At 48.2% G+C, this 144,179-nt stretch overlaps 1 long non-coding RNA gene across 1 annotated transcript; it reads left to right on the top strand.

Annotated features, from left to right (window-relative positions):
- Positions 1 to 29,788: 29,788 nt before the first annotated feature.
- Positions 29,789 to 118,655, top strand: LOC119975264. The gene is made up of 4 exons (XR_005462700.1): positions 29,789 to 29,977; positions 101,920 to 102,026; positions 104,968 to 105,037; positions 117,763 to 118,655. It is a non-coding gene; the product is annotated as an uncharacterized LOC119975264 (long non-coding RNA).
- The last annotated feature ends 25,524 nt before the right edge of the window (positions 118,656 to 144,179 follow it).

Below are 144,179 nucleotides of genomic sequence, written 5' to 3'. Positions count from 1 at the left end.
CACGCAGTTCAGGTAATAATCCAGAGATTATTATCTTTGAGGTACTGGCCAGAATTCTCCATTCTCCCGCCAGAGATGAATCGCAACTGATTTGTGCTCGCACTGGGAGCGGAAATCCAGGAGCGAATCATAATCCCTTGCCATGAAAATGGCGAGGATTACGAGAGATTCATGCAAATACAGCTATCAGGGCCGCCATTTTGAGCAGGCGGCCCAATAACGAGGTCCAGCGGCTGGGGCCTCTGCCTCCCACAATGCAATTCTGTCCCCCTCCCCCCGACAATACCAGGGTGATCCAACCCCTTCCACGAACCCCAACAGAGACCCCCATGAAAGAGAACCCCATCAGAGACAGCTAATTACAGAGGCCCCACCAGAGACTCCCCCATATGAGACCCCTGCCTTGAACTAGAGAGCAGTTCAGACAGAGGCAGTGAAAAAAAATCACTGCTTTAAAACTCACCTGTGTAATACACCTGCTGGCTCAGGTGGCTGTAAAGTATTCCTGTAAAGATGTACGTTCAAAGATTTCATTAGGATGTTTAGTAATAAGGGCCGGGATTCTCCCCTACCCGGGCGGGGGGGGGGGGGGGGGGGGGGTGGGGGTCCCGGCGCAGCGGAGTGGCGCCAACCACTCCGGCGTTGGGCCATCCCCAAAGGTGCGGAATTCTCCGCGTCTTTGGGGGCTAGGCCCGCGCCGGAGTGGTTGGCGCCACGCTGACTGGCGCCAAAACAAGCGGCAACGGCCTTTGATGCCCGCCAGCCGCCGTCGGGGCAGGCCGAAAGGCCTTCGCCGGTTCGCGCATGCGCCGGTGCGTCAACTGCCGCTGACGTCACCACCGGCGCATGCGCGGTAGGGGGTTCTCTTCGGCCTCCGCCATGGTGGAGGCCGTGGCGGCAGCGGACGAAAAAGAGTGCCCCCACGGCACTGGTCCGCCTGCCGATCGGTGGGCCCCGATCGCGGGCCAGGCCACCGTGGGGGCACCCCCCCGGGGTCCGATCGCCCCGCGCCCCCCCCCAGGACCCCGGGGCCCACTCGCGCCACCAATCCCGCCGCCACCAGAGGTGATTGAAACCACGTCGGTGGGACTTCGGCCCATCGCAGGCCGGAGAATCGCCACAGGGGGCTCGCCGATCGGTGCGGAGGGCACGTCGATCGGCGCGGTGCGATTCCCGCCCGAGAATTCCAGCCACAGCAGGGGCGGGATTTTCGCCGGTCCCGGCCGATTCTCCGACCCTCTGGGGGGTCGGAGAATTTCGCCCAAGGATTGTACAGCAACCTCATGGCTGTAGGTAGCTCCCAAAGATGTCTCTGTCCAGGAACCTCTCTCACCATGGCGTGATTGCACGCCAAGTTCCGATTGGTCATCCAGACCATGTGACCCTTACTCTGCTGTGTTGCCCTTAAAGGGACAATCACAACATCCCTCATCCTTTAAGACCTTCACACAATTTTCAATAACTAATTTGCTCAGTCCTAAACACTAACTAGACATTATGTACATGAGTTGGACAATTATAAATTGAGTCTTTGAGGGAGTTGTCTGTTCCTTGTAGAACAGTGAAATTCTGTTGACTGAGATGCTTCCACAGGATCAACGTTAACAGGAACTGCAATAATGGGTAACTTCTGGCACAGGTGATTCATTGCTACTTGTTTCCATGGAGGCATCGTGTTGGGCCAGAGGCCGTGTCAGGAGTATTTATCCTCATCGCCACATGCAAAGATGCACTTCCACATATTTCATTAGTGAACACAAAAGATACTTATTACCTTTAATAAAAAATGTACATCAGCCTCATTACTGTATCTAATTCCAAAAATTGTTACTGCCCAGGATCCAGTCTCACCATAGGGTGATTCCACACCCTGAATCCTGATTTGACACCCAGGTAAGGTGAGTCTTACTCTGCTGTGTTACCCTTAAAGGGACAATTACCACAATTACTTTGCATTAGTAGGAAAAGACGGAAAGTTATTGTTAGTGTCTCGGGTATACATATCTCAATCGATGTCATAAAACTACAATCAATAGCACAAAACAACATTTCCTGATCATGATCACATTGCAGTGTGTGGGACCATGCTGTGTACAAATTAGCTGCTATGTATTGATGTAAAGTGCTTTGAAAATGTGCTGCATAAATGCAAATCTTTCTTTTATGTGATAACTGCAAGAAAATAAAAATTATATTTAAATTAATTTCAACTTCCTTGCACGATTTGAACGATTTACACAAATTCCCAATGAGGCTGAGGCGGATTTACAGTTCAGTGGGGCCCTGTGCTCACCTTCATTTCTGGGTCCATGGCCCCACCCTACCCAAACCTCACTTCTCCCCTCCTGCTGCCCGCTCCTCAGAACACACAGGCGGAAGTCATGAAAATACAACTATTGATCATTGCTTCTTCCCTTGTAAAAATATGCCTGTGTTAATTGTTTTGCTGATGTCCAAACTTACCTCGTGGGTGAAGCCGTAATTCTGATCATGGAGTTCCTGCAGCACATGGAATACCTCCCACCAAGGCCATACGCCCCCTCACATACTCTCTCTTGCCCAACCCCTTCAGACTCCCCCCTCCCACCCCCTCACACACTCCCCCTCTCACCTCGCTTGCCTCTGCCAGGGGTCATCCATTCACTCCGCTCCTTTGACACTGGGGTCTTCTGTTGGCTGTACCGCGTCACCTCTGCCCACTGCCTCACCTGAGACCCGCTGCCTCATCCACACAAGGTGCTCACTGTGGCCATCCCTCTCTCGTCTCGGTGCTTTTCCCCCACGGTCCATAATTCCAGATTTGTTTTAAATTCAAACTTCACCATCTACTGTGATGGAATTGATTTGAACCCAGGTCCCCAGAGAATTACCTTGGGTCACTGCATTACTATGCCACTGCCTGGTGAGTATCAACGATGAGTATCAATTTACATTCATTCCATTAATGTAGCAAGATAAAAGACCTTGAGCGGGATTCCCCATTGGCTGACGCCGAAACACGATTGGGTGGAGAATAGGTTCCGTGCTAAAATCGGGGCAGATGTTGATTTGGCGCCAAATCGTTATTCTCCGTCACCTCGACAGCAGTGTCAATGCGTTCTGGAACGCACGTACAGTAAACACCATTCGCATGTCATAAACGGATCCGACCCGGTATTCTCCAGGGTCGCTCCAGGGGGCGAAGTTCCCGACTGCGCGGTTCACTTGTGCTTTTAAAAATCGTGAAACCGGCATTATTCGATGTGAAAAACTGCCTTGTCAACAAGATTCAAACTAGATTTAAGATGAGAAAGAGTTATTTTCTCCGCGCACAGAATTAGGTCTGTGCCCCACCAATGGTCTACTTGACAGTTGGGGAGCTGCTATGATCGATTTGTAAACAAGGAAAAAATGCATTTGGAAGAACGACAGAAACCCTGAAAACTGTTTCCACTAGGGGGCGCCTCAACCCCAGGAAAACAGCTGTCCAAACTTAATAAGGTAACCTTCCAATAGGGCCGACTGTACTCTCCAAACTGGAGTGGTGGAGCAGAGAATTCCATCTTTACAATCGATACTATAATTCTGAAATAACGGGCGCGATCTCACGGCCGTGCCCGACTGGGGATACGACGCAGCCAGTAAATCTCACGAGTTACCCAACATGCCCCATTCCGCGAGACCTAATGGGGGTCACATGAGACGGCGCAGTCTGGATCCTACCCACAACTGCCAGGGTACCCGTGATACTGCTAGTACGCCCTTATGAGGTGGCGTGTGGGGGGGTCCGGATACCAGTGGGGTCTAGAGATTGGGAAGCCATTTTGATATCTTCCTGCGCTAGCGAGCAAAGCTAGTTCGATTCCTGGCTTGGGTCGCTGTCTGTGCGGAGTCTGCACATTCTGTAGTGTTTGTGTGGGTTTCCTCCGAGTGCTCTGGTTTCTAGCGAGCAAAACACATTAGTGCAGGAAATGGAACTAAGTGTGGTCTCAGCAGGGCTGAGGCCCCGAAATGTAGCAGAGTCCCATTTAATAGCGTGGTCACTCTCAGCACTGCCAGGGAAACACTCTGCTAAACACACTCGACACGGGACTCTTTAACTTCCCTTAAATTGCGCCCAACATCTTTGTGAAAACTACAGTTAAATCTGACTGTGCCTGTACAAGTCACAACGCCATAGCTTCATGACGGCACAGAAGTAGACTATTTGGCCCACTAAACCCATGCTGGCTCTCTGTAGAATAATCCGGCCGGTTCTCTTTCCCTATTCTATCCCCCTATCCCTGCACGTTTATTTCCCTCGATAATTGGTTCTGCCATAACCCAGAAGAGTTGTCCATCACACAACTGCTTATTGTTAATTCCTTTGCATTATTCACTGCTTTCTGCTCCCTTGTTACCGGTTCATTCATGATGAGAAATTATTTTGCCACCATACCTTGTTCATCGAGAACAAAGAAAATTACAGCACAGGAACAGGCCCTTCGGCCCTCCCAGCCTGCGTCGATCCAGATCCTTTATCTAAACTTGTCGCCTATTTTCCAAGGATCTACTTCCCTCTGTTCCCCGCCCGTTCATATATCTGTCCAGATGCATCTTAAATGATGCTGCTGTGCCCGCCTCTACCACCTCCACTGGCAAAGCCTTCCAGGCACCCACCACCCTCTGCGTAAAAAACTTTCCACGCACATCTCCCTTAAACTTTCCCCCTCTCACCTTGAAATCGTGACCCCTTGTTATTGACACCCCCACTCTTGGAAAACGCTTGTTGCTATCCACCCTGTCCATGCCTCTCATAATTTTGTAGACCTCAATCAGGTCCCCCCTCAACCTCCGTCTTTCTAACAAAAACAATCCTAATCTACTCAACCTTTCTTCATAGCTAGCACCCTCCATACCATACTGGTGAGCCTCCCTTGCACCCTCTCTAAAGCATCCACATCCTTCTGGTAATGTGGCGATCAGAACTGCACGCAGTATTCCAAATGTGGCCTAACCAAAGTCTTCTACAACTGTAACATGACCTGCCGACTCTTGTACGCAATACCCCATCCGATGAAGGCAAGCATGCTGTATGCCTTCTTGACCACTCTATCGACCTGCTTTGCCACCTTCAGGGTACAATGGACCTGAACTCCCAGATCTCTCTGTACATCAATTTTCCCCAGGACTCTTCCATTGACCATATAGTCTGCTCTTGAGTTAGATCTTCCAAAATGCATCACCTCGCATTTGCCTGGATTGAACTCCATCTGCCATTTCTCTGCCCAACTCTCCAATCTATCTATATTTTGCTGTATTCGCTGACAGTCCATCATTGTTCATCATTTTGAATACTTTAATTAGATTCTACCTTAACTGTCTCTACTTTTGTGATTACTGCCGTATTTTTAAATCTCATTAGAGCCATCTCTCATTCCTGACAACATCCCTATGATGTTCATTTTGTCCTCACCTTCCACCTCGCCAGCCTCTACGTTAACAGATCACCCTCCACCATTCCTGCCACCTCCATCGTGTTAACCTCACCAAGCACATGTTCCCCTCTCCTCTCCTTTGCCTGGACTTTGCAGGCACCCGCACCTTATCTCTTGCACAGCTCCATAAGCCTTTGCCTGCCATTCCCAAAGCAGGTCTGTTATCTTGCATTCCAATGAATTTAGAATATTATTATTAAATGTAGTGGCGTGTTCTGAACAGATCGCACCTTTCAGACCAGTCTGATTCCACCACCTTGTCAACTTGGGAGTTTTGTTTCCTTGCGCTGTTGAAGGAACTAAGGCAGACCTGGGGCAAAATTCTCCGACCCCACGCAAGGTCGGAGAATCGGCCGGCAGCGGCGTTAATCCCGCTCCCGCAGGGTTTTTAAATCTCTGACCGGCCAAAAACCGGCGCTGTGCAAATCGGGGGGGGGGGGTGCGGCATCGGGGGGGGTTGCGGCATCGGGGGGGGTGGGTTGCGGCATCGGGGGGGTGGGTTGCGGCATCGGGGGGGTGGGTTGCGGCATCGGGGGGGTGGGTTGCGGCATCGGGGGGGGTTGCGGCATCGGGGGGGGTTTGCGGCATCAGGGGGGGGGTTGCGGCATCGGGGGGGGTGGGTTGCGGCATCGGGGGGGGTGGGTTGCGGCAATCGGGGGGGTGGGTTGCGGCATCGGGGGGGTGGGTTGCGGCATCGGGGGGGGTTGCGGCATCGGGGGGGGTTGCGGCATCAGGGGGGGGTTGCGGCATCGGGGGGGTGGGGTTGCGGCATCGGGGGGGGGGGGGTGCGGCATCGGGGGGGGTTGCGGCCTGGGGGGGGGTTGCGGCATCGGGGGGGTGGGTTGCGGCAATCGGGGGGGGTGGGTTGCGGCATTGGGGTGGGTTGCGGCAATCGGGGGGGTTGCGGCATCGGGGGGGTGGGTTGCGGCATCGGGGGGGTTGCGGCATCGGGGGGGTTGCGGCATCGGGGGGGGTTGCGGCATCGGGGGGGGTTGCGGCATCGGGGGGGTTTGCGGCATCGGGGGGGGTTTGGGGGCAGCGGCGTGCAGAGAGGGGGGGCGACGGATGCCCGGGGCCAACGCACCGTCGCCCCCCCACTCTGTACGCCGCTGCCCCCTACCCCAACCACCCCCCCTCACCACCCCTACCTCCCTCCAACGCCCCTACTCCCCTCCCCACCACCCATACCCCCTCCCCACCACCCCTACCCCCCTCCAACGCCGCCCCCCCCCCATCTCTCGCAACGCCGCAACCCCCCACCCTCAACGCCGCAACCCCCCCTCATCGCCGGGTCCCCCCGCTCTCAACGCCGGGTCCCCCCCCCTCTCAACGCCGGGTCCCCCCTCTCAACGCCGGGTCCCCCCCCTCTCAACGCCGGGTCCCCCCCCTCAACGCCGGTACCCACACCCCGTCCCCCTCCCTCTGAAGGCCGGTACCCACACACCCACCCCCTCTCTCCTCCTCCCCCCCTTCCTTCCTCCTCCCCCCTTCCTTCCTCCTCCCCCCCTTCCTTCCTCCTCCCCCCCTTCCTTCCTCCTCCCCCCTTCCTTCCTCCTCCCCCCTTCCTTCCTCCCCCCTCCTTCCTCCTCCCCCTTCCTTCCTCCTCCCCCCCTTCCTTGCTCCGTTAGGGGGGGGGTGCGGCGTTCGTGGGGGGGGGGGCGGCATTAGTGGGGGGGGTGCGGCGTTAGTGGGGGGGGTGCGGCGTTAGTGGGGGGGGTGCGGCGTTGGAGTGGGGTAGGGGTGGTGAAGGTGGTAGGGGTGGTGAGGGAAGGGGGTAGGGGTGGTGAGGGGAGGGGGTTGGGGTAGGGGCAGCGGCGTGCAGAGGGGGGGGCGACGGTGCGTTGGCCCCGGGCATCCGTCGCCCCCCTCCTCCAACGCCGCCCCCCCCTCCAACGCCGCCCCCTCTTTCAACTCAACACCGCAACCCCCCCTCAACTCAACGCCGCAAACCCCCCCCTCAACTCAACGCCGCAAACCCCCCCCCTCAACTCAACGCCGCAACCCCCCCCCCCTCAACTCAACGCCGCAAATCCCCCCCCCCCTCTCCTCTCAACTCAACGCCGCAAACCCCCCAACGCCGGGTCTATCTCTCTCCTCCTCCCCCCCCCCCCCCCCAAATGCCGGTCTGTCGCTCTCCTCCTCCTCCCCCCCCCCCCCCAAATGCCGGGTCTGTCTCTCCTCCTCCCCCCCCCCCCCAAAATGCCGGGCTGTCTCTCTCCTCCTCCTCCCCCCCCCCAATGCCGGTCTGTCTCTCTCCTCCTCCTCCCCCCCCCCCCCCCAAACGCCGGGCTGTCTCTCTCCTCCTCCCCCCCCCCCCGCCCCCGCCGGGTCTCACCACTTCCGCAGCTGGTGAAACTGACGCGTATCGCGTCAGTCAGCTGCTGGCCCCTCCGGGAACGGAGAATAGCCGCCTAAAAGAAGGCCCCGACGCCGGAGTCATCTACACCGATTTTTCTCGCCGGAAATCGGCGTTACGACGGTCTGCAGAGAATTTTGCCCCTGAACTCAGACAGTTGTGATTGGAACACGATGAACTGGGTGAGATTTATAGAACTGCCCAGAGTATCCAGAGGTGGCCTATTGTGCTCTACAACTGTGTCATTCCAAGCAGGGTGCAGTCATATTGCTACTGCTGCATTTTTTCAAAGCACCTTTGGTGTCACCAATTACAGTAAATTCCTCACCAGTGAACATGACTATGTCTCCAGTTGATTCAGAAGGTGAAAAATCTTTGTGTTGTACCCTTTGAAATGGGCTGAGACATGTATGTACAATTAAAAATATCGCACAGTAGCAGAAACCTACGCCAGATGCTTTTCAGAACAATGAGTAATCGCTAGAGAACATTTCTGGTTTTGTCACCCACTGCCAGATCTGACTGGACCATGTAAAGAGCTATTGGAAATAAAAGCAAAATACTGCAGAGGCTGGAGATCTGAAATAAAAACAGAGAGTGCTGGAGAAACTTCGTTGACTCTTTTTCCGAACTTGAGTCATGTTGGACTCAACATGTTAACAGTTTCTCTCCCTATGGTGGTGACACAGTGGCCCAGTGGTTATTACTGCTGTCTCACAGCGTCATTGACCCAGGCTCAATTCCAGCCTTGGGTGACTGTGTGAAGTTTGTACGTTCTCTCCGTGTATGTTTGGTTTCCTCTTGGTGTTCCGGTTTCATCCCACAATCCAAAAATGCGCAGGTTAGATCAAAAGACAGGAGCAGAATTAGGCCATTTGGCCCATTAAGTCGGCTCTGCCATTCATGGCTGATATGTTTCTCATTCCCATTCTGCTGCCTTCATCCCATAACCCTGATCACCTTATTAATCAAGAATCAATCTATTTCTGTCTGAAGGACACTCAGTGATTTGACCTCCACAGCCTTCTGCGGCAGAGTTCCACAGATTCACCACCATCTGGCTGAAGGAATTCCTCCTCATCTCTGTTTCAAAGGATCGTTCAAATTCAGACTCCATCAAGTTCAGACCAAGAATCAACCACTCATATGGTAAGTCCTTCATTCTGGGGATAATACTTGTAAACCTCCTCTGGACCTTCTCCAAAGCCAGTACATCCTTCCTTAGATATGGGGCCCCAAACTTTTCATAATCATCCTTATACATCCTCAACAGTACATCCCTGCATCTTGTATTCTAGCCCTCTTGATATGAATGCTAACATTGCATTTGCCTTCCTAACTGCCAACTGAACCTGCATGTTAACCTAAAGAGAATCCTGACCTAGGTTCCCAAGTCCCTTGGTGCTTCAGATTTCCGAACCCTCTTCCCATTTAGAAAATAGTCTATGCCTCTATTCTTCCTACCCAAGTGCATAACCTCACACTTTTCTACACTGTATTCCATCTGCCACTTCTTTTCTCACTCTGCTAGCCCAGCCAAGTCCTTCTGCAGTCTCCCTGCTTTGACCATGCTAAATTGCCCTGTAGTGTCCAAAGATGTGCTTTTTAGGTGGGGTTATTGGGATAGGGCGGGTGGGGAGTGGGCGGGGTAGAATGCTCTTTCGGAAGGTCGTTGCAGACTCCAATGGCCGAATGACCCCCTTCTGCACTGTAGGGATTCTATGGATGCTGTTAGACCAACTGAGTTTTTTTTTCAGCATTTCCTGTTTTTATTAAAGAATATTGGGACCTGCTTATGTCTTCCAAAATGTCTCACTATTTCAGGATCATTTTGGAATACTAAATGTAACCTCTGGATTCTTTTCTCTACCTCAAATGGTCATCTTACATCCCTCTCCCCTATCCCCTCCACCCTCACCTCAAACTAGAAGGGAGAAGCTCACGGACTTCTTTGTCACTAAGACGGAGATCACCCCCCACTTCCCGTTTCTCATCTACAAGCTGGCCCTTGGTGACATCTGAAAACGCAGCCTCAGTTTCCATACATAGGCTGACAACATGCAGCGCTACCTCTCCATCACCACTATTAACACCGCCGCTGTCTCTAAATTATCATATTGCTTGTCCGGCAGCCAGTATTGCATGGGCAGAAATCTCCCCCAGCTAAATATTGGGAAGACCAAATGGTCCCTACCACAAACTCAATGTCCCAGCCACTGACTCCATCCCTCTCCCTTGTAGCTGTTTACGGTTGAAATAGACCGGTGTCATATTTGACCCTGAGATTACCATGTGACCGCATGTCCCACCATTGCTAAGACCTTCGGAATGGTGGCACAGTGGTTAGCACTGATGTCTCACAGTGCTCGCGACCTGGTTCGATTCCGACCTTGGACGACTGTCTGTGTGGAGTTTGCACATTCTTCCCGTCTGCGTGGGTTTCCTTCGGGTGCTCCAGCTTCCTCTCACAGTCCAAAGATGTGCAGGCTAGGTGGATTGGCCATTCTAAATTACCCCTTAGTGTCTAAAAGTTAGGTGGGGTCATGGGGGTAAGGTGGGGGTGCTCTTTCAGAGCGTTGGTGCAGACTTTGTGGGTCAAATGGCCTCCTTTTGCACTGTAGGGATTCTGTGATTCCATTTCTGCCTCCGTAACCTCGTCTGACTCCGACTATGGAGTCCCTGCTCATGCACTCAGATCCTGCACGGACCATCTGGCAGGTGGGTTCGCGGACAACTTCAACCCTTCCCTCCTCTGTTCCGAGGTTCCCACCTGCTTCAAGAAGACCACCATCATACCAGTATCAAAGAAGAACCAGGCAATGTGCCTCAACGACTACCATCCAGTGGCCTTGACAACTATAATTACGAAGTGCTCCGAGAGGTTGGTCATGAGACACATCAACTCTATACTCCCAGAATGCCTTGATTCACTGTGACTCGCATACCGCCACAACCGGTACACAGCAGGCGCCATCTCCCTGGCCCTACCCTCGCCCTGAGAGCATATCGACCACAAGGACTCCTACAAAAGGTTATTATTATTATTATTCATTGGCTACAGCTCCGTCTTCAACACCATAATGCCAGCCAAGCTGATATCAAAGCTCCAATGAGTTCCTGTTTCAGGGATTTTCCCTCCGTACCTGTTATAAAAAAAGAGAAACAGAAGCACTGGCTCTTCACCATCTCAGGAATTCCCCAGGGGTTAGTATACAGCCAATGAAGCAAAGAACAAAGAATAGTACAGCACAGGAACAGGCCCTTCGGCCCTCCAAGCCTGTGCCGACTATGCCCGACTAAACAAAAATCTTCTACACTTCCTGGGTCCGTATCCCTCTATTCCCATCCTATTCATATCAAGATGACCCTTAAATGTCACTATCGTCCCTGCTTCCACCACCTCCTCCGGCAGCGAGTTCCAGGCACCCACTACCCTCTGTGTAAAAAACTTGCCTCGTACATCTCCCCTAAACCTTGTCCCTCGCACCTTAAACCTATGCTCCCCAGTAATTGACCTCTCTACCCTGGGAAAAAGCCTCTGACTATCCACTCTCTCTATACCCCTCATAATTTTGTAGACCTCTATCAGGTCGCCCCTCAACCTCCGTCGCTCCAGTGAGAACAAACCGAGTTTATTCAACGGCTCTTCATAGCTAATGCCCTTCATACCAGGCACCATCCTGGTAAATCTCTTCTGCACCCTCTCTAAAGCCTCCACATCCTTCTGGTAGTGTGGCGACCAGAATTGAACACTATACTCCAAGTGTGGCCTAACTAAAGTTCTATACAGCTGCAACATGACCTGCCAATTGTTATACCCAATGCCCCGGCCAATGAAGGCAAGCATGCCGTATGCCTTCTTGACTGCCTTCTCCACCTGTGTTGCCCGGGGCATTTTTGAACCCCAAACACTTTTGAAAAGGAAGCAATGTTGTATTGTTGGGAATGACAGCAGCCAGTTTGAGCACAGCAAGATCCCACAGATAGCACTGAGGTAACACTCAGAATCTGTATTTGCGATGCTGGTTGAGGGATAAATATTGGCCACAATGGGAATTAAAGCTACTGACTCTCCATCTGCCGACCTCGAGATCACAACTATCCTCCCTGCTTAATTCAGAGACCCCCAACTATCCTCCCTGCTTAATTCAGAGACCCCCAACTATCCTCCCTGCTTAATTCAGAGACCCCCAACTATCCTCCCTGCTTAATTCAGAGACCCCCAACTATCCTCCCTGCTTAATTCAGAGACCCCCAACTATCCTCCCTGCTTAATTCAGAGACCCCCAACTATCCTCCCTGCTTAATTCAGAGACCCCCAACTATCCCCCTGCTTAATTCAGAGACCCCCAACTATCCTCCCTGCTTAATTCAGAGACCCCCAACTATCCCCCTGCTTAATTCAGAGACCCCCAACTATCCTCCCTGCTTAATTCAGTGACCCCCAACTATCCCCCTGCTTAATTCAGAGACCCCCAACTATCCCCCTGCTTAATTCAGAGACCCCAACTATCCTCCCTGCTTAATTCAGAGACCCCAACTATCCTCCCTGCTTAATTCAGAGACCCCCAACTATCCTCCCTGCTTAATTCAGAGACCCCCAACTATCCTCCCTGCTTAATTCAGAGACCCCCAACTATCCTCCCTGCTTAATTCAGAGACCCCCAACTATCCTCCTTGCTTAATTCAGAGACCCCCAACTATCCCCCTGCTTAATTCAGAGACCCCCAACTATCCCCCTGCTTAATTCAGAGACCCCCAACTATCCTCCCTGCTTAATTCAGAGACCCCCAACTATCCCCCTGCTTAATTCAGAGACCCCCAACTATCCCCCTGCTTAATTCAGAGACCCCAACTATCCTCCCTGCTTAATTCAGAGACCCCCAACTATCCTCCCTGCTTAATTCATAGACCCCCAACTATCCTCCCTGCTTAATTCAGAGACCCCCAACTATCCTCCCTGCTTATTTCAGAGACCCCCAACTATCCCCCTGCTTAATTCAGAGACCCCCAACTATCCTCCCTGCTTAATTCAGAGACCCCCAACTATCCCCCTGCTTAATTCAGAGACCCCCAGCTATCCCCCTGCTTAATTCAGAGACCCCCAACTATCCTCTCTGCTTAATTCAGAGACCCCCAACTATCCCCCTGCTTAATTCAGAGACTCCCAACTATCCCCCTGCTTAATTCAGAGACCCCAACTATCCTCCCTGCTTAATTCAGAGACCCCCAACTATCCTCCCTGCTTAATTCAGAGACCCCCAACTATCCTCCCTGCTTAATTCAGAGACCCCCAACTATCCCCCTGCTTAATTCAGAGACCCCCAACTATCCTCCCTGCTTAATTCAGTGACCCCCAACTATCCCCCTGCTTAATTCAGAGACCCCCAACTATCCCCCTGCTTAATTCAGAGACCCCAACTATCCTCCCTGCTTAATTCAGAGACCCCAACTATCCTCCCTGCTTAATTCAGAGACCCCCAACTATCCTCCCTGCTTAATTCAGAGACCCCCAACTATCCTCCCTGCTTAATTCAGAGACCCCCAACTATCCTCCCTGCTTAATTCAGAGACCCCCAACTATCCTCCTTGCTTAATTCAGAGACCCCCAACTATCCCCCTGCTTAATTCAGAGACCCCCAACTATCCCCCTGCTTAATTCAGAGACCCCCAACTATCCTCCCTGCTTAATTCAGAGACCCCCAACTATCCCCCTGCTTAATTCAGAGACCCCCAACTATCCCCCTGCTTAATTCAGAGACCCCAACTATCCTCCCTGCTTAATTCAGAGACCCCCAACTATCCTCCCTGCTTAATTCATAGACCCCCAACTATCCTCCCTGCTTAATTCAGAGACCCCCAACTATCCTCCCTGCTTATTTCAGAGACCCCCAACTATCCCCCTGCTTAATTCAGAGACCCCCAACTATCCTCCCTGCTTAATTCAGAGACCCCCAACTATCCCCCTGCTTAATTCAGAGACCCCCAGCTATCCCCCTGCTTAATTCAGAGACCCCCAACTATCCTCTCTGCTTAATTCAGAGACCCCCAACTATCCCCCTGCTTAATTCAGAGACTCCCAACTATCCCCCTGCTTAATTCAGAGACCCCAACTATCCTCCCTGCTTAATTCAGAGACCCCCAACTATCCTCCCTGCTTAATTCAGAGACCCCCAACTATCCTCCCTGCTTAATTCAGAGACCCCCAGTTATCCTCCCTGCTTAATTCAGAGACCCCCAACTATCCTCCCTGCTTAATTCAGAGACCCCCAACTATCCTCCCTGCTTAATTCAGAGACCCCCAACTATTCTCCCTGCTTAATTCAGAGACCCCCAACTATCCTCCCTGCTTAATTCAGAGACCCCCAACTATCCTCCCTGCTTAATTCAGAGACTCCCAACTATCCTCCCTGCTTAATTCATAGACCCCCAACTATCCTCCCTGCTTAATTCAGAGACCCCCAACTATCCTCCCTGCTTAATTCAGAGACCCCCAACTATCCCCCTGCTTAATTCAAAGACCCCCAACTATCCTCCCTGCTTAATTCAGAGACCCCCAACTATCCCCCTGCTTAATTCAGAGACCCCCAGCTATCCCCCTGCTTAATTCAGAGACCCCCAACTATCCTCCCTGCTTAATTCAGAGACCCCGAACTATCCCCCTGCTTAATTCAGAGACCCCCAACTATCCCCCTGCTTAATTCAGAGACACCAACTATCCTCCCTGCTTAATTCAGAGACCCCCAACTATCCTCCCTGCTTAATTCAGAGACCCCCAACTATCCTCCCTGCTTAATTCAGAGACCCCCAGTTATCCTCCCTGCTTAATTCAGAGACCCCCAACTATCCTCCCTGCTTAATTCAGAGACCCCCAACTATCCTCCCTGCTTAATTCAGAGACCCCCAACTATCCTCCCTGCTTAATTCAGAGACCCCCAACTATCCTCCCTGCTTAATTCAGAGACCCCCAACTATCCCCCTGCTTACTTCAGAGACCCCCAATTATCCTCCCTGCTTAATTCAGAGACCCCCAACTATCTCCCATTCTTAATTCAGAGACCTCCAGTTATCCTCCTTGCCTAATTCAGAGACCCCCAGTTATCCTCCCTGCCTAATTCAGAGACCCCCAATTATCCTCCCTGCTTAATTCAGAGACCCCCAACTATCTCCCATTCTTAATTCAGAGACCCCCAACTATCTCCCATTCTTAATTCAGAGACCCCCAACTATCTCCCATTCTTAATTCAGAGACCCCCAACTATCTCGCATTCTTAATTCAGAGACCCCCAATTATCCTCCCTGCTTAATTCAGAGACCCCCAACTATCTCCCATTCTTAATTCAGAGACCCCCAACTATCTCCCATTCTTAATTCAGAGAACCCCAACTATCTCCCATTCTTAATTCAGAGACCCCAACTATCCCCCATTCTTAATTCAGAGACCCCCAACTATCTCCCATTCTTAATTCAGAGACCTCCAACTATCTCCCATTCTTAATTCAGAGACCCCCAATTATCCTCCTTGCCTAATTCAGAGACCCCAACTATCCCCCATTCTTAATTCAGAGACCCCCAACTATCTCCCATTCTTAATTCAGAGACCCCCAACTATCTCCCATTCTTAATTCAGAGACCCCCAACTATCCTCCTGCTTAATTCAGAGACCCCCCAGCTATCCTCTTACTTGATTTAGAGACCCCCAACAACCCCCCCCCCAAATCCAGGGACCCCCAACTATCACTACATTTAACTCAGAGACCCCCAGCTATCCCCCTACTTAATCCAGAGATCCCCAACTATCACCCCACTTAGTTCAGAGACACGCAACTACCCCCTTGCTTAGTTCAGAGACCTCCAGCTATCCATCTTTAATTAAGAGACCACCAGCGATTCTCCCGCCTAATCTGGAGACTCCAGGGGCGCGATTCTCCGCTCCCACACGGCATCGGGAAGGCCGTCGTGAACTCGGCCGAGTTTCATGACTGTGTCGGAGGCCGCTCCTCACACCCTATTCACCCCCCCCAGGGGGCTAGAAGCGGCGTTGTGAGAAACGCGGCCGGCGGGCCTTGACGCTTGCGTCAAAGCGGCGCGCCGAGAATGACGCAACGGCGGCACCTAAGTGACGTCACCCGCGCATGCGCAGGTTGGCCGGCTCCAACCCGTGCATGCGCGATTGCCGTCTTCCCCTCCGCTGTCCCACAAGACGTGATCTTGCAGGGCGGCGGAGGGGAAAGAGTGCGTCTCTTGGAGACGCCGGCCCGACCGATCACGGGCCAGTCCCCTCCCGAGCACGGCCGTGGTGCTCAATCCCCTCTACGCCCCCCACAGGCCCCAAACTTACCTTTCGTGCTATGTTCACGCCGGCAGCGACCAGGTGTGGTTGCTGCCGGCGTGAATAAGTCGGGAACGTCAGGCCGCTCAGCCCATCCGGGCCGGAGAATCGCCGGTCGTTGTGAAAAAGGGCGAGCGGCGATTCCGTGACATGCCATTTTGGGGGGGGTGGGAGAATCGCGGGGGGTGCTAGGGCGGCGTGTCGTGATTCGCCCGGCCCTCCCGCGATTCTCCCACCCGGCGTGGGGAGCGGAGAATCGCGCCCCAGATATCCTCTCTCAGTCTAATTCAGAGACCCCTAACTATCGTCCCGGCTTAATTCAGAGACTCCCAGCTATTCGCCTGCCCAACTCTGAGACCCCAGCTATTCCCCTGCCTAATCCAGAGCAGAGCCCCTGTTATAACCTGCCTGCTTACCATAGACTAATGACAATCCCACAATCCTATGGGAGTATGAGCTTCCCCAATGAAGGGGGCGGACAAACCATTAGCAGACTCCCTGCATAAATAGAGCTGGCCAGTTTGGAACCAGGGAGAGAGAGGAGTGGGCAGCAAGGGAAGTTGCTGCTGCTGCGGCTGCTGCTGTTGTATAAATATGTTATTGTAAATAAATGCTATTTCTTTGTATCCTGAAAACTTGTGCTGGATTCTTCGTGGCCCTCACAAAACTGGCGACGAGGGTTAAAGTGAAAAACTGTCTACACTGCTGAAGTCACCACCCTGGATTTTTGTTGGATACAGGTTGGAAGTTGTTTTCTATTACACCATGCCTCTGTATGGACATTTGGATGTTGTTGATGCTGCGCTGGAAAGGTGGAACCAGTACACACAAGGGATGCGTTACTATTTCCGGGCAAACAACATCACCGAAAATGAGCGCCAGGTAGTCATATTGCCGACCGCCTGCGGCCCGCATACGTTTGGGGTGATTAGGAGCCTTACGTACCCAGCTGCGCCGGACACCAAAACGTTTGATGAACTTGTGAACTTAGTGGGGCAACATTTTAACCCAACCCCATCCACGATAGTCCAACGTTACCGGTTTAATACCGCTGAGGGGACCCCAGGAGAATCCCTTGCCGACTTTCTATCCAGGCTACGCAGGATTGCGGAGTACTGTGACTATGGTGAGACCTTGTCAGAAATGTTACGCGACCGTTTGGTTTGCAGTATTAACAATGCGGCCACTCAGAGAAAGTTGTTAGCCGAGCCAACATTGACTTTTCAACAGGCCATTCAAATAGTATTGTCCCGAGAGAGCGCAGAACGAGGTGTGCAGGAGCTATAGGGAATGGAGGTGCATGCCTTGGGGCGCAACCCCTTCCGTCCGAAAGCATCCACCCGCACCCCTGCGGTACCTTGGGCGAGGCGACGTCCGGATCGACGCCAGTGGCCGTCAGACATTCCTCCCCGAAGGGGGCCTTCTCCAGAACCAATGGATGAGGAGCCATGTCCATGTCAGACTTGTAGGCGCCGATCCTGTCGTCTGGGGGCGCCAGAGGCGCCGTCGTTCCGACCGAAACTGGGGCCAGCCCAGGGACCGTACCTTTCATTTGGATGAACCTGCGGCGACTACTCCCGAGGACGTGGAGACGGAGGATGACTGCCTGCAGCTGCATTGTGTGGCAGCTCCCCGTGTGGCCCCCATTAAAGTGACAGTACGGGTCAATGGTCACCCGTTTGAGATGGAGTTGGACACTGGCGCAGCGGTCTCCGTGATCACCCAGAGGACATTCAACCGCATCAAGCAGGGTATACAGACCCTTACATTAACCGAGACACAGGCCAGGTTGGCCACCTATACGGGGGAACCATTGCAGGAACTATGATGACCCCTGTTGTTTATAGACACCAGGAGGGGTGTTTCCCACTTATCGTGGTGCGTGGCCATGGGCCCAGCCTATTGGGTCGGGACTGGTTGCACCATTTGCGGTTGCAGTGGCAGCACATCCTCCAAACAGTTTCTGGAGGGTTGACTGAGGCGCTAGGACAATACCCAGATGTATTCCAGCCCGGTTTGGGGAAAATAAAAGGGACTGTAGCCCGTATCCAAGTCGAACTAGGAGCACGCTGTGCGATTTCCGGGCGCGCCCGGTGCCTTACGCCTTGCTCGAGTAGGTAGAAGGGGAGCTCACTCGTTTGGAGACTGGGTATCATCAGGCCCGTCCGTTTCGCTGACTGGGCAGCACCAATTGTACCTGTAATGAAGCCAGATGCCACAGTTCGCTTGTGCGGCGACTATAAACTTACAGTGAATACGGCTTCCGATACCGAATTTGACCGATACCCAATGCCTCGCATAGAGGATCTCTGTATAAATATACACGTTTGCCTTTTGGAGTATCCTCTGCCTGCGCTATTTTTCAACACGTTATGGAGGGCATTTTGAGAGGTTTACCGCGTGTTGCTGTTTACTTAGATGACGTTTTGATCACATGGATGTCGGAGCAGGAACATTTGGAGGCTGTCCTTAGTCGCTTTTCGAAGGCTGGAGTCCGTTTACGTGGCACAAAGTGCGTTTTTCAGGCGAAGGAAGTAGTCTACCTGGGTTATCGGGTCGACTGCGAAGGTTTGCACCCCGTCGCAGCGAAGGTGCGAGCGATTCAACAGCCCCCCCCCCCCCCCCCCCCCCCCACGACTGACACTTCGCATCTGTGTTCGTTTCTCGGCCTCGTAAACTATTACGGAAAGTTCCTCCCCAATCTGGCAACTACGCTGGCCCCATTGCACCTTCTGCTGAAGAAGAATCACACCTGGGTTTGGGGTCAGCCGCAAGAAACCACTTTCCGGCCGGTAAAATAACAATTATCGTCGTCTGGGTTACTAACCCACTATGATCCTGGAAAGCCTTTGCTCGTCACATGTGATGTATCCCCGTATGGTATTGGGGCCGTCCTGTCCCACAAGATGGAGAACGGGGCCGAGCGGCTGATAGCTTTCGCCTCCCACACATTGACTGCAGCAGAAAAAAAAGTACGCGCAGATTGAGAAGGAGGGCCTGGCAGTGGTCTTTGCAGTGAAACGTTTCCACCAGTACGTATATGGCCGCCACTTCACTATCGTGACTGATCATAAGCTTCTGCTGGGACTTTTCAGAGAGGATAAGCCAATACCACCCATTGCTTCCGCACAGATCCAGCGCTGGGCTTTGTTGCTCGCTGCATATGAGTATTCTCTGGAACACAAACCAGGAACCCAGATAGGGAATGCCGACGCACTGAGCCGATTGCCTTTATCGACCGGCCCCATGTCGACCTCCACGACCGGTGAGGTGGTTGCAACCCTAGATTTTATGGACACCTTGCCTGTTACGGCATCACAGATCTGTGAGTGGACCCAGACGGAGCCAGTCCTTCAAAGGTTCGGCACATAGTCCTGTATGGTGGGCAGCCTAGACAGCTCCCAGGCGAGTGGCGGGCATTTTGCTCCAAGCTATCCGAATTCAGCGTGGAAGACGGCATCCTTTTGTGGGGGATGTGTGTGATTGTCCCGGAAAAAGGACAGGAGCTGATACTGAGAGGCTTGCACAATGGGCATCCAGGTGTGACCAAAATGAAAATGTTGGCCAGGAGTTATGTCTGGTGGCCAGGCCTCGACACCGACATTGAGAAGGTGGCCCAAAACTGCTCCATTTGCCAGGAGCATCAGATGCTTCCGCCGGCCGCGCCCCTACATCACTGGGAATGGCCAGGGTTGCCTTGGGCGCGCTTGCATGCGGATATCGCTGGCCCTTTTCAAGGATCCATGTTCCTGCTATTAATCGATGCCCAGTCTAAATGGCTAGAGGTGCATAAGGTGGTAAGCACAACGTCCTGTGCAACAATCGAGAAGATGCATTTGTCTTTCAGTACGCATGGCCTCCCCGAGGTGCTGGTCACGGACAATGGCACTCTGTTCACAAGTGAAGAGTTTGCGAGGTTCATGAAGATGAACGGCATACGCCATATCCGCCCTGCCCCTTACCACCCGGCTTCAAATGGGTTGGCGGAGCGCACAGTGCAGACATTCAAACGAGGCCTAAAGAAGCTGTCTTCCGGGTCGATGGACACGAGACTGGCTCGGTTTTTGTTTTCATATAGGACCACCCCCATGCGGCGACTGGGGTAGCTCCCGCAAAACTCCTAATTGGCCGGAGACTTCGCACCCGCCTTAGCATGGTTTTCCCGGACATTGGCGCAAAAGTACGCCTCACACAAGAACGGCAGGGACATGGTTTTTCTCGGCATCGGCCGATTCGGCAGTTTACGCCCGGTGACCCAGTGTTCGTTCGGAATTTTGCAGGTGGTGCCCAGTGGGTCCCCGGCGTAATCTTTCGCCAAACCGGCCCTATCTCTTACCAGGTACAAGCCCAGGGGCGTCTCCAGCGCAAACATGTAGACCATGTTCGGTCCAGAAGACTATCCTGTCCAAGGATTCCCCGCCCCAGGAGCTCATATCTACAGCCACAGAGACCAGACACAATGGAAAGTATTCCTCACAATCTTCCCCTGGTGCCTCACTCAAAGCCTGCGCAGGTCGTGACAGAACCGCGTGGCGATAAAGACGCCGAGATGACGGAGGCAGCAGACTCTGACTCCGAGATGGAGACACAAGATACCTCAGAGGGGGAATCCTCGGGCCGACGGGCCGTGGTTTTACAACCGTTACGCCGTTCATCACGGAAGCGCCAGTCTCCATCTCGTTACCCGCCGCCTGATCCAGCGCCTCGTGCAAATGGTGTCCGGCCTGTGGCAAAACGAGTCCGGCGCCCTCCTTCGCCAGGGTCTTCGGTGGATTCCTTGGACTTTGGCGGGGAGGGATGTTATAACCTGCCTGCTTACCATTGGCTGGGGACTAATGACAATCCCACAATCCTGTGGGAGTATGAGCTTCCCCAATGAGGGGGGCAGACAAATCATTAGCAGACTCCCTGCATAAATAGAGCTGGCCAGCTTGGAACCAGGGAGAGAGAGGAGTGAGCAGCAAGGGAAGTTGCTGCCGCTGTTGTATATATACGTTATTGTAAATAAATGTTATTTCTTTGTATCCTGAAAACTTGTGCTGGATTCTTCGTGGCCCTCACAAATGCCCCCCAGGTATAACTCCTGGCTAATCCAGAGACCCCCACCCCCGCCCCCTGTTGTGTTATGCTGCTTCAGATAACACAGGCTGCTACTTGATGCAGTCTTAACTAAAGGATGCTCCAGAATCTGAAATGAGTTCAACGTGTTTATTGAACTATTAACACAGTTCTTAAATGAGTTCAACTCTGCTAATCTAACTGTAGTAACTCAGACTAACTGTACCAGCTTGCTCGAAGCCACGTGCTGGGGTGTGATGTTGCAGATCAACCCTGTCTAACTCTCTAGATGTCTGCCTGTGGAAAGATGCAGGGTGTGAGTGCCTCATCCCTTTTATCGTGTTTATGTCATGCCCCCTTTTGGTGATGCCACCTCTGAGTGTTTTGACTGCTCATTGGTTGTGTCCTATTCTGAGTGTTCATTGGTTGCATGTTTGCATATCATGATACCCCCCCCCCCCCCCCCCAGCTATAAATCCTGGCTAATCTAAAGGATTACCCACAGTGAACGTTACCTCAAATTCTTTCCACTCTCCCTTATGTCTGCCAACTGCCCCTTTCCACATGGCCTCCTCAGAATCCCGCCCACTTGATGATGCTGGCTTCATTTTCCCCACCCCCGCCTCTGACTGGTCCTCTCGCGCACCTCACAAATAACAAGAAAGGAGGACATAAGAATTGAGAGCAGGATCAGGCCATTCGCCCTCTTGAACCTGCTGCACCATTCAATGAAATCATGGCTGATCTTTGACCTCAACTCTCAGCCTCCTTCCCAAGACCTTGACTTCCTGAGAGTGTAAAAATCCAGGTCAAGTTTGTTACCTCTTTGAATTCATTACATTTTGTCAAAACAGCTGTTAAAAAAGAAGCAAGAGAACAGGCAATAAGGCAAAAAAAAAAGTGTTAAAGCGTCACATTTTCTATTAATTGGTGATTTCCTTGAAGCATGCAAATTAAATGTACATAATTGCTTTTTCATGTCCTGTGGTTAGAAGTGTCAAAGTGGTGCATAACTTCCAAAAAGATGCAGTTTATTTCAATGTACAGGAAACTTTGGTTAAGTGTGGATGTATGAGATATCCTGTTGTCAAAAAGAATTTGGTGCATCTACAGAATACTCTGCCAATAGAGGGCTGGTTTAGCTCAGTTGGCTGATTCTTGATACAGAGCAAGGCCCGCAGTGTCGGTTCAATTCCCATACCGGCTGTGGTTATTCATGAAGGCCCCGCCCTCTCAACCTTACCCCTCGACTGATCCTCAGGTTAAATCACCACCCGCCAGCTCCTCCCCCCTCAAAGGCGAAAGCAGCCGATGGTCAGCCGAAACTATGGCAACTTTACTTCCTCAGCCAATCATACCTCCAAACTGCAACGACCATTCATTTCCAAGGCAACGCAACAGGCTGCCAAAGGAACAGCCTTGTCACTTGAAATTTTCAAGGCTCATCTTTAAATTATGTCCATTTAAATCTATTTTCATTATCAGGACTACCATCTCAGCAGGAAGTGTCTGGTTTAGTTAAAGCTGTTATTACAAATGTTGGTGGAATATGGATATTAGTCGGTGATGCTGACAACTAAAGCAGAAACAGAGGTTGTGACAAATTGCCTTCATATCTAAACTGACATTAATGGTTTGAGCCAGAGTGGTACAGAGACACCCCTGAATCTTAATCTAAATCTCCCAATCGTACCAGACAGAATTTTTTTTAAATGAATAATGAATGAATTGGATTTATGTATTGCCTTTCACAACCTCAAGTTGCTCAAGTTGTTTTGAAATATGGAGCCGAATTTTAACAGCCAGGCAGGGGGCGGGTGGGTCTGATTGTGGGCGGAGGTCGGTGGGGGAGGAAGGTTAAACCATTTAAAAAATGCCGGTGGGTCAGAAACAATGTGATTCCACCCACTTCTGCGTTTTACGAGATTAGATTCGGACAGAGTGGGAAACTTTTGTGATATTAATATTTAGACCATCAATTAATTCTGTTTTTAACCCTGAACTTTGCCTTCAGCAGCCAGGTTCCAAGCTGTGTACAATTCGCCAGTGTCAGTAGAGTGGGGGACTCACTGATCAATAAAACTGTCAGGCTGGGAAGTCTTTAACTAGTGAAACTGCATGGCTGCTGACCAGCCTATGTGAAAGGCTCCTGATCGCAGCACTTGTCCTGAGAGGATACTTACACTGCTTCACAGATGACTTCCATGTTTTCAGAAGCCATTTGGCCGACTTTGGACTCTACTCACCTTGACCTGGACTTCCCTGCTGTCAGCCTTCACAACAACGTTGGAGCAATTTACACAACTGCAGCATGGACCCCTAATGAGGAACAACAGGAGCAGCCGCACCAACTCCAGGAGCCCCAGCAACAGCAGGAGCAGCACCATGGACAAGAGCAACAGTGGAGGGGATGGTCAGAGAGCTCCAGGTGAAAGGAGATGGTACCCCCAGCGCAGGATCTACAAGAAGAAAGGGTCAACTTCCTCAGCATGAGGGAACAATACTCCCCCAGAAGGCTCAGGCTTTCCCAGAAAGTCACAGCAGATCTCTGCAGCCTCCTGGAAGAAGATTACCTTCCATCAGGGCAACATTGTCAATGATCATCAGAGCTCTCATAGAGCCACAGGGTTTACAGCACAGAAAGAGGCCCTTCAGCCCATTGTGTCCATGCCAGCCATCAAGCACTTATCTATACTAATCCCATTTTCCAGCATTTGGTCCATAGTCTTGTATGAAATGGCATTTCAAGTGCTCATCTAAATCCTATTTCAATGATGCGACGGTTCCCGCCTCTACTACCCTTTCAGACAGTGAGTTCCAGATTCCCAACCAACACCCTCTGGGTGAAAATTCTTTTCCTTGAATATCCTCTAAATCTCTTGCCTCTTATCTTAAATCTGAATTTCTTCATCTTCTGTTTTAACGGCAATCTTCAGGCGACGCCTGCAGGATCCTACAATCTGCTGTGCACACGCGAACCTCCAAGGTGGCTGATGCCATGTATGCCATGTATGTCCACTTTTGCCACTGATGAGACCGGTCATTCTCAGAGGGTTGTCAGATTCTCTGCAGTGGCTGGATTCCCACAGTTAATCGGCACAAGTGTGCAGTCAACCGAAGCACCCTCACGTCAACCAGGCGTATTGATCAATTGATGGGGGTGATGCTGGGTGGGTAGGTGGTGGTAGTGGAGAGACGGTGGTATAGTGGTGATGTTACTGAATTAGTAACCCTGAAGCCTGGCTAACGGCCCGGAGTTAACATCCCACCGTGGCAACTTTAATCTGGAATTAAAAAGCTTGTTTTCGGAACCGTGACCAGGAAACCATTGCTGATAGTTGGAAAAGCCATCAGGTTCACTCATGTGAACCTTCCTTTAGGGAAGGAAATCTGCCATCCATATCCGGTCTGGCCTACATATGATTCCATAGGCAGGATTCCCCTGTGCGGGAACCAAGTCCCCACGCCAGTGGGAAAACCGGTGCGAACCACTCCGGCGTCAACAGCCCCTGAAAGTGTGGAATTCTCCGCACTTCCGGGGGCTGGGTGGATGCCAGAGGGGTTGGCGCCGCGCCAGCCGGTGGCGAAGGGTGGGCGTGATCTCAAGCATGCGCAGAACCGCCAGCGTGGTTCTGCGCATGCGCAGACCGGCCTGCGTATTCTGGCACATGCGCAGGGGGTTGTCTTCTCCGCGCCAGCCATGGCGGAGCCCTAAAGGGGCCAGCGCGGAAGGAAGGAGTGCCCCCACGGCACATGCCCGCCCGCAGATCGGTGGGTCCCGATCGTGGGCCAGGCCACCGTGGGACCCCTCCCGGGGTTGGATCCCCCCACGCACCCCCGAGGGCCACAGGAGCCGACTTACCTGCCAGGTCCCGCCGTGTGGGACCATGTCTAATCCACGCCGGCGGGACTGGCCAGAAACGGACAGCCGCTCAGCCCATCGGGGCCCGGAGAATTCCCGGGGGGGGGGGGCGCTGCCAATGGCCCTGACCGGCATGGCGTGATCCCCGCCACCACCCGAAAACCGGCGCCGGAGAATACAGCAGCCGGCAGGAATCACGCCGCCCCCTCCCCCCCCCCCCCCCCCCGGGATTTCCCGACCCGGGGGGGGGTCGGAGAATTCTACCCCTGATCTCCAGTTTCACAGAAATTTGGTTGACTGTCAACTGCCCTCGGAAATGGTCTAGTAGGTGACTTAATTCATGCGCAATTAGGGCAATGATGCCCACATACCACAAAAGAATACATTTATATTCCCGTCTCTCCATTGTCGATGCCCAATGACTGCGCTGCAGGTCTTTGCTTCTGTTACCCTTGGTCAGGATTGATAGAGGCTACTGGAGGTAAGGCTGGTGCTAAACAAGTACCTTTTATTAAACATACACAGGGCAAGGCTGAGCACGAGGTTTCACACAGAATCATTCCTCAGTATACTCTGTTGTCATGCGATCTTACATCACTGATGATGGAGATCATCTTTTCACATATTTAACATTAATCTTTTATACTACATGTTCCCCCAAGTCTCTGACTCCTGTAATCCATTATTTACATTCACCCACAGATGAGTTGGCAGCAGGATCTCCCCATTTCTCTCTCTCATCCCGGATTGGGCGCTCTCCCCTGTAAAGATGGAAAGCAGAGAGTTGGGAACTTGAGAAATGCAGGGTTTGTCGATAAACGAATGACAATTTGACAACCTTTTGCAACACTGGGTCCAAGACCTCGGGATCACACTCTGGCTGCTAACCACCAAAACAAAAAACCTCCGTTAATGCCTGTTTATTCTGTGTGGCTGGCCTCTTCCTGCCATCCACAAGAAACACTATGCCCTATCTGGCCCTCGCTGCCTCGCTGCCTCCAGCATCACCTCACGGGATAAGATGGTGGTCGACGAGGAAACCAGCCTCCCCACCTCTTCCGTCCATTCCTATCCTTCCTCTAGGCTTCAGCAGCAATGTTGGCGGGGGTCATTATGACCATGGTAGGGGGGGGGCCTTTAAACAGAATTCCTTCCTTTGGCAGAGTCTTGGTCAGTCAGTCATAAAGTGGGGAGCACGGTAGCATGGTGGTTAGCATAAATGCTTCACAGCTCCAGGGTCCCAGGTTCGATTCCCGGCTGGGTCACTGTCTGTGTGGAGTCTGCACGTCCTCCCCGTGTGTGCGTGGGTTTCCTCCGGGTGCTCCGGTTTCCTCCCACAGTCCAAAGATGTGCGGGTTAGGTGGATTGGCCATGCTAAATTGCCCGTAGTGTCCTAAAAAGTAAGGTTGGGGGGGGTTGTTGGGTTATGGGTATAGAGTGGATACGTGGGTTTGAGTAGGGTGATCATGGCTCGGCACAACATTGAGGGCCGAAGGGCCTGTACTGTTCTATGTTCTATGTTCTATGTTAAAGTGAGATGTAGGGATGTTCTATAATGATTGCGCAATGTTCAGTATCATAGAATCATAGAATTTACAGTGCAGAACATAGAACATACAGTGCAGAAGGAGGCCATTCAGCCCATCGAGTCTGCACCGACCCACTTAAGCCCTCACTTCCACCCTATCCCCCTAACCCAATAACCCCTCCTAACCTTTTTGGTCACCAAAGGGCAATTTCTCATGGCCAATCCACCTAACCTACAAGTCTTTGGACAGTGGGAGGAAACCGGAGCACCCGGGGAGAACGTGCAAACTCCGCACAGACAGTGACCCAAGCAGGAATCAAACCTGAGACCCTGGCGTGGTGAACCCATAGTGCTAACCACTATGCTACCGTGCTGCCCCAAATACCTTGACTCCTCAAATACTGATGCAATCTGTGTCCAAATGCAGTAAGACCTGGACAATATCCAGGCTTGGGCTGAAAAGTGGCAAGTAACATTTGGGCCACACAAGTGCCAGGCAATAACCATCACCAACAAGAGAGGATCAAACCATCGCCCCTTTACATTCAATGGCATTACCATTGCTGAATCCCCCCACTATCAACATCCTGGGGAGTTATCATTGATGTGAAACTGAACTGGGCTAGTCACATTAACACCGTGGCTACAAGAACAGTTCGGATTCTGGGAATTCTGCAGCGAGTAACGCATCTCCTGACTGCCCAATGCCTGTCCACCATCTGCAAGGCACAAGTCAGGAGTGTGATGGAATACTTTCTAATGGTTAGATGAGTGCAGCGCCAACAACACTCAAGACGTTTGACACCATCCATGACAAATCAGTCCGCTTGATTAGCATCCGATCCACACTTTAAACGTTCACTTCCTCCACCTCCAATGGCTGTGACAGCTGCGCGTACCATCTACAAGATGCACTGAAGCAATTCACCAAGGTTCCTTCGACAACACTTTCCAAACCCGGGGCCCCCATCAGCTAGAAGGACAAGGGCAGAAGAAGATAATAATCTTTATTACAGTCTTTATTATTGTCACAAATAGGCAAACATTAACACTGCAATGAAGTTACTATGAAAATCCCTCGTCGCCACATTCCGGCGCCTCTTCGGGTACACAGAGGGAGAATTCAGAATGTCCAATTCACCTAACAAGTACGCCTTTCCGGACTTGTGGGAGGTAACCGGAGCACCCGGAGGAAACCCATGCAGACATAGAGAGAACGTGCAGACTCCGCAATGAGAATACGATCACCTGCAATGCCCCCTCACTGCCACAGGCCATCCTGACTTGGAATTATATCGGCATTCCTTCGCTGTCACTGGGACAAAATCCTGGAACTCCCTCCCTAACAGCACTGTGGGTGTACCTATACCCCACGGACTGCAGCGGTTCAAGAAGGCAGCTCACCACTGCCTACTCAAGGGAAACTAGGGATGGGCAATAAATGATGGCTTAACCAGCAATGTCCACGTTATGAATGAATAGTTTTTTTTACAATTCACCATGCTCTCTGTCTGTGTTTGGTGCAGTAACCCAGAGGTCAGAAGCTAATGCTGTGGTAAAGTTAAAGAGCCAAGGCAAAGACCCTGGGCGGTGCTCTCCCCTACCCGGCGGGGCGGGAGGTCCTAGCACCGAGGAGTGGCGTGAATCACTCTGCCGTCGGGCTGCCTGGAAGATGCGGAATCCTCTGCACCTTCAGGGGCTGGGCTGGCACCGCGGGGTTGGCACTGCGCCAACCGGCACCGAAGGGCCTCTGCCGGCCGGTGCGAGTTGGCGCATGCGTGGGAGCGCCAGCGTGTGCTGCCGTCATCCCAGCACATGCGCGGGGGGGGGGGGGTTTCTCCGCACCGGCCATGGCGGAAGTCCACAGCAGCCGGTGTGGATGGAAAGAGTGCCCCCACGGCATAGGCCTTCCCGCGGATCGGTGGGCCCCGATTGCGGGTCAGGGAACTGTGGGGACACCCCCCCGGGACCAGATCCCCCCGCGGCCCCCCGAGGACCCTGGAGGCTGCCCGCAGAGCCAGGTCCCGCTGGTAAGTGCCAGGTCTAATTTATGCCGGCGGGACCAGCCTAAAATGGGCGGCCTCTCGGCCCATCGCGGGCCAGAGAAATCGCCGGGGGGGAGGGGGGGGGGGTGGGGGGGGGTGGGGGGGGGGGGTGCCACTAGCAGCGGCCACTGACCAGCGTGGCGCGATCCCCATCCCCGGCAAAACCCCGGCGCCGGAGAATTCGCCAGCTGGTGGGGGCGGGATTCACACCGTCCCCCGGCGATTCTCCGGCCCGGCGGGTTTGGAGAATCCCGCCCTCTTTCTCTGACTGATGGGTTTCCAACCCTCTACCAATTCCCCTTCCTCCATTGTGATTGGTCTCTTACTATAACATTCCACTTAAAGTCACAGTTGTGACACAGTAACCAACAGGCAGATAGTAAGGTCCCACAAACATCAATAATAATAATAATCTTTATTATTGTCACAAGTAGGCTTACATTAACACTGCAATGAAGTTACAGAGGGAGAATTCAGAATGTCCAAATTACCTAACAGCATGTCTTTCGGGACTTGTGGGAGGAAACCGGAGCACCCGGAGGAAACCCATGCAGACACGGTGTGAACGTGCAGACTCTGCAGGGTGACCCAAGCCGGGAATCGAACCTGGCGCTGTGAAGCCACAGTTTTTATAATGTTGGTTGGGGATAAATAGTGTCCAAGACACAAGGGAGAACGTCTCACTCCTCCTTGGAAAAATGAATAGTTCCTATATATACCAAAGTAGCCAAGATCAGGTCCTTGCCTTGCAGAAACTGAGCTACAAACATGAAGCTTATCATTCTTGGGACAAAGTATCAAAGTCCCAGCCCTAATTGCATTGAATGTTAATAAGGCTCCAGACTTTACGATTCATCATTAATTTTATTTAGGTTGGGAAAAAAAATTCTTTGCCATCTGTAGAATTGACAATCAGAGTCAGCACCTATAAGATACATAAATTATATCGACATTATAATGGAAATTACAATCAGAAATGAACAATAGGACTAGCCAAATATCTATTCTGGTTAGAACTAACCCTGTAGTTTCCTTTTCAAATAAAAATATAAGTTGAAATGGCGAATCATTGAGCAGTGCGTGGGTGTATTTCTACCTCAACTCACTACCTTGCACCCCATGGAAATATTTACGTCAAAAGATGGTTTTGACTGTTTACGCTAAATGCTATTATCTAGAACATCTACAAAAACCTCAAATGCTTCGTTATTCAACTGTGCAGCAAGTGACAAACTGAGAGAGGTGAAGGGATAAAAAGCTTTTTAACAGATTGAAGCATGGGATCTATGAAGAAGTGCTACGTGATGGACAGATTCTTGTCACAGCATTGTGGCTGAAAGGTAAGATTTCAGTTTGTGGATGTGAAATTACTTGTGTCAATGTTTGGAGTGCATTACCTCTGATACTGAGCATTTATTCTCTATCACAATGATACTGGAAAAGGAACACCCTGGAACATTTACAGCTGGTTCAGTTGCATGTCAGGATTTAACATCTTGTTTTCGAGGGGCAGGAACTAGACGACAGGTTGATTTTGGGAATAATGTTGGAACATCAACATTGACGTAGAGATGAGGATTTGAAGACCCTGCTTTTATGTGGCACCTTTCACAAACTTCAGCAAATCCGAAAGCCCTTTACCGCCAATGATAAACATCTTGAAGAGTAGTCACTGTTGTAATGTAAGGAATCTACCTCCCCCCCCCTCGTCCCCCCATTATGCTCCCCAAGCCAACTCAACCATTGTATTAGGGGTAATGTTAAGAAACAGGCACCTCCACCCACACAGGGAAGGAAAGGGCTGAGAGAATTGCTCACTGGAGCAGCTGGAAATACTTTAGTGCGTCTGGTTGCGCCTGCGGAGAATAACAGAGCCAACTTTGCCGATGATGACCTTGTATCAGGACAGTTCTGATGACAGGTCACCTGTTAGTTCTGTTTCTCTCTCCACAGAAGCTGCCTGACCTGCTGAGCGTTTCCAACGGTTTCTGTTCTGACTTCAGAGCTGCAGTATTTTGTTTTTGCACTGGAGGGATATCTAGTCCAGGCGAATGACCTGTTTCACCTCGAGCCACACATGTGAAGTCTGAGACTGTGTTGACCACCCACAAAGTCAGGTGGTGGGCACACAATGTGGGAAGGAAGTATAAATAGCATCAGTGATTGTGAATGCTGCGACCTCAAAAGTGCGTGTACATTGCTGCCTATTTTTGTTTTCCAAAAGGTTGGCTACTTTCCAGTAGAATATTTAACACTTTCTGGTCAAAAGTAGCAAAGTTCTCCTCCAGTTGTCAACGGAATTATTTCTTACATAAAGAACTGATTCGGATTCCTGAATGGTGTCAGAATTCACATTCATTTCGGTTGCCGTTTAATTGTTTTAATGTTACGCAATACTTTATTTCCAAGTAATACTGCACTCTACCTCAAATAAAAGAAAAATACTGCAGATGTCGGAAACCTGAAATAAAATCAGAAGACGCTGGATAAACTCAGCAGCATCTGTGGAAAGAGAAACAGAGTTAATGTTTCAAGTGTGTATGATTCTGCATAAGGGGCAGCACGGTAGCACTGTGGATAGCACAATCGCTTCACAGCTCCAGGGTCCCAGGTTCGATTCCGGCTTGGGTCACTGGCTGTGCGGAGTCTGCACATCCTCCCCGTGTGTGCGTGGGTTTCCTCCGGATGCTCCGGTTTCCTCCCACAGTCCAAAGATGTACAGGTTAGGTGGATTGGCCATGATAAATTGCCCTTAGTGTCCAAAATTGCCCTTAGTGTTGGGTGAGGTTACTGGGTTATGGGGATAGGGTGGAGGTGTTAACCTTGGGCAGGGTGCTCTTTCCAGGAGCCGGTGCAGACTCGATGGGCCAAATGGCCTCCTTCTACACTGTAAATTCTATGTAAACCCCATGGAAGGGTCATATGGAACCACAAACGCTGCCTGACCTGCTGAGTTTATCTGTTTTTATTGCACACTACCTCATTGGTCACAAATAGTAAGTCTCAGGAATTGTTTCCTCATCCAGATGCATCTTGTACGGATGAAGGCGTAATGATTGAAGCTTTGAATGTGAGAATTGGCAGACCTTACCTGGATATTAGTAACTGCTGGATAAACCTTACAAATCGATACAGACTGATGGGTCACTCAGTCAGAAACATTAGAGTCCGTACGGTAGTCGTGACCTGCTGAAAGTGAAATTGTTTCAAGGCATAACAAATAGAGTTTGCTTTTCCTTTAAGAGTTGATGCTGAATTATTAGGGCCCTAAAAATAACCATGTGAAATGACACTGAGAGCCCAACTTTATTGACTTTGCAATACATGCTCCGGTGGCCAGTTAATGGTAACAAAATGTCAGGGAAAGGGAACATTTTAGCTGCTTCAGTTTTCATTAAGAATAGGAAAACTGACTCCAATGTTCTTTTGTTAAGATATATTAATTGTCGTTTGATGTTTCTTGGCTTAGAGAGTGTAATGGGGCCTTGCATCTGCTATTCGACTATCCCATCTGTCTTTGCCACTGTGCGTATGTTCTCCAGCACACTCCGTTCATTCTTGACATGAAACCATTCCTGTCCCTCCAATGCAATTCTTGAGTACTCAATATTGGTCACTACAGACATCAGGGGTAGCAACAAAAACCTGCTGAGGCAGCATCTTTAATGTAACAGAATGTCCCATGGTGCTTCACAGGAGTGTTGTCAAACACAAATGTCATGTTGGGTGGTATTAGGCCTAATGACCAAAAGCTTGCTTAAAGAGGTAGGTTGTAAGGAGCATCTTAAAGGGGGAAAGAGAGGCAGAGGTTTCGAAAGAGGATTCCCGAGCCTGGGACCGAGGCAGCTGAAGGCAGGTCTGCCAATAGCGGAGCGATGAAAATCAGGGGTGTGCAAGAGGCCAGAGTGGGCTCTTGCAACTCTACATTCAATGACTTGATAGCAGAGAATACTTTTAACGGAAAGTGTCCAAGCCAGTTCATACCATGATTATCAAATGGAGAATAATGCAGAAACAAACTGTACATACTTGTAGATACTTTAAACAGATAATTCGAGGAACAATGTCAATTGATGCTTTACCTTTAAGAATATTCCTGCTTTCCGAATCCAAACTTAAGGAATGGCATTTTGACCACATTGCTTAAAAGAGGTGACTGGCATTTGAAAATTGCGAAGGATAGCCAAGCTAAGCAGCTTGTACAGTATTGTACCTCTGATCTGTACTGGTTACAGTTGAGCACTGTCTTCTTTCACATAAATCTGTCACATTAATTGGACAAAGTGTTATATTATAAGCTCCAAAATGGCAATTCTTATTATTTCAAGGCTGTGAACCCTCCTGCGGAATGGTCCAACTTGTATTGGCAGTAGAGAGGGCTGGTCTTGCTAAACTGTTGTAGGCTAACCACTCCCCCTGATTTTAATAACAACAACTTATATTTATATAGCCCCTTTAATACAATGAAACATTCCAAAGTGCTTCACAGTAGTGTTGTCAAATAGAATTTGACACCGAGACACGTAAGGTGGTATTGGGCCTAATGACCAAAAGCTTGGTCAAAGAGGTAGGTATTAAGGAGATTCTTAAAGTTGGAAAGATAGGCGGAGAGGCTGAGAGGTGTGATGGGGCAATTCTAGATCTTAGGGTTTTGACAGTTGAAGGCATGGCTACCTAATGGTTGAGCAATTAAAATCCCGTCCAATTATAGAAGTGGATATCGCGATGGTACGGACATGTGTTTGGGGCAGCACGGTAGCATTGTGGATAGCACAATCGCTTCACAGCTCCAGGGTCCCAGGTTCGATTCCGGCTTGGGTCACTGTCTGTGCGGAGTCTGCACATCCTCCCCGTGTGTGCGTGGGTTTCCTCCGGGTGCTCCGGTTTCCTCCCACAGTCCAAAGATGTGCAGGTTAGGTGGATTGGCCATGATAAATTGCCCTTAGTGTCCAAAATTGCCCTTAGTGTTGGGTGGGGTTACTGGGTTATGGGGATAGGGTGGAGGTGTTGACCTTGGGTAGGGTGCTCTTTCCAAGAGCCGGTGCAGACTCAATGGGCCGAATGGCCTCCTTCTGCACTGTAATTTCTATGTAATTCTATGAAAGCATTTTTTGGGATTAAATATGGTACCAAGGTTGCAAACAGGCCGGTTCGAGCTCAGACAGTTGTTAGGGAGCGAGATGGAGTCAGTGGATGGGCAGCAAAAGACTACTTTGGGCTTCCCAATACTTAGTTGAAAGACATTTCTGCTCATCCAAAGCGGCCAGAATTGGAGGAGTCCCAACATCTTGGAGGATCGTAGGGCTGGAGAAGGTTAGATAGGGAGGGACTTGAAGACGAGGATGAGGATGATAAAATTGAGGCGTTGCTCAATTGGAAACCAGTGCAGATCACCGAGTACGGGGACGATAGATGAACATGATTTGACCGGAGGGAGGATATGGGCAGCAGAGTTTTGAATGACCTCGGGTTTAGACAGATCAGAATGCAGACGGCCAGCCAGAGTGCCATGAAACTGCTGTGTCAAGTTAGTAAAACCTTAGATGAGGATTTCAGCAGCAGGTGAGCTCAGGCAGGGAGAGAGTCAGACAATGGGCGAAAATCTCTGGTCGTTGCGATTCACTTTTCCTGCTGGCAGCCCCCCCCCCCCCCCCCCCCCCCCCCCCCCCCCCGGTGCAAATCCCGCCGGCAGCCTCTGAAAACAGCTGGCGCCGGCGGGATTTCATTTTTTTTTTAGTGTCCACAAATCTCCGGCCCGGATGGGTCGAAGTCCCGCCGATGTGGCCACGGGTCACGTCGGCGAAAATCACAGTTGCTTAAAAACGTCGTCAACCATTACATAGAACATAGAACATAGAACAGTACAGCACAGAACAGGCCCTTCGGCCCTCGATGTTGTGCCGAGCAATGATCACCCTACTTAAACCCACGTAACCCGTATACCCGTAACCCAATAATCCCCCCATTAACCTTACACTACGGGCAATTTAGCATGGCCAATCCACCTAACCCGCACATCTTTGGACTGTGGGAGGAAACCGAAGCACCCGGAGGAAACCCACGCACACACAGGGAGGACGTGCAGACTCCACACAGACAGTGACCCAGCCGGGAATCGAACCTGGATGATGGTTGACGCCGTTCAGTGTCGGGGGGTGGGTTGCGGCATCGGGGTGGGGGGGTGGGTTGCGGCATCGGGGGGGGGTGGGTTGCGGCATGGGGGGGGTTGCGGCTTGGGGGGGGTTGCGGCATGGGGGGGGGGGTTGCGGCATGGGGGGGGGGGGGTTGCGGCACCGGGAGGGGGGTTTGCGGCACAGGGGGGGTGGTGGGTTGCGGCATCGGGAGGGGGGGGGGTTTGCGGCATCGGGGGGGTTGCGGCATCGGGGGGGGTGGGTTGCGGCATCGGGGGGGGGGTTTGGGGGCAGCGGCGTGCAGAGAGGGGGGGCGACGGATGCCCGGGGCCAACGCACCGTCGCCCCCCCCCTCTGTACGCCGCTGCCGCCTACCCCAACCACCCCCCCCTCACCACCCCTACCTCCCTCCAACGCCCCTACCCCCCTCCCCACCACCCCTACCCCCCTCCCCACCACCCCTACCCCCCTCCCCACCACCCCTACCCCCCTCCAACGCCGCCCCCCATCCCCCCTCCAACGCCGCCCCCCCCATCTCTCGCAACGCCGCAACCCCCACCCTCAACGCCGCAACCCCCCCTCATCGCCGGGTCCCCCCCCCCTCAACGCCGGTACCCACACACCCCCCCTCTCTCCTCCTCCCCCCCTTCCTTCCTCCTCCCCCCCTTCCTTCCTCCGTTAGTGGGGTGGGGGGTGCGGCGTTGGAGTGGGGTAGGGGTGGTGAAGGGGGTAGGGGTGGTGAGGGGAGGGGGTTGGGGTAGGGGCAGCGGCGTGCAGAGGGTGGGGCGACGGTGCGTTGGCCCCGGGCATCCGTCACCCCCCCTCTCTGCACGCCGCTGCCCCCAACCCCCCCCCCCCCCCCATGCCGGGTCGCTCTTCTCCCCCCCCCCCAATGCCGGGTCGCTCTTCTCCCCCCCCCCCAAATGCCGGGTCGCTCTTCTCCCCCCCCCCCCATGCCGGGTCGCTCTTCTCCCCTCCCCCCCCCCCCATGCCGGGTCGCTCTTCTCCCCCCCACCCCCACCCCCACCCCCACCCACCCCCATGCCAGGTCGCTCTTCTCCCCTCCCCCCCCCCCCCCCCATGCCGGGTCGCTCTTCTCCCCCCCACCCCCACCCCCACCCCCCCCCATGCCAGGTCGCTCTTCTCCCCTCCCCCCCCATGCCGGGTCGCTCTTCTCCCCCCACCCCACTGGGTCTCTCTCTCTCCCCACCACACAAACGCCGGGACTCGCCACTTCCGCAGCTGGAGAAACTGACGCCTATCGCGTCAGCCCGCTGCTGGCCCTTCCGGGAACGGAGATTGCCAGCTTAAAAGAAGGCCCGGACGCCAGAGTCATGCGCACCGCTTTTTCCCGCCGGAAATGGGCGTCACGTCGGTCCGCGGAGATTTTCGCCCGTGGTTGGAAGCTTATTTCGGGATTAAATATGATACCAAGGTTGCAAACAGGTCGGTCCGAGCTCGGGCAGTTGTCAAGGAGCAAGGTGGAGGCAGTGGATGGGCAGCAAAAGCCTACTTTGGTCTTCCCAACATTTTGTTGAAGGGTATTTCTGCTCATCCAGCGCTGAATGTTGGAAAAGCAGTGTGACAGTCTGGAAACGGTGGAGGGGTCAGTATAGTCAGTGATGAGATAGCGCTGGGTGATGTCAACACAAAAGTTAAACTGTGTTTTTGGATGATGTCGCCCAGGTGCAGCACATAGATGAGACATAGGAGGAGGAAAACAAAAAAAATAATAAATATGTCTGCTTCCACTAAATGATAGGGATATCGGAACAGGAGACGGTCATTGAGTCCAAAAAGCCAGTTCATCATTCAGTTACATTGTGGCCCAACTGTACCTTAACATCATCTAGCCCACCTAGGTTCCTTAGTACTCTTGTCTAATAAGAACTTGGCAATCTCAGTCTTAACATTTTGAATTTGTCTAGCCTCAGCAGCCAGTTTGGAGATGGAGTTGCAGCTTTCCTCTACACTTTGTGTGAAGTGCTTCCTTCCATCACCTCTCCATTGTTGACATTGTTCTGATCCCCCACCAGAGGAAATGGGTTCATTCAATTTACTCTATCATACTGTTCGATCATTTTAAACAGCTTCATTGTGCTCTCCAAGTGGAAACATAATTATTGAACTATTTGACGAGGGCGCAAAAGCAAAATACTGCAGATGCTGGAATGTGAAATAAAAACAGAAAATGCTGGAAATACTCAGGGTTTGTGGAGCGAGAAACAGGGTTGACATTTTGAGTCGGTGTGACTTTTGTGATTTACTAACATGTGGTTTTTATTTGGGCTCCATGAGCAATAGAGACTGAGCCCTTTTGAGCAACATGAACGCTGATTTGAAATCTCGGACGCAATTTAACAGAAAAGTTTCTAGGCGCGATCTACCCGAATGGAGACAGAGTCCCGTAGCACGCAAGATTAGCCGCGTATTTCCCTGAGAAACACCTCACTATCTAACGCCCATACAGGTAGATTAGGGGCCTCAGCAGGGAACGCCTCAACAAGGCCGCATCGCCCTGTTCTCTGCTCTGAGGAGCTCCACTCACTCCTCAGTGCAACAAGAGATCAGGACGCCATTTAAAAATGATGTCTCAAGCTCTCAAACTCCCAACGTGGTCCCAGAACCTCCCCCAAGCCCAAACTCACTATAAGGGGTGGCTGCTCCCCCACCCCCCGCCAACATCACAAGGCCTATCGTGGCCCGATCACCGCCGTGCAAAAAATTCCAGCTTGGCACCTTGGCAGTTCCAGTCTGGCACCCTGGCAGTGCCGCTGTTGGCTGGCAGTGCCACCTGGGCACCTTGGTAGGGTCAGGCTAGCATCCAGGTGGCACCATCAGGGTGCTGGGCAGGCAGGTAGGGTCTGAGTACTCAGGTGGCCCCAGCTGTGCAAGGTACCATCCTACCCAGAGGGCATGGACCTGGGGGCCTTCCAATCCCCTGGGAGACTCTCACGAGTGACGTTCTGTCTGGTTCCCATGTGGAGACCAGCACTGAACGGCGCTTGCCCGAGGTCTCCAAGGCGAGGGAGTTGGATCCAATGCCTTGGTTAGATCTCACAAATGCACCAACACACAGTAGCCCTGGCCACAGCAACACTCCCATCCCCGCCAGCCAAGCCCAGTGGTAATAGCCACACTCGGACATGAAACCAGCTACGGCTACACTTCAACCTGCCTGAAATGTCCACCATGGCCCCCATTTGCAACAATCACAGGTTCGCCCTAGCCCCAAAGGACGGCAGCTTAAATGGTGGCGACAGGGTGGGGGGGACACTGACAGTTAGAGACTTCTACACGGTCAAAAACTAGCAACGTTAGAGGAGCTGACAGAGAGGTTGTAACTGCCCAAAGGGAACAAACTACAACATTTACAAATCAAAACTTTTCTCTGGAAAGAGACAACAACATACCCACGGCTGCCGGGACACTCACTGATAGAGGAGCTGTCAGACGCGGGCAAATTGGGGAGAGGGGAACTGTGGGGACCTGTATGGGCAACTGTTAGATGAGACACGTTCTCTGCCGAACAAGACAAGGGAAAAATGGGAGGAAGAGCTAGGGATAGAAATAGGGTGGGGGCTCTGGAGCAAAGCACGGAACAGGGCAAACTCAACATCCACATGCGCACGGCTAAGCCTAATGCATCTGAAAGTGGCGCACAGAGCAGACCTCATCAGAACCCAAATAAGCAGGTTCTTCTCGGAGGTGGAGGACAAATGTGAACGGTGCCAGGGAGGCCCAGCCAACCACACCCACATATTCTGGGCATGCCCCAGACTTGTTGGGTTCTGCAAAACCTTCTTCGAGACAATGTCCAAGGTTGTGGGGATGATGGTGGAGCCCAAGCCCGAAAGTGACGGCCTTCAGCCAGAACCCTTCATGGAGAGGGGGGGCCAACGCCCTTGCCTTTGCCTCACTTATCGCCTGCTGCAAAATCCAGCAAGGTTGGTGATCAGCAACTGATTCCTATGGGATATCCCCTTATCCTTCTGAACTCCAGTGAATCGCTCTCATACGTCAGTCTGGCCATCCCAGGAATCAGCCTGGGAAACCTTCGCTGCACTCCATCTAGAGCAGGGGTGGGCAAACTTTTCCGTGCAAGGGCCACATTCAGAAATTCACAATTCACAAAGGGCCGCATAGTATATTAAGTAAAATAATTACTTCACCCGGTTATGATTCTGGGCGCCTCATATAGAACATAGAACAGTACAGCACAGAACAGGCCCTTCGGCCCTCGACGTTGTGCCGAGCAATGATCACCCTACTCAAGTCAACGTATCCACCCTATACCCGCAACCCAACAGCCCCCCCCACCCCCATTAACCTTAAAAAAAAAATTTTTTTTTTTAAAAAAGGGGGGATCCGACCCCGGGGGGGGGGCCTCCGATGTGGCCTGGCCCGCGATTGGGACCCACCGATCGGCGGGCCGGCCCCTCTGTCTCTCGGCCTCCTTTCTGCCATGCTGGCGCCTGCGCCATGTTGGGATGGGGAAGGTGCGGACAAGGGAGACACCTCGCATGCGCGGAAATCGCGCTGGTGGGACTGGGCATGCGCGGGTTCGCGCCGGACCCACTGCGCATGCTCGCATCCACCGGCGGCCATTCCATGGCCGGATCAGCAGCTGGAGCGGCGTGAACCCCTCCACCGCCCTGCTGGCCCCCGTGGAGGGGTCAGAATTGCTGATCCTGGGGCCGTGTTGACGCCGCCGAGAAACGCGATGGCGTTTCCGACGGTGTCAACACTTAGCCTCAGGATCAGAGAATCCCGCCCATGCTGCCTCAGATAAGGAGACCAAAACTGCACAAAATATTCCAGGTGTGGCCTCACCAAAGCCATGTATCATTGCAGCAAGACATCTCTGCTCCTGCACTCGAATCCTCTCGCTTTGAAGGCCTACAATTGGATGGGTGAAGGGAGGGGGGGGTCCTGAAAAAGTGGGGGGCCTTTCAAAATGGCGCCCCTGTCTCTGATGAGCCGGTCCTGCTGGCGAGTTCAGCTTCCCAGTGCCAGAAAAATTTCCAAGTGTGTCCTCAACAGGCAGAAACTCCCCATGACCCAAAACAATGGTAAGAACAAAGAACAATACAGCACAAGAACAGGCCCTTTGGCCCTCCAAGCCTGTACCGGCCATGATACCAACCTTTGCCAAAACCCTCAGAACTTCCTTGCGCCGAATCTCTCTATACCCATCCTCTCCATGTGTTTGTCGAGATGCCTGTTGAACGCCGTTAATGTATCTGCTTCCATAACCTTCCCTGGCAACGCATTCCAGACACTCACCAACCTCTGCATTATAAAATCTGCCTTGCGCATCACCTCTAAGCCTAGCCCCACGGACTTTAAACCTATGCCCCCTGGTGACTGACCCCTCCACCCTGGGAAAGAGTGCCTGTCTTTACCATGTGCCATCTACTCTATCCATGCCCCTCATAAGTGCCCTTGAATAGCAGTTTCCATCACGGCATTGCAGCCGTCGCAAAAAATCCCGACAAACACGCCCAAAGTCACACTTTGAAACTTTTCCGTTGAATCATGCCCGTAAATTAAAATCCAATATTGATTGGGTTTATGATTCAGGATTTTCCAAAACAAACCAGCCACAAGGCCCAATGGGCTGGATTCTCCGTAACCAGATGCCAAAATCGGGGATCGGCAATCAGGCGGACAATGGATTCTGACGCCGGAATCGGGTCAGCCGCTGATTTGACGCCGGTCCGCATTGCTCCGCCCTTCCAAACCAGCATCATCGAGACGCACACCGTGCGCCGTTGCAACACCGTTGCCTCGTCGTCAGCCAGCATACCTGCCCCGATGGGCCGAGTTCCCAACGGCGCAGGCCACGTGTGGTGCCAGCAGTTTTCCGACGCGACCGGTGCAGGCCGCCAGCCCTGTGCATGCGCAGCCCGGGACCAGGCGATTCTCCGCCTATTTTCCGCGCGATCCGCAGAGTTTCACGCGGCGTTGGTGCTAGCCCCTCACCAATACCGGAATCGGGGAGGGGTTCGTGCTGATTTTCCCGTCGTAAAACCCCCGCAATTCTCCGTTCGAGCCGCCACTTAGCCTCAGGAACGGAGGATCCAGTCCAATGTTTTCTGAGTGTTATACCCGTGGAAAAACTTTAATCGCTAAAATAATGGATTTTTGTGGTCCTAGTCATGGAAAAGTCTGCTAAAATACTACATAGAACACTTCCCTGATGTTGGCACATTGTGGGTAAGATATAAAACACACTCATGAGTGTTAGCCATAGTCAGGGTGCTGTGAATTCTAGCGCCACTCCCGTGACTTAAATAAAAGAAACTTGATTCTTTAATGAGGTGCTAAAGAAGTGCCGCACTGCTGTCTTCCAGATGAGATGTTGAACTGGGGCTCCATCTGTCCTTCAGAAGGGCATAAAAGATACCACAGCACTATTTGGAAGGGGGCAAGTGTAGTACCACTGGTGTTCTGGCAAAATGTATCCCTCAATCAGCATAACCAGGGCCTGATCACTCGATCGTTCTCGCGTTGATATTTGTGGGAGCTTCCATGTATAAATTGGCTGCTGCATTTCCTACGTTGCAACCTTGACCAAATCTCAAAGAATGTCCTTGGCTATAAAGCGCAATGGGACGTCCGGAGTTCGCAAATGCTGCTATTTAAATGTAAGTTCTTTCTTTTCGTTCATTTAAATTTTTTTGTTGTTGCAAGGATGTAGTTGTTTTTTCATAGAATTTACAATGCAGAAGGAGGCCATTTGGCCCATCGAGTCTGCACCGGCTCTTGGAAAGAGCACCCCACTCAAGCCCACACCTCCACCCCATCCCCATAATCCAGCAACCCCACCCAACACGAAGGGTAATTTTGGACACTAAGGGACAATTTAGCATGGTCAATCCACCTAACCTGCACATCTTTAGACTGTGGGAGGAAGCCGGAGCACCCGGAGGAAACCCACGCAGACACGGGGAGAACATGCAGACTCTGCACAGACAGTGAGCCAAGCGGGAATCAAACCTGGGACCCTGGAGCTGTGAAGCAACTGTGCTAACCACTGTGCTACCATGCTGACCAAAGTAACAGTGAATGTTGAGCGAGTTCTGGATCTCAAGTTGTCAGGACTCTAGTGGGAGAGGGAACTGCAAGGAGCAGGTCCTAAAGGAAAAGGAGAAATTCCCAGGAAGACAGTTAAGTTAAGAAAAGAACAGAAATGTGGAAAAAAAGATCTAGTTCAGTGAAACTAAGAGTGAGGAGCAGAGAAAAGCTCCAAATTTGAAGTGAGAAAGCTGCAGGAAGTAGACTTAAAGCAAAATAGGCATGTGAGAAGCCAGAGATCCTAAGGAGGCAGCAGTAAGGTGGAACACCTTACTATAGGCCTGTGAAACAATGGTGAATAGTTGGTATGTATGGTTACATAAGAAAGTGTGTGGAAGGCAACGCTTGAATGCATGTGGCGATCCAGGGGAGAGGAAGATTGGAAGGAGAGATCAAAACCCTGCAGGTGGACCCTTGTGGAAGGCATCCGAGATACAGCATTGTTTGCGAGAATATTCCAAAACTAGCACTTTGATCATTGAGATTGGAAACCAGTGTGTGAAAGACAGAGTTCCATTGAGACTATTTGGTTCACACTGTGACTAGTGTCTGAGTGAGTGGGAGGTGGAGTTGATGAGAGATCAAATGCCTCCCTTTTTAATGCCTCCCTCAGACCATGCGTGGCTGCATTCTGAAAATTCATTGCCGTACCCGGGGCTCGATTTGGATCACCAAAATGTATTTATGTCCCGTAACACAGCTTTGGCAGCTATTTCTGGTGTGTGGCGAACATTTCCTTGTAGCTAGTCACACAGCCACAAAGCAGGTGTTTCTTGTACAAGAATAAAGTGTGTTGATCATCTTGTGGCTGATCGGTGATATGTTTGAAACTATTTGGATCAGTAGGATGCCAATGGTTAGAGCCTCAGAAGACCAAATTAGGTCCTTCCCCAAAAGCAAAACTCCACTAAAATAGAACAGGAACCCACTCACGATAGAATCTGGGTGTTCAATAAATAATCGTGTGACTCGGCCAATGGTGTCTACCTCATACGCTGCAGGGAAGGATGTCCCGAAGCGTGGTACATTGGCGAGACCATGCAGACGCTGCGACAACGAATGAACGGACATCGCGTGACAATCACCAGGCAGCAATGTTCCCTTCCAGTCGGGGAACACTTCAGCAGTCAAGGACATTCACCTCTGATCTCCAGGTAAGCGTTCCCCAAGGCGGCCTTCAGGACACGCGACAACGCAGAATTGCTCAGCTGAAACTTATAGCCAAGTTCCGCACGCATGAGTGCGGCTTCAACCGGGATCTTGGATTCATGTCGCATTACATTCACCCCCCACCATCTGGCCTGGACTTGCAAAATCCTACCAACTGTCCTGGCTTGAGACAATTCACACCTCTTTAACCTGGGATTGCCCTTATCTCTGGATCTGTAAAGATTTGATTACCCGCAAATGCTCGCATTCCAAGCATTGTCTGGCATCTTTGACTTTGTCTACATATATGTTTCTGGAACATATCTCTTCATTCACCTGAGGAAGAAGCAGTGCTCCAAAAGCTCGTGTTTGAAACAAACCTGTTGGACTTTAACCTGGTGTTGTAAGACTTCTTACTGTGCTCACCCCAGTCCAACGCCAGCATCTCCACTTCAGTAAATAAGGCTAAAAAGGTTGAATTACCAAACAGAAAAAGATGGCTCGAAGCCCAAAGTGTTTCTATGACAGTACTGATTGCGGGAGCAAGGTTTGAATAATTTTGTAATTTTCTTGTCAATGAAACAATTGACTTCTTTCCAAAGTGGCTCAACTCCCCCTCCCCGAGGGCAATTAAGGATGGGGAATAAATGCTGGGCCTTGCCAGTGGCATGCATATCCGAAGAATGATTTGTTTAAAATCCCAGTGGACACCGCGTGATGTGCTCGATTATCAGTCAGCAACTGGCAGAGCAGGCTAGAGGGGCTCAATTTCCCACTCCCACTCCGACTTCGCGACTACCAGTGATCACAATGTGAGAAAGCAGTAAGAGAGCTCTCGCCCAGAGCAAGGTCAAGTTGGGAATTTGTCCGTCCAGTCCAGCTTGCTTCCGAAAACTAAATTTGTACCACCGGAGATTGACAGGAAGTATCTAACCAAGAAAATGAACTGGGAGGCTTGTGAATTTGCTTTTTCCTCCTGCTTTCACTCTAATCCGTAACGGGATCTGACCAAGCCTTGTTACAAATTGGAGAACTTACTGAAACCGTGCAATAGATGTATGCATTAAGAGTCTATGGAAAATGTTTTATTCATGACCCCGGACCACAAAGACCACAAGTCACACACCAGCGATGATAAAGTGCTGCTCGGAATTATTTTCATCATATGTACTTACCCTGGGTGCCTGTTCTAGTTAGACCCATGAAAGTTTGAAAAAACACTTGCTCCTCCACCACATTTCGCAATTCTTAGATCTTTTTGTTTTTAAAAATACAAGGGCACATTTGTGCAGAACAGAGTGTAACCAATAGCACGCCAAAACAGGGCAGACAAAAAGCAAGAACCTGCAGGTGCTGCAATTCTTTGTTTCAGACACCTAGTCAGACCTCAACAAAGGTTAAGATACTGAACGAGACACGTAACGTTTTTAAGGTTTAAGACTATTCCAGGAGTGATAATATAAGAAACTGGGCTTTGTTATTTTCATAAACAAACTTTATTGAAACAAAAGAAAGCACCGTTTAACTTTCAGACCTCGCAGTTCTAACACAGGCAGGTTATAGTCAGTTTCACTTTTGACACGTGGATTCCCATTAAACAACACTTGGCGTTAGCATTCAGCTCTCCTTCCACTTACACATTCAGGTAAAGGCAGCACTTTGATCTGGGAAGCAGTCTTCTGTTGTGTTATGTAATTTGGAATAACACAAGCTGCCACTTGATGCAGTTTTGAGTAAAAGATGCTCCAGACTTTGAGGTAAGTTCAATGTGTTTGATTGAACTATTAGCGCAGTTCTCAATTAATTCCACTCTCTGCTAATCTAAATATAGTAACTCAGTCTAACTGAACCAACCTTGCTCTAAGCCACCTGCTGGGGTGTGATACGGAGGATACACCCTGTCTCACTCTGTCGATGTTGGTCTGTGGAAAGTGGCGGGGTGTGAGTGCCTCATCCCATTTATAGTGAGATACCACCCCTGAGTGTCCTGACTGCTCATTGGTCGTGTCCTATTCTATGTGTTCATTAGCTGCATGTTTGTATATCATGACATCTTCCTTCTCTTAGGGACACCTTTTTCAGAATGATGGAACCATCAATTCACTAGACACGTGCTTTAAGATATGAACAGTGGTTTTAATCTACTTACTACAGAGCCAGCCTGTTACCCGTTGAACTCTCGATGAACTGCAGGCTGGCTCTGGACAAGGGTATTTATACAGCAAATCCAGGGGAAGGAGTCGTGGGCGGAGCCAAGGGTGGAGCCCTGTACAAACTCCTGAGCATTCCCAGAGCTACTCCCCCTAGTGGTCGGATAACGCTACTGCGCTTAAAATGGTATTGGTAAATACAGTGTGAATTACTAAGTTACATTCACCACACAGAATCCTTTCTTTAAGCTTGCAGGGGTTGTGACCAGACCCTCTTCATGCTTCTCTGTGTCTGTTTTATGACTGCATGTTCATTACCTCTTTCTGTGGTTCTTTTTCATGACCTCCTCCACTGGCTGCTGGCCTGCCTGCCTATGTTCCCAAAAAGATCTCTCTCTCTCTCTCCAAGTTCCGCCCAGCACTTCACACAAAGCATCTTCCTTGAGGTGGTCATTATTTCGCTGATGGCCCATTTCCATCTACACAAAAGGCCGGAGCCATGCCATTCATATGCAACTAGATTTCCATTACTAGACCATTAGGTCCTCATTAATGTTAATGTGGGCGGCATGGTAGCACAGTGGTTAGCACTGCTGCTTCACAGCTCCAGGGTCCCAGGTTCGATTCCCAGTTTGGGTCACTGTACCTCGGTACAAAGGCAATAAACCAATCCAATCAAATCCAAGTAGGGTGTTTTTTTCCAAGGGCCGGGGCAGATTCGATGGGCCGAATGGTCTTTTCTGCACAGTAAATTCTATGATTATGGGAGAATGTGTCGCCCTACAGGAATGTCCTGAAGAACAATAGGTCTTTGCTGAATCACATTATGCATTCCCTAATGAGGTTAGGTTTGAATGAGAGCCTGTGACTCAGCTGGGTACTGGTGTATTCCTTTGCCTCTGCTGCTCGCAGTTTACCATTCACTGCTCCCAATGTGGTCTACATTGCAGAGGCTACATTGGGACTAGGTGACCGCTTTGCAGAACACCTTCTGTCCGTTCTCAAGCAGGACCCAAGCCTTCCTGTCGTTGCCATTTCAACTCACCGTCCTGCTCTCATGTCCACATGTCCGTCCTCAGCCTGCTGCAATGTGCCAGTGAAGCTCAGCACAAACTGGAGGAACAGCACCTCATCTTCCGACTCGGCACGTTAGTCTTTTGAACATTCAGTTCCTCAACTTCAGACTGTGAACTCTCCTCCACCTTATTTTAATTTTTACCCAATAATTTTTATTTTTCTTACATTGATTCATTTATCCATTCCCCTTTTCAACCCGCTTTCCATCTTGGTTTTCTCTCAGCACCGTCTCCCCTCCCCCCACCCCACTAGGGTCATCTGTTCCCTCTTCCAGGTTGTCCGTTGACACATTGCACATCTTGGTTCTGCTATTAATGCATTCTGACCTCTTAATGGGTCACTATTAGCACACTTCTCAGCCATTATCACCACCATTTACATTCCCTTTTTGCACATGGCATCTTTGTCAATTTCTCCTTAGCCTCCACCTACTGTTGGCCCTCTATCCAGCCCTACTGCTCCAAACCAATCCCCCCCCCCCCCCCCCCCCGCCACTACAGTATAAATCTCATCCTATTCCCAGTTTTCTCTAACTCTGATGACGATGATTCATCCAGACTCGGAACATTCGCTCTGTTTTCTTCACAGATTCTGTCAGACCTGTTGTGATTTTCCAGTGTTTTCTGTTCATGTGCCAGTCAAATGGGTTGCTTTTCCCTAGAAGATGCCGAGCCTCTTGAGTTTTGTTGGAGCTGCACTCGTCCAGGCAAGTAGAGAGCATTGCATCGCACTCCTGACTTGTGCCATGTAGATGGAGAACAGGCTTTAGGGAGTCAGGAGGTGGATTACTCTGCATATATCCAGCCTCTGGTCCGCTTTTGTAGCCACAGTGTTTATATGGCTGGTCCAGTTCAGTTTCTAGTCAGTGGCAATCCCCAGAATTTTGATCGTGTTAATTCAGTGATGGTAATGCCATTAAATATCACGGGGAGATGCCGAATGTTGTGCAATCATCAGCGAACGTCCCCAGTTCTGATTTTATGATGGCGGGAAGGTCACTGATGAAACAGCTGAAGATGGTTGGGTCTAAGACATCACCTTGAGGATCTCCTGCGGCAATGTCCCAGGTCTGAGATGATTAATCTCCAACAATCACATCCAACTTCCAATGTACTAGGTATGATTCAAATAGGTGGAACATTTCCTCCCAATTTCCATTAACTCCAGTTTTGCTCAGGTTCCTTAATGCCACATTCAATCAAATGTTGCCTTGAAGTCAAGGACTCACCACCTCTGGAGTTCAGCTCTTTTGTCCATGTTTGGACCAAGGCAATAAAGAGGTGAGGAGCTGAATGTCCCTGGCAAAACCCAAACCAAGAGTCAGTGAGCAGTTTATTGCTGAGTGCATGCCACTTGATAGCATTGTCTTCAGTACTGTTGCCGGAATCCGGAATATTGTTAGGGTCTATGAACTTTGCAGTGTCCAGTGCCTTCAACCATTTCTTGGTATCACATGGAGTGAATTGATGTGGCTGATAGCTGGCACCTGAGATGCTGGGGACCTCAGGAGGAGACGAGGATGGATCATCCACTCAGCATTTCTGGCTGAAGACTGTTGCAAATGCTTCAGCCTTGTCTTTTGCACTGATGCCTCGGTCTCCTCCATCACTGAGAATGGCGTTGCTTTTGGAGCCTCCTCCACCAGTTGTTGTTTTATTGTCCACCCACCTTTCGCGGTTGAATGTGGCAGGGCTGCAAAGCTTAGATCTGATCGATTTGCTGTGGGATCACTTAGCTCTGACTATCACATGCTGCTTTAGTTGTTTGGCAGGCAAGTAGTGCTATGTTGCAGCTTCACTCCTCAGTTTTAATTATGCCTGCTGCTGATCCTGGAATGCTCTCATGCACTCTTCATTGAACCAGAGTTGATCCTCCAGTTTGGATATAATGGTAGAGCAGGGGATGTGTCGAGCTATGAATTTACAGATTGTGGTTGAATACAATTCTGCTACTACTGATGGCCCACAGCATCTCATGGATGCCCAGTTTTGACTCGTTAAATCTGTGTGAAATCTATTCCATGTAGCACAGTGGAAGTGTCACACAATGCAATGGAGGGCCCAGTGTGAAGACACTTCATCCCCGCAAGGATTTTTTAAAATTTAGAGTATCCAATTATTTTTGTCCAAGTAAAGGACAATTTAGCGTGGTCAATCCATCTAACCTGCACACCTTTGGTTGTGGGGGTGAGACCCACGCAGACACGGGGAGAATGTGCAAACTCCATACGGACAGTGACCCAGGGCCAGGATCGAACCTGGATCCGCAGCAATGTGAGGCAGCGGTGCTAATCACTGCGCCACCGTGCTGTCCGCAGTGGTAACCTCTAGCGGTACGGTCATGGACAGATGCATCTGTGGCAGGTAGATTGGAAAGGGTGGGCTCACGTATGTTTTTCAATCTTCTTGGTTCCCCCATCACCTGCTGCAGACCCAGTTCTTTAGGACGATGCCAGCTTAGTCAGTAGTGGTGGTGCTGCCGAGCCACTCTTGGTGATTGAAGTCCGTCAGTCAGAGTACATTCTGTACCCAGCGGGTAGTTTCCTTTCCCATGTTTGACAAGATGACTTTCTGGGTTCCGAAGTCAATGTTGAGGACCCCAAAGGAAACTTCCTCTAAACCACTAAAATACCACCTCTGGTGGGGCTGTCCTGGTGGTGGGCAGGGATGGTGACAGTGGTGTCTGGAATATTGAAAGATATGGGGCTGGATTCTCCGTTTTTGGGACTATGTCCCCACGGCGTCGTAAAAACTGTGGCCTTTCACGACAGAATAACTGGCGCGTAACGACCACATATTCATAGCCCTGCAGGGGGCTAGCAGGGACCCAGCGTGAAACTAGCAGCTTGTGCTGCAGATACGGGCCCCCGCACTTCCGGGTCGGAGGCCACGCATGCGCATGGCGACGGCCTCCAGCGGCCTCCAGTGGCGGACTCAAACCGCGGAGCTGGACCCTCCAAGTAGTGCCCCCGAACTGCCGCGCGTCCAACCCTGACCGCCCACCCAGAATCAGTTAGATGCCGTATAAGGCCCCGCCTGCCCTCCGATCGGCCCATCCCCGACCATGGTGGCCGCGGACTGAGTCTGCAGCCGCCACACTAGTATCCCGACCAGCAGGACCACATTAGATCCATGCCATTGGGACTTTCTCCAGTAGGGGGTGGAGAATGGCGGGGCGGGCCTCCAGCAATGGCCGCAGGTAAGCGTTACGCGGCGAACTCTCCGAGTACGCCGCTTTTCGGGGCCCGGAGAACCGGCGGCGGTCCCGATTTTGTGCGTCAAAACGGATTCTCCGTCCCGGCGCCGGCCGCGATTTCAGCGTCGGGATGCGGAGAATCCAGCCCATGATTCCATGGCTATCCCTTTGTCAGGTATGACTAGCCTGTGGGACAGCACGCCTACTTTTAGCACAAGTGCCCAAGGAAGATTTTGCAAGGTCGACAGGACTGTGTAGTTTCCGGTGCCTAGGTTGATGCCGGATGATCGAACCAGTTTCATTCCTTTTCTGTAATGGCTCAATGCAACTGAATGGTCATTCCAGAGGACATTTAAGAGTCAACCACATTGCAGTGGAACTGGATCACATGTATGCCTGTCCAGATCAGGTAGGATGGCAGATGTCCTTCCCTAGTGAATCAGATGTATTTCTAGCACAATAGATGTTTGTCGTCATGACTGAGACGAGCTTTTAATTCCAGATTTATTAACAGTATTTAAATTCCACAAGCTGCTGTGGTAGGATTTGAACCCACAACAGCAGAGCATTAGCCTGGGCCTCTGGATTGCTAGTTCAGTGACATTTCCACCACGTCGCCACCTCTTGCAGGTAGTGACTGTAATATGATTAAAGTTGACGTTGATCCAGTATTTGTGATGGTAATAGCGGTGCAACTGTCAGCATTCACTGCCATTGCATCTCAGAAGTTCACAGCAACATCTAGAGTCTCTAACTGGGCAAACACCCAGCAGATGTCATCAGTGATTTTACAGTTTCTCCACATGTCGTGCTGTTGAAGTCCTCCACTGACTCCAAAAATTAGAAATCATTGAATTGACAAAAACATGTCCTTTTACATTTTTGATCCTGCTGTAAAAACCCTTGGAACGGTTGCAATTGTTGCCTGAGGTGTAACTTGGATTTTAACATTGTTCCGTGTTCATAATTATTAGTAAACAACCTCTCTGATCGCGAAAAACTAATTTGTCATTTTTGGAATGTCAAGTATCACCACGGTGATAAAAATGATTGTTAAAATTGAAATTTTTATAAAGAAGCGTTTTAATAATATTTCAGCTCCTAACCTAACCTCATGAGTATGTCACATGTTTGCTCTTTGCAAGATTTAATTACAACCGAAGGACAATTTTGCTTCCTGGTTTACTGTCTGTGAGATTCCCTCTATTTGATTGGCTGGTTTCCCTGACTGTTGTCTGGAGATCCCCTCAAATTGGCGCCATATTCAAACTGATGATATGAAAGGAGAAATCCGCCCCACCGCGATCTACTGCTGATTGCAATTTCTGGGCCAACGGGTTTAAGCAGGGGGAGGGGAGGATTACAAGTATGCAAAACATAAAAAGGGTCAGAAATGAATCACTTACAGCAGACTGATTTGAAATGCTGAGAGATAAACCTGGAGGCAAAGAGCGGGAAGTATTCAGAAAAGTATCTGGCATGATGGAAATACATGCTCCAAAAATGTAAAGAATTTGCTTGTGTACCTTAGCAAGCATCATCAACAAATGAAGACAGATCTATCAAGCTGAAAGAAAAGGTTCACATAAAAGCAAGGAAAAGTGGTCAGCAGAAAGCCTGGGAAAGGTAACAGCAGGATACAAAGAAAGTAATAAGAGGAGCCAAGAGGAATTGAGAAAACAAGTTAAAAGGATATTAAGCGTAATAACAAACGGTTTGGCTAATTTGGCAAGCAATGGAGTAATAGGGGGCCATGCAGGGAGGATATAGGGGAGACTATAATGGATAATAAGGAAATAACAGACTTGTTAATTTGCATTAGTTTTCACAGTGGACAGAAGAGGTGAAAATACCAACAGCGCAGAGAAAGCCCAAAATAAATCAAGGGGAAGGAGGTGGTGGGTTTACCATAATTTTTAAAAGAGTAGCAGGCAAGAAAATGATGGGATTTAAGATAGAAATATATGCAGGACATGACCACCCCAACTTATTCAAATAGGGGGTGGGGAAATTGCAGATGCATTCGTCATCACTTTCCAAATACTTTGTGAATTGAGGCCTTGGATTGAAAAACTGCAAACATCACTCCATTGATAGGAAGAGAGAGTAAGAGAAAGCTGGTTACCTACAGACCTGTCGGTTTCGCATAATTTATGGAGACGTTACTCACATCTACCATCAGATGCAAAGAGATTGGATGGACATTAGCTGAGCAAAAAGACTTCTGAAGGGTTTATCATATTTGACTAATCTGCTCTCATTTTCTTTTGACGTCTACAACATGTCGGGTAAGGGTTTTTCTATGTTGTTTATATGGGCAGCCAGCAGACCATGGGGAAAGGGCAGGAGCATAGTTTAGAGGCCGAGAATCAGCCATGGTCATGTTGAGCGGTGGACAATGCTCAAAGGGCTGAATTACCTTTCCCTGTTCCTGTTTCAACATTTTGATAAACATCCCCGCAAAAGATTTTCAGCTAAATAGAGAGTGCTCAAAACTGGAGGCAACTCTGTGACACCGATCAGTAACTGGTTTGGAGGTAGGAGACAGGGGGTTAATTTTGTCGATGAAGGTGATGGTGAGGTGACATCACTGGGAGGAGCCAAAAGCGAGAGTTCACTCAACTCCAATCGCTGACATTAGGACACTCGGTGCCTTATTGTCCGCTGTGTGAAGCTATCAACAACTTCCAGCGTCACACCGTCAATGCTGACAGATCATGGTATGGTAATAGCCGGGACATTGGTCTTCCTGATGCTGATGGTCAAACCGACCTCCTGACAAAGTGTGAGAGAGTCTGTCCATTTGTTGCTGAAGGTGTTCCTTGGTGCGAAATTCCAGAGCGGCGTCATCAGCGCAGGCGGCTCTCTGACGAGGACCTGGTGTCTCGGTTCTCAGGCGGAGAGGTTTGAAAAGCTTACTGTCGGTTCCGGTGTGTAAGTAGACACCCTCTGCGGAGAGCCTGGAGACATATAACAATAGCAAAGAGAAGAATATGCCGAAGATTGTCAGAACACAGCCCCCAATCTCGAATGGTTCTGATGTTGCTTCGCCATAGCTGACCTTACCCATCATTCATTTTGAGCAGCTTTGGCAGGCAGCCAATTTTCTACTGTCGCTTGTAGACTGCCTCTGCCTCAGACTGCCTCTGCTCACATGGCCGAATACTTGATTGTGATCAATGAAGGCAATATAGAGTGGTCTCCTTTGTTCATGGCATTTCTATTGCATGTGCCTGTCTGAGAAAATCAAGTCGATTGTAAATCTTCCAATTGTGAAACCATGCTAGGATCTGGGATCAATGCGCTCAGCCAAGATCTGCATTCCAACACGGGCAGCATGGGAAACTATATGTCCCATGATGTTGAGCAACGAGATTTCTTGACAGCTGTTGTAATTGCTGCACAGGGTCACAGTCTTTGAATCATGCATATTTTGGGCACTGCCCTCTCCCTCCAGCTGAGACAGAGAGTTTGGGGAAATGCTGCTGGAGTGCCACTTTCTCCTGCTTGCTGAGTTCAGGCAGCAGAGAGCCAGCACTTGAAACTTTGCCCCGAGCAAGTGTGGCAATAGCCTTACTGAGTAACTCCACTGTGGGTTCACTACCCCAGCTTTGTCGAGTCAAACTGGCTTTCTGTGGTATCTGGATCTTCCACAGTGGTCGTGTTTTCCCTGGAGTACAGCCCAAGGTAGTGTTCTGCCCATCTATCCCACTGTTCATTGCACTCGGTGATGCCTCTGTTTTGAATGGAAATGACTTATTTGCTGACGAACCTATTTCTCTTGTGATATTTTCATCTATGCCCCAGACATTCTCTGTGTCATCGGGCAACTCAATATTCTGCCAGGCTGTAGTCATTGATGCCACCTAGCAGTCTGCAGGACTTTACTTTCAGCAGCTCTTAGTGCATTCAGAGTTTTCTCACTCAGATCTCTCTGGTAATTAATGAGAGCAGATCGCTTAGTGTCAATGACAGATCTGTCAGTGTTGTCAGTCACTGAACCACTTGAACCAGTCAGCATTTTTCTGCTCTTATTTCCAACACATTGAGAGTGCATTATTATAGATGGTGTCCTGTTTCATTTCTGTACTCTGTGTGGGAATTGTGGAGAGCAACTGCTCCATCGACTCGAGGAACCGGCATTGTGGCTGACGATGATATGGAGATGGCATTCCTGCTTTGATTGAAAAGCCTTCAAAGGTTGTATCCCAGCCCTGGTGCACACCAGGGAGTGAGCTGTACCGCAGTCAGCGCTGTGGTAGCTGCATGTGTTGAGAATGCTGTTCAGAGAGTTATATCTAGTGAAGATCAGGTTCAGCTGGTGCCAATGCCCTGATCTTGGATGTCTCCAGGACACCTTGTGACATGGTATGTTCTGAAAGAGAGTGTTAGTTATCCAAAGCTCGAAGTAGCGGCAAAACTCAAGTAGTCTGTCCATTCTCATTTATCGTCCCCAGTCCAAGGCAGGAAGGACAAGGCACAGTCCATGCTCATACTTGCATTGAAATCCCTCAGTAGATAAGGATATCCTGACTTAATGATTCTGCTGATAGCAGCATCAAGCTCCTCGTAGAACTGGTCTTTCACATCTGTAGTGGAAAATAGCGTTGAAGTATAGATACGATTCAGTTAACCATTTGTGGCGGATTCTATCATTGAGATCAGTGAGTTCCTCAGAGGGAAGCCTGTGACTTGCTCACACACTTCCCCTGCCAAATGAGCGCGTATTGTTTTTCTTTTGGTGATCGGCTCCCGGCAAGACTCGTCTCTTGTAGAGAAAGCTACATCAATGTAAATGAAAGTGACATATAATATAGACCAGCCATGATCTAAGCGAATGACAGAATAGGCTTGGAGTGGCTGACTGTCTACTCATGTCCTTCGAAGAGGATAGACTCATCAAGTGTAAAGAGTGGGAATGTACTGTACTCACTGTTCAATTGTCAAGCCACAGTACCATCATATTCCAACAGGTTAAATCACCGATTCATTCCACATCCAGTTACTGATTTCAAACGTCAACAAATTTGCGTTAAATTGACAAAATGATGTGTCATGTGAAAGGAAGTTTGTACATTGAAAACCGCTGCCGTCTTTCTTTGAAGGTTGTGTTAACACATTGACGAGCACAGAAAAGCAGTCTTAACAATGTACAGAACAGAGCTTGGACTACATCTCTTTCAAAATGCACCAGTCGTTGTACAACCCTTTTACTGCTAAAGTGGATATGCAACAAAGGCACATCATTCAGTGGAGTTAAGAGTAAAGGAACATAGGAGCAAGAGTAAGCTATTTAACCCCTTGAGCTTGCTCCGCCATTCATTTACATCATGGCTGATCTATGGTCTAACTTCATATTTGTCTCATATGCCTTACTAACCTTGGTTAATAAAATCTGTCAATTTTAGATTTAATATTTGCAATTGAGCCAGCATCGACTGCCATTTGTGAACGAGAGTTCCAAACTTCTACCAACCAATTTGAGAATCGAATTGGGTTATAGTGAGATGCTGAAACGTCCCTTTTCAAAATGAACAATAGGAGGAAGCGAACTAGAAAAAACAAAAAAAAGAATGTTTCCTCCACAGCCCATGCACTGTCAGACCTATCAAAGACTTTTTCTAATCCCTTCTCAATCTTGTGCAATGGTTGATTGAACTTTGTGTACTGCTGTTGACAGCAGCATATTTAGCACAGTGTGGTTTTAAAAGGATATCAATTTCTAGAGTATAGTGACCATTACTGGTCCCACCCACCTCACCCAACATTAAACAGGCTTGTTATTCGCTTCATCTGTTCTACGCCTTTCTGATCTTTATCAATCGTTTTGCTGAAGACATTGGGATATCATGGTTGTGCTGTAATTCACTGATTGGCCACTAGGTGTCCCATTCGTATATAAGTAAATGTGAGAGTCAAGTGACCCCCTCAGGCTGGCTGGAGGAAGCTGGAGAGAGTTGCTTGTGCTTGATCTTACTGTTATTCATCTGTTGTTTTTTATATAGTTTACCCACAGTTCATGTTAATAAATCATTTATTATATTAGCTACATGTGTTCTTGTAACATAAATCAGGCCATCTGACAAGAACATTACAGGGATCATTTGTCTTCTCATCCTCTACTACAGTTAAGCTGCTTTACTGACCATGTATGTCGATGTAGTTTCTCATCCTTATTTTCTTTCAGACATTGTCTGATATTTGAATGATCAAGTGGCTAGTTGCAGGGGGCTGGGGGATACGAGTTCGCACAAAATCTCCGCTTCCCCATGCAGCAGAGAGTTTGCTGCAGAGTAAATTCCATATAGTGTCTCAAGCAAAATCTGAAAGCAAGCATGTAGGTGAAGCAAGAAGTTAGGTATGCAGATGCGGACTTCTACTTTATGGCAGTGTTTCTTTCCTGGGAGGCGCTTTTACTAGCTGTCCAACCTTGAGGATCCATGCCGATCTTTGAGACCCACGTTGGCCGGCCTTTGTGACCCACGCCAGCCGACCTTCGAGACCCATACCAGCCAACATTCGTGACCCATTCTAGCTGAGCTTTGCGACCTACAATTATTGCTTACCTTTAATGCGACAGGTGAGCCTGCTTGGTCATCACTATCTCTCCTGCTTTCTCATTGAATGTTATATTTCTGCTAAGGACTTCAGCTATTTCAATTCTTACTGCATCTTTTGAAAAGAATTAAGAGGTTTGTCCTCGAACCCAACTGTCTTTGAAGTTTTGAGGGTTTTAAACTTTCATTTGCCAGTACTTTCCTGCATATAATACACATAGACTTTGCATCCTGATTTGCATTGGCACAAGTAGCAAAGTCATACCTCAAGAAATCATTTCTATATCGCTTTGTTCCCAATTTCAGTTTTTTCTTAATTGTTTGTTCACCAGAGGTCCTGGAGGTCTGGGTACAGCTCACACCAGCACTTCTTCGTTCTGCTGTGGACTCTCCTGAGAAAGTTCTCTCCAGCAGATTCAATTGCAAGATCCTGGCCTGTTTGTGTCTCTGGCCCTCCCTTTCCTTTATTACAAAATGATCCATATTCAGTTCTTCACACAGTCCTGTTGCTTGCTTGCTGGCAGCTACAAAATGGAAGAAACACTCCTCCCTGATTTTGCGACCAGAGCATGTGACGTCAGTGTACGGCTGCACGTGACCTGCTCTCTATGGCAGCTTCTGGTGGGAAGACTCCTGTGATTTGGAAAAAATCTGGTCCTGGATCAGCGCGCTGACATCAGGAAGAGGTGGTCTGCCCTGCTAGACTCCGGGCCTATGCTCAGCTAGATCCGGCTGAGGGGGCACGCATGCGGGTGATGGCCGGCATTCTTGAAAGCCAATCACAGCCGGCATTTTTAAAAGCCGGTTGTGGCCATTGGGCACTTCTTCCCATATTCGGAATGCCGTGAACGATCGCTCCGCAGCCCTGAGTTTGAAAATGACTGCTTATTGGGACTCGGTGCCCATCTTCATTCTGGGGCCCCCTTTATGATGGCGTGCCCCTCTTGATCCCACCCACCCTCACCCCACAGAATGCAAAGGCAGACGCCACAAAAACACACAAATGGATCACTGCTTTGATGATTTTTTAAAAAATCAATTTGGAGTACCCAATTAATATTTTCAAATTAAGGGGCAATTTAGTGTGGCCACATCTTTTTGGGTTGTGGGGGCGAAACCCATGCAAACACGGGGAGAATGTGACAACTTCATACGGACAGTGACCCAGAGCCGGTATCGAACCTGGGATCTCGGCGCCGCGAGGCAGCAGTGCTAACCACCGGGCCACTGTGCTGCCCTGCTTTAATGATCTTTAACTTGTAAAAAACACACCTGCATGGAAAGTTACTGAATTGAAATCCAAGCTTATCTCTAATGACTGTAAAGGTGGTCAATATTGCGATGCGTGTGTCTTGATGCAAGCAAACATGGAACTTGCTGATGAGAAACGAGATGGAAAAAGAATCAGCCAATGACATCACTGCAGCACAGGCCAGTGCTGGACAGAATGAGCCATTCCAGTACAGGACCGAATACTCCAATCAACAAGATGCACACGCTGCCATTCAGTATATTTCGGAGTCTCATTTGGTTTCGAAAGGCAACTTTCTTACCTTGGCTCACAAAATCAAAGGAGTTATTGTAAGTTCAGGTGAATCCAGTGAATTCAAGTCCAGTATTAGAGGCTCTCTCTGCAGGATTCCGTTTTTCCATTCTTTCCCCAGAAGAGACTTCCTGAAGGCCAGACTTGAGAGCGGTGGTGGTTAGAACTATCAGCATGTGACCAGCTGCAACCATTATATCAGACCAGTAATGGTCCATTTTGAAAAACAGTATATAAACAAGAGAATATGGAAGACAGGAAGATTTTAAAGATTTTCTTCCTTCGTCCCTGGTTGGCATGGCGATTTGGATAGCTTTATTTGCATGCATTTTCTTCACAAAATCATCAATTACATCATCTTAGGTCAAAACTTGTAAAGACGCACTTTTCATCGTCAATATTGCTGAACTTGACAAATGTTCCTGACTCAACGTACTTTGCAAATGATTTTAATTAATTTCAATACAGTAAAAGAACATTCACCAGAAGCATTTGTGACAGGTATTGCTCGCAAAAATTCAGAATGATTTCCAAATTTGAAAAGGTTGCCTGAAAACCATCACATACAAGTCTGTAAAAATAAGCTAGTCTTCTCGAAGCACAGAGCACATCATTAATTAATTAATTAATTGTTTCAAATCATCTTCAAAAAGATTTGTATCTATGTATTCCCAGTAGAATTTACTTAATTGCTGACTGAAACAGATTTTGGCATTCTCATCCAAATTTCTGTTGAAAAGCAGGAAAAATGAATCAACAGTTTTCTTCAGAGACTCATTTCTACTCTGCAATTGCACCATTATTGCCTCACAAATAACATTGACAGTCTCAACAATTATCTTCTTTTCCCCTTATAAAATGATTTCCTTGACTCTCATTTTATCAAAAAATAACTTTCTGTACCTTGTACCCTTCTTATAGTCAGAAAGACCTGTATTTCTGTTAATGTTAGTGCCGCTGCTTCCACTGGGCTATGGTCATTTCAAATTCTTATGACAAAACTTTTAACTGAGGCTAACATTTGCGCACCATTCAATAAATCAGTGTTTTGCTGCAATTTTCTGATGGCATTAATTCTTTGAAGTAAGCATTCCACAAAACATAAAAAATAGCAACATTGAACTTTTCAAACTTTTACTGCTACAGATTTTGTTTCGGCTTTCACACGTGTTTTTTCATAATTAGATGCAGTGTGTCTGAAATAGGTTTCCTTTATACCTGCGAAGTTCATTTTCAAAGCCAAAACAACATCTGCACAAACGGGCTACCTGGTGCGACAAATTCTTTTGACTATCAAATGTTTTCCATTTGCCTGTGCCAAGCACGATTGCAACATATTCCACTGATGTGTAGAAACTGAAAAAAAGGCATACGTATTCTGAACAATGTTTTTTAAAAAGCGCAGCTCCCACACAGGATTCAGCTGCTGCATTATGGATTAAATTCAAGCAGTAACTGGAACATGGAATGAATAATGCACAGGGACCTGTATTGCAGACCTGAATATTTTCCTGCCCTATTTGCGAGATTATCGAAATTCTTCACATGACAATTTTTGACGTCCAAACCTAAATTTACAATGAATTCCTACACAGTTGTCTCCAGACACTCAGATATGTGGGATTGTAGCTGGACAAAACAGAGGGATTGTAGCTGAATCACCCCTGGTCCCCCTCGCTGGTCCCCTCGCTGACCTCGCCTCGCTCCTGGCTCAGGCTGCCTGGCTACAGCAACCCCCCTCAGCCCTGGCCTGGGGGTCGAATCGCCCTGCTGCTCCCCTCAATGACCGGCCCCTCGTACCTCGCTCGACAACCTGGCCTCGCTGCTGGTTCCCTGGCCATGGCCTGCGCTCTCCTCATCCCTGAGTCAAGATCAAGAAACTGCTGGGTTTCTTTTTGCAAAAACACAGGAGGCCTTTGCCTTGACTGCTGCCCCTCTCCCTCCTCGTCACGCCTGTGGGAGCAGTGCTTTCCCCTCTAAGGGAACTCAACCAGAGTCTGATGTCGCTCTGCATTTGCTGCTAGACGTAACAAATACAAATCAGCCTATCAGCAGATGCAGAGCCATTAGGTTCTGATTGGCGGCACACTAGCCAGCACATCAGTCATAGCTCCTCATACGGGTTGGGTCAACTCGGTCTGTATCCAATGGAATTTAGAAGAAGGAGATGGTATCTGATTGAAACGTATGCAATTCTGACAGGGCTCGACAGACTGGATGCAGCTTTGACAAAGGGTCATCTGGACTCGAAACGTTCGCTCTTTTCTCTCCTTACAGATGCTGCCAGACCTGCTGAGATTTTCCAGCATTTTCTCTTTGGTTTCTGGATGCAGGGTTGTTGTTTCCAATGGCTGAGGAGTCGAGAACAAAGGATCACAGTCTCAGGATATGGGGGTGGGCAATTTAGGACTGAGATGAGGAGAACTTCCTTCACCCAGAGGGGTGGTGAACTGTTGAATTCTCTCCTCACAGTGGACTGTGGAGGCCAAGTCACTGAATATATTTATGAAGCAAATTGATAGATTTCTAGACTCTTAGGGTATCAAGGGGTCTGGGGAGAGCCCTGGAGTATGGCGTTGAGTTAGAGGACCGGCAGTGATCATGTTGAATAGTGGAGAGGGTTCGCAGGGCCGAATGGCCTACTCCTGCTCCTATTTTCTGTGTTCTTAGCTTCTGTGAAGCGAATCTCAGTAATAGTGACCACGAGAGAGAAAAAACCTCTGGTTCACGAATGCCCTTTAGTGAAGGAAATCTGCCTTCCTTAAATGGTCTGGCCTACCTGTGACTATAATGTGGTTGCCTCTGAACTATGGCCTAGCCAACCACCCAGTACAGGGGCAATTAGGAGAGGGCAACGAATGTTCAGAGAAATCCCAGGAAACAATAAGTTTATTTTTCCATAAATTGCCAGCTCTGAGTGAAACATAATTACTTCCAGTGCCATCCCTTATCTCTCCCTTCTTAGAAATGCATACTTCAAAATAATTCATTAATAGCCTGGGGTTTGGGGTCACTGGGGAAGGAATGACACTTGCTGTTCATTGCGCTGACAGCAGCCCACAGAGTTCTGATGAGCTTTCGTGGTGATTCTACCAGCGAGGACGGCAACAGTGCGCTTTCTGGAGGAGGTTATCTCGGAAAGCAAACTCTAGATTTTCACATTTAACTGCGCATTGTGGATGTCAACGGTTGCTGTCAGATTCGCTCTGTGGATCAGCTGGCAACTCGTTCGATTCCGGCCTTGGGTGACTGCCTGTGTGGAGTTTGCATTTTCTCCCCCTGTCCGTACGGGTTTCCTCCGGGTGCTCAGGTTTCCTCCTACAGTCCAAAGGTATGCAGGGTTAGGTGGATTGGCCATGAACAATGCGCCGGGGGGGGGGGGGGGTGGTTACGGGGAAAAGGAGGGGTGTGGGCTTGGGCGGAGTGCTCTTTTGGAGGGCCAGTGCAGACTTGATGGGCCGCATGGCCTTCTTCTGCACTGTAGGGATGCTCTGGATTCTCATAGTTATTATTCCCGCAAAATCTGGACCAGTGTCTTCAGTGTAACAATTTAGCAAATTTCATACAAGTTTCTTTATTAGGAACATCGGCCAGCATATAAATGTGGTGCTCAGACTTGTTAAATCTTTTAATTATCAAGTGGGTGTTGCTATATGGAGTTACAGAGCAGTTAGGTGACCAGAACTGCACACAATACTCCAAATGTGGTCTAAACAAGGTCTTGTACAGTTGCAGCATAACCTTATGGCTCTTAAACTCAATCCCCCTGTTAATAAATGCTAACACACTATAGGCTTTCTTCACGGCTCTATCCACCTGGGTGGCAACTTTCAGAGATCTATGGACATGAACTCCGAGATCTCTCTGCCCCTCCACATTCTTCATAACCCTGCCGTTAACCCTGTAATCCGCATTCAAATTTGTCCTACCAAAATGAATCACCTCGCACTTATCCATTTGCCACTTTTCAGCTGCCTGGATTGGAGGGTAAGTCCTATGAGGAAAGGTTGAGGGAGCTAGGGCTTTTCTCATTGGAGTGAAGGAGGTTGAGAGGTGACTTAACTGAGGTGTATAAGATGATGAGAGGGATAGATAGAGTGGACGTTCAGCGACTTTTTCCTCGGGTGGATGTAGCTGTTACAAGGCGGCATAACTATAAGGTTCATGGTGGAAGATATAGGAGGGATTTAAGAGGTAGGTTCTTTACTCGGAAAGTGTTTGGGGTGTGGAACGCACTCCCAGCTATGGTAGTGGAGTCGGACACTTTTGGAACTTTCAAGCGGTTATTGGATAGGCATATGGAGTGCACTAGAATGATTGGGAGTAGGTTGATTTGATCTTAGTTTCAGACTAGTTCGGCACAGCATTGTGGGCCGAAGGGCCTATACTGTGCTGTACAGTTCTATGTTCTATGTTCTTGTAATTCCTGTTTAGATGTGTGTATACTGCCCACTAGTGGGGAAACCAAGTCACAATCACCTGGTACTTATTTGAATTGGTGAACATAGAACAGTACAGCACAGAACAGGCCCTTCAGCCCTCAATGTTGTGCCGAGCATTGTCCGAAACCAAGATCAAGCTATCCCACTCCCTGTCATTCTGGTGTGCTCCATGTGCCTATCCAATAACCACTTGAAAGTTCCTAAAGTGTCCGACTCCACTATCACAGCAGGCAGTCCATTCCACACCCTAACCACTCTCTGAGTAAAGAATCTACCTCGGATATCCCTCCTATATCTCCCACCCTGAATCTTATAGTTATGCCCCCTTGTAACAGCTACATCCACCCGAGGAAATTGTCTCTGAACATCCACTCTAAGTATCCCCCTCATCATCTTATAAATCTCTATTAAGTTGCCTCTCATCCTCCTCTGCTCCAAAGAGAAAAGCCCCAGCTCCCTCAACCTTTCCTCTACCAGGCAGCATCCTGGTAAATCTCCTTTGCACCCTTTCCAATGCTTCCACGTCCTTCCTATAATGAGGTGCACACAACTGCACACAATACTCCAAATGTGGTCTCACCAGGGTCATGTATAGTTGTAACATAACCCTTGGAATACAACAGAGCCTATTGACGGGCTGAGAGATACGATAAAGATCAGAGATGTTTTCATTTTAATAACCTGGGCCACACCAAGTCACAATGCTGAACGTTAAATGGTCGGCTGTGTGGTGCTACAAATCTTCAAACTGGAAATCTGAAATTAGACGCTGGAGAGCAGGACGAGCGGGCGGTATTTGTACATGCAGCAAAGGAACAGCCAATAGGAGGGAACATGTATGCACAACAGCGCGAGAGTGACCAGCAGGTGGCGGATGTATTTCAAGAATCTGTCTGCTGGGTGAAATATTTCTATGTGGACGTACCAGCCTCCCCGGACAGGCGCCTGAATGTGGCGACTAGGGGCTTTTCACAGTAACTTCATTGAAGCCTACTCGTGACAATAAGCTATTTTCATTTTTCATTTCAAAGGGGAAAAGATATTAAAATGTTGCAAGATACAGGGAAACTTGTCAATCCCTAATGTTGTGGGTTAAATACAATTTTTTGAAATTTAGAGTACCCAATTCATTTTTTCCAATTAAGGGGCAATTTAGCGTGGCCAACGCGCCTACCCTGCACATCTTTGGGTTGTGGGGGCAAACGCTACACGGACAGTGACCCAAAGCCGGGATTGAACCTGGGACCTCGGTGCCGTGAGACTGCAGTGCTACCACTGCGCTACCGTGCTGCCCCGGGTTAAAGACATTTGTTGTTCAAAAGGAGGACTAAAAGAAACGATGCTGATCAGCAGCATTCTCAGAGAGAGGAAAGAAACGGGGCTGGATTTGCCACTGGCGGGATTCTCTGTTGTGCCAGCAACGCACCCACTCCCGGGGATTTCCCGACAGCGCCCGGCTTCCCACAATGGGAAACCCCATTGGCCAGTTGGCGGGACGGAGAATCGCGCCCATGATTTCAATAAAAATAAGCTTACAGAGTAGCTTGAAGGCAGGGGAAGTAGTGATAGACATGGTTGAAACGTTGCCCATTGCAGACATTCATGTCATTCTAGGGAATGATATCGCAGGGTCCCAAATGGTAATGATGCCAATGTGGTCAAACAGCCGATAGAGAATCCTACCACAGAGAAATTACAAGCAGACACCCCCGGGAGTATGTCTGGATTATGTGATGATGAAATCCAGAGACTCATAAATCAAGTTAAAACAGAGAGGAGCTCAGGGTGAGGCCTGGGAGATCAGGTTATCTGATACAATTTTTAGTCAGCTGAATGATAAAGAGACAAGTGAAGAAATGAAAATCGCTTATTGTCACGAGTCGGCTTCAATGAAGTTACTGTGAAAAGCCCCTAGTCACCACATTCCGGCGCCTGTCCGGGGAGGCTGGTACGGGAATCGAACCGTGCTGCTGGCCTGCTTGGTCTGCTTTAAAAGCCAGCGATTTAGCCCAGTGAGCTAAACCAGCCCCTATGCCATATGCAAGTGGGTTCTGAGGCAACGGGCCATCAGCAACTCAGCAGGTGTGACCCCCATTGAAGATTAGCACGTCGATAGCACAGCGGTCTGTCTGATTGTTTCCTCATTGCGTTTTTAAAAGTCGGTACGGCTCTCGGCCAACCCATTGGATGCAGGGCGGTATGGGGCCATCCTGGTGTGGCGGATGCCATTCACTCTCACTAAATTCTGGACGTCGCCCTCTGTAAAAGGGGTGCCATTGTCAGATTCTGGCAGTCCATGTTTAGTGAACACACAGCGCAAGCCATCCACTGTAGCCACCATGGTCCCCATCTCCTGCATAGACGTCCACCAAAACTAAAAACATCCTGCCCAAGAAAGAGCTCACTCGTCAAAGTGGTCCATGGGCAACCCAGCCACTCCCTCAGGGCTGGAGGCTGGCCGATGGAGGCAATGATTGTTGGGTCTGACAGGGGAGACATTGCTGTACCATTTCTTCAATGGCTTTATCAATGCCTGGCCACCATATATAATTGCGTGTCAGCATCTTCAACCTTGTTTGCCCTGGGTGGGCACTATGCAGTTCCTGTAAGAGAGGTTCCCTGGCTGGTGCCAGAATGACAATTCGTGAGGCCCACAAGATCACACCAACCTCAGTATCTGGGTGGGTTAAATAAGACCATAAGACATATGAGCAGAATTAGGCCACTTGGCCATCGCGTCCGCTCCGCCATTCAATCATGGCTGATATTGGTCTCGTCTCCATTCTTCTGCCTTCTCCCCATAACCCCTGGTCCCCTCACTAATCAAGAACTTATCTATCTCTGTCTTAAAGACACTCAGTGATTTTGCCTCCACAGCCTTCTGCGGCAAAGAGCTCCACAGATTCACCACCCTCTGGCTGAAGAAATTCCTCCTCATCTCCATTTTAAAATATCGGCCCTTTAGTCTGAGATGGTGTCCTCTGGTTCTTTTCCTACAAGTGGAAACATCCTCTCTATGTCCACTCTATCCAGGCCTCGCAGTATCCTGTAAGTTTCAATAAGATCCCCCCCTCATCCTTCTAAACTCCAATAAGTACAGACCCAGAGTCCTCAACCGTTCCTCAGACGACAAGCTCTTCATTCCAGGGATCATTCTTGTGAACCTCCTCTGGATCCTTTCCAAGGCCAGCACATCCTTCCTTGGATACGGGGTCCAAACCTGCTCACAATACTCCAAATGGGGTCTGACCAGAGCCTTATACAGCCTCAGAAGTACATCCCTACTTTTGTATTGTAGCCCTCTCGACATGAAAGCTAACATTGTATTTGCCTTCCTAATGGCCGACTGAACCTGCGTGTTAACCTGAAGAGAATCTCGAACAAGGACTCCCAAGTCCCTTTGTGCTCTGATTTCCTAAGCATTTCCCCATTTAGAAAATAGTCTATGCCTCCATCCAAAGTGCATAACCTCACACTTTTCCACATTGTATTCTATCTGCCACTTCTTTGCCCACTCTCCTGGCTTGTCCAGATCCTTCTGCAGCTCCTCTGCTTCCTCAATACTACCTGTCCCTCTGCAGACCTCTGTATCATCTGTAAACTTAGCAAAAGTGCCTTCAGTTCCTTCTTCCAGATCATTAAGATATCAATAGGGTTTCAAATGCTCGGATTTCTCATGCTGCCACCCGGTGTGTATCATTTCAACAATATGAATGTAGCCAGCCGACACTGTCAAGGTGTCTAAGAGGTTCAACACCAAGATGATGTCCTGGAGCACTGATGGAGGTGGCACATTTTTCAGCAGGGGAGTCGGCTCAATGGATCTGCATTGGCAAAATGCCAGGCCTGGACTGGAAGGCATAGTTGTTGACCACAAGCAGCAAGCCTAGCGTTGCACCCTTCCCGAGGCTATTGGTGGTATTGATTTGTCCTGTCCCAAGAGGTCAAATAGTGACTTATAGTTGGTGGTTGTAATGAATCGCAGTCTGTACACAGATTGATGGAATTTCTCCACACCATATATGACTGCCAGTCCCTCTTTCAAAGGCAATGGTCAGGAATTTAAAAATCTAATGTCGCAACTATGCTTGTATCCACCAGGTGGAGCTCTCCACCATGGAGAATGAAGGTTTGTTTGCACAATGCGACACTCCAAAATCCGCCTGAACAAGTCCAAAACTAACCGCAAATCCTTCACCGAGAGAATACCAGATCAAATAAAAAGAAAACTAGATGCTCCTCGAAATATATTTTCAACTCAAAATGTAAAACGTAACAGCAAATAATTTAGAACTCTGCAGAGCCAAATGTCATCCTTGGCATTCTATTGGACTTTTCTCTCTGAAGTCAGATGGTTGTGAGATCAAAATTCTTTGTAGAGTTGAGCTAGTATTTAGGCTGATGCTTCCCTGTGGGAGTGCTGCATTGTTGGAAGTGCCAATTTTTGGATATGATATTAAATTGAGGTCTCATCCACCCTCTAATAATAATAATCTTTATTAGTCTCACAAGTAGGCTTACATTGACACTGCAATGCTGTTACTGTGAAAACCCCCAGTCGCCACATTCCGGCGCCTGTACGGGTACACGGGGAGAATTCAGGATGCCCTATTCACCTAGCAGCATGTCTTTCGGGACTTGTGGGAGGAAACCGGAGCACCCGGAGGAAACCCACGCAGACACGGGGGAACGTGCAGACTCCGCACAGACAGTGACCCAAGCCGGGATTCGAACCTGGGACACGAGAACTGTGAACAGTGCTAACTACTGTGCTATCATGCCACACGTTGTCATGTAATTTTCAAAGAACTGGCATGTTCTCCTGGCGTCCTGGCCTTCAGCCAAGGACAATTATTATCTTGTTGCTTTTTTGGGGACCTCGCAGCATGCAACCTGGCTGCTGCCTTTCCAATACTTCCCCAGGGGCCACACCTGAGGCTGTTCCGCATCTCGTACAGATGGAGGCTTAATGAGACAGTGCAGGGAGCAACTGGAGAGAACAAGGAGATTAGTGCACAACATCAGAGAGAGAAGGAAACTTCAGTCATATTATTAGAGCAGCAGGCAAACAGAGACAATTATTGGGTGGGAAGATCGGCAGAAAACGTAGAAGAGGGAAACAATGGAGATAATAATGATCGACGTAATGGGGTGGGTGCAGCTGACTATTGGGAATGTGTAGGGGCAGCTCCAACTAGATGGAAGTGACCCTTAACAGTCTGGGAAGACCATCACATCAACAAACTAACACTTCAGCGCTACTTAATTTTTTGTGGAAGCATCTTAGGGTGTCCTGAGGTAAGGAAAAGCGGCATCACAAATGCATGTTCCTTCTTTCTGAATTGACTGGAATTTACCCGGGATTCCCACTACATCTCCTGTCAATGCAAAAATGCCCCATCTTCCAAAGGCTTCATGATAATACGCTTTGCAGGGCTATGGGAAAAGGGCAGAGGAACTGACTTAGTGGGGGGCATTCTCTCTCCCCCACCCCACCCCCCAACCCCGATACCCAAGGTGCACTCGACAAACCTGCCGCTATTCTCCGGGAATAGCGGGAGAATCCCTAAACAGGGTTCACGCAGAGTGCCAAACAGAGCAAGATGCTCCTAGTCCGTGGCACTGGATGCATTTCCCGGGATTCACCATCCCCCCCAACCGGCGCAGCGTGAGGCTGGCAGGAAGCACTACTGGTCTCCACCAATGAAGACCAGACATGATGACCACCAGGGCGGGGGGAGGGTGTGGTTGAATTGCGAATTGATTCGTCCGAAACCACCCAACAGGAATCGCATTGATGTTCCCGCTGAGGACAACAATTAGAAACGCTTTGGGAGAATTCCGCCCAGTATCTCGGTACAGGGTCAGTGGGCCGAATGGCCTCCAGTGCACTATGATTCTGTGGTTAATTGACTCCAGGCTGATGTTTAGATTAACAAGTATCCAGGTCCGAGACCCTTTCTAATTGAGGCACTCTGAACAGGATAATTAAATATCTCTTTAACAATGTTGTGACAAGTTAGATAACACTCGCTTAATGTTAATTGTATATCAATTGGGTGTTTATTTGTATTCGGGTGATGGGTCTACAGAAAGAGGGAGAGAAGCAGATTTAAAGAGATGTTGTTGGTCAGAGGTTTATAATGGTAACCAGCTTCTCTGTAAGTGGCACTGCTGGGCTGCTGGTGCTCGTTGTGTTCTCTCTTTAATTGGCTCTGTTTATGGCGGTTAATATGGTCGCCTTCCTTAATTCTAATTACGTTTGCTCAAGAGTCGGCAGGTAACTTTCGATACCGCCACAAGGTTCAAAACTGAATACTGATCAAAGACTCAATACACCAGTTAGTAAGTTCGAAATCAATGCTCATTTATTTACACACACAGTTAATTATACTCATGCACAAACTCTACCAACTAAACTATCACTACTACTAAAGCCTATACTTAACTGTGGGCGCCCACTCAGTCAGAGGAACAATGGCCATTGTCCGGTTCTGAGGCTGCTGGGGTCGAGCTGGTACGGAATGGTAGCTCGGAGCGTCTGTCTCGTAGCGTGCGTTGACTTTGGACTTACTTGTTCTGGTGCAGCTGCTAGACAGGCCTCTCGTTGCTGAGAGCCAAGGCCAAGAGAGCGATTCTCTCCTTCTTATACCCAAAGGAGGCTTCGTGCGCTTTTGGGCGGGCCTTGAACTTGGCCCCAATTAATTGGACCGTATCCTGATCATTGGTATCGATTTCCTCCAATAAAGGGGTGGGTGTCCTGATTGCTGGTCGGGTCCTAGGTGGCCGTTGGCCTGCTTTGTTCTAGTCTCCTCTGGCGCCGGGGTGTCTGCTTTAGTATTGTTTACCTAAATGTTACCCTTTTGTGCCCGGAGATGGCTCATTAGTATGGTAATGGCTTTGCAGTATCGGTCTTGTCTGGGAGCTACAGCTCCAATCAACAGACAAACCTTGCACCTGTTTGCTTTCTCAGCATTGTCCATTTTCCCTGCATTCTTTGCAAAGCGTCCATTTTGTAATCGGGACGTGGCCACCCCAGGTGGCTACACTGCCAGGGTGCTAGGCTGGCAGTGCCAGGTTGCCCATACCGGGGTTCAGGCCGGGGTGGGGGGGGGGGTATACCCTGCTGCTATGAGGTGGGGTGAGGCGGGGCTCACGGACCCCCAATTGGTAAGTTGGGCAAGTGGGGGGGGGGGGGGGGGCCTGGAGGCCGCGATGGGAGGTTGAGAGGTTGAGGGAGCGTTTAAAAATGGCGCCCCGGTTTCTTCCTGCACTAATGAAATAGTGCCGTCCAGGAAGTGAGGTAAGTGCGGCGTTGGTGGAGCATTCCCCGTTTGATAACAGGGTCGTTCTTGGCGCTGCAGGCTCCAAGAAACACCTCGCTAGTCACGCCCAAAACGGGACTGTTTTATTTTGTTTTAAGTGCCCATCAGATTCTCAGGGAGCTTGACAGGGTAGATGCTGAGAGGTTGTTGGAGAGTCCAGGACCAGAGGGTATCATCTCAGTGTAAGGGGTCGGCCATTTAAGACAGAGATGAAGAGGAATTTATTTTCTCAGAGGGCAGTGAATCTGTGGAACTCTTCACCACGAGAGCTGTGAGGCTGGATCATTAAGTATGTTAAAGGCGGAGAGGGGGAGATCTTTAATCAGTCAGGGAATCAAGGGTTATGTGGATAAGGAGAGTGCAGTTGAGCATTATCATATCGGATTAGTCATGATCTAATTGAATGGACTACTTGAAGCAGACTCGATGGGCCGAATGGCCTAATTCTGCTCCTACGTCTTGTGTGCCAATGTCCGTCCTGGACAATCAGTTATTTTACATTTCCTGAAACATGCGCAACTTTGTGTTGTCATCAGTGTGACTAATGTTTCCCTTATTTCTGCTTTCAATGGGACCTTTCCCTCCTTTCCCACTTATAATACAGGTTTAAAAACATAACGGTCCAAAATAAAGATCTGGTTCCCGGTGTATTCTCTAACTTTGTGCTCGCTTTGTTCCAGTTTGTGGATTACACATGGCCCGGTGGTTAATTTAGGATCTCCACATTATTGGCTGGTGAATTGTGGGCCACTTAAAGTCAACATAGCTCAGTTCATGGCAATGCGTTTGAAAACTTTGCTCTCCCTGTTATCTAAACCTCCTTTGGCCAACTGAAATCAAGACTCCCTCCAACTCTGATCTCTTGCACAACCCTGATTTCTATCGTTCCTTATCTGCCTGACCACAAACGCTGGACATTACTCTCCTGATCTCTCGCCTCCTTTTAAGGGACTCCTTACACGCTCCCTTTAGTCAAGTTTTTTGTTACTTGTCTAAACATCTCCTTGAGTCTCAGCGTCAGATTTTGCTTGAAAATGTTCCTGTGTATATGCCTTGGGAAGATGAACTATGTCCGTGGTGCTATATAAATATAAGTTGTATTATTGGGGCTTTTACAAAAGATCATTTCCCTGCATTGTTCGAGGCATCACCCTTTGAACGGAATGATAAACTCAGATGTGTATCCTTCCTTGCAGGCTGAAGGTTCTACAGCATTACTTAAAGAAGATCGGGTAATAGGAACAAGAGAAATTCATTAAAATCGTAGGTTATGGCACAGAAAGAGGCCAGACTGAACAATCCAGCCAATCCCACACTGTTACCCTTACCCTGTAACATTATTTATCAACATCAATTTAAGCTCGGCAAAAATTTTAATTTTTAACAATCAAGCTGTGATTCTGGATTTCAAACACTCACCCTACTCCTCTCTTACAAACTCAGACTCTCCCTCCCTGTGGAATCCCCACCTCGTCACAAACTCTCCCTCCCTCCAAAATGCAAGCCGGCCCTCACACACACTCTCGCTCCCTTCAAGTCTGCAACCCTGGTTGACCTCTTCACACACTCTCCTCCTCCCCCGGCACCCTCACACCCTTCCCCCATGCTCCCCACCCCCTCCCCAGTCTACCCCCATCTCTCACACTCTCCCATTCTCACTTATCCCGCCCACCTGGGGTCTCTGGTGCAGCCTCCTTTGCCATCTCCTCATGGCGAAGGCTTGATGCAGGGCATAATGCTGCATTACTGCTGGGCTGCCCTTGGCGGGGGTGGGGGAGAGCGAAATGCTCCCCTCGGCCTGCTCCGCTCAGCAGCCTTACCTCACGCCTCGAGGTGGCTACCGGTACCTCTCTGTTGCTGGCGTGCCCTGGGCCCAGTCCAGCCTCCGCCTCTCTTGGTTTCTTGCGCACACGCCCGCGCATCAAACCAACCATTGGTGCGGTTCGAACCAATGTTTTCCCCTCTTGGCGACTCACCGTCCTTCCACCCCCCCGCCCCTTACTGGTCACTGCCCTGTCCTTAGACATGGTGTGTTTTGTGGTAAATCCACCTCTGATCTCAGCTCTCCCATAATTCTTAACGCCCTTCTCGACAAAAATAACTATTCTGGATAAAAGTCTTCCCTCAACCAAAACCGCCGCAAATCAAATAACTGCTGGTCGCCGCCATACGGTTAATGAGATGTGGATTATTTGTATTGAATGGCTCCATTTCTGAAGCGCCAGTGCCTTACTGAGGGAGCATGCACTGTCAACGGGGCAGACAGTACAGCACAGAACAGGCCCTTCGGCCCTCGATGTTGTGCCGGGCTATCCCACTCTCTATCATTCTGGTGTGCTCCATGTGCCTATCCAATAACTACTTGAAAGTTCCTAAAGTGTCCGACTCCACTATCACAGCAGGCAGTCCATTCCACACCCCAACCACTCTCTGAGTAAAGAACCTACCTCGGATATCCCTCCAATGAGGCCCTATCTGGGGCGAAATTCTCCGACCCCCAGCAGGGTCGGAGAATCGCCTGGGGCCGCCTAAAATCCCGCCCCCGCCGTGGCAGAGATTCTCCGCCACCCGGGAAGTGGCTGCGGCGGAATCTCGCCACTCCGATCGGAGAGGCCCCTGCGGTGATTCTCCGGGCCAGATGGGCCGAAGTCCCGCCGCTGGGAGGCCTCTCCCGCCGCCGAGGTTTAAACCACCTCTGGAACGGCGGGATCAGCGGCGCGAGCGGGCCCTGGGGTACTGGGGGGGGCGGGGGCGATCGAACCCCGAGGGGTGACCCCACAGTGGCCAGGCCCGCGATCGGGGCCCCCCGCTCAGACTCCGGGCCAGTGCCCTGGGTGCACTATTTCTCCTTCCGCGGCCGCCATGGCGGAAGCGGAAGAGAACCCCACATCGCGCAGGCGCCGGCAGCGACGTCAGCGGCCAGCTGCCGCTGACGTCACTGCCGGCGCATGCGCGGACCGGCGAAAGCCTTTCGGCCAGCCCCGCTGCCGGGGGCGCCGGATTTTTGCGCCAGTCTTCTGGTGCCAACCGCTCCGGCGCGGGGCTGGCCCCCAAAGGTGGGGAGAATTCCCCACCTTTGGGGAGGCCCGACCCCTGAGTGGTTGGCGCCACTCCCCTACTCCGGGACCCTCCGTCACGCCGGGTAGGGGAGAATGCCGCCCCAGTTCTCTCAGGCACCCATAAAAGACCTCATGGCACTATCTCGAAGAAGATTGGGAGAGTTACCTCCTGATTCCTACCCCCTGGCGCTATATCGAAGGAGATTAGGGGAATTATCTCTTGATTCCTAGCTGATACTTATTCTTAATCGACATCAACCCTTATCTGGTGGGTATCACATTTCGGTTTGTGGGAGTGTGTGGTGTGCAGATCGGCTGCTGCATTTCCCACATGCCATCAGTGGCCTTACTTCATTCGGGGTCACTTGCAGCATTTGGCACATGCTGTGACCTGATCAGGCACTGCTCACATTATTTGCTAACCCCCCAGAGTTTTTCACTGTGAATAGAGTGCCCACTTTTAGTACACACAAATCAACCCAGATCCAGAGTGCCTGTAATAGAAGCCATTCTAATATCACCGTTGGAGTCTGCCTCAACTCCTTGCAGTGTTGGCTAATACAGTCAGAGAGATAGGCACCATTCAATATTCTCCCATAGCTTGTCTGCGTTCTTGAGTAACAAATTGGTTAGTTCAACCAGAGCTGATTCCCACCCACCACCCACCCCCTGCTCTGGCATTCTGCGTCCATTCCCAGTTAAGGCTGAGATTAGCCAATGCCATAACGTGAGGGCTGAATCTTGTTCAGACCAAAAGGACTTTATAAAGCCCCTTTCACAACAAAGCACTTGACCCCGAATGAAGTAAGGCCACTGATGTCATGTGGGAAATGCAGCAGCCGATCTGCATACCACACACGCCCACAAACCGAAATGTGTTATCCACCAGATAAGCGCTGATGTCGATTATGAATAAGTATCAGCTAGGAATCAAGAGATAATTCCCCTAATCTCCTTCAATGTAGTGCCAGGGGTAGGAATCAGGAGGCAACTCTCCCAATCTTCTTCGAGATAGTGCCATGCGGTCTTTTATGGGTGCCTGAGAGAACAGATAGGGCCTCAGTTAAACATCTGATCTGCAAAGGCTACCCCGTTGACAGCGCATGCTCCCTCAGTACGGCACTGGCGTGTCAGCCTCAACTTTGGTACTCAGATCATGGAGAGGGACCTGAACCCACAGTTATGTGTCTCAGGCGAGAGTGACACCCACTGAACCACAGCTGACATGGCTAAGGCCAAACCAGCGTGATTCTGAAATCTGAACACATTGATGCTGCTGTTTTACTTTTTCAACTATGTCTCTTGTGAAAAAGGAAATGAGTTGGTCACGACTTTACCATCAGCCAAGAATAGACCCTCTCCGAATTGTACAACTATGTATGTATTCAGAAAGTGGCAGTGTTGGTAACTGTTTTTTATGAGTTTAAAAAAGAGTTACTGAATCAAACGTAATGTTATGTAGGCGTTGTGGGTGTTTCTGTAGCTCTGTACCAGCGTTCAGATGTTTCCCATTGCATTTAATAAAAGCTCTTTGTTTTCTTGGATTCACCCCGTGTTTATTTATCTCCTTCAACCATTTGTCATTGTTACTTTTCACTTTTGTTCCCTCCCCTCCCCAATCTATATGTTTGTTAACATCTCAACCCTACAGCAGTCCAGAATTGTTAGCTCGCCGGGACGAACAGCATATACCCCAGAAAGTGGTCCCTTTCGGATGCGCTGATGTGCAGCCACGCAGCAATCTCAAGGGGACCACACAGGGAAATGAGCACACATTGTGAAAGGACATCAGCTGGAAAAGTGATGACTAGCCTTCAAAATGTGTGTAACTGATTTGTTCTGAGGTCTGTCTCACAATGTTGGTGTGCAAGGGGAGACAATGGCATAGTGGATTGGATTTGATTTATTGTCACGTGTACCGAGGTACAATGAAAAATATTGTTCTGCATACAGTTCCGACAGATTATTCCATGCATGACAAAAACATAGGACATACATAAATACACATTGCAAATACATAGACAACAGGTGAAATATAGGGAGTGTAGTACTACTCAGTGGAGAAGGTGTGTGAAGACATCAGTTCAGTCCATAAGAGGGTCTTTCAGGAGTCTGGTAACTGTTTCTATACCTGTTAGTGTGCGCGCTCAGACTTTTGTATCTCCTGCCCGATGGAAGGAGTTAGAAGAGTGAATAGCCCAGGTGGGAGGTGTGGTAATGTCACTGACCTAGTCTAAATCCAAGGCTAATGCTCTGGAGATATTGTTTCAAATCTCCCCCTAGCAACTGGTGAAATTTGAATTCAATTAATACATCTCTAATTGAAATCTAGTCCCAGAAATAAAGTATGAAACTATCATCAATTGTTGTAAAAGCTCATCTGGTTCAGGAATGACATTTCGGGAAGGAAATCTGCCACCCTACATGTGACTCCAGACCCGTAGCAACGTGGTTGATTCTTAACTGTGCCATGGGAGTGTCCCTTTAAGAAATGTTTTGTCTTCTCAACTGGCTGCAGTGATGTCATTGTGTGGGTGGAGCTGGGCTGTGGCTCTGGTTTTTACTTTCGTTTTGAGCTGGGAGCTGGCTGTGGCTGTGAGTTTTACTTTCGGCTTACACTGTTGGAAGCTGGATTCACACAAAGAAGGTTTCTTTGGTTTCTCTCACCCTCACCCTAACATGCACCCTCTGCATGTTAAAAGGTGTCCAGATCACTTGATAATTTAAAAGTGATAACTGTTTTCTGGAAAGAATTCAAACCTACCGTTTTGGATAAAAGGGTTTTCCTGGTTTAGTGGATGTTGTTATCAATTTGAAACAGTTGAAAGGGAAGTTATTAAGGGTCATGTGTATATATATCGTTGTGCTCCTCGTAACCAAAATCTATAAACAGTTGTAGGTCAGGTGAACTCCATGACATACTTTGGAGGTTTCTGAACCCTGGCCCCTAACAACTGCCCTCTGAAATGGCCCAGCAAATCTCTCAATTCAAGGGTAGTTAGGGATGGGCAACAAATGCTGATCTTGCTAGAATTACAACCGGTCCCTGGGTAATGTCCACTAACAATGTCCCAAACAAGCCCACAATTTGACACAACTGATTCTCGGGTAAAGTCCCCCAATCTTTCATGATTCCAAATGAAATACCCCCAAATTGTTATGCTCACAGGCAAAGAGGGATGAACTGTCTCCCCTTTTTTATTCAACCACTTTGGTTGGTCACAACAAGACTAATTTAAAAAGGATCCAGGGCAGCATGGTGGCACAGTGGTTAGCATTGCTGCCTACGGCGCTGAGGACCCAGGTTCAAATCCCGGCCCTGGGTCACTGTCCGTGTGGAGTTTTCACGTTCTCCCTGTGTCTGCGTGGGTTTCGCCCCCACAACCCAAAAGATGTGCAGGATAGGTGGATTGGCCACACTAAATTGTCCCTGAATTGGAAAAAATAATTGGGTTACACTAATTTTTTTAAAAAATTTTTTTGAAAAGGATCCTTACCTGTTGTAACCTTTTCCCAGTGCAAATAGTCAACATATTTTCCCAAAGGTACAGGACTCTAGTTTCTAAAACTAGAGGAAAAGGTTTAAGGTGAGAGGGGAGAGATGCAAAAGAGACCAGAGGGGAAATTTCTGCACACAGAGGGTGGTGAACATTAGGAATGGGCTGCCAGAGACAGTGGAAAAGCGGGTATGATTTTGTCTTTTAAAATCAGGGTGGGTATAGAAGGATGTGGGCCAAATGTGGGTAAGTGGGACTAGCTTAGTGAGAGAAACTGGGTGGCATGGACAAGCTGGGCCGAATGGCCTGTTTCCATGCTGTAAACCTCTATGACTCTATGACCCTAAATGTATCTATGTTTTGAAAGGAACAAATTTAACCCAACTTTCTTCAGTTAAAGAAAGAGTGAGTTTATTGTTACTAAAACACAAAAAAAATAATGAAACACAGCACACATAGGCACAGACGAGAAATGAGAAGTGAGTCCAAAAACAAAAGTTAAAAAAGATATAAAAAATCAGTTTTTGTCTAGCCCTTGAAGAGTGGATGGTGAAACATTGCAGCCATTATAATAATCTTTGTTAGTATCACAAGTAGGCTTACATTAACACTGCAATGAAGTTACTGTGAAAAGCCCCTAGTCGCCACACTACAGCGCCTGCTCGGGTACAGAGAGGGAGAATTCAGAATGTTCAAATCATCTAACAGCACATCTTTCCCGACTTGTGGGAGGAAACTGGAGCACCCGGAGGAAACCCACGCAGACACAGGGAGAACGTGCAGACTCCGCACAGATAGTGACCTAAGCCCGGAATCGAATCTGGAACCTTGGCGCTGTGAAGCAACAGTGCTCACCACTACCGTGCCGCCCATTAGTTGAGTGATTCCATTAGTGCTGACTTCGCAGTTGAGCAGGTGGTTTGGAGACTCTTGGTTCTGTAGGTTAGCTGAAAGGAATTGTCCTTTTGTATCCTTTCTGATTGTGACTTTGCTAACTTGTGACTTACTTCCAGTAAACAGAGAGAGATTTCTTTATTTTACCTGCAAGCACAGAGGTGCCAAGTGGATGTTCTTCAGCTGTGACCTTCACAGCACACACTAACATAGTAGAACTTGTTCGGAAAACAAAGATAATTTTAAAACCAAATTTATATTTGGTTTGGTAAACATTAGAAATAAGGTACAGATTTAAATGGGTTTAGTTTAATGTTTCCATGCCTGGAAGGGTAAAAACTAAAGTTAGATTCATGCTGGACAGAGGTGTTTGCATGTGTGGGAGTTGGGTAAGTTCCAATTGTGTCTCCATTGTGCTTAGAGAGGGCTATGGTGTGAAGAATAAATAAAAGGTGCAGGCAGGGGGTGTTGCTCAGTAACTGAGGCCTTGTAAGGTAGAGAAACTTTTAGACTTTAATTTAGCTAGTTTGTGCATGGTTGGAAATAGTAGTAAGAGAGAAGGCTCTCACAACTCTGCTAAAAGTTGTTGGTTCAGAAGGCTAGAGGGAGAGTATCTCTCTCAGCCTTGCTAGAAGAAAAGCCAATCACGCAGCAATGGTTAAGAAAACAAGTGCCGAGACCTGAAGAGCGGCAGTTAAAGAAACTGGAGAAATGAAGGAAAATGTCCAAGGATTCTGGAGATACGTGAACAGAGACCAAAGTATTGTTCAGAAGAATTCAAGAAAGAGAATAAAATGTGCTGAGTTCAAGAGACAGTTGCATAACTAGATTAAAGTGGGACAGCTGACTTCAGAGGTAGTGGTAGAAATGTTTGATGTCATTTTAATACAGTTTGGGAATTGCGAGTTAAAGCAGTTGGTGTAAAATCCTGGACTTAAAAGTGCAACAGAAAGTATGTTTAAAGGTGTCATTTGGAAAACCTGGTCTGGATTTCAGAATGCAAACCATAAGACCATAAGACATAGGAGCGGAAGTAAGGCCATTCGGCCCATCGAGTCCACTCCACCATTCAATCATGGTTGATTTCAACTCCATTTACCCGCTCTCTCCCCATAGCCCTTAATTCCTCGAGAAATCAAGAATTTATCAATTTCTGTCTTAAAGACACTCAACGTCCCGGCCTCCACCGCCCTCTGTGGCAATGAATTCCACAGACCTACCACTCTCTGGCTGAAGAAATTTCTCCTCATCTCTGTTCTAAAGTGACTCCCTTTTATTCTAAGGCTGTGCCCCCGCGTCCTAGTCTCCCCTGCTAATGGAAACAACTTCCCTACGTCCATCCTATCCAAGCCATTCATTATCTTGTAAGTTTCTATTAGATCTCCCCTCAACCTCCTAAACTCCAATGAATATAATCCCACGATCCTCAGACGTTCATCGTATGTTAGGCCTACCATTCCTGGGATCATCCGTGTGAATCTCCGCTGGACCCGCTCCAGTGCCAGCATGTCCTTCCTGAGGTGTGGAGCCCAAAATTGCTCACAGTATTCTAAATGGGGCCTAACTAGTGCTTTATAAAGCCTCAGAAGTACATCCCTGCTTTTATATTCCAAGCCTCTTGAGATAAATGACAACATTACATTTGCTTTCTTAATTACGGACTCAACCTGCAAGTTTACCTTTAGAGAATCCTGGACTAGGACTCCCAAGTCCCTTTGCACTTTAGCATTATGAATTTTGTCACCGTTTAGAAAATAGTCCATGCCTCTATTCTTTTTTCCAAAGTGCAAGACCGGTAAGGGAATGCATAGTTATGAGAGATGATTTTAGACCATGTTTTAGGGAGTGGAGTTTGGAAACCCTTACATGACAATCATTGTCATTCTGAGAAGTCATTCACAAACATTCACTTGGGTCACTGTCTGTGCGGAGTTGGCACTTTCTCCCCGTGTCTGCGTGGGTTTCCTCCGGATGTTCCGGTTTCCTCCCACAGTCTAAAAATGTGCAGGTTAGGTGGATTGTCGAGGCTGAATTGCCCTTAGTGTCCAAAAAGGTTGGGTTGGGTTGGGTGGGGTTACTGTGTTACAGGGATTGGGTGGGGGTGTGATCTTAGGTAGGGTGCTCTTTCCAAGGGCCGGTGCAGATTCGATGGGCCGAATGGCCTCCTTCTGCACTGTAAATTCTATGATTCTATGATTCTACTTGGGGGCTGAGTGGAGAGTGTATTTGTCCACAGTCATCTTGTGTGCTTAAAAGAGACTTTGCGTTCATGAGTCCATTGTAAATTAAGATGTACTTTGTAATCCATGTCAGTCTTAAAACCTATGTGTAATTATTAAGCTTGGGGAAGTAAAAGTGTATTTTTTCATAATTAATTTTTTTCATACTTAATAAATGTTTTTATCTTGTTAAAACTAATTAACGATTCCGTGACTTTGTTCCTCCACATTTTATTTTTAAAAAATAAAAGTGACGGGATGGAGAATCGCGCCCATGGTCCTTTGAGCCAGGGTTCCATTCTGGGATCTTCTTGAGCAGTTATGACATTAACTGGGATTGTAACAAAAGAGAATATCAGACTAGCAGATAGAGACCAGGGTTGCAATTGGTTTTTAATTCATTTTCTTGTCCTGGAAGGGAAGAAAACTTAAACAAGTCTTTCTCCAAGACTGCTTTGTTTCAACTCGCATCATGTCCACAGTCTGGAATAGAGTTCACAGGAGGAGATGGTTTCTGCTGAGATGGTAGTTAGCCTCCATTTTCTCTGCAGGAGATTACAGTTCCGTTTTTGCATTGCATCTCACCCTTTGAAGCGTCTCGGTCTGGAAAAGATGTGACATTCCGTTCTTTCTGTACAGGTTGGAATTCCAGCAAGTGGTTACTTTGCAATCTCAGCCAATTTTTGCTTGTATGTCCTTTTTAAAAAAAAACACATGCATTATTCAAAAGCTCAATATGTCCGTCGGTAATTTGGGGCAATATTCCATTGTCATGACACGAGCAATGCCTGCGTCCCATGAAAGAGTAACAAAAGGTTACAGCTTGTTGTTTCTTCAGCATTGGCATTATATATCCTGTGTTAGTTGTTGAGCATGCTGAGACCCATGTGGAATTTTAAACTTAACACATTGCGCTGGTACAGGCTTCACACTCTACACATGACTTTTATCGACAACAATCTTTCAGTCTTCTGTAGTTTATCTTTATTTGTTTCCTCTGTATCTGAAGGAACACCTGCTGGTACGCTACCTAAGATAGAAATTCTACAGATACTGGGCCAATCTCCTTCCCTCTGAAATAAAACAGAAAATGCTGAAAGCACTCTTCAGACCAGGCAGCGTCAGCCACGACAGAAGCAGGGTTAATTGTTCGGGCCAATGACCTTTAAGAAGGTTATTTAGAAAAAAAACAGCTCTCCACAGAAAGCAAGCGCCTGGCACAGCCCCCTGGCAGTGCCAGAGTACCTGGGGCCAGGGTCAGGGCACTGCCTGGACACAACCCTCCCAGCCCCTTCCACGGGCTATAATTACCTTTGCACCTGGGAAGGGGTATTGGGATTCCTTGTAGATATGTGTTGATATTTCTTTGTTCTTGAATGGGATGATTGTTTTACATGTTGGATGTTGGTGTGGGGCTTAATGTGATGAGGAATGTTGGTATATATGTTACGGTTGTTACGGGAAATGTACAGCTCCTGAGGTGAATATGATTTTTGAAGGGATTTTGCTTTACTCTATGTCCTCACGACAGGCAGCAGTTTATTTTTGTTTACCTCGGGCGGGGGCTGTCCTGCTCACAATAAAGTCAGCCAGGAGAGTAGCTGCAGCTTGTTACACCAGTTTAGTTTGGGATACGGAGCTTAAGTGTTTTTGTTTTGTTTCGGGTTGTGGGTAGACGTGTGGGGATATCGTTCATTTTCATGTTACCGATGTAAAGATTTGTGAGGGGTATTGTTTGGGGTGGGGTGGGGGTGGGGCTAGGGTTAGTCTGCTGACAATGACTTCAGGTTTTTCTTTGTTTCGTTCTGCTGGTGGGTTTGGCAGCGTCTGTCGACCACAAGTGAGTCTGAACTGAGTTAGTAAAAGAAAACTTGGTTTATTACAACACACTGGTCAGATATAGGTCAGATCCCAGCTGGGTCTGCGCTGTCAGTACCATACCTTGCTGACTTTCTACAGAACGTAACCATGGATGATTCGGGCACACCGCCCTCTTCGTGGGGCAGCTCGTATTCGGCGGGACTCGTAGGGAAACTGATTGCACCAACCCCTAAGCTCCTGTGCGGGTTATAACAGCGGCCACCTTGGATGAGCTTTGTGCATGTACTCTCTGGGTAATTGCTTGAAATCCACCTTTTGGTGGAAATGGCTGACTCCGGGATAAGTGGGGGGGGGGGGGGGGGGGGGGGGGGGGGGGCGGTGACCCCAATTTGGTTAGTCATCTGGAATGTAACGGGGTGGGGTGACCCAGTGAAAAACACCTGAAGAGCCGGAGTGATGGTGCAATGTTTTTGCAGGAGACTCATTTGTGGGTAAGGGACCAGAACAGATTGCGGAAGGGGTGGGCGAACCAGGTATTTCATTCCGGCTTCGCTGGTAGGGCCCGGGCTCTTTTTTCCAGCGACTAAGACCGTGGCGAACATCAACAGCAGATATGCGATGTTAATTGGGTCTTTGGCGGGCACAATGGTGGTCCTGGTCAATGTTTATGCGCCATATTAGGATGATGCGGGGTTTGTTAGGAGGTCGTTGGCCTCCATTCCTGAACTGGACTCGCATCAAATAATTTTTGGATGGGATTTAAACTGTGTTCTAGATCCGAAGATGGATCGACCTAGGCCCACGTTTTTGGCTCCATCAGGGGTAGTGATGGTGTTGTTAGCTTTTATACAGCAGAGGGGGGAGGGGGTTGGGGGTGGGCAGACCCATGGTATTTTTTACATCCAAGAGATAAGGAACTTTATTTTTTTCCCCATGTCAATCAGGTTTGCTCTGGGATTGACTTTTTTCTGGTGGATAGGTCCCCTCTCCCCTGGGTGAGGAAGACAGAGTACTCTGCTATTGTAATCTCGGGTCAGGCTTTGTGGACTTGATTCTGGAGTCGGATCCCTCTCCGCGACTACCTTGGAGGTGGGATGCAGCACTATTAGCAGATAAAGAATTTTACGGGTATATGGCTTGGGCCATTGAGGAATATGTTAAGTTTAATAAGAACAAGTCTGTCTCACCCTCCTCACTATGGGAAGCCCTTAAGGTAGTTATTAGAGGAGAGATAGTATCCTATAAGGCACATATGGACAGGACTGCAAGGGTGGAATGGCAGAGGCTGTTGAACCCAACCCTTGAGTGAACCATTGGTGCTCACTTGACCCTACCCCAGAGTTGCTGGCAAACAGGAAGAAGTTGCAAACGCAGTTTGAATTATTGTCAATAGGTAAGGCGGTGGGCCAGCTGCGGCGCTCGAGGGGGGTATTTTATAAATATGGGGAGAACCCCAGTCATCTTTTAGCCCATCAACTTCAGCGGAATGTGGCATCCCAGGAGATCATGCAAGTTAGGGATACGAATGACAGTGTGACTTACGCCCTGGGCAAAGTCAACGCAGCTTTCGAGACATCCTATGAGAATCTTTATAAGTGAGCATTTAGACATGGTCGAATTTTTAGATGGGTTGTCCTTTCAATTGGTGGAGAGAGAGTGAAGGGAGGAGCTGGAGGCCCCGTTAAGTCTTGAAGAGATAGTGAAAATATTGGATCAATGCAAGCGTGTAAAGCCCCTGGCCCTGATGGGTTCCCCATCGAGTTCTGTAAGATGTTTGCAGATCAGCTGACTCCATTAATATTGGACATGTTCAACAACTCCATGTCCCGGGGATTATTGCCTGCTACACTTGCACAGGCTTCTATATCTCTCATCCTAAAGAAGAAGAATGATCCCATGGAATGTTGGTCATTTTGAACATTATCCCCTTTGAGCGCAGACGCCAAACAAGGTGTTGGTGATGCAACGTGTCCACCATCTCCACTTTTGTTTGCTCAGCGATTGAACCAATGGCCTTAGCGATAAGATCTTCTGATAAGTGGAAGGGGTAAGGCGGGGGAGGAGGGAAAATAGGGTGTCTTTTTATGCAGACAACCTGCTCTTTTATATTACGGATCCAGTTTCCACTATGGATCAGATAATGAAGCTACTTTTCTGGGTATAAGTTGGATCTGGGTAAGAGCAAATACTTTCTGGTCAATCCCCCGGGGAAGGGAGCTAATCTGGGGGTGTTACCTTTTCACTTTACCAGATCTAGCTTTTGTTGTCTGAGTGGCCTATGGTTGGGCCTCGCTCCATAAATTAAATTACGCTAGTCTGGTGGGAGGGGTCATATCTGACCTGCAAAAATGGGATAACCTTCCCCTGTCCTTGGCGAGTAGGGCCTAGGCTATTAAAATGAAGTCCTCCTGAGGTTTTTATTTATTTTTCAATGTCTCCCCATTTTTCTCCCCAAGTCCTTTTTTGTTTGGGTTAATAAGTTGGCATCCTCTTATATTTGGGTGGGCAAAGGCGGCATGGTGGTGTAGTGGTTAGCACAGCTGCCTCATGGCACTGAAGACCTGGGTTCGATCCCGGCCCCAGGTCACTGTCCGTGCGGAGTTTGCACATTCTCCCCGTGCTTGCTTGGGTCTCACCCCCACAACCCAAAGACGTGCAGGGTAAGTGGGTGGCCACGCTAAATTGCCCCTTCATTGGAAAAAAAAATAATTGGGTACTCCTAATTTATTTTTTTTAAAACTATTTGGGTGTGCAAAGCCCCAAGGATCAGGCGGGTGTTTCTTAAGAGGGATAGACAGTGCGATGCGGGGAGGGGTTAATGTTACCCAATTTGCTATTCTATTACTGGGCAACCAACATTGAGAAGATGTTGGGGTGGGTTAGCGATGCGTGTTCGGGCCCTATGGAGGTGAGTGTAGGGGCTCTCGTTTGGGTGCCTTGGTAACTGCCTCGCATCCATTCTCCCCTGTGAGGTTTTCTTCGAACCCGGTAGTGGTGTCCACCCTGAGGAGATGGAAGGAATATAGACAACATTTTAAGCTTAGCTCCATGTCGTTGTTGGCCATTATTTGTGTGAACAATCTTTTTAAGCCTTCAAGTTTGGACTCGAGGTTTAGGTCTTGGAAGAGGAAGGATCTTGAGAAGTTTGGGGACTTGTTTGTGAGGGGTGACTTGTTTGTGAGGAGCGGTTTGCCAGCTTGGAGGAACTTTCAGTAAAGTTTCAACTTTCTGGGACGAACTTGTTCCGATACTTCTATATTTGTAACTTTATGTGACTTTCCCCTCATTTTCCCTGTCGCCTCTGTGTTCCCTGTTGAGGAGGATTCTGTCTTTAGCATGGTCTGGTGGGGGGAGTATTTTGGGTATCTTTGGCCGGATCTTATCAGTGGAGTTGGTCCGAGTGAATGAGGGAATGCAAGTGGGAAAGGGAATTGGGACCCATTTTGGATGAGGAGATATGGAGTGAGGCCCTTCACCGGGTAACCTCCATTTCCTCCTGTGAATGGCTCAGCCTAATCCAGTTTAATGTGGTGCATAGGGCTCATCTGACCAAGGCTAGGATGGGTGGTTTCTTTGTGGGAGTGGAGGTCAAGTGTGAGATGTGTTTTGGGGCCGGCTAACCACACTGATATGTTCTGGTCATGCCCTAAGTTGTTAAGCTTCTTTAGCACCATGTCAGTAATTCTCAGCGTCAAACTGGAGCCTTGTCCTTTGGTGGCTGTTTTCAAAGTATCGCACTCGCCGGTGCTGAAGATGGGGTGAAGGTGGATGTTCTCACTTTTGCCTCGCTATTACTCTGGAAGCGAGTTATGCTTGGGTGGAGGTCTCCTACTCCGCCCAGTGCCTCGGCCTGGCTGTGACCTTATGGAATTTTTGCATTTGGAGAAGGTCTACAACACTGTCATTGGGTCGGTTGAGGGGTTCAATCTGAGATGGTGCCATTAATTTCCTTTTTTAAAGAGTTAGTCAGTTGTGGGGGGGGGGTTAGTTTACGGTTGAGGGGGTGGGTTGAGGCGTGGGTTTGTTCGATGTGATCTAAACTGTTGGTTATATTTCATTTATACTGTAACTTGTCACATCCATTTTTATATAGCTATATTGTTAAAAATGAAAATATTTCAATAAAAATATTTTTTGAACAAACAGAACAGTCCAGTTGTAGAGTGTGGCATGAACAGGAAGACCTGGGGGTTTACATATATAAATCTTAGAAGAGGCAGGAGGGGCAACACGGTGGCGCAGTGGGTTAGCCCTGCTGCCTCACGGTGCCGAGGTCCCAGGTTCGATCCCGGCTCTGGGTCACTGTCCGTGTGGAGTTTGCACATTCTCCCCGTGTTTGCGTGGGTTTCGCCTCCACAACCCAAAGATGTGCAGGGTAGGTGGATTGGCCAGGCTAAATTGCCCCTTAATTGGAAAAAATGAATTGGGTACTCTAAATTTATTTTAAAAAAAGAAGAGGCTGGAGAGGGTATGGTACCCGCAGCTGAATAAATAGAAGTACAGCGTACAAAGCAAGGAGGTTATACTGCAGCATATTGAACCATTATGTAGGCCTCAACTGGAGTATCATGTCCAATTCAGGTAACCACGCCTTGGAGAGGAGGCAGAGATTTCCTATAACAGGGATGGGGATCAGAGACTTCAGCTATCTGGAGAAACTGTGGACGCTGGATTTGTTCCCCACAGGACAAAGGAAATTAAGTGAAGATTCATAAAGGGTTTGAAAATGTCAAGGGGTTTTGACAGTGCAAACACGGAGAAATTGATTCCACTGACAGGAGGGCCATTAACCAAAGAACACAAATGTAAGGTGGTGTGCAAAAAAGCCAGGGAGGAGATGAGGAGGAATGTAATTATGAGCAGTCAGTTGTTCTAATCTGGGATACACTACTTGAAAGGAATGTGGAGGCAATTTAGATTAGATTAGATTTAGATTTATTGTCATGTGTACCGAGGTACAGTGAAAAGTAATGTTTTGCGTGTAGTCCAGGCAGATCACTCCATACATGGAAACATAGAACATCCGATAAATACATGAGCGTACATAATGAAAATACATAAATATAGACAGCGGGTGAAGTATACGGGATATAATGCTACAACTGTAGAGAAGATGTGTAGAAAGATCAGTTCAGTCCATAAGAGGGCCATTCAGGAATCTGGTAACTGCGGGGAAGAAGCTGTTTTCAAATCTATTGGTGCGTGCTCTAAGTGTCAATCTTCTGCCCGATGGAAGAAGTTGGAAGAGTGAATAACCCGAGTGGAAGGGGTCTTTGATTATACTGCCCACTTTCCCAAGGCAGCAGGTGGTGTAGACAGAGTCAATAGATGGAAGGTGGGCTTGCGTGATGGACTGGGCTGTGTTCACGACTCTCTGTAATTTCTTACGGTTTTTGGGTCAAGTAGTTGCCATACCAGGCTGTGATGCAGCCAGATAGGATGTTTTCTATCTGTAAAAATTGGTAAGAGTCATTGTGGATATGCAGAATTCCTTAATTTCCTGAAGAAGTATAGACGCTGTTGTAATTTCTTGGTCGTAGCATCGAAGTGGGTGAACCAGGACAGATTGTTGGTGCTGTTAATCAATCACCTTGGAATTTGAAGCTGTCCATCATCTTCATCTCAGCACTATTGATACTGACAATTACATGGGCCAGTTTCAGTAGTAACTTTCAAAAAGGAATTGAATAAATACTTTAAAGGTAAACCATTGCAGGGATTTGTAGAACGACCAGGGAAATGGGGGATAATTGCATCACCGTTTCAAAGAGCTGACAGAGTTATGATGAGCTGGATGATTCTCTGGACAGGATTTCCTGATCCTTTCTGCCGGCAGGATCTTCCGGTCTCGCCGAAGTTGACCCCCCCCCCCCCCGCAGCAGGTCCCCCCCCCCCCCCAAATGTTGGGAACAAATAGCATCCCAATACCATCCTGAGCAGGTGTGCACCGTACAGCACAATCTTCCCAGAACCTGCCTCCTATTTGGCCACATCCATGGCCTTCATTCTATTAAAGTCTGTCAATAAAGCTGGCCCAAATCAGAGTGCCAGTGATTCTATGGCTTTGGCAATCCTACCGGGATTGGTGTGTGTTGCTCTGGCGGGATTGTGAATACAGTTATACTGATTTGGGGTTGTTGCCACTTTACTATCAAACCACAAGCAGTGAGTATGTTTCTTGTATTGACCAAATGTCCACACAACCAATATGTTAGTTCAAAAGACAGTTCATTATTAAACACAATACTTATCTCTCTGTGCAATGATTCATGCGGCTATGCATTAAACTACACCTAACAACTAAGAAGGCCTTTACTTAATTTCTGGATGACCAGCTCTGTGCGGGTAGATAAGGCCTTTATCTGAGTCCCCACATGTGTCGGCTGGAAATCGTCAGGTTTGTCTCGGCTGCGGCTCGTCTCTCTCAGGTAGCGATCATGGTCTTGAACTTGGCTTGTCGTTATGCTGCAATTGGAGTGGGCACAGGCCGGTCCCAAAAGAGACCGATCCCTAGTGCGCAGGGCTTCTTATCCTTCTTATCTTTCACGCCCTTTTGGGCGGGGTTCATTCAGGATCCAATGGGTCGATAGGGTCTCGATCACTCTGATCGATACCGGCCAATTAGGGGCGGGTACCTTGATGGCTGGACAGGTCCTACTCATTATTGTTCCAAGTGCGTATGTCTTTCCTAATAAGGGGAGGTGGCACCGGGGAGTCTGCTACTGTTACTATTCCTTAATTTGAGTCTATTGTCCTGGGGAAATCGGTGATTGACCTTTAATAGGTGCAAGTCTCAGTTCGGTCTGGTTTTCCTTTGCTCAATACACAGGAGCTGTGCACTGTCTGTGTCCCGACTTGACCACAATTCCCTTTATCCTTTGCAGGTGGCCATTTTAGGTGGCCACAGGATGAAACCCTTGGATCCCTCAAAGTAGAAGGGAAGCCCCTCCGAAAACATATTTTCGGCATTTCCAGTCAAAAAACCCTCTATGGGCATGAAGTCTCTGATTCCGATGGCTTCTCGGATTGTCACAGTGGAGAGCACCTCCAAAGAGCCCACAAATTTGGATCTAATTAGGTCTGTAAGTAGCACAATGGAATCACCAACTCCGTGGGAAAATTCCACAGTGACAAGAAGGCATCCTGAAATAGCTTCTCCCTATTTTTCTGGACCCTGCATCCAAACCGGATAATTCAGCCCTACGAACCTTCTGGAGTCATTTTCCTGAGTTCCTGCCAGCATTGGTAAGACCTCAGCTGCAGCAGTGCATCTGAGGGAATTGTGGGCATGATTCTTCAAGCACCCAGGTGTAAAATGGCGAGCAAGGCCAAATGATTTTCCAATACATGATGTCGGGGGCAGGACGGCAACTGTAAAATCATTGGTTTTTCCTTATTGGGCCAGATTGATAACCTGAAGTCTTTATATAAGCCCAGAGAATATGAATATTTTTAATGATTTACAGGTCTACTATTATACCTGTTTAAAATGGAAGCCGTCCCAGATAAAAGTAATGGTTACGGTATCTGAGTTTGGTCATTGAATAATGAAACCATTGAGATGAAATTTCTCTTTGGAATAATAATGCAGATACACATTCCCAAGAAATCATGTCTGCTTTTAACCTACTTATTTCAAACTGTGACTAAAGCCCATTTAATTTTAATAATAATAATCTTTACTGTCACAAGTAGGCTTATATTAACATTGCAATTAAAGTTACTGTGAAAAGCCCCTAGTCCCCACATTCCAGCGTCTGTTTGGGTACACAGAGGGAGAATTGAGAATGTCCAATTCACCTAACAGCACGTCTTTCAGGACTTGTGAGAGGAAACTGGAGCACCCGGAGGAAACCCACACAGACACAGGGAGAACGTGCAGACTCCGCACAGAGAGTGACCCAAGCCGGGAATCGAACCTGGGACCCTGGCGTTGTGAAGCAACAGTATTAACCACTGTGCTACCGTGCCCTCTCATTTGCTGTCGCCCTCAAGAAAGCAAGTAGTTTACAAGTGTCATAGAACCACGGGCTGGGAGAAGTAGGAGAACACAAAATAATTCCCCAAGTGACATTAGGAGAACCATTAACTTAATGGCAGTGAGCAATTTATAGGTTTTCTTTTATTGTGAATTGAATTATTTTATAGTATCCCATCACTCTGTAGGCTATTATTGGAGTACACGCAATGTGCTTTCTATTATTTAGGTTGCAGTGTTTCTAAAGGGTGACATTATCCATAATTGCATGATAGTCACTTCTTAATCATGTTAAAAACATGTTTTGAAAAACCAGTGCTACACGTTGTATCAACCAGCTAAAGGCAGTGAATGGTAAAATATTCCATAAAACACGGGCAACCCTGATCCATTCAGATACTCAAAGCGCAAATCACAAACACCCAACTTGCTATCGAGGTAGATCCTGTAAAGTTAAGCCTTCTACGTCACCTGATGCACACGTGACGTGTCAAATGTCTTTTCATCTCGTGAGATCGATAGTGTGCGTGGTAGTTGGTGTTTACGTGGTTTCCAAAATGGCGATACCATTCTTTGAAGTTGAGGTTTGTAATTGAAAATATTTTATAAACTTTTCAGCGATTGCAACTTGTTAACATTGCCCTGTGGACTTATTGCTGCCTTGTGCTGGTTGTTCTTTTTATCAGAGAGGATTGAGCATTGCAGAATGAGGATATGTACATTGATTTAGATACAGGCGACCTATTAATACATTCCCTGAAAATTAATAATTCTGTTTATGCCATTGTTTGCAATGACTAAGGTAATGGAGGTCTGTGTGTTTTAGCCATTCGTAATCCTTTCTCTATCTATTTGAAATGTATAGAATAAATGTGCTGTGGTGTCTTGAACAGGCTTTCCTCTGTGTATTTAACACCATTAGATATCACAAAGTTCCAGTGTTACACAAGTAATTACAAAGATGAGTGTGCGCTTTGTGATAAAGATCAATTTTTAAATTGGCTTCAGACTTTTACGGTTTCTCGAGCGAGGCTTGCCTGCACAGTTTTTATGCATTATCAGCTGAACAATCTACACAAAAGCGACTGCTCACGCGCAGTGGTCATCTTCAACAGAGCTAGTCGCAAATTTAACAAGCTACAGCTCCTCCACACCTCCTCCTGCTGCTGCATATTCCTCTGCCTGGTTTTTGGAGATATCTGCATTGCATTCGCTAAATGTTCATTATTACAGAGGTGTCAGCTTCAATCCAACTTTTCGTCTATAGTGTGTCATTTGTTTTTCAAAGTAGCCTGTGGTAAACTGGTGTTATGCTTACTTATTGAATTGCAAACGTAAATGGAAGTGAGCATTTTGATTTTAGCAGTCAGACATTGTGGTAGCGAGGGGTTTGTCTACCAGCATCTTCAGAGAAGTTCAGCAGCCTCTTTTTAAGAGTAGAATGTAATTTCCAGTCTTTTTGTGCACTTGTCAAGAAAGTAAAATTAAGAAATATCCTTGTAAGGAACTGTCTAGAACATATATATATATTTCTATATATCCATATTTCCAGTGGTACAATCATTTGAGACAATCTGGCCATAGAACATAGAACATAGAACATAACAGCGCAGTACAGGCCCTTCAGCCTTCGATGTTACGCTGACCTGTGAAACCACTCTAAAGCCCATCTACACTATTCCCTTATCATCCATATGTTTATCCAATGACCATTTAAATGCCCTTAATGTTGGTGAGTCCACTACTGTTGCAGACAGGGCATTCCACGCTCTTACTACTCTCTGAGTAAAGAACCTACCTCTGACATCTGTCCTATATCTATCTCCCCTCAATTTAAAGCTATGTCCCCCTCGTGCTAGACATCACCGTCCAAGGGAAAAGGCTCTCAGTGTCCACCCTATCTAATCCTCTGATCATCTTGTATGCCTCAATTAAGTCACCTCTTAACCTTCTTCTCTCTACCGAAAACAGCCTCAAGCCCCTCAGCCTTTCCTCATAAGATCTTCCCTCCATACCAGGCAACAACCTGGTAAATCTCCTCTGTACCCTTTCCAATGCTCCCACATCCTTTCTATAATGCGGCGACCAGAACTGCACGCAATACTCCAAATGCGGCCGCACCAGAGTTTTGTACAGCTGCAACATGACCTCATGGCTCCGAAACTCAATCCCTCTACCAATAAAAGCTACCACACCGTACGCTTTCTTAACAACCCTATCAACCTGGGTGGCAACTTTCAGGGATCAATTCGATGGGAGAGGAGTGGGCTTGTGCAGTATGGTTCGATTGAAGTATTGATTTTACATTGATGTTTGCACATTTTTGCCTTGTTTGTTTTTTTTTTGTTGTTATCTGTAACTGTTTACAATGCCGAAAAATACCTCAATAAAATTGTTTGATAAAAAAAAATAATAAAAACTTTCAGGGATCTATGTACATGGACACCGAGATCTCTGTGCTCATCCACACTACCAAGAATCTTACCATTAGCCCAGTACTCTGTCTACCTGTTACTCCTTCCAAAATGAATCACCTCACACTTTTCTGCATTAAACTCAATTTGCCACCACCCAGCCCAGCTCTGCAGCTTATCTATGTCCCTCTGTAACCTGCAAAATCCTTCCGTACTATCCACAATTCCACCGACTTTAGTGTCATCTGCAAATTTACTCACCCATCCTTCTACGCCCTCCTCCAGGTCATTTATAAAAATGACAAACAGCATGGATTATGAGGTGCAGATTATTAGTTTGATCAGATGGAGGAGCAATGTTCAGACGTAGAGGCATTTACTTTTCCAATGTTTCAACAAGTTTATCCAGTGGGCAGCTTGCGCATAACAGCTAGGAAGGTCCATGTTTCAATCCCGAATCAACATTGACTGATCTGAACTGGGGGTGGGGATGGGGGTGGAACAATTGACATTGCAGCTTTTAGGTTAGGAAGGGAGAAACCAGCCCCACTTTCTGTTATTCACCGAAGCATGGAAGTGTGTGCATGTGTGTGTGTGTGTAAACGTTTCTCAATTTCTTGCGAGTGGAAGGAAAAGAATTCCAAACATATTAGCATTTGTAATGTCGATGCTTTTCAGAAGTTGAAACATTCTAAATTGCCAAGAGTTTGTGTAAACTGGAAGGTTCCTTTCCTTGGAACAGTCCATGTGTGTCCTTGCGCTATAGCTATGATTTTGGTGCATTGATCTGCCTGTCCTTCAAGAAATGTAGTATTGGGTTGTCAAGTCATGATAGACAATTCCGGCATTTCTTGCTCGGCAAATATATGCAAAATACTGCACATGCTGGAAATCTAAAATATAAACAGAAATTGTTGGAATGCTCAGTAGGTCCGAGACAGTATCTGTGGTGAGAGAAGCAGAGTTAATGTTTCAGGTCAATGACTTTTCATTAAACCTCTATATCTATCATAAAGTGTTACTTTTGATTTGCAAAACATGGGTTTCTGACACAATTGAGGGTGTTTTCGTTTTAAATAAGTTGATAGCTTGCAGTAATATGCAAAGTACAATCGAAGAAGAATCCAATATACATCAATGTATGTCTGCTTGAAGTTAAGCTGGAATATAATACTTGGGCAATATCTACAGATTGGTAATTTAATCATCGCCTTGGTGTAATTGCTTTGACATGAAATAAAGCTAACATCGTAACCATCAAAAAGACAATAAGAGTTAAATGCTGTGTGGACAACAAGGATTCCAGCGATGATAATATCATCCTTTTGTGTGTTGGCAGTTGATTTAGGATCAATAATTATGGATTAAAGAGATATTGCTGACTTTCAATGGAACTACTTTTAGCACCAGGAGAAACTTTGAAAGTGTTTCCCTGATGAGATAAGATAAATTAGGTGGAGTTCATAATATATCATCTAATCTATGTGGCTATATAGGTATGGAGCGGGATTCTCCATTTCGCCGACAGCCCGGGAATTTCCCAACAGCATGGGGCTGCCCTCAGTGGGAAACCCCATTAGTCAGCTAGCGAGATGGAGAATCCCGGGGGCACGATGCACCAGAGATCTGGTGCAGCGAGATGGAGAATCCCGGGGGCACGATGCACCAGAGATCTGGTGCAGCGAGATGGAGAATCCCGGGGGCACGATGCACCAGAGATTTGGTTCAGCGAGATGGAGAATCCCGGGGGCACGATGCATCAGAGATCTGGTGCAGCGAGATGGAGAATCCCGGGGGCACGATGCACCAGAGATCTGGTGCAGCGAGATGGAGAATCCCGGGGGCACGATGCACCAGAGATTTGGTTCAGCGAGATGGAGAATCCCGGGGTCACGATGCACCAGAGATCTGGTGCAGCGAGATGGAGAATCCCGGGGGCACGATGCATCAGAGATCTGGTGCAGCGAGATGGAGAATCCCGGGGGCACGATGCACCAGAGATCTGGTGCAGCGAGATGGAGAATCCCGGGGGCACGATGCACCAGAGATCTGGTGCGGCGGGACGGAGAAATCCGCCCAAGGTATTTGATATACAATTTACGTTCTAATACCAATGTCGATTGCTTAATCATTATAATAGAGAATTTGAATTTCTGTTGGTAAGGTAGAATTTACTGTCCTCCCATTTTCCATCAAAGTTCCGATTACAATTACCTGGGACGGGATTCTCCCGTCTGCCAGCCATGTTTTCCTGTGCAGCATGACCTTGCCGGCAGCGGGATTCACCACTTACTAATGGGGGGCGCGATTCTCCGCAAATGCGGAGAGTCGTAAAGGCTGCCGTGAAACTGGCTGTGTTTCACGGCAGCCTCCGCGCCCCCTCCCGGGACCCGATTCTCCCCCCCGGGCGGGGCTAGCAGCGCGGCCCCGCGAAGCACGGCATCGCGGGCTTAGCGACCGTCGCTAAGAACGTGCGCCAAGGGTCACGGCGGCTGACGTGCACGATGACGTCAGCCGCGCATGCGCGGATTGGACGGCTCCAACCCGCGCATGTGCGGGGCGGCGGAGGAACAAAGAGTGCGCGGGAATCGGACCCGCTGTCCGCGATCGGTGGGCACCGATCGCGGGCCCATGCCACCCTTGGCACGGCCATGGTGCAGCCGTGCCAATCGGTGCCATGGTTGTCCGGAACGGCACTTTGCGGCCGTTTTTACGAACGGTGAGAGCAGGTGTGTTTGCGTTCGTGAAAACGGCCGTAAAGGCCTGGGAACTCGGCCCATCGGCCTGGGGATAATCGCTGTTCGCCGTAGAAAACAGCGAGCAGCGATTCGGGTAGTGGGGCGGCTGTGGGGGGGGGGGGGGGGGGGGGGAGAATAGCGGGAGGTCGGGAAAAATGTCGGGAAGGCCCTCCCGCTATTCTCCGACCCGCCGTGAGCAGCGGAGAATCGCACCCGGGATTTCCCATTGTGGCCATCCCGAGATGCCGGGAAACCTGCAGGCGTGGGTGCGCTGCCAGCGCAACGGAGAATCCCGCTGGGGAAGAGTCCCGCTGTTGTTATTTATTGTAACACATTTCTCATATTAATAATGCATTAACTTACCTCATGTAACAGATAGAGCAACCTCATATGAATCTGTTAAATGTCAGTGTTGCTCACAATCTAGATTCAGGCATTGGACAACATGTTAATAGACAGTCACATAGTTGGAACTGTTATAACCTTGTGTGACTGAAGTGACTCTTAATATTCTTGATCAATTATTTGCTGCTGTGAATTACTTTTAAAGATGTGTTTGAAGAAGATGAGCACCGTGAAGACAGCATCTTCCGGGATATTTGTAGGATAAGTTCCTAATGTGCTGTGTTAAATCTGGTAAATTATATAACCTCAGCAGAATTGGTGATAAGTGCATGGATTCCAGCGAAGGAAAATGTCCTTGTGCTGTTTCTGTAGCTATTCCCATGTAAGGCAGAATCAGGAGAGTGAGACAAATTCATCACAGATTAATCACAGGAGGGCTAGATTTTCTTCATTCATGTGTAATTGCATTGTAAACCCGTTTATTAAGGAATGTGTTTATAGGTTTATTACACAAAGCACAGAGAGAGAATCTTTGCCATGTGGTGCCATAAGTAGGGATTGGATGGCAGAAGATGCTGAATTTCACCATAAGACATAACTAATCCCGTCAAATTCAGCTCCTCAATGAAACAATAAGTTCTCAAATTTTCCCTGCCATGTACTGTCAGTTCCTATTTCTTTTTCTTTATTCGTTTACAGGACGTGGGCATCGCTGGCTCGGCCAGTATTTATTGCCTATTGCTAATTTCCCTTGAGAAGATGGTGATTAACACCTTTCTTGAACTGCTGCTATCCCAGTGGTGTAGGTGCACCCACAGTGCTGTCAGGAAGGGAGTTCCAGGACGTTGACGGAGCCACATTGAAGGAAGGGTGATGCATTTCAAGGTTGGGATGGCAAATGACTTGGATTTGAATTATTTTCACGTATCTGCTGCCCTTGTCCTTCTAGATGGTAGCAGCCGTGGGTTTGGTAAATGCTACATAAGGAGTCTTGGTGAGTTCCTGCAGTGCATCTTGTAGATGTACACAATGCTGCCACTCCATTGGTGGTGGAGGGAGTGAATGTTGGTGGAAGGGGTGCTAGTCAAGCAGGCTGCTTTGTACTAAATGGTGTCAAGCTTCCTGAGTGTTATTGGAGCTGTTCTCATCCGGGCGGGTAGATTGTATTTCATCACATCCTGGGCCGGGATTCTCCCCTACCCGGCGGGGCGGGGGGTCCCGGCGTGATGGAGTGGCGTGAACCACTCCGGCGCGGGCTGCCCCAAAGGTGCGGACGTCTCTGCCCCTTTAGGGGCCAAGCCCTAACATTGAGGGGCTAGGCCCGCACAGGAGTGGTTGGCACTCCGCCGGCTGGCGTGGACGGCCTTTGGCGCCACGCCAGCCGGTGCCGTAGGGACTTCGCCGGCCGGCGGAAGTACGCGCATGCGCCGGAACGTCAGCGGCTGCTGACGTCATCCCCGTGCATGCACAGGGGAAGGGGTCACTTCCGCCTACGCCATGGTGAAGACCATGGCGAAGGCGGAAGGAAAAGAGTGCCCCCACGGCACAGGCCCGCCCGCCGATCGGTGGGCACCGATCACGGGCCAGGCCACCATGGGGGCACCCCCCGGGACCAGATCACCCCACGCCCACACCCCCTCCCCAGGACACCGGAGCCCGCCGCGCAGCCTGCTCCCGCCGTTAAGGTAGGTGGTTTGATCCACGCCGGCGGGAGAGGCTTGACAGCAGCGAGACTTTGGCCTATCGTGGGCTGGAGAATCACCGGGGGAGGCCCGCCGACCAGCGCAAAGCGATTCCCGCCCCCGCCGAATCTCCGGTGCCAGAGAATTCGGGACACGGCGGGGGCGGGATTGATGCCGGCCCCCGGCGATTCTCCGACCCGGCGGGGGTCGGAGAATCCCGCCCCTGACTTGTAGCTTGTAACTGGTGGGCAGGCTTTGGGGAGTCAGGAGGTGAGTTACTTGCCACAGGATTCCCAGCCTCTGACCTGCTCTTGTAGCCACAGTATTTATATGACTGATATAGTTCAGTTTCTGGTCATTGGTGACCCCCCCAGGATGTTGATTAAAGCAAATTACTGCGGATGCTGGAATCTGAAATGAAACAGAAAATCCTGGAAAATCTCAGCAGGTCTGGCAGCATCTGTAGGGAGACAAAAGAGCTAACGTTTCGAGTCCGATAACTCTTTGGACTCCTGGATGTTGATAGAGGGAAACTCAGCGATGGTATTCTCATTGAATGTCAAGGGAGCGATGGTTGAAGTAAAATCATTTGCAGTGGTGATATTATGCTAGTCTCCAAATCTCTATTGTGGGTAGTTCGGAACCAACCTTGAAAATACTACAAATTTGAGTCATGGATCTCATAAAAACCTTTTAGATGCAATTCTGCACTGTATTCTCAGGTGCAAACACTAAATGATGAAACTGAAAAATATTGCTGTCATTCACACTATTGATGTTTCAGTGGTCTTAAGCAGGAAAGTTATTTTATTGAACTTACTTCAGGGGGTTCCCACCACAGAGGACAAAAGTATCTGAAAAGATCTGAAAACCACTTCTTATACTGCTAGACGTGTTAAATGCCCTCCGCATTTGTGCCCACACCAAATAAAATTGGGTCAAAAATTGTTTTTTTAACTAATAAGGCACATAAAATGTTGAACATAAATTGGACCCTCAATGCATCATTCTTGAAAATCAGCTTTATTTTCTTAAGGGCACTAAGGGCTAAATTGCCCTTGGTGTCCATAAAGGTTAGGGGGATAGGGTGGAGGCATGGGCTTAATTAGCGTGCTCTTTTCAAGGGCTGGTGCAGACACGATGGGCCGAATGGCCTCCTTCTGCACTCTAAATTCTTTGATTCTATGATACTTCAGTGACTTACCTGTGGTCTTTCTTACTTGTAAAATGCAATCTGATTCAACAGCTCTACATCATGAACTCACTTTACATGAAAAGTCCTTATGAGTGAAGGCGATGTAGTCCAAAAACGTATTATACATTTTCTTTTATAAATTTGGAGAACCTTATTATTTTCTTCCAATTAAGGGGCACTTTAGCGTGGCCAATCCACCTACCCTGCACATCCTTGGAGGCGAGACCCATGCAGACACAGGGAGAACGTGCAAATGCCACACGGACAGTGACCCAGGGTCGGGATTAAACCCGGATCCTCAGCGCTGTGAGGCAGCAGTGCTAACGACTGCGCCACCATGCTGCCCCAAAAATGTATTATTCACTTAAAAGTTTTTGTTTATGAAGAAAATGAGACGGGCACTATTCTAATAACAAAGCGGCAACTTCAAAATGTTTCAGCTCTTCAAAGGGGTTAAATAAAACCCTGAGAATACCATCATTGAGATCGGTTTGTTTGTGTCTTTTCAGGGTTGACTCTTGTGAGCAATTTTGTTGTTATAATGTTGTCATTTTAATGCAATTTGATTTCCTGTTCCTCCTCCTCTTCCTCCTAGATCCCATAGTGACCCATTCCTGTACCTTTGTGCAATCGGGAATGTTTGGCCTCATTTAACCAGTTTGCAGGGTCAAATCCCTGTCTTTTCGTCATGGCACAGTGTATTAGAGCAACAGCACGTGTTACATTCTCTCTTAATGCTGACCATTTAGAGCAATCACACTGATTATCATCACACCACAGGAGATGATTGCTGACCAAGCAATCATGATAATTACTATTGGCATCAGTGTCTGCGTTTTGCTGCAGTTGGGAGCATATTGACCGTCATCCACAGCTGATGTGAATGAAGAATGATTTCATAAGATTTTGCTGCTTGCTACCTGTATTTCTCAAGTAGAAAGTTTAAGGAATAAGCGCAGATGTTAAGAAATTGTACATTTGAATATACTGGGAGGGATTCTCCGACCCACCCCCCCCCCCCCCCCCCCCCCCCCCCCCCCCACCCCCCACCGGTTAGGAGAATCGCCGGGGGGGGGGGGGCGTGAATCCTGCCCCCGCCGGCCGCCAAATTCTCTGTCACTGGAGATTCGGCGGGGGCGGGAATCGCGCCGCGCCGGTTGGCGCCCCCCCCCCCAACCCGGCGATTCTCCGGCCCGCAATGGGCCGAAGTCCCGCTGCTGTAATGCCAGTCCCGCCGGCGTGAATTAAACAACCTCCCTTACCGGCGAGACCAAGGGGCTCCGGGGTCCCTGGGGGGGGGGGCGATCTGGCCCCGGGGGTGCCCCCACGGTGGCTTGGCCCGCGATCGGGGCTCACCGATCCACGGGCCGGCCTGTGCCGTGAGGGCACTCTTTCCCCTCTGCGTCAGCCGTGTCAGTCTCCGCGATGGCTAACGCGGAGGTGACCCCTCCCTGCGCATGCACGAGGATGACATCAGCAGTCGCTGATGCTCCCGCGCATGTGCGGACTTCCACCGGTCGGCGGAGTCCCTTCGGCCCCGGCTGGCGTGTGGCAAAGGCCTTCCACGCCGGCCGGCGGGGCGCAAACCACTCCGGCACCGGCCTAGCCCCTAAAGGTGCAGAGGATTCCGCACCTTTGGGGCGGCCCGACGCCGGAGTGGTTCACGCCACTCCATCCCGCCAGGACCCCCTGCCCCACCGGGTAGAGGAGAATCCCGCCCTCCGTATCTACTTCTAAAAAGAAAATGTATTACCACTAGTAGGGAGAATGAAAAGATGTGTAATATAATTATTATCACGGTAATATCATGTACAATGCAAATTCTGTCACTGCAATGTGGTTGGCAAATGAAAGAGGAGAGGTTGGATTTATTTATGATTTATTACTAAGGAAGTACATAGTAAGACATTACATTATTATAGTAGCTCAGATTGAATCAGAGCGATGTCACACAAACATTCACATTAAGTGCAGCCTTAAGCTTACTAAAGCCATCTCTAATTCGATTATATTCAGATATGCAAATTTTGGCTGGGTTCGATCCTGGCTCTGGGTCACTGTCCGTGTGGAGTTTGCACATTCTCTCCATGTTGGCGTGGGTTTCACCTCCACAACCCAAAGATTTGCAGGGTAGGTGGATTCACCACGCTAAATTGCCCCTTAATTGGAAAAAAAAATGATTTGGGTACTCTAAATTTTAAAAAAAGTGTCATTTGAAGGGAGGCACAGTGGCGCAGTGGTTAGCACTGCTGCCTCACAACGCCAAGGACCCAGTTTTGATACCGACCCCGGGTCACTGTCCATGTGCAGTTTCCACATTCCCCGTGTCTGCGTGGGTTTCATCCCTACAACCCAGAGATGTGCAGGGTATGTGGACTGGCCACGCTAAATTGCCCCTTTACTGGAATAAATAAACAGACAGACAATGTGCCATTTGGAAAACCTGGACAGGATTTCGGAATGCACACCGCTTTTGGAAATCATTATTGTGAACGTTTTTTCTTTAAACTCTCGGGACCCTGATGGGCCGAGCGACTGCCCATTTGTGACCAGCCCCGCCAGCGTGAAATGGACATGGTCCCACACAGAGGGACCTGGCTGGGAAGCCATCTAGTGGAGTCCTCGGGGGGGTGCTGGGGGATCGGGCCCCCACGGTAACCTGGCCCGCGATCGGGGCCCACCGATCTGCGGTCAGGCCTGTGCCATGGGGGCACTCATTCCTTCCGCGCCGGCCTCTGCAGGGCTCCGCCATGGCCGACGCAGAGAAGAAACCTCCTGCGCATGCGCAAGAACACGTCGGTGGTCCTGCGCATGCGCCAGAACATGCCGGCGGTTCTGCCCACGCACGGGACCATGGCGGCCCTTTGGCACCGGTTGGCGCGGCGCCAACCACTCTGGCGCCGGCCTAGCCCCCGGAAGTGCTGAGGATTCCGCAACTTCCGGGTGGCCCGATGCCGGAGTGGTTTGCACCGTTCTTGCCGCCGGTGTCAGGCCATCGAGCCAAGTGTGGGAGAATCCCGCCCCTCATGTGGTACTCATTTGGGAGGATTCTTTTTTTTTTTTTTTTAAATTTAGATTAGCCAATTATTTTTTCCAATTAAGGGGCAATTTAGCGCGGCCAATCCACCTACTCTGCACATTTTTGGGTTGTGGGGGCGAAAGTGACCCAGAGCCGGGATCGAACCTGGGACCTCAGCGCCGTGAGGCGGTTATGCTAACCACTAGGCCACCGTGCTGCCCTATTTGGGAGGATTCTGAGGTGAAATCCACAGACTTTAACTTGAATTCAGAGTGGACTGCGTGTACTTGACCACAGTCATCTTCTGTGTTTAAAAGGGATTTTTTTGTGTTAATGAGACCATTGTAGCTTGATATGTACTTTGTAATCTGTGTTAATCTTAAAATCTGTGTGTAATTGTTAATATAATGGGTGAATAAAGCAGTATTGTATTATAATGCAATTTTCCATGTTTAGTAAATGTTTTTTTGGTTATTAAACCTAATTAAGGGTCCTGTGATTCTGTTCCTGCATTTTTATAAAGAAAAGTAAAGGTTACTGTCATTTAAGCCAGGGTTCTGTTCTGGGAACTTCCCATTCAGTTATAACACCAACTGGGATCCTAACAGTGTAGGGAAATGTCCCAAGGCACTTAGAATACTCTCATAGAAAGGTAGAATTAAAAGTTATTTAGCAGTTGTAAAATATGAGTTCATTATTTACAAGCTTAGTGCAAACAAATATTATGGAATATTCCTACATTTCTAATTTTTGAGTTTGCATTCGGTAATTTACCCAAAGCACACAAAAAAAATCCGCTGCAAATAAAAGTCAAGTTTCAAACTACTGGCTAATTAGGGGAAAAGTTACACTTGTTTATATGCTCACGTCAAATATGCCATTCTTTTAAGAATATGTAACATTAGCATCAGTTTTACCTTTGAACAAACAGCATAACTAGCCTAGTTATCTAATGTTTTAATATGAATTACTGGACATTGAATGGATGAAAATCCTGATTTGTGCATCACTGCCTCGATAAAAAGCTTTCTTTACAACACGGTCGCCATGTTTCTGGGACATTCCAGTCAAATACAGGGTTACTTGCGCTGTATGTTTAGTGGGTGGAACTGATGGCAATGGTATTATATAGGAATGGTTTGTTTGACCCAACCACATATCCAAATGCAATGAGCTCTTCAGATATCCAGCGTAAAGCTTGAGTTGAAAAGTAAATTTAACTGAGCACATTTGGAGTAACAAGAATAAATTCAATGCCTCATTCAGAATTTAGAAGATACGTTTTCAACTTGGTACTCGAGAGTAAGGCTAGCATTGCAGATCAGCCACATCTTACAGAGAACATCACTGATGACGACAGAACTAAAAATTGGTGCTTTGCATAATGGATGGCAGATTCACAACATCAATGTTACACACTAATGGCAAGTTAGAGATCCATTTTTTAAAAAATCTCACTGAGTTACAGGACACATGAATGTGGTTCTGGCTGCCTAATGTAATAAATATAGCTTTCAAAATATATCCATTTCCTTAAAAAGAAATTACTGCCACTACTACGGAGAATGAAAAGACGTGTCGTTGTGATCATAGTGATATCATGTACTATGCAAGTTCAGCCACTGCAAAATGTTTGGCAAATGAGTGGGAAGAGGTTGAAATTAGGCACAGAAGCACATGCTATTGAACAAGGAGATCTTTAGCTTGTGCATCTTAATTTGTGGCCTAAGATGTGCCTTGTTAAAGTGATATCTTACTTTGTTTCTTGACAGAAACCTGTGCAACCTGTGGACGATCCCTATGGTACAAATGCTGTTATTGTTTTTGGAACTTTCTCTGTCCCAGTAGCAGATATGTACCCCGAAAGTTCACATTCAGTGTAAGTACAGCCTTCAGACGCACAGTACAGTTTTGTAAAATGCATTGAAACAAGTTCCCAATGCTTTGAATTATTTCTTGTCTCCCTCCTTGCAATTATCCCATTTCTCCTGAAGCTCTTTAATTGTGCTCATAGCCATCTAAACAATATTCCATTCTTCCTGGATGACCATAGACCCTTTTCAGTGAGTGAGTGTGTGTTTATGGAGATTCCGTCTGCTTTGAACCCAAACCTGTCCTCACCTCATCCATGCACATGCACTTTCTAGCAGAAGTTACAATACGATGGTCAAGAGCAAGAATCCAGTTGGATTTATCCATCCTCCCCCCATTTCTTACCTCAAATGTTTACTGCTCCAACCCTTATCAGCAACCAGCTCAACACAACATCAAGATCAAACCAGGTATCTTCCTGGTTTGCGATTTAAACCCCGTATCCTATCCCATAAAAAGTCTGGTTATTTTCACTTCTATCGTAACAAATACCTCTACCTTTGCCACTCACATGGCCAGGGATCTTAACCTACTTCATCACATACAAGCTTAACTTCTGCAATATTCATCTTTCCAGCCTTCCATGCTCTACCTTACATAAACTAAAACACCACCAACCACATGCCAGTGTCACACTGACACCTATCTATCTAGAAACGTTGTCAGCGCTGATATAAACTGGCTCACTGTCTTCCAAATCATTGGATTCAAAATCCTGATCTTCATTTATCATCACCTCCATTGCCTTGCACAAATCTAACTCCACATTCTCCTCCAGGCCTATGTCCCATCCTGGACTCTCGAGCCTTCTGAGTGAGGCCTCCTGTGCCTCACCTTCTCCCAACTTTCCACCATTGCACATGAGACTTCTCACCTCTATTCTCTGAAATTCACCCTAACCTCTTGTCGTGACACTTCAAAAGCTTTATTTTCAACTATGTCTTTGATTACGTCCCTTTGAAGGGAGACAGTGGTGTAGGGGTAACGCCACTGGGTTTGTAATCCAGAGGCTCATGCTAATGGTCTGGGAACATGGGTTCAAATCCCACCATAGCTGCTGGAGTATAAGGCTAGTCGCAGTAATGGCTCTGTGAAACTATCTTCCATTGTGGGAAAATACCATTCTGGTCCTTCAGGGCAGGAAATCTGCCATCTTCATCCCATCTAGCCTAAATTTGGTGCCAGGCATGCAGCAACGTGGTTGGCCCTTAACTGCGCTCTGAAATGACACACAATTCAAGGGAAGTTCCAGATGGGCGACAAATTCTCACCTTGCCAGCGACACCCAAGTCCCACGAAAGAATAATTTAAGAAGCACGACTCCATCCATTGCTGGATACCTGCTTCTCTTTCTTCTGTGTCTCATTGGAGTGTTCGTTACATTAAATGATCAACATAAATGTAAACAGAAGCATAGAATTACAGCAAAGAAGGAAGACATTCGGCCCATCATGTCCGTGCTGACAACATGAAAGAGTAACTCAGCTAGTCCAATTCCCCTTGGCTTTCCAAATTATATTGGTTATTAAATTGCAGCATATATTTCCAACAGAACCGGAGACCTCTACTTCTTTAAAAAAAAAAATCTTTGCTTCAAAGTTAAATGCTGATGACTTCATCTATCCTAAAGGTGTTGTGAAACTCAACCATGAAAGATCGCTGCAGCAATTAGGGAGTCTGAGTTAATGGCTTTTCCCCCTATTATTAATTCCCTTTGCATTGCTAGGTGAGGGACTCCACCAACTCTAGTGCTTTTTAGTTCACTGTTGGAATACCCACAACAGGTTCAACAAACAGTAAAATTAACCCTAATTCTCCATATTTGCTGCTTAGAAAGGGAAATAGATGGTGAACCTCACTGTTGAAATGAAACTGTTGAACAATGGTTTAACCATTTGGCAGATGCAAAGAACGGGTTTTTGGGGCAGTAACATATTGGTTTGGACTACTTCCACTAGTGAGCAGATAATTAAGTGAAGTAACATTGAGGGATAATTTTCACTTTTGGGGATTGGGTGAAGCGGGAGTGATCAGATCTTTGATACACTACTCCCAATTTTCATTCTGTTAACTTAAGTAGAAAAGAAAATGAGGAGACGTGAAAGGGGGGTGGAAGCAGATTCAATGATAAATCTCAAAAGGGAATTGAATAAATACTTAAAAAGGTGGTGGGGGCTGGAATAGGCACTGTTACAGGGAAAGAGCACAGTAATGGGACTAACTTTCAAAGAGCTGGCACAGGCATGATCAGCCGAATGGCCTCCATTTATGGTGCATTGGTCGTGAACCGTAGGATCTTGTTCTAGAAGAGTTTTCAGACAGATGTCATTCCTGACACAGTCAGCGAAGCCAACAAAATGGCTCAACAGGAAGAGTCACCCTCAGTGTTGATTATGGGTGCTTCCATGGGTGTTTTGACAATTCCATCGAAACATTTACTATTTTCTGATACATGTGATTGAAACATCGATGTCATCCCACTAGCAAACCACACCAGTGTACCAGTTTTATTTTACAAACCTGGGGTAGATTTTCCACCCATCATTGTACCAGGTTGATGCAGCCATCTTAGAATATCAATTAGGTTGGGCAACTTGTTATTAATGATGAGTACAAGATGAGCATTGCTTTTAACAATCCTTATTAGTGTCACAAGCAGGCTTACATTAACACTGCAATGAAGTGACTGAAAAGCCCCTAGTCGCCACATTCCGGTGCCTGTTCGGGTACACTGAGGGAGAATTCAGAATGTCCAATTCACCTAACAGCACGTCTTTTGGGACTTGTGGGAGGAAACCCACGCAGACACGGGAAGAACCTACAGATTTCGCACCGACAGTGACCCAAGCCGGGAATCGAACCCGGGTCCCGGGCGCTGTGAAGCAATAGTGCTAACCACTGTGCTACCGTGCCGCCCAAATTTTCATTTAAATTCATTTAAATTCTAGAGCACTGACGACTGGAATTCCTGAAAGCGAGGAAGAGAATTCTGCATCTTAGACAGCACCAGCATGACAGGTGAGTCACCAGATTTTCACACTTTTATACTGACTGAGCTGTGACTATTTGCAAGATTTAAAAAAGCAAGCCACCAAATTGTTAACAACAATGATAGCATCAGAGAGAGATTGAGGAGTGAACACTTGTCAGAATAAGCATCGCAGGAGAAAAAAAGCACCTCACTTTTAACAAGCTCAGGAGGTTATGGCAGCATCTGTACAGAGAGAGAAACTGAGTCAATGGGCTGGATTTTCACTGCATCGGGATGTCTTGGGAGCCCTTGAAAAATCTCCTCCTCTGCAATTTTCAAAGAGTTGAGCCAGGTTTTTAAAGAGTTGTTGTTCATGGTCAGACGAGCCGTGATCGCCGGTCTGCTGAGGGGACCTTTGGAAAGGTAAGCTCAAAAAGGTGCTCCTCATGCCCCCTGTGCCAACTGCAGCCTTTTCACCCACCCCTATGACCCCTCTTGCCCCCACTGCCGTTTCAAAAAAAAGTAATTCATTTGTAATTTTATACTATGTTTGAAAAACAAAGAAGTCATTTCACTACAAGCCAGTAAAAGTATCATTTATCCAGGCCCGTTAAAGCATCAATAACAAAAATCACAAACATTTGAAGCCACTTAACCTGTCTAAGTAAACATGGTGGAATTGACAGCAGAGATCAGTGAGTCTGGGCTGTCAATTAAATAATGTTTTCTCTTGGGTGCACGTGTTTCATTTAATGAATGTCTGGGCTCTCAGAGAGGCCTCATCATGAATGAGTTTGATACTCAGTCACAAAAGGAGGTATTAGAGCAGGTAATTAAACTCGATGTTCGCTGATAGAGAGCTACGAACACAGGCTTCAAGTGATAACTTTGCTGTGGTGTATTAATGCGTTTGGGAAGAAAAAATGATGTGGATTAAAATGATTTCCAAACCATTTGCAATTCTTCTTGAGTTGTCTGCCTGAAGCAGCTCCGACCCACAGAACCATGACCTCCATTCTGGGTAGGGCAAGGCGGAGGTCTCAAATCAATCCCAGTCAGAACCAGTATTGAATCCTGAACTGTTGTCAACAAACTGATCCACACCAGCTGCCCAGCTGAGACAACCACACCCCGCCCCCACCACCACATCCCCTCCTCCCACGTTGCTGTGGCAACATACATTGCATACATGTTGTAGCCTGGAGCTATGGATGGTAGAGGGTTCGATTACTTTCCATCACATGACCGACCAAGAATGCTCTCAACACCTGCCATTGTCGTACACTGGAGGCATTTACACGTTGATATTCAACCAGTTTGCACACGATGAGAACATATCTTCCTTGGCCATCAAGTCCTGGAGTGGGACTTGAACCTAGAGTTTCTGGCTCGGAGGCAGGGATGCTACCCACTGCACCACACAACTTCCCCCATTTGTAACTAAAGCCTGGAAATTAGAGTGTGCTGTTTTAGGTTAGCAATACTTAATTCTTTGGTAATTAAACTAAGGCATTAACCTATTTATTTCAACTTGGTTAATATCCCATTAAAATAGCAAAATAACTTCTAAAATCGAAGCATTTCAAAACTAATATAATGCTGTGGGGTAGATCTTGACGTTGTGCGATAGGGTAAAATGGACAATAGCAAATCGGCAGACTCCTGATTTTCATTAACTTCAGTTGGACAAATAATCAACAGAAATGAATGGGTTAAAGCAAAGTCAAAATCTAACCCTCTAACCTCGAGGTTCCAATAATCTAATACAAAGATCTTACTGTTCTGTCATTTATCAGACGGCATGGTGGCACAGTGGTTAGCACTGTTGCTTCACAGCTCCAGGGTCCCTGGTTCGATCCTCGGCTTGGGTCACTGCCTTTGTGGAGTCTGCACATTCTCCTCGTGTCCTCATGGGTTTCCTCCCAGTGCTCCGGTTTCCTCTGACAAGCCCAGAAAGACGTGCCTGTTAGGTGAATTGGACATTCTGAATTCTCCCTCAGTGTACCCGAACAGGTGCCGTAGTGTGGTGACTAGGGGGTTTTCACAGTAACTTCATTGCAGTGTTCATGTAAGCCTACTTGTGCCAATAAGTACCAGCCCGTACCAGCCTCCCCAAATAGGCGCCGGAATGGGGCGACTAGGGGCTTCTCACAGTAACTTCATTTGAAGCCTACTTGTGACAATAAGCGATTTTCATTTTTTTTTTCATTTTTTAAATAAAGATTGTTATTATAGCCAAAGTAAACACATAATCTGTTCCCAAGTCTCCCCGGACAGGCACCGGAATGTGGCGACTAGGGGCTTTTCACAGTAACTTCATTTGAAGCCTACTTGTGACAATAAGCGATTTTCATTTTTTTTTAATAAAGATTGTTATTATAGCCAAATTAAACACATAAACTGTTCCCAAGTCAATCGATAATCTCCAGGCAAAATACCAATTACCAAACTAAATTTCAGGATATTAAATGCTGAAAAAAGACACTCGAAATACTCCTTATTTTCTTTCAAAATGAAATATCACCGTCCCAATTTCAGGGTTTTCGGAAAGCATCCTTGATGTTCATGTTTTTTTAAAGTTGGCTGGTTTGAAATGATTTGAGGTTGATAAGACAAAGAATAAAAAGATAACTGGCTTTTTTTTTAACCTTTTCTTTCTGAGGGTTGTAACCATCAAATTAACATTTGCCCCTTTTATTAGCCTTGTTGACACCGGAAAATCCAACAGGCTGGCAACCTAACCTTTCTGATCCTGGTCATCGTCCTATCCTTCATCAGAACTGATCATTCCAATTGCTGGAATGGCAACCAGCACTGCCCTTGCCTCATTCTCTCTGCTGTTGTCCATAGCTTTGCAATCCACTCAACGTCACACGATTGACAAACGCCTGGAGTATTTTGTGGGTCTCTTGTCATCTAATTAGAGGAAGAATATTATCACCCATGAGTGGGGATGGATGGTATCAAGATGGTATCGGTGAGTGGTGAGGGAAGGGTGAAGGTGTTTCATCCTTCTCGAGGGCAGTTAGAGATGGGAAATAAATGCTGGCCTAGCCGGCGAATCCCACATCCCGTAAATCAATTTTTAAAAATGTTTGGCACATTCTGCTCAAAAAAAGGACTTCAAATTGATTTTGATTGTTAAAATTATGAAGAAGATTTGCAAAGTTAATGCAAGACAATTGTTCACTATGGCAACACGTTTCAAACCAAGTATTCTGCCAGAATGTTACTCAGGAAATGCCCCAGGTTGGCTGCATTTACAGGCGGAAGCCCAATTTGAGTGTCAATCGGGAGTTAAGGCAGCTGATTGGGGGACCCCTCACTGAAGTAGTTCCTAGCTTCCAAACATAAACATAACAAGAGAAGGAATTTTGACCCCAAAGGTACACAGGGCTGCAAAATAGGTTACCCAGGATAGCCACAGAGGTGGGCAATATTAAGGGGGTGAGGTGCAATTGGATGCCCTTCTTCAGAGAGGAAGGACTGAGGGGTAAGGGGAGAAGGTGGGCAAGTGAAATTGTGCTGACCTTGTTGGGACCTTGACCTAGCGGCGGTGGGCACACATCTCCAAGTATGAAGCATTTAAAAAGGTGGAGCTAACAGTCAGTTAATCCTTAGCCAAGTGCACAACAAAAGCAATCTATCTTCTGTAAATCTTGCTTCGAAGTGACTCAATTGTACATGAATACTGAGAAGCAGCCATTCCACTCTAAAATGTGGTAGTGTGGTGGTTAGAGATAAGCATGAAAAAAGTGAGCAGCTTAAAAGCCACAACAATAGAATTCACTGAAATGAAGAATGTATCAAGTATGTAAGTGCACAGAGCGTTGTCAATTATAAGGCAAGTATAATGTTAATGTCAGTAATCAAGATTGATAAAGTAGTGAAGGGACGAGATGGGTTTTGTGGATCAATTATTTCACCTGGATGGGCGAGGGTTATCGATGGGGTCACGTCGACATGTCATGGAAGGGGAAAACTAGGTTGGCCTGCTGCTTGATTTGAGCCGAACTGATATTGCAACCAAAACTAATTGCAATCATTTCTGTGGTAGTATCATAACTATCAGCATTACAAGGGTTAATGTAGTGTCAAGAATAGCCACTAGAGGGAGCTACAGATACAATTATATAAGGCAGTGATGTTGGACCTTAGGGGAGGTGTGTATGCAGGAGACAGCAAGTGAAGGTCATAAGAGCAGTTAGTGTGAGAAGGTTAGTTTACAGTTTATACCAGTACTGAGATTAGCAGTAGATGAGTGTAGTTAAATGTTATTGATCAGTTCTGTATTCTTAAGGACTAAGGATGGTAGCACAAGTGGATAGCACTGTGGCTTCACAGGGCCAGGGTCCCAGGTCCAATTTCCCGCAGAGTCTGCACGTTCTCCCCGTGTCTGCGTGGGTTTCCTCCGGGTGGTCCGGTTTCCTCCCACAGTCCAACGACGTGCAGGTTAGGTGGATTGGCCAGGCTAAATTGCCCTTAGTGTCCAAAAAAGTTAGGAGGGGTTATAGGGCTATGGGGATAGGGTGGAAGTGAGGGCTTAAGTGGGTCGATGCAGACTCGATGGGCCAAACTGCCTCTTTCTGCACTGTATGTTCTATGTTCTAAGTGTCGTAACCCAGTTTAGTAATGTAAGTAAAATCATAGTTTCGTTAAAGTAAAAGCTATACTGTGCTCTTTTTGGAACATTCCGCCAACCATCCCAAATAAGAACACAAAGAACAACACAATTTCTGTGAGACAACAGAAGAGCTGATACACGTGCACATGTAATAAGAATAGGCAAGAAAAGACTGGCTGCTCCATCCAGGCTGACCCATGTGGTTTTAATGTCCTCTGCATCATGATCCAAACACTTCCTGTTCCCTCCGGCACGCTGCAATATCTTTGAAGAGGTGAAAACTCAATAAAAATCCAGAATAAATGGGGAAAATTTGGAATATTCCTCTTCAAACTGCTTCAGATGATCAAACCTAGTACAGGAGATCACGTTATCCCTGACTCATATCACCGGGTATCCAACTTTTGTTCAAGGAGTTCGCTCCCAGCTAGGAACAGATCCAGATCTGTCTTGAAGGAATATTAAGCAAATCAGCATTCACTGCATGAGGCTGCAGCCTGTTCTGCAGGTTCACTGTTGACTGGGAATAGAAGAAACATCTTGTCCTAACCTTACATAACTAAGCACGATCGCTGGTTCTGCCAGACCCATCCAGCTAATATAATTGGCCCAATTAAACACAACCCTGTCCCTTTGTTATTGTATAAACCGTAAGCAGTTATCATTTGAGCATACACTTTGCTAAAATAAACAGACCCAACTCTTTATGCCTTTTGGGGTAATTAGGGTGTTGCAAACTGGGAATTAATGTTGTAACCTCCTCCTCACCCAACCTAAAGCTTTTTAATATCAACCACCATCTGAGGAGATAAAACCGTGCATTTTCGTGTCTTGTGAGTACAACCCATGAGCTTATTTGATTTAACGTTAGCTTCAAGGGCTCGATGATGAACCTATGATGCATTAGCACCCAAATCTCTTTTGTTCCACTATTTAGCAATTCGCTATTGATATTATGCCTGCTTTGAGATCAATTATCAGTGGAATCCGACAGTTATTGGTATTAAGACCAATTACTTATTGTTACTTATTATTTTCATGAGTGGCTCATTTCCCCAACTCACTGAGATCTGCTGACAGGGAGTTGATAATTCTCTACAGTCCGAACACTCACCCATTTATGGTCTTTATCTTCTGAATCATCCCCGCAAAACTATGGGGGCGATTTTGGGCGAGGTGGGAGCAAAGCCTCACGAGAGTCAGGAAACGGGCCAGGATGGGTGGATTCTATGGGAAGCCCCATGGTGGGTGGGGGGGGGGGGGGGGGGGGGGGGGAGAGAGAGAGAGAGAGAGAGAGAGAGAGAGAGAGGCGTGTTCCCCTTATATTTGTTGGGGGAGGGAAGAGCTGATGCCTGTGAGCGGATGGGGAAGAGAGCTTTTGATACTGCCATGATGGTTGGTGGGGCAAAGGGGAGGTGGTTTGGGCGGCAGGAAGAGAGAAGCCCCCGATACCACGGTGATGGTGAAGGTAGGGGAATGGAGCCACTGATGGAGCCATGATGGTGGGGGGTAGGGGGGTGGGGGGGGGGGGTGTCACCCCAATGCACGTGGGGGTGGTGCCTCCATGTCCGTAAGGGGTGGGGGATGGGAGTATATTTTTAGCACAGATCAGGCACCCTTTAAAGTTGGCACCCCAATCTCTGGAGCCAGCCTTGCCGGCTCTATCACGACCCATCCTGCCAGAGTGACGGCACAAACCACGCCCCCAGATTCTCTGTGCACTGAGTGCCAGAAGATCAGGTCTGAAAACTCCACTGTGCTTCTGGAGAGAAACACGGCGGTTTTCAGCCGGAGCCTGACATTCTGCCAAATTTTGGTAATATTCCGCCCTATATCTAGATCATTGATGAAAACAAATGGATAACATTGGCCCTCATACCAATCACTGTGCGATCCCACTGGGCATCTGGGCCGGGATTCTCCCCTACCCGGCGGGGCGGGGGGTCCCGGCGTACCGGAGTGGCGAGAACCACTCCGGCGTCAGGCCTCCCCAAAGGTGCGGAATTCTCCGCATCTTTAGGGGCTAGGCCCGCGCCGGAGTGGCTCCCGCTCTGCCGACCGACGCAAAAACGGCCTTTGGCACAGCTGGCCAAAAGCCCTTTGCTGGTCGGCGTGAGTCCGCGCATGCGCCAGAGCGTCAGCAGCCGCTGACGTAACCCCGGCGCATGCGCGGTGGAGGGGGTCTCTTCCGCCTCCGCCATGGTGGAGGCCGTGGAGGCGGCGGAAGAAAAAGAGTGCCCCCACGGCAGAGGCCCGCCTGCCGATCGGTGGGCCCTGATCGCGGGCCAGGCAACCGTGGGGGCAACCCCGGGGTCAGATCGCCCCGCGCCTCCCCCAGGACCCTGGGGCCCGCTCCCGCCGCCTGCTCCCACCGGCACAGAGGTGGTTTAAACCACGTCAGCGGGAGAGGCCTGACAGCGGCGGGACTTCGGCCCATCGCGGGCCGGAGAATCGCTGCAGGGGGCCCGCCGACCGGTGCGGGGGGCACGCCGACTGGCACGATTCCCGCCCCGCCGATTCCCAAGTGGCAGAGAATTCCGGCCACGGCGGGGGCGGGATTTACGCTGGCCCCGGGCGATCCTCCAACCCTGCGGGGGGTCGGAGAATTCCGCCCCGATCTCAAAGCAGGAATATTCCATTGACAACAAAGTTCTGCCTATGGACTTTCAATAATTCTCAATCCATCACAGTAGGTTGCAACTAATTACAAAAAATGTACCAATAGTGAAGTCTCATGTGTGGCACCTTATCAAAAGCAATCCAAAAGTTCAGGTAAAAATTGTCGGCTGGGTTACCTTTGATTTCTTGAGCAGATTCAACCAAATTCATAAGGCACACAACCGTCTTTTGCGAAAGCCATGTTTGACAAGACCGAAGTAGTCATTTACGGAATTTTTATTATTTGCTTTGAGGATCTAGCATCTAGCCCTTTGCTAAAGTGAAACTTACTTGGAGCAGCGTTAGCATCTTTCCATTCTAGGGGAAGAGTTCCCCACACCTGGCCCACGAGGAGTGCTGTAGAATGCACTAATCTGAAGCTCTCACCTTCATGTTGCTGGTGAGTTTCCTAACCACTGCAACGCCAACCCAGCAGCAGCTAATTTAAATCGGGCTCTCATTGCACTGTGGGAGCCTGATTTAAATATGACAGCGAAGTGTCTCGCCTTTCCCAAGATGAGATGCACATACGCCCCAAAACCCACCATCATAAGAAGACAGCAACTGGCACGAACACAGCACGTTGAGCATGTGTTCCCAATTTTTTAAGGTTTATACTCCCACCCAACCTTCTCCGCACTCTGGTCTTCATTTCTTCTATGCATAAGATGTTTCTTTATTTTCCTAGGTTTCATTTATAAAGAATGTTTTGTTTACATTATACTTATAGGTGGCTGGTCAGCTGACTTGGCTTTTTTTATCATGCACATATTTCTTTAGACTTTACCTGGGTGTATATCGAATCTAACTTTTAAAAAAATATATAAATTTAGAATTCCCAATTCCTTTTGTTTTCCAATTAAGGAGCGATTTAGCGTGGCCAATTCACCTATGGGGTTGTGGGGGTGAGACCCACGCAGACACGGGGAGAATGTGCAAACTCCAAACGGACAGAGACCCAGGGCTGGGATCGAACCCAGCATCACAAATGTCTTCAACAAATTCAATTCCCTCAATGTAATAGCAAGAAAAGACTGAAGGGCACGGAATACTGCAAGGGATATGGTCCCTGACATCATTCCGGCAATAGTACTGAGGACAGGTGCTCCAGAACTAGCCATACCCCTGGCCAAGCTGTCCCTGTACAGCTACAACAATGGCATTTACCCAGCAATGTGGAAAATTGCCCAGGAACATCCTGTCCATATGAAGCAGGACAAATCTCAACCCGGCCAATTGCCATCCATCAATCATCTCTTCATCACCAGCAATATGTTGGAAAGAGCTGTCAACAGTATTATGAGGCAGACTTTACTCAGCAATAATTTGCTCATTGACACTCAGTTTGGATTCCATCAGGGCTACACAGCTCTCGGCCTCATTACAATGTTGGTCCAAACATGGACAAAAAAGCTAAACTCAAGGGATGAGGGGAGAGTGACTTCACTTGATGTAAAACAGCATTTGACCAAGTGTGATATCAAGGAGCCCCAGCAAAACCGATGTCAATGGGAATCAGGGGAAAACTCTTCACTTGTTGAAGTCATACCTAGCTCAAAGGGAGATGGATGTGGATGTTGGAGGGCAATCAACTCAGTCCTGGGACTATGCTGCAGGGGTTCCTCAGGATGTTGTCCTCGGCCCAACCATCTTCAGCTGTGTCGTCAATGACCTTTCCTCCATCATATGGTTAGAAGTGAGGCTATGGATCGATGGCTGCACTATGTTCAGCGCCATTGGCAACTCCTTAGATGCTGAATCAGTGCATGCCATTATGCAGCTACACCTGGACAATATCCAGGCTTGAGTTGATAAGTGGAAAGTAACATTTGTACCACACAAGTGTCAGGCAATGGAGATCTAAGCATCTGCCCTTGACATTCAATGGCATTACCATTGCTCAATCCCCTACTACCAATACCTGGGGGTTACCATGAGCTGAAATGGAACTGGACTAGCCATATAAATACTGTGGCCACAAAAAAAGGTGAGAGGCTGGACATCCCGTGGTGAGTAATTCATCTCCTGACTCCCCAGATCCTGTCCACCAGCTACAAGGCACAAGTGAAGAGTGTAATGGAATACTCTCCACTTCCCTGCTTGAGTACAGTTCTGTTAACATTGGAAAAGCTCAACACCATCCAGGACAAAGCAGCCCGCTTGATTGGTACCCATCCACTGCCTGAAACATTCACTCCTTCCTTCACCGCTGCACAGTGGCATCAGAGTGTACCATTTACAAGATGCACTGTGGCATCGCACCAAGTCACCTTCAACCGCAATTTAACCCGTCTTGAAGGACATGTGCAGCAGATGTATTGGAATGCTATCACCTGCAGGTTCCCCTTCAAGCCACTCACCACCCTGACTTGGAAATATATCGGCGTCTCTTCACTGTTGCTGGGTCAAATTCCTAGAACTCCCTCCCTAACCCCAACAGATGAAATGCTGCGGTTCAAGCAGGCAGCTTGCCCCCACTTTAGAGCAATTAGGGATGGGTAATAAACGCTGGCCTAGCCAGCGACGCCCACATACCATGAACAAATAGAAAAAAGTCCCTTGGTTGGGTCTTGAACCCATAATCTCTACCCTGAGGTAAACGTTTTGCCGATTGAACCACAGCCGACGTTCACGCTGTTTGTTTCACACCTGTCAATTCAAGCACCTATTTTCCTGTGTGTTTACAAGGTTTTATAGTAACTGCTGAAGATTTGTTAATTCAGGGGACCTCTTTTGCAAGCAGGACCATATATCATACAATAGATTGCCTTTGCACATTGAATCATCAGAATGTACTTCATTAAGCCTTGTGCAACATCTCGATGGTTGCAGCCAAGCCTTGAGCAATGCTAACATGTAACTATCTAGTGAGGGTGTGTGAAAGATTCACCCTCTCACTTACTCATCGCCTGCAAGCACCTTGCTTCAAGATTGGGAAATCTTCCCGCCAGGAATTCCAGATATAACTCCTTGCCCAACTACTCAATTGTGGCAAATTTACCTGATTAGAAAAAGCTAGCACGCATTGCGCAAAAAGGTTCCATCATTGCATTTTGGAATGGCTCTGAAATAAAAACTTCCAACTTGTACATCTGTTCCCCTCAGGGGTGGTACGATGGTGCAGTGGTTAGCACTGCTGCCTCACAATGCCGAGGACCTGGGTTCGATGGCCCTGGGTCACTGTCAATGTGGAGCTTGCACATTCTCCCCATGTCTGCTTGGGTCTGGCCCCCACAACCCAAAGATGTGCAGAGTAGGTAGATTGGCCATGCTAAATTGCCCCTTAATTAGAATAAAAATAATGGGTGCTCGAAATTTATTTTTTAAAAAATGTATTTCCCTCTGACAGACAGGGGGGGGAATAGAGATATGGGTTTGGTTCCTTCAATTAACACCTCTATTCCATTTGCTATAATTGTGTGTTTTATGGGACAATATGATCTTTATAACACTGCTCCAAGTGTATTATTCGCAATGCTACCTTTTGTTCAGTTTCTCCCTGTTTTATAGATACTTGAGGATTTGAACATTATGTCTCCCCCTTTTGAGCAATGCTGTGTCTTAAGAGTTGGGGAACATCAAGAGGAAGTAGACCAATCCGCCAATATAGAGGCCCCAAAATGAAAAGCAGTTAACATTTTTCAACGATTAACATGCACAAAATGATGGAGTCTTAAAGTTAAAACCTTCACTGCACAGAAATGTGGTTCACAAAGACCCATTTTAAATCGTGGAGGTATTTGTGTAAACAATTCATGGCAATCCAACCAATTAGGCTTACGCTGCACCTGCTGAATATTTAATAGGAACATCTGTCGTTGGTATAGAAACTTTGATGTTTTTTAGTCAGCTACTTACTTTTACAGCTTTGGATGTACCTCTGTCAGATGCCTCCACAATTAAAAATGGGTCTTTTGAAATTACTTTACTGTAGCAATGAACATATTTTTTAGCTTCAAGGCCGTGCGCTTAATTTAACGGCAAAACAGTTAAGTGCCATTTCGGGCGCGATTGGCAGGTGGTTCTCAACGGCCACGTTGGCGAGATCGCGGCCTGTAACCAACGGCACTTAGTGCCGGAAATGAGCTTCTCGCCATGACTGGCTGTCTCGCCATCTGATTCGCTGGACTCGCGCCACAGCGACTCGCAACTAACAAAAGGAGCTGCTCCCTCACCACTCACTCCAAGTCAACACACAAGCATGGCAGTGCGCAGACCTGCTTTTCTTTTTGGAGTTGCCGACCTGGCCAGGCTTCTGGGAGCAGTGGATGTGAGAGGGGACCTCCTGTTTCCACAAGGGGTATGGAAGGCCAACAGCAGGGCCACCAATACCACCTGGGAGGCAATGGCATTGACGGTCAGTGAGGGCATTACATTCAACTTCAGTCTCGCCAATGAGATGGAAATCTGTGCTAATTGGAGTTAATGATATGCTCGCCATTATTGGGCATGATCCGGAACTCTCCATCGAGAGTGGGCTGGTTAGATGGCAAACTAATTCACGTCTGGCGGGGTTCTTGATTTTGGCAACTCCTGCTATTTAACCGGCACATCCAGATCCACACTGGCCGCAACGTGATGGTTAACTCACACCCCCCAATATTTGGTATATGTAGACATATTCAAATTTTGAATAGATTTGAAGTGGCGGATGAGCCTTCTTCCTCCCAATGATCCCAACCCCTTAATACAGACCATCGCTTAAAGGGGAGGTGAAGAAGAGGCTGAAACCTTAGAGCATCAATACAACAGGGCAAAATTGAACAAACTGTAATGCTTCCAAAAATGTCCTTTATCTTTACCCAGAGATGGTCTGACCTTGAGACCTCTTCCTTTGCAGTTAGGAAGAAAGAATAAAACAGGGGCCATAACTCTCTGGCTGGTGCGAGTCACTTTTCCCACAGGCAGTGCACCCCCACCCGCAAGTTTCCTGGCAGCATGGGGTGGTTTCAATGGGAAATCCCACTGACAAGCAGGGGCTTTTCAGCGAACGGCAGCCACAGAGAAACATGCGGCTGGGGGACCACCCAAGGTGCTTTATCCTCGGAGTTGCACATCCTCGCGTTTTGTAACGTGGAGAAATCATGAGTGCAAACCCACATATAGCTTACTGTATGGAATGAATTATTAGCACAAAAATATTGTACGGCTTGACAGCATAAGGTTAGTATGTCTTTATTAGTTGTGATATTTATTAATAATAATAATTTTTATTAGTGTCACAAGTAATAATAAAAATCCCTGGTTGCCACATTCCAGCAAGGCCAGTACAGGAATTGAACCTGCACTGCTGGCCTTGTTCTGCATTACAGGCTAGCTGTTTAGCCCAGTGTGCAAAACCAGCCCTTTGGTCTTACATTAACACTGTCATGAAGTTACTGTGAAAATCCCATTTTGTTAAAATGCAAAAAATGAAATTGAACCCTGTGAATTATTTTCACAAACAGTCATTTCTACTTTTACACCTTAAACATTTATTTTCTGTTACAGAGCTGACACCATGCCTCATGAATGTTTTTCGATCTGAAGACATGGTACTTGCACAAGGACATTGTTATACTTTATCATGTACATACCTTCCCATTTATAAGCTTGTTTAAAGTAGTTTGATTTTGCCATTTTCTGTTTTATTGTATAAATAGTGCTTTTCCTTTATGAAGTTTTCACAGAATACAACTTTTGTGACGCTTTGTGGCAGAGTGCATTGTACATTTATGCAGGGTGCATATTGGTCAAAACAAAAGATTCCTGTGAACCTGTTCTCTCAAAGAGGTGCACTACATTGGAACAAACTAATGGGGATGGAAAGCAGGACTTTGTGGGGTAGATTTTACATTGCTGTGAAAAAGCCAATCATCTCCCCATCGGGGAAGGATGGAGGAGGCAACCCAGAAGGAAACAAAAACAGGAAAATGAGGGAAATAAGGATACTGGATCCGAACTGGTCTTGTACGCATTAAAATGGAACACCAGTAAAAACTTAGAAATAGGAATACTGGTAGAAACTTTTTTTTCCCCCTGTTGGGAATGGACAGTCCTCGTTAAGCCACTGTTGCAAACCTCCAACCTCCATTCTAGATGGGGACAAAGGGGAAGATTCAGAGCAAGTCACCTTCCTCACTTTGAGCCTGTGAAGGGAAGGATGGAGTAAAGCAAACGAATAATATGCACTCAAAAAATATCAGTGATGTCCTTGTGACATATCACCTGTAACCTAAACCCTAAACTACCACCACCATCCTGCCCCCAACCAGTTCCTGTAGGGTTTTTTGCACCATCAGTGACACCTCTTGCAGATCTCTAGCTTCTCTGTATCATGTATTATTCTGTACAGAAGTAACCTATACTTTAGGTGAGAATAATTAAATTATCCTTTAAACTGATGTTATTGTAATTGTTATCTATGTCATTGTATCAATTGAAATATGAATGTGCAAGATTTTGAAACATTTGTTTAAAATTTGGCCCTGAGTTTTGTTTTGGGTCGTTGACAAGTGGCCATCATTGCTGGTAAGCCTGGGGGTGAACCATTTGAATGCTTTAATCTCCTGGAATTGACTGCAAGGACAGGACACAGGAATATTGGGTTCCGGGCTGTTGCGATTTTCACTCGTGAGCAGAGGGCACAGAGATCGTCTGAATAGCAAGCAGAGATAAAGGTTGGAATAATTCTTTTAAAACACGCCTTGAACAGATACTGCCCCCGCACCCCCCCCCCCCCCCACCCACCCCCGAATCATATTATATTGGACATGTTTCTACTTGTGCTCAATAGTTGTGCAACTTTGTAAATTTGGGAGTACAGAATTTTAGTCAAACAGTTGACCCCTTCCATTAGCTTCATCTGAAGCTGTGCCTGCTTAACACTCCTGTCCTCATTTGATCTATAGTGGCTCCTACTTACCAACTTCCTAAATTTTAATGTTTCATCCTCTTATAAATCCGCCTGTGACATAGCCCCTGCTTCCGCCTGACAACTGCATGCCAAAATGCTCCATTCGTCTAACTCTGCTCTTTTGCACACCCGCCGTGCCTTTGCACCACCGTTTAGTAGCTGTGCCATCAGCAGCCACCCTTTGGACTTTTCCCACTAAAGCCCTCTAACTCTCTCTCTCTTCCTTTAAGACCTTAATTCAACCTATGTCTTTAATTGAGCTTGTGACCTTCCCCTTCCTAATCTCCTTGTTTTGGGCTCAGTGGCTGTTTTCCTCAATCCTCCACAAAGCAACTTGAGACACTACTATGTTTAAAGCATTATGTAAATGTAAACGTTGGTCTCGTCTTAATCTCTGTCGGTATCTTAAACTAGAAGATCCGAATTTAGTTCACAATTCTAATAAGTGTCCCTAATTCCCACGTTCTGTCCTTCAGTCACTTCCTCTGTGGAGGATATCACCTTGTTAACCATTACTGTTTGACTTTAAACAAAATAACCAAACATCTGCCAATTACCTAACTACTCAGAAAATTGCCCAGGCATGTTTTGCTACAAGACGTTCCTAGTTTTGTTATTGTAATAAGTTGTGTTGAATCCCGTTTTAACAGACAATAAAGCTGGGCAATAGGGGCTGGTTTAGCACAGTGGGCTAAACAGCTGGCTTGTAATGCAGAACCAGGCCAGCAGCGCGGGTTCAATTCCCGTACCAGCCTCCCCGAACAGGCGCCGGAATGTGGCGACTCGGGGCTTTTCACAGTAACTTCATTGAAGCCTACTTGTGACAATAAGCGATTATTATTATTATTATTATTATTATTATTAATAAAGCATTATAATTGTTACCTACTACAGTGAAATCTTTCCTGACTGACAAGTACAGAGGCATATAAGCTCAGGCCGGTGATCTTAACAAAACAAGTTTAAAGGATTATTGAACTACTCAAGTGTGAAACCTTGAACGATCCTGGCAGTAATATTCATGTATAATGGCCATAACATTACAAGAATGAATCACACTGTCAGCTTGAAAATAAAATTCAAACGGTGAACTTCTCTTGATTTGACTCGAAATACAAGGGTGTGCCTCACATTATTTTAGAACTAAAGTAAACACCATTTCCCAGAAAATGATGACTCCATTGACGCTAGAAAAAACACACACAAATCTACCTTGTATTAGAACCTTTAAGTAGCATGGAACATGACAGTTCCTGGCCTACGGGTAGGAAGAAATTGGCATTCCGAAACAAAGTGGGCGGGATTCTCCGGTTCCCCAAGCCTGGCGGCGTGCCATTCGCTGGTGGGGGGAATCTGCCTTCGCGCCGCTTGTCAATGGGATTCCCCATTGAAGTCACTCCACACCGGCGGTGAATCCCGACGACCAAAGAATTCCGGCCTGTAACTCTGCCAATGGTGTGTCACGCTGGATAGACGTTCTGAAATTTTCCTGACTTACTTTTCCGTGTGACGGAGACGCTTTGCAGACTGTTTTCTCAGGAAATGAAACAGGTTTGTTATCCACTTGATGTTCTGCTGAAGAAATGTGCTTGATGAGCCAAACATGGGGCGGGATTCCCCGTCGACTGATGCCGGAATTGAGAAATGCAATGGGGCGGAATATCTGTTTTGATGCCGAAATCGTGGCGGCCGCCAGTATCACGCCAAATCACAATTCCCCGTTGCCTCGACAGTGGCGTCAATGCGTTCCAGAATGCACAGACAGTAAATGCCATCGGCATGTCATTAGCCGGTATTCTCTGGGGCCCCCGCGATTCTCCGCCTCCACTGGGGCGAATTCAGCAGCCATCACCTTAGTTATTTCTTCAGCCGTAAGCAATGCGGCCTCACCTGGTGCTCCAGCCTCCATTTTCCTTGGTGACCCCGCGGTGACCTTTCCACTCCCCGACGGACCGTCAGCTGTTTTTTTTACGGCCGTTTTTTTGCTCACCCTCGACATTTTCCTTTACTGTGCCTCCTCTGTGCCTTCTCCCTGCTTTTGCCGCCTCCGTGGATCCTGGGACCGGGTTTAAAGCCCCGAAAATGCCGTTCCCGAACGGGAGCCCTCCATTGCGCGGCTGCCTCCCGCCCGCCGTCACCAGAAGTCCCCCCTGGGGCGAATATCTGACGGCAAGGTTCACTTGTGCTTTTAAAAATTGTGAAACGGGCACCGTGGCTGCTGAGGGAGAGAGAGTGGGTACAGAAAGTGTCCAATGTCGCCTCAGTTTGTTGGCAGTCGTGCTGCTGGCTGGGGGAGCTTCCGCCAGGGTCGGGGGGAAAAGTGAGGGTTGGCCAGGAGGTGGGCAGTGTGGTCGGGGTGGATGGGCATGGAGCACCATTGCTGTGGCCTGCAAGGCAACCATGCAGCTGCGCATGCCGCAACTGCTCACTGTGAACTTCGGGCCACATGCCGTGTGGGTGTCCCTCCAGGACAACCCCCCCCCCCCCAAGGTGCCCTCTGGCCCCAGCTGACCCATCAGCGGGATGGCTATGCTCCAGCACCACCAGTGCCCTCTTTTTGGCTGGGATAAGTGCGTGTGTGGGGAGTGTAATGTGTGTGTGCGTCTGCAGCTTGTCAGCCTCCCGAGTGTCAATCATGGACCTGGCGAATCCCGCACCGTTTCTCCTTGGAATTGAGAAAAGAGTGCGTCTTTTAGAGACGCCGGCCCGACGATCGGTGGACACCAATCACGGGCCAGATCCCCACTGAGCACCCTCCTGGTGCTCGATCCTCCCTCCCCCCCCCCCCCCCCCCCCCCGCCCTCCCCCACCACAGGCCGCACACGCAGCGTGCGATTCTCCGAGCGGCCTGTCGTAAAACGCGGCACGCCTTTTTGGGGGATGTGGGAGAATCGCGTGTGGGTGCCAGGGCGGCGTGGCGGGAATCACCCGGCACTCCCGCGATTCTCCCACCCAGCGTGGGGGTCGGAGAATCGCGTCCTTTGTATTAGTTGTGAAATTTGTTTGAATACAGAAAATAAAATGAAACCCTGTCAATGATTTTTACAGTCATTTCTACTTTTATATCTCACTCTTTCATTTTCTGTTACAGAGTTTACACTATGTGTCATTGGTAGTTTTTCAACTGAAGACATGATGGTACTTGCACAAGAACAAGACACTTTATTATGTAGATACCTTCACATTTATAAGCTAGTCAGAAGTAGTTTAATTTTGTCTGTCATTTTCTGTTTAATTTTACGAATGTTGCTTCTCCTTTATTAAGCATTCACGGAATACAATGTTTGTAATGTTTTGTGGCAGGGTGTACTGTAAATTTATACAGGATATATGTTGATAAAAACAGGAGATTACTGTGAACCTGTTCTCTCAAAACAAAATAGGTTTCAGGCAAGAGGAAATATATTCAGAGATTGGAGAAGACCACTTCTGTCATTTGTCTGCATGTTGGCTTGAAGATGTTGTCTGACACATGGGCTGGATTCTCCGCCCCATTTTCCTGCCTCGACCAGCCGGCGGGATTCTCCATTACGCCGGCCGGTCAATGGGGTTTCCCATTGTGGGGCTTCCCCACGCCGTTGGGAAACTCCCCCGGCGCCGGCAAAACGGAGAATCCAGCCGGCGGAGAATCTTGCCCAAGATAAATTTTACAAAGAAGCAAGGCTATCTCAAATATATGCTAAAGTAAAATTATTGCATACATTTTTAGACCAATATGCCAAATAGAAAGGTAACTTTTATCTAAATGGAGAGAAACATCAAAGTGTCTCGGTTCAGATGGAACCTTCACCGCACTCTATCTGGAGCAAGGACATCTTTCCTCAGATAAGGAGAACAAAACTGTACACAATATTCCAGGCATGGCTTCACCAAAGCCCTGTATAACTGTATAATTGCAGCAAGACATCCCTGCTCCTGCACTCGAATCCTCTTGCTATGAAGCCAACATACCATTTGCCTTCTTTACTATCTGCTGCACCTGTATTCATAGATTCATAGAATTTACAGTGCAAAAGGAGGCCATTCAGCCCATCGAGTCTGCACCGGCTCCTGGAAAGAGCACCCTACCCAAGGTCAACACCTCCACCCTATCCCCATAACCCAGTAACCCCACCCAACACTAAGGGCAATTTTGGACACTAAGGGCAATTTAGCATGGCCAATCCACCTAACCTGCACATCTTTGGACTGTGGGAGGAAACCGGAGCACCCGAAGGAAACCCACGCACACACGGGGAGGATGTGCAGACTCCGCATAGACAGTGACCCAAGCCGGGATTCGAACCTGGGACCCTGGAGCTGTGAAGCGATTGTGCTATCCACAATGCTACCGTGCTGCCCTCATGTATGCTTACCTTCAGGTAATTCTTTGAGGAGGTGACAAGTACGTTAGACCAGGGAAACCCAGTGGATGTGGTCTATCTGGATTTCCAAAAGGCCTTTGATAAGGTGCCACACAGGAGGCTGCTGAGTAAGGTGAGGGCCCATGGTGTTCGAGGTGAGCTACTGGCATGGGTTGAGGATTGGCTGTCTGACAGAAGGCAGAGAGTTGGGATAAAAGGTTCTTTTTCGGAATGGCAGCCGGTGACCAGCGGTGTCCCGCAGGGTTCATTGTTGGGGCCACAGCTGTTCACCATATATATTAATGATCTGGATGAAGGGACTGGGGGCATTCTAGCGAAGTTTGCCAATGATACGAAGTTAGGTGGTCAGGCAGGTAGCGCTGAGGAAGTGGGGAGGCTGCAGAAGGATCTAGACAGTTTGGGAGAGTGGTGCAGGAAATGGCTGATGCAATTCAACGTGAGAAAATGTGAGGTCTTGCACTTTGGAAAAAAGAATCCAAGCATAGACTACTTTCTAAACGGTGAGAAAATTCATAATGCCAAAGTACAAAGGGATCTGGGAGTGCTAGTCGAGGATTCCCTAAAGGTAAACATGCAGGTTGAATCTGTGATTAAGAAAGCGAATGCAATGTTGTCATTTATCTCAAGAGGGTTGGAATATAAAAGCAGCGATGTGCTACTGAGCCTTTATAAGGCTCTGGTTAGGCCCCATTTGGAGTACTGTGTCCAGTTTTGGGCCCCACATCTCAGGAAGGACATACTGGCACTGGAGCGTGTCCAGCGGAGATTCACACGGATGATCCCTGGAATGGCGGGTCTAACATATGATGAACGGCTGAGGATCCTGGGATTGTATTCATTGGAGTTTAGAAGGTTAAGGGGAGATCTAATAGAAACTTACAAGATAATACATGGCTTAGAAAGGGTGGACGCAAAGAAACTGTTTCCGTTAGGCGAGGAGACGAGGACCCGTGGGCACAGCCTTAGAATTAGAGGGGGTAAATTCAGAACAGAAATGCGGAGACATTTCTTCAGCCAGAGAGTGGTGGGCCTGTGGAATTCATTGCCGCGGAGTGCAGTGGAGGCCGGGACGCTAAATGGCTTCAAGGCAGAGATAGATAAATTCTTGATGTCGCGAGGAATTAAGGGCTACGGGGAGAATGCTGGTAGGTGGAGTTGAAATGCCCATCAGCCATGATTGAATGGCGGAGTGGACTCGATGGGCCGAATGGCCTTACTTCCACTCCTATGTCTTATGGTCTTATGGTCTTATGGTATGAGGACACCCAGGTCTCGTTGCACACTCCCCTTTCCTAATTTATGGCCATTCAAACAATAACCTGCCTTCCCGATTTTGCTACCAAAGTGGATAACCTCACATTTATCCAAATTACACTGCATCTGCCATTCATTTGCCCACTCACTCAACTAGTCCAAATCACACTGGAGGATCTCTACATTCTCTTCCCAGCAAACTCTCCCACCCAGCTTTGTGTCATGTGTAAATTTGGAGATATTACATTTAGTACCCTCATCTAAATCATTAATATATATTATGAATAGTTGGGGTCCCAGCCTAATTCCTGCGGTACCCCAGTAGTCACAGCCTGCCTTTTGGAAAAAGATCCAAAATTATTCCTACTCTTTGTTCCTTGCCTGCCAACCAGTTTTCTATCTATCTCAATGCACTACCCCAATCCCATATGCTTTAATTTTATATGCTATTCTCTTATGTGGGACTTTGTCGAAAGTCTTCTATCAGTCCAAATAAACCACATCCACTGGCTTCCCCTCATCAACTCTACTAGTTACATCCTCAAAGAATTCCAGTAGATTTGTCAAGCATGATTTTCCTTTCATAAATCCATGCTGACTCTGTCCGATCCAAGTTTTCCAAGTGCACTGCTATAAAATCTTTGATAACGAATTCTAGAATTTTCCCCACGACCAACCTCAGGCTGACTGGTCCATAATTTCCTGTTTTCTCTCCAGCTCCCTTTTTAAATAGTGGGCTTACATTAGTTACCTTCCAACCTGGAGTAACTGTTTCAAAGTCCATAGAATTTTGGAAGATGACCACCAATGCATCCATTGTTTCCAGAGCCACTTCCTTAAGTATTCTGGGATGTAGATTATCAGGCCCTGCGGATTTATCAGCCTTCAATCCCATCAATTTCCTCAACACCATTTCTGTACTAATACTGATCTCCTTCAGTTCCTCCCTCTCACTAAACCTTCTGTTCCCCGACATTTCTGGTATCTGGTAGCGGGGATAGGAACCTGGAGTGTTTAATGATGCGAAGGCCAACAGGAAATCTGTTATAGCCCACATGGGTTATAAGACAACCACCCCAGCACAACGTGCGGTGCAAACGTTTAAAAAGGGCCTTAAGAAACAGTCTCCTGGTTCAATGAACACTAGGCTGGCACGTTAGTTGTTTTCCTACAGGATCACGCTGCACACAGTAATTGGAGTGGCCCCCGCTGAAATGCTGATGGGCCGGAGACTTCGTACCCGCCTTAGCACAATCTTTCCAGACGGTGTGAAGGTGCGCCACAAGCATAAGAAGTAAGGGTTGCCCCATTCGGCATTGACCATCCAGGCACTTTGTACCAGGTGAATAGGTGTTTGTTCGAAACTTTGCTGACAGCACACAGTGGGGACAAACAGGGCCAGTTTCTAACCAGCTACAAGCCCAAGGTCGGATCATGTGAAAGCACCTTTATCACATTCAGTCTTGGCAATCAGTTCTTCGGAAAATTCCGCTTCTTCGGAAACTTCTTCTCGAACCGCTTTTGCTGCCTGATCGGGCCACAGCAGAGCCCAAAGGGGGTCAAGATGCCTACATGACTGAGGTCGTCGACTCGGTGATGGAAACGCAGGGAGCCTTTGAGGGGGAGCCTCAGGCAATGCAGCCACAGCTGATATGTTGGGTAGGCTGGGTCTATGTGGACTGCGTTTGATGCAATGTGGAGAGAGACAGGCATCCAACACTTGATGAGATGCAACACGATTTTATTTAAAATCTAACTATATTACATGCTTTAACTGTTGGTTGACACTATGCTGACTTGACTGGAGACCTGAGGTTAGCCTGACCAGACTAACTGACTACCACATGGTGTTTGTACTAGCTGCTGCTCACGAGCTCTGACTGTCTCAGAGGCTGGATCCCGAGAGAGCGGGAAAACTGGTGCCCTCTGGCTTTATAGTGGTTGTGTCCTGTCTGGTGATTGGCTGCTGTGTTCTGTGTGCTTACTGGTCATCCTGTGTGTCAATCACTGCCTGTCTGCACTCCATCATATACATGGATGTATATTATGACAACAGCGACATTCGTGTCGGAAGCGGCATTCACCTTCAAGACACACACCACCGGACCCACCACCTAATGAGCACGATACCCAGCCAGCCACCTAGAGAGGCCAGCGTCCTCCTTCACCACGGTTTTGGAGGATTCTTCAGACTTTGGGGGAGGGCAGGATGTTATAACCTGCACGGGACATCCAGGGAGGGAATGATTAATAACCCCATGGACGTTGCAGAATACGAGCTCCTCCGATAAGGGAAATGGGCGCCTCTAACAATGTCTGGCTGTGTATAAATAGTCAGCCAGTAAGGCACCAACTAGAGACGACCCAATAGGGAGCCACTGGAGCTGTATATTAATAGTAGTTGTAAAATAAAGTCAGTTTTCATTTCCACAAACTCGGTGTGGACACTTTGTGACCATATAAAAAAAAAATCACACCAAATCCCCTGCCGCCGACCTCATTAATTATGAGGGTGTTTTGCGCCTCAGTCTGTGGGTGGGCACTCCTGATGATGCATAGTTCGCTGTCGTGTCCGGGTATCACTTAGTAAACGGGCCCAACAGCACTGACCCAGCTTTGGAGAAAGAGGTTCGGCCTAATGAAAATCGAGATGGAGCTCTGGGAGTGCTCCGAGGCCAGAGGCTGGACCTCCCGAGAAAGGATATGGAAGTCCAGGGACAATCTGCAGCTGTGAGATGGACGCCCTCCAGGACACTGGATCTGGAAGGTCCACCTCAGATGTTCACCACACCCACTGCTGCGGGGCGGAATATTACCATTTGTTTTTCAGAGTGTGACAGTGGGCAGGAAAAACACTGTTGAAGTTGCTGGCACCAATGGCGGCTTTCTCCACCGCATTGCTGGGAGCTTGGTGCACAAATGTTGAAGGGGCAGGTCCCACGATATCCCGTGTCCCACCAGCAACTTAGTTTTTCAAGATTGGGTTGCCATTTGTAAAGGCCGCCTAAATACACAAATGTTAAAATGGAGGCCCTTCCCCATGCCCCGGCCCCGCTCCCTGGCACTGACAGGTACTGCCCACTCATGACCCACCCCCCCACCCCTACCATCAAGCAATGCCTCACCTGAGCACCTCCAGCAGGTCTGCCCACTAGGTGCACGGCATGGGAGACCTGTTGTAGTTCACATCGCCGTGCCCTCAGACCAAAGTGAATGGATTATCTAGCGGGGATGATCAGGCATAGAGACCTGATAATGACATGCAAATTTATTATAATAGGGTTCGTCATGGAATCTACAGCACAGAAAAGGCCCTTCAGCCCATTGCATCTGCACCAGTCAGAAAAACCACCTAACTATTCTAAACCAATTTTCCAGAATTTAGCCCATAGCCTTGTCTGCCTGGGCTTCGCAAATGTACATAAGAACATAAGAACTAGGAGCAGGAGCAGGCCATCTGGCACCTCGAGCCTGCTCCGCCATTCAATTAGATCATGGCTGATCTTTTGTCGACTCAGCTCCACTTTCCGGCCCGAACACCATAACCCTTAATCCCTTTATTCTTCAAAAAACTACCTATCTTTATCTTAAAAACATTTAATGAAGGAGCCTCTACTGCTTCACTGGGCAAGGGATTCCATAGATTCACAACCCTTTGGGTGAAGAGGTTCCTCCTAAACTCAGTCCTAAATCTACTTCCTCTTATTTTGAGGCTATGCCCCTAGTTCTGCTTCCACCCACCAGTGGAAACAACCTGCCCGCATCTATCCTATCTATTCCCTTCATAATTATATATGTTTCTATAAGATCCCCCCTCATCCTTCTAAATTCCAACGAGCACAGTCCCAGTCTACTCAACCTCTCCTCGTAATCCAACCCCTTCAACTCTGGGATTAACCTAGTGAATCTCCTCTGCACACCCTCCAGCGCCAGTGCGTCCTTTCTCAAGTAAGGAGACCAAAACTGAACACAATACTCCAGGTGTGGCCTCACTAACACCTTATACAATTGCAGCATAACCTCACTAGTCTTAAACTCCATCCCTCTAGCAATGAAGGACAACATTCCATTTGCCTTCTTAATCACCTGTTGCACAGGTAAACCAAACTTTTTGCGACTCATGCACTAGCACACCCAGGTCTCTCTGCACAGCAGCATGTTTTAATATTTTATCATTTAAATAATAATCCATAACATCTAACTATTTCTTAAATGTTCTGAGGGTCTCTGCCTTCATCTCCTTTCAAGCAATGAATTCCAGACTCCCACCACTCTCTGAGTGAAAAAGCTTTTCCTCACATTCCCTCTAAACCTCCTGCCCCTTACGTTAAATCTATACCCCCTGGTTAATGATCCTTCCACCAAGGGGCTAAGTTTCTTCCCGTCTACTCCATCTATGCTCCTCATCATTTTATACATCACAATCACATTCCCCCTCAGATTCCTCTGCTCCAAGGAAAACAACCCCAGTGTATCCAATCTCTCTTCATAACGAAAACTCCTCTGCAACCTTTCCAGTGCTATCACATCTCTCCCGTAATGTGGATTCCAGAACTGCGCACAATTCTCTAGCTGTGGCCTAACCAATGTTTTATGCAGTTCCAGCATAACCTCCCTGCTCTTAAACTCTATGCCTCGGCTAAAAAGGGCAAGTATACCATATGTCTTCTTAACCACTTTATCCACTTGCCCTGCTACCTTAAGGGACTGGTGTACATACACACCAAAATCCCTCTGATCCTCGGTGGGTCCCTGCTGTTTATGGTGTATTTCCTTGCCTTGTTTGTCCTGCCCAAGTGCATTACCTCACACTTACTGGATTGATTGCATTTGCCACTGATCAGCCCATCTATATCCTCCTGTAATCTAAGGCTATCCTCCTCACTATTTATCACCCTATCAATTTTCACATCATCCGATCACCCCTCCTCCATTCATATCTCAATCATTTATAAACCACAAACAGCAAGGGTCCCAATACTAATCCATGCGAGACCCCAAAGGCGTCCAGTCAGAAAAACACCTCTCGACCATCACCCTCTGCTTCCTGCCACTCAGCCAATTCTGGATCCAATTTGCCAAATTTCCTTGGATCGCACGGGCTCCTCCCTTCGCTGTCAGTCTCCCATGAGGGACTTTATCAAAAGCATTGCTGAAGTCCAAGTAGACTATGTCAAATGCATTGCCCTCATTGATTAAATAGTCACCTATTTAAATTTAATCACGTTAGTCAGACATGACCTCCACTTAACATGCTGACTCTTCTTGATTCATTCCTGCCTCTCCAAATGTGGATTATAATAGGGTTAGTCATGGAATGGAGTAGACAGGAAGAAACTTTGCCCCTTGGTGGAAGGATCATTGACCAGGGGGCATAGATTTAACGTAAGGGGCAGGAGGTTTAGAGGGGATGTGAGGGAAAGCTGTTTCACCCAGAGGGTGGTGGGAGTCTGGAATTCATTGCATTAAAGGATGGTGGAGGCAGAGACCCTCATAACATTTAAGAAATATTTAGATGTGCACTTGCGAAGCCCAGGCAGACAAGGTTCTCAGAATTGCTTCCAATAGTTTCCCTGCCTGGGCTTATCTGGGCTTCTAAAGAAGAAGAAATAATTGATGGTACATTAAAATAAAAATATTGCAACCGGCCATTTATATGAAGGGTATGTATGATTGTACAAGGCGGCACGGTGGCAGAGTGGCGAGCACTGCTGCCTCACAGTGCCAAGGACCCGGGTTCAATTTCGACCTTAGGTGACTGTGTGGAGTTTGCACGTTCTCCCTGTGCCTGTGTCGGTTTCCACCCACAGACCAAAGATGTGCAGGTTAGGTGGATTGGCTGTGTTAAATTGCTCATAGGTGGGATTGCAGGGACAGGGTGGGGGATTGGGCCTAGGTAGGGGGTTCTTTCAGAGGGTCAGTGATGGGCCAAATGATCTGCTTCTGCTCTGTAGGGATTCTATGAACAGTTCTGATCTGAACATAGATTTTTCTTGCAAATTAGCCACATGTCTTTGCCTGGAAATCTAGAACAATTACCTGACCACTGCTTCTGCTCACAGGTTGTCTTTTGCAACTCGTGTTTGCTACATAGAATCAGAAAGCAATGACCTAATATTGCCATGTAATGCGTAGGAAACCACTTTAGCAGTAAAGGAAACTCTGGCTGGCATTCTAACTCGAGTTAAACCTCAGCGGAATGTATTGTTCTCCCAGGTGTCACTGTTACGTCTAAAGTGCTTTTTCTTTCTCATCTAGTCAGCTGACTCTATTGACCAGCTTCTATTTCCCGTCACTTTCTGTGTTGCAAACCAGCTGAGAGCTGGTTTCTTGAAGTGAGGCCAGCTGCCTTTGTGAGCAGAGCATATCACGACTTTTAACCAAAGGGTTTTTTGTTTGTTTTTTTCAATCTGGGAGAACAAATGATAAGATTTTTTTTCAAGCGGGGAATATGGCATAATGCAGCTCTATTATAGCTCCAGTATAAAATGTTCACCACAATGGGTAACTTTGCTCTGGCTTCCAAGGTAGTAAACTGATATTTTCAGAAATTAAAGCATTAGTTATGATGGATTAGCTATCCAATGTCAAGAAACGACACAAAGAATAAAAGGAGCCAAACAATCGAGGTCTTTATTATACCTCTAACCTAGCAGATGTGTTTTCTCAGGCTTGGTACATGTGCTACAATAATCTCCTCGGCTGGCGCCGGAGAGATAAAACACAAAATAACCTTCATTGATTAATTTGTTATTATATTAATAGTCTGGTGAGAATTCCTTCCCGAGATATTAATGCATTTCGTAATTTACTTATAAACTTGCTTAAAATCAAGGATGTAGAGTAGAAGGCAATATTTTCATTTTGACCTCTTAGAATGATAGAAGTTACAGTGCAGAAGGAAGCCATTCGGCCCATTCTGTGTGCACCGACCCTTGGAAAGTGCACCCTACTTAAGCTAACGCCTCCACCCTATCTCCGTAACCCAGTAACCCCACCTAATTGTTTGGACACTAAGGGGCAATTTAGTGTGGCCAATCCACCTAACCTGCACATTATAGAATTTACAGTGCAGAAGGAGGCCATTCAGCCCATCGAGTCTGCACCGGCTCCTGGAAAGAGCACCCTACCCAAGGTCAACACCTCCATCCTATCCCCGTAACCCAGCAACCCCACCCAACACTACGGGCAATTTTGGACACTAAGGGGCAATTTAGCTTGGCCAATCCACCTAACCTACACATCTTTGGACTGTGGGAGGAAACCGTAGCACCCGGAGGAAACCCACGCAGACACGGGGAGAATGTGCAAACCATTCACAGACAATCACCCGAGGCCGGAATTGAACCAGGGTCCCTGGAGCTGTGAGGCAGATCAATAAAAAGAAATGATAGGTCCATTCTTGGTCTTTTCGAATGATAATAATTTGTTGATGACTGATCACGAAGAATGCAAGTGCTAGGCTTCTCCCAATGAACGAAAGAGCTGATTGTGTTCAATCCTAGACTGTGGGATCTGGAGCTTTGCCAACAGTTGTCATGGGTGTCAGTGCTTCAGCATGGCAACTTATTCATAATTTCCCCCCTATTTGGATGCACCTTCCCAAGATGCCTTTATTTCCCGAATGAGCGCATCGTAAGTTTTTTTTATTATTACAATTTCCATGTTCTAATTTCAGCTATCGGTTTTAATTACTGCCATTACTCACCATGGTAAGGAGAGACAATCCATGAATACAAGTACATCAATACTCTTATCTTTGTTCAGCATCAGAACAATTTATAAAGTTAATTCTAAAGTAAGGCCATTAAAATAGCCAAGATTGTATTACTATAATGATATGTATACAATGTAGTGCTTAAGTAAGTAAAAGAACAGACAATACATTTCCTCCTTTACAGACCTTGAGAGTAGATTCTATGCTCTTGATGGTAAAACCCAACACCTGCTGCTTTGCTTAAACGCTAACGTGGTTGTGAGGTTTCCTGTGGTCGTGCTTGGAAGATATTGAAATTTATGCAGGTGATCTCTCAGCCAACACTGGGCTTGGAGCTGAGGGTTTGAACTCCTCAAGGGTAAAATGGCCACAGATATGGGCAGACATTTTGTTTCAGGTATATCGTCGGCAGTTGTTCCCAAAGACATCTGAAGGACTGCAAAATCCAATGGCTGTACAATGCATGCAGAGAAAATAAATCAAGTCTGTGGGCTTGTGGAGCAATGGCATTGTTTGCAGGCAGGCAAAGTCCGCCCAATATGGGTGTGAGAGGAATTGTCTGATTGACCATACTACCTTCTGAGGGAGGAAAGAATAATCAGGCCCCAATGCTGTATGCACTCTCTGTGAAACCTTGCCGTGGTAAACCTACCTAACCAGGTATGTTAGCATGGTGTAGTTGAACATAGTGAGTCGGGGGAAGGGGACACAATCTGTAAATACACACCATTAAACAGTTTTCCACCACCAGTCCAATCGGCCTCTCACTTTTGTCCCATGCGTGGGAAGGTTCGACGGACGTTTGGTCTTGGACGGTGCTGGTGGGGGAGGCGGGGTGGAGGGCAGGATTCAGGGTGTTTTGAACTGAGGGACGTCCCACAGGCATCCACCCTCACTGAGAAGTGACAGGCCCTGGGAGCCGCAGTGTGAGACAGCCGAGTATGACAGTATCCCAGTCTATGACCCACTTCACCCCGCACTCCCTTCTCCAGTATAATGTGGCCCAGGAGAAGGAGTCCCCATCACACATCCATGGATCATCTGGGAGGACAGTGGTATATTAACTTGAAGACCAGAATCAGACTTTGTCAGACAAGGAGGAGTAGCAGAGCTCATATCACCGTGAGTGGTCATCATCCTCCATCCCGCAGACAAAACCCATTGGTACTGCCAACACTGGCCCAGCACCTGATTGCATTGCAGAGATGACCCTTGGGGGTCGGTGAAAGGCTAAAGGCAAGTTAGGATGAAAGGCTGAGGGTAAGGTTGGGAGGAGGGCAATGGGACAGAAGGGACTGTGAATAAGGAGCTGGGCAGGCAATGGTGATGCTGGTCTTTTGGACTTCTGGCCGTCGAATCAGGAGCTGATCAGGTTCTCCCTGGTTCTACAGCCCTGAAGGACTCATTCCGTGGCACGTCGAACAGGCTCCAGGTCCTTGCCTGGCTGCGTCCAATGAGGCCTACTATTCTTTCCCCTCCTTCAGCATGTGCAGGATGAGCAAGCCACCATGATGCACATAAACCTCTGGGGGCTGTATTGGAGAGCCCCACCAGTGCTGTCCAGGCAGCAGAAGCGCACCTTCAGGACCCCAATGCTTGATGACGCACCTGGCTGCTGAGTCAGCGTCATTATAACGGCTCGGTCTACGGTCTGCACCTTTTGCCCACCAGCCAACCCCTCAACTGAGGGAATGCCTCAAAAGTTCCAGGAATCTCCGAGTGTGCCATGAATGTATGTGTCATGCACACTGCCTGGATATCGAGCGGAGACATACGTGATCATAGCATACCATTCGCACGTTCAGGGAGTGGAACCCCTTCCTGTTAATAAAGCATATGCCCTGTTGAGCTGGTGCTCTGAGGGCGACATGCATGGCATCAATAACTCCCTGGACCTGGGCATGACAGAGATGGCAACAAATCCAGCAGTCCAGGCATCCTGGTGGGCCTGGTCCAGCTTAAAGTGGATGTAGATAGCTGCCTGGGCACATAGGGAAACCGTGCCATCTCGGATGCACCAGCGCGTAGATGATTGCGAAGTCCTGCACAGGTCCCCGCTCAAGCCCTGGAACAAGCCAGAGTCACAGAAGTTAATGGCAGCCGTCAACTAGACGGCCACCAGGAGCTGGTGCCCTCCTCCTACCTCCTCCTCCTACAGTCTCCTTGGTGAGGTGGAGTTGACAGTGGTACACACGGTCCGGCAGCTTGCCGAAGGGTGAGTGTCGACGATGGAAACATGGTCTGATGTGGCTCCACCTTCATGCCTTCTCCACGGCGTGGTGGACGCCGGCACTTGAGCCACTCCAGGCATACACACCGCCAGCAAGCCCAAAGACAATGAAAAAGGTACTTACCTCCTTACTCTCGCTCATGAGACCATTGCGCCATGACCACGTAAATACTTGCACCAAATCACGTCGGTCAGGTTTTTGGGCCGACGCAGGGTTCTCTGCCCGATCAGGGTTCCCAATCTTAGTGGCAGGGAGCGGAGAATTCCGTCCCATGGGCGCGATTCTCCGCAAAGGCAGAGAGTTGTGAAGGCTGCCACGAAACCGGCCGTGTTTCACGGCAGCCTCTACGCCCCCTCCCGGGACCCGATTCTGCTCCCCGGTCGGGGATCACTAGCACCCCGCTAGCATCGCGGCCCCGTGAACTCCGGCATCGCGGGCTTAACAAATTTCGCTAAGCCCGCGCGCCAAAGTTAGGGACGGCTGACGCATATGATGACGTCATCCGCGCATATGTGTCAGACCCGTGCATGCGCGGTCCGTAATGCCCCTCAGCTGCCCCACGGACTTATCCTGCGGGGCGGCGGAGGGAGAAAGAGCGGGAATCAGACCCGCCGTGGTGCGGCCGTGCCAATCGGTGGCATGGTTGTGCAGAACGGCACTTTGTGGCCGTTTTCAGAACTGGTATAGCAGGAGTATTAAAAATCGTGAAAACGGCCGTAAAGGCCTTGGAAATCGGCCCATTAGCCAGGGGAGAATCGCTGCTCGCCGTAAAAAAACGGCGAGCAGCGATTCGTGTCGGGGGGCGGGCGTGGGGGGGGGAGAATAGCGGGAGGGCGGCGGACCAGCGTCGCCGTAAAAATTTGCGCCACCCGCTATTCTCCGCCCCGTCGTGAGTGCGGAGAATCGCGCCCCATATCTAACTGCGCTGTGGGTACACCCATGTCACACAGATTGCAGTGCCTCTCGAAGGTGGCTCACCACCAACTTCTCAGCGGCAATTAGGACTAGGCAGTAAACATTGACTGTGATGGCAATACCCATGCCCCACAAACAAATTAAAAGAAAGGAGCATTTCAAGTGCATTAAAAACCTAAACACACATATCTGCCATTGGTTTAGACTGGAAGGCACTGGATGTTACAGTGGCAGATACAAATGTCACAGTTGCTTCCAAAAGGGAATTAGATAAATACTTGAAGGAGAAAAGAATTGCAGGAATGTGGAGAGAGAGCAGGGAATGGCACTAACTGGATTTTTCCTCCAAAATAACTAGCACAGGCTAGATGGGCCGAATGACCTCTTTCTGTGCTCTTCTATTCTATGATTCCATGGCACATCTTTCACGTAATGTCACCCAGGAGAGGCTGCCGCTTCGGCATTCACGAATCACAATGAATTTGTTTCTCCAGCTTACAACATGACAGGACTACTTGTCTGTCTTATGACAGGATAGCATCTGACATAGGAGAACAGTCCCAGGGCGGTGGTGGCCTCAGGTAAGTTGGTAACTGCTTGGAAAAGGTTACTTAGGACAACCTTGGCTCTAACAGCAGTACGGCAGTAAAAGAAGATGAAGTTGCAGATCTCCCCAAAACTCTCATGTCTGCCTTCTCACTTGCACGTGCTGCCATATACTAAACCACACAAACAGTCCCTTGTAATACAAGTTCTGTTGGGAAGCGTCTTGTGATAGCGTTGTAGCATTGATCACTTGTTTGTTATTGCAGTCTGAGGAAAGCAGTTTGCCAGCAGAGCCAGTAGACTAGGACAACACATCACTGTCCAGTATTGGATCCCTCCCATAACATTTGCCAACACCAGCACAATCACGCACATCTGGATGATGCTATTAGTGACATACCGGAATAGCACTGGGAGAATCACAATATGCAACTGATGAGGTGAAAGTCAGAACAGGACCTGTTTATTGTCCATTCACTCCGTCACCAGTACACCATGGCTATGGTGTCCTTTTTACAGGATGTAGCAAGTCATGGAAGCTTCTTCAGCAGGATCTCTCAAACATGCGGGATTCTCTGATCCTGAGGCTAAGTGTTGACGCCGTCGTAAACGCCGTCGCGTTTCTCGACGGCGTCAACATGACCTCAGGAGCAGCGATTCTGACCCCAACAGGGGGCCAGCACAGCACTGCAGCGACCCTCGCTGCTCCAGCTACTGATCCCAGCATGAATGAAATGAAATGAAATGAAAATCGTTTATTGTCACGAGTAGGCTTCAGTGACGTTACTGTGAAAAGCCCCTAGTTGCCACATTCCGGCACCTGTTCGGGGAGGCTGTACGGGAATCAAACCGTGCTGCTGGCCTGCCTTGGTCTGCTTTAAAAGCCAGCGATTTAGCCTAGTGAGCTAAACCAGAAAATCAGATGGGCGCCACGTGTCTGCGCATGCGCAGTGGGACCGGCGCCAATGCGCGCATGCGCGGTGGCTCCCTTCTCCACGCCGACCCCGACGCAACATGGCGTAGGGCTACAGGGGCCGGCGCGGAACAAAAGAGGCCCCCAGCCTAAGAGGCCGGCCCGCCGATCGGTAGGCCCCGATTGCGGGCCAGGCCACAGCGGAGGCTCCCCTCCCCCGGGGTCAGATCCCCCTCCACCCCCATCGGGCCACCCTCGGATCCATGCACGCCGAGGTCCCGCTGGGGAAGAGTAGGTGTGAATGGCGCCGGCGGGACTCGGATTTTTTGCATGGCCACTCGGCCCATCCTGGGCGGAGAATCGCCGGGGGGGGGAGGGGGGGGGATAGGAGGGGTCTGCTCTCCGGAGAATTGGCGGACCAGTGTCGGGGCGGCGTTGTGCGATTCGCGCCCATTCTGGCGATTCACCGGCCCGGCCTGGGCTGAGAGAATCCCGCCCAGGATCTCCACCACCAAGAATCGCAAGGGCAACAGGTCTATAGCTCTTTTTAGCTTCTCTGCCAAGTCACACACCATTCTGACCTGGGCACTGGACCTTGGTCAATGTTGGGTTAAACTCATGGAGGTCTGCATATCAAACACCGGGAAAGAACCATCACCACTTAGACTGCAGAGATTCAATAAGAAGGCTTGACACCATCTTCTCAAGGGCAGCCAGTGAGGGGTAATAAAAGCTGCTCTTGCCAGATCGCCTATATCCTCAGAATTATTTGTACTTGGAGTGAGGCAGCAATGCGTTGACATTGGGCAGCCTTGTCGCACTCCTGGTGCCATTTTAGTGGAAAAACAAGTAAATATCTTTCTTCAAATACGTGTGACCAAGACATTCCGTGAGCCTGTAAAGAGACTGCGGTAGTCACCACTGTTGTATTGTATATATCGCATATGAGGTGTATTACGGTAATTCTCCTGTACTACAGGTACGGGGGTAGATCCCTGCCTGCTGGCTCCGCCCAGTAGATGGAGTATAAATGTGTGTGCTCACCGAGCTGCAGCCATTTTGGCAGCAGCTGTGGGAGGCTACACATCTCTGCGTAATAAAGCCTCGATTACTCTCTACTCTCATCTCGTCGTAATTGATAGTGCATCAGAGACAAAGTTTTGAAGGCACTTGCGACCTTGACTGACACCCACAGTGCCAGCTTTGTTGGCCTTTCAGCAAAGGCACAGCTCTCCAATTATCTCCCTGTGGCCCGTTGAACTAGCTCCCAGTTGTCAAATCCAGGTTTGCCAGGTACTGCCAATATGGTTGATAGTATTTAATTAGCGTCACTAATGTGGCTCTGGTATCTGAGTGCCGTTCGTCATCTTGTACCACATAAAATATGAGTATCATTATTTTTCCTTATTCGTTCCTGGGATATGGGTGTCACTGGTAAGATCACCATTTATTGTTGCTCACTTTGAGAAGGTAGTAGTGAACTATCTACTTGAATCCTTGCCGTCCATTTGGAGTAATGCACCACCGTGCTACTGGAAGGGGCTTCCAAGAATTTGACTCCGTGACACTGAAGGAATATTGATATATTTCTAAGACAGGATGGTATGTGACTTGGAGGGGAACTTACTGGTGGTGGTTTTCCCATCCACCTGCTGATCTTGTTCTTCTAGCTGGTAGAGGTAGGAAATTTGGTTGAGGTTATGATGTTAAGGGGCAGTGGGCCTTGGTAGAATGCTCCGTCGGGGGGTTGATGCAGACAAGATAGGCCAAATGGCTCCCTTCTGCATTGTAGGGATTCCAAGATGATTTCTTCTTTTATGATTACATGAATATTCCCACTATGGTCTGCGCTGTACAAAATAAAACCAAGAGATTGAAGAGTAAATTAAAATGTATACACTTAAAAGATGCAAAACAAATGATTACCTTTGTGCATTAAGTATTATTTGCAAAATAATAAAGTATGAAAACATTAGACATTAGCTGAAGACAATAAATCTTGTTAAGAAAATTATTTTTGCATGTTCCTTTATATTCAGGTTCCAAGCAATTTCTATTTACCATCTGCTTTTCATGAACGCAAGTGCTTCTGGGCAGGACTCGTTCCCAGGAAAAACTATATATACTCCTTAATATACTGGGTGTGTGTTGAATTAGCTTCCAATTTGAATTATGCAACAGTGAAATCCAGAGCATGGTTGGCCACGTTATAACAGAGCATATTTTCAGTGGGGACCAGGCAGAGCATGAGCCAATCAATTTCTCTGCCTTGACTTGCTGAATTCCATTGATGCCAGACATTCCCAGTTGGAAACTCAACCCCCTTGTCTTCCCAACCAAGAAATATTCCAGAATTTGATGGCTTTTGACATCTGCGGTGCATGTAATCATACAATCTGGAAAATTACATAATTACGTTCCCAGATTCTTTTTAAGCATTCAATAATATGCTCTGCCACTGCCATATGTTGAGATATAGTTTTATTGCTGCCAACCTTATGGATGTTTTTCATTGTAGGCCCCAGCGGTAAGTATTGCTGACTAGTTACCCATGTCAGGCATCAACGCCATGTCTTATCCAATTGTCCGCGATAGGGGCTGGTTTAGCACAGTGGCCTAAACAGCTGGCTTGTAATGCAGAACAAGGCCAGCAGCGCGGGTTCAATTCCCGTACCGGCCTCCCCGAACAGGCGCTGGAATGTGGCGACTTTTCACGGTAACTTCATTGAAGCCTCCTTGTGACAATAAGCTATTATTATTATATCGGCACCTTTTCCTTTTTTGAGACCTGATTGGAAAGTAATGAGAAACTGACTGTTGGTCATTTTAATTCTTCCCCATCTTTCGACACCGAAGCCAGTTCTGCTGCCTTTAAACTGGTCCACAAAAGTCAGCACTTAGTTGGAGCTTACTTCTTTGAAAGCCTGATGAAAGAGCTGCGCTCCGACAGCTAGTGATTCCAAACAGACCTGTTGGACTTTAACCTGGTGTTGTAAGACTGTGCCCCCCCCAGTCCAACGCTGGCATCATCATGGCTTCTTTGAAAGCGTGCTTACATATAGGCATCCAAAAAGACCCAAAAGTCTGACTTTACCAGGCCAGATATAATGGCTCACAATCCACCACCAGAGCCTCTTGCCGTTTCCTTTTACACATTTGGTGCCATAACAAGATCCAGCCAAGAAAAGGGCACACAATTAGAACCAGCATTTAGTGGTTGCTGAAATAACTGAAATAGCATCAGGGGAAAAACAGGCAAGACATTTGGGCTACTTTAATGTTTTCATTATAATCTATCACTTAAATAAAACAATTGCTGAGTGCAGCTGCGAGTTATAGAGGCACATTTTTGACATGATAGCTGGAGACATTAGACTAGGAAGGCAAATGAAGGGGCAGCACGTGGCACAGTGGTTAGCACTGGGACTGCAGGGCTGAGGACCCGGGTTCGAATCCCGGCCCTGAGTCACTGTCCGTGTGGAGTTTGCACATTCTCCCCATACCTACATGGGTTTCACCCCCACAACCCAAAGATGTGCAGGTTAAGTGGATTGGCCACGCTAAATTGCCCCTTAATTGGGAAAAGAAAAATAATTGGGTACTCTAAATTTATTTTTTTAAAAGGAAGGCAAATGTAATGTTGTCATTTATTGCAAAGGAACTGGAATATTATAGTAAGGGATGGTTTGCTATAGTTGTACAAGGCATTGATGAGACCACATCTAAAGTTTGGTCTCTTTATTTAAGAAAGGACAGAGCTGTATCAGAAGCAATTCCGAGAAGATTCACTTGACTGATTCCTGGGGTGAACTTGTTATCTTAATGAGGAAAGGTTGGAAAGCCTGTCTCCATTGGAGTTCAGAAGAATGTGAGGTGATCTTACTGAATCATAGAGGTGGCAATTCCTTAGTGCCAGTGCAAAGCACCCCACCCCTCTCCAAAAACTGCCTGTGTGCGGGAAGATTGTGGTGAAATCGCACCTGAACAGTGGGCACATTTTGCACTAATTCTTTTGCCTGAAATTACACTTCGTCACTTTTATGAGGATTCTGTCTGCAGGGCGCAATTCACCCAAAAAGTGTCTGTTTCCGGTTTTGGACGTGTTTAGCAAGGTATTTCTCGGCGGCTGCAGTGCTGAGAAATATATTGGGCTTGATTCTCCCAAAATGGGACTATGTCCCCACGCCCGCGTAAAAACAGTAGAGTTTTACTCCCGAAATTCCTATTAAAAAGTTGAAATAATTCAATATCCTGCAGGGGGCTAGCAGGGACCCGGAGTGAATCTCGCAGCTTTAGCTGCGGATACGGGCCCCCGCACTTCCGGTTCGGAGTCCACGCCTGCGCACGGCAGCGGCCTTCAGCGGCCGCGCCATGCTCCATGGAGGACTCGGATGGCGGAACCACACCGAGAAAAGATACCCTCCAATCAGCTGTGCGCCGGAGCCTCAACTCCTGTACAGTTAATCCCTGGCCACCTATAAGGCCCCCCTGGTCTCTGATTCGCCCACCCACGACCAGGGCGGACGCGGACTGAGTCCGCAGCCGCCATGCAAGCCTCCTGATCGGCAATACGTGGTTAGTTCCACGCCATCGGGAACTTGGCCGGTTGGGAGCAGAGGAATGCTGGGCAGGTAGCTGGCAATCGCACCCCGGCAGCGCGGCGTACTCCGCGGTCACGCTGATTTTCAGTGCCTGGAGAATCGCCAAACTGGCGTTGGGCCCGATTACGGGGCTGGGCTGCGGAGAATCCAGCCCTTTCTTATTCAACTTTGCTGTCTTTCTTGGCCTTGGGAAGTTTCTCTCTGCTGAGGCCACACTCAGAGGGATTTCCTGCTGCCGATCTGAAACTCGTCTGCAGGAAAGGGTCCTCGCAGATCGGGGCGCCATTTTCCCCCAGCCTTTAAGGCCCCCCTCACCCTGTTTTTGACCCCCGACCTTGGGAAGGCCCCCAGGAACCCTGCTCACCCCCTCTCTACCTGGCAAACCCCCGCCTGGGTCGATCCCTGACATTGCCAACCTGGCACCCGGGCACACTGGCACTGCCAGCTTGGCACAATGGCAGTGCCCCTGCTAACCATGCAGTGTCACCCTGGCACGGCCAGATTGCCAGGTTGGCAGTGCCAAGGTGCCTGGGTTCCAGGGGGAGTGCGAGGGTACTACCCTGCCCTACCCTCAATCACCGTGTGTCTCCAAACACCTGGGAGACACGCCCCAACCCATGTGCCATTGTGACTGGTCCACGTTTGTGTGGGCCAGTACAAAACGACGGCCTGGCAAGGTAGGTCTCCCAGGCACGGCCGTTGAGTAATGGGTGCTGGGAGAATCCGGCAAACCTATATTTGAACGGGCCTTGCGGCTCATTTAAATATGCTGATTTGGGTCACGCCCAATGAGGGCGAGATCCAGATCATGACGTCTGGTGATATTCTGTTGGATCTCGTGAGACATTTTGAGCGTCACAAATCTGGCGAGAAGCCTCTCCCGTCACGTCACCAAGTCAGGCGTGACGTGGCCGCTGAATTGCACCCATAATATCTTGAGAGGCTTTTGACAGGATTGATGCCGAGAGGATGTTTCCCCTGATGGGAATTTTATTCTCTCACAGGGTCATTAGTCTGTGCAATTCCCTTCCTCAGAGGTTGACGGAGGCAGGGTCATTGATGATTTTTATGGCTGAGTTAGATAGATTCTCGAGTGACAAGCGAGTCAAAGGGTACAGAAGGTAGACAGGAAAAGTAGAGACCACAATATGATCAACCATGATCTTATCAAATGGCAGAGCAAGGAGGAAGGGGTGGGGGGAGGGGTAGATGAGAGGAGATTCGGGCAGGAGCTACCACGCTGGCAGGTAATGCTGGTGAATGGAAGTCAGGTGAGGGACATGGCCATGAGGGATGGCTGTGGGGGGGATAGGGAGGGGGAGGGAGATGCATTGGCAGTGTTGGAAGAGAAGCGTGCTCATAGACGGGGAAGGGGGACCACCTTGGATGGGCCTGGTTTAGGGTGAAATTAAAGGGGACAGAATCGGTAAGGGGAGGATGGCGGATAGTAGAGACGCCGGTGATGCCAGTGAATGTATACGCACCGAATTAGGATGACATGCGGTGCGTGAGGGGGCTTCTGGGGGTGAGTCCGGACATGGCCACACATCAGTTGATCATGGGAGGGGACTTTAATTGTGTATTGGAGCCGAGAGTGGACAGGTCGAGCCCCAGGTCAATGGGAAAGCTGCGGATGGCGAAGGAGCTGGGAGGGCTTATGGAAAGGATGGGTATGGTGGCTTTGTGAATGGCAGGCAACTCTCGAGTAATATAAGGCGACTATTGAATGTGATCAGAACCCCATCGAGAGGGTGTGGAACTGGAGGTAGTGGTGTCTATGGATGCGGAGAAGGCCTTTGATGGGGCGGAGTGGCGATACCTGTTCGAGGTCCTGAGAAGGTTTAGGTTTGTGGCATGGGTGCGTTGCTGTACGTGGCCCCGGTGGATCAATGAGGTGTGTTCACGAAGTTTCAGGTTGCATAGGGGAACGAGGCAGGGGTGTCCGCTGTCGCCACTGCTGTTTACACTAGTGATAGAGCCCGTGGTGATGGCCCTTAAGGGTCAGCAGAGTGGCAAAGGATTAAGAGGGGGAGGAGGGAGCACCGGATGTTGCTGTACATGGATGACTTGCTGTTATATATGTGTCAGCCCCGCTGGAGGGTATGGGGAGATTTATGAGCCTATTAGAGAGGTTCACGGCTTTCTCGAGTTATAAATTGAACATGGGGAAAAGTGAGGTGTTCCCAATGAATGAGTCGGCTCAGGGAGTTAATTTAGGGGTATTGCCATTTAGGGTAGCCAGATTTAATTATCTGGGGGCCCAGGTGACGGGGGAAATAGGCGGCATTGCACAAATGGAACTTAACATAGTTGGTGGAGGAGCTAAAGGAAGACTTTAGGAGATGGGATACACCTCACCTGATACTGGCAGGGAGGGTCCAAGGTCCTGCCAAGGTTCCTATTTATATTCCAGACGCTCCTGATTTTTATCCGAAGGCCTTTTCCCAGAAGCTACACACAGTTACTCCAAA

The sequence above is a fragment of the Scyliorhinus canicula genome, chromosome 12 (assembly GCF_902713615.1).
Source record: "Scyliorhinus canicula chromosome 12, sScyCan1.1, whole genome shotgun sequence".
Classification (NCBI taxonomy): Eukaryota; Metazoa; Chordata; class Chondrichthyes; order Carcharhiniformes; family Scyliorhinidae; genus Scyliorhinus; species Scyliorhinus canicula.
This window is presented reverse-complemented; position numbering and strand designations above follow the sequence as displayed.